Below are 120,333 nucleotides of genomic sequence, written 5' to 3'. Positions count from 1 at the left end.
TCTGAAAACCCCAAACAGCACCAGTGCATTTAATCAGCTACAAGCCACACACATACACACACACACACACCCACGCGCGCGCACACACACACACACACACACACACACACACACACACACACACACACACACACACACACACACACACACACACACACACACACACACACACACACAGACACACACACTCAGATCTTTGTATTGCTCTTGTGAGGATCTTCACCTTTAATCTGTATCTTAATTCTACCCACATAAGCTCTTTAAAAAGTTTCACAATTTCAACATCTTGAAAGACCTTGACATTGTTTTTGAAATGTTGGTCCTCACAAGCACACACAGAACGCACACACTAACAGAAAAAAAATCAAACACAAACATACCTCACACAAATCTATAAGACATTGACATTCAAGTATTTATGTCACACAGCTGCAAACACGGCCAACAGGAAACAAAATGGTTTTATGCAAATGGGGCTGAAAAAATGTTTGAGAGAGAAGAGAGGAAGGTGTGCGAGAGGGAGGGAGGGATTGACAGAGATTGGGAGGATCAATAGCAGGCTGAGAAACAGAAACAGGAAGGTGTGTGGGTGTGTGTGTGTGTGTGTGTGTGTGTGTGTGACAGCAGTCAAACGGCACACTGCAGAGACACACTGAGCGTGTCTTCTCAGCAGCTCACTTCTCCTGAGAGTACATCAGTTTTGTTGCCTATAGATGGAAATGCCACAGAGTGTGTGAAAGTTTGTGTGTGTGTGTGTGTGTGTGTGTATGAGAGAGAGAGAGAGAGATGCCTGAAGAGGAATATTAGCAACATAAGTATCAAAATGGATTTCCAACACCGGGCAGCCCTGGATATCTCCACCAGGAACCCACAGGATGATTTTGAGATCCTGCTGAAAGTCGGAGGAGGAACTTACGGAGAAGTTTACAAGGTCAGAGCCTCCAGCTGCTGTTTCCTACTCTTGTACTGCCGCTGACTGACATTCACTTTATACCAGAGAGCGATTTGAACTTATGACGAGAATCTTTGAAAGAGAATGGCTTTTTGAAAGTGCTTGAGAGAAGAGACAGTGTTTTATTTTAAGAGCACTAAGAAATGAAAGGCTGAGTATATGTGTTAGTATGAAGGGGATGTTTGCCCTGCTGACTGCTGGCACCACAGGTCAAGCATGTCTGACTTCTGCTTCGTTATCTGTGTCCCTTCACAGTGTAACCTACAACACACTCTGTAGCACTTTAGAAATACTTTGTTACAGGTAAAAGTCCTGCATTCTAAATAGTATGTTAAAATACTAACAACATACATTTTGACAAATTGCCCATTTTATCTGATTTACTTATATTATATATACTTATATTTTTTGATGCATTAATGTGCTTATCCCTTGAATATCACTTGAGTATTTTCTTCTTCTTTACTTTTTCCACCACTTAAGTACAATCATTTAATCTTACTGCTCATTTCTGTCATATAGATTATGATTATACGTTATACATTTTCTCTACTTTTAACTAATCGGATTTTATTTTCCCTTAATTTTATTTGACCTGTATTCTTACATCTACCTCATATTTATATATATAACTAAGAGTTTATTGTTTACTGTTTATTGTTTTTTTTTATACTTTCTGTATTTATTTAGCTAAGAATTTATTGGTTATCATATACTGTATTTACTTTATTCCTCCCTTGTGTCTTTTGTAAGCTGCTGGAAATTCAGTTTCAGTTTTTCTTCCTTGGAGTTCATCCCAAAGGATCAATAAAGAGAAGTCTAAATCTAAGTCTAAGTCTAAGTCTAATACTACAGCTGGTAAAGATGGAGCTCATTCATTTAGCTTAGTTTGGCTTTAGAGCTTATTTGTATTTTGTAGTAATAATCTGAATCTGGAAAGTAACTAAAGTTAGCAAATTAATGTAGCGTAAAAAGTACATTTGCCTCTGAGATGAAGTAAGGTAGAAGTATAAAGGAGCATAACATGGTAATTACAAGTCCCTCAGAATCTTACTTGGACACAGTACTTGAGTAAATGTACTTAGTTACTGTTGGATTGGATGTTCAGGTCCTCATAGTTGGACTTGCTGTGTTGTGCTCACTGGGAATTTCTTGATGAGTTTGAAAGGAAACATAGGTGAGATTGATTTTAGTTTCATTGGTCGATTGCAATCACAACTTGAGTGCAGGCTCCATCCCTGCTGAAGGAAGTGGTTTTACAAGAAGTGAAAGTATTCTCGTTAGTAGCTGATGGTTTTTTTCTGTTTTTTTATTTTTTTAAAAAGAAAAGAATTTTACTCCAACTGAAACAGAAGTCGGTCTGAACCGTGGATTGGAGTCAAACGTCTTCAGTGTCTTGTTGATTTTCTCAGATCTCTTGCTGAGGGCCTGATTCCATATTTCCATTTGTTGAAAAAAAACTATTTCAGGAGCTTAAGTTCTAGACAAAGGTATACACACTATTTGAGGGGCAGAGACTCTCTGTGAGATGGTGAAGGAGTCAGATGCATTCAGCTGTGTTCAGATGAGATCTAACTGGACCCTGATTTAGTGACTTCCCTTTCATAAGTATTATAGGATTTTATGCATTTGTATTGTTGGGTTGTTTGTCAAGGTCTCTCTTGAAACATAGACTTTTAATTGTAACAAGCTAAATATGATGTAGATGATTCAAAATTTAAAAGATGTTAAGTCACTGATCCAATGGAAAGTTGGACTTTGAGCTGCTGTTTCTGTATGTTGGATTAAAACCGGCTTTAACGTTGTATGGTATTCGGGTCAAACATTTCAAGTTTTTGAAAGAAAAATGGTACCAGTATAATTTTTTCTACCTGAAACTCATTGGCCTAAGCTTTTCTATGGGGTAAACATGTACAAACAAACAAAATAATAGAGCACACATGCTACTATTCCCCATATATTTACATCCTTCATAGGGTCTTTGGGTCAGTTTGACCTGGATACAAAAACACACACACACACACACACACACACACACACACACACACACACACACACACACACACACACACACACACACACACACACACACACACACACACACACACACACACACACACACACATGCACGCACAAAGATAATGTTACATTAGTATAATCTAAGCACAGATAAGTTGTTTGTTCTCACTGTCCCGCACCCTTTACCCTCGGTCATGTGTCCACCTCCACCACAAAAGCGAAATCACACTTCCTTTGTTAAGTGTGTTCTAGTAGAGACTGCCTTCATTTATTAAACATATATGTCATCTCTGTTGTGTGAAAGTGAGACAAAGACAATGTACATGTTAATGGTTATGAAGATAAATTAAAGACCCCCCCCCCCCCCCCACACACACACACACACACACACACACACACACAAACACACACACACACACATACACACACGGACACACACACGGACACACGGACACAACAGCCTGTTACACAGTGGCCTCATGTTTAACTAGGAAAGTGTGCTCAGTAGAGTACAGATATCCACCAGGTGTGTCTACGTCTCCCCTCCCTAACAAAGAAGACATTCATTCTGACCATGCATACACGAGGCAGGTTTGAGTGGGCCACAGGGGTCTTTAGGGGGAGATAGCAGGTCAACAGTATGTCCAAGGGCTCTAGTTTCATGAGGCTGTGGTTATCCTAGAGGTCGTGACAGCTCATTTTATACAGTGAGCTCCAGTTTCAAAATGTGGCCTCACTAAACTGGAATGGCTACAAAGATCATCACACATGAATCCAACTGGGCTCAGTAAAGCCATAAGAGTCTCAGCTTTACAATCCGACCCAATTTATGCAATTCCAGACTGTTTATGGACCCCAGTATGCAGAAATATTCAAATTCTGTCTTTTAGAATGGACCAAATAACACATTTGTACTGCATTAGAGAAGTTTTGGTCTCAAACTGCATGTGATTATCATAAAGTAGCATGCCTTTAAAGGGAAGACTCACTGGTTCACACTGAACCCATTTTCATTCAGGTATCCTGAGGTCAGAGGTCAAGGGACCCCTTTGAAAATGGCCATTCCAGTTTTCCCTCACCAAAATGTATCCTAACTTTGGAGCGTTATTCAGGCCCATTATAGATAAGTTAGCATTACATGATTGATACCGATGGATTCAGTCAGAGGTTATTTAGTTTCAGATGATACAAGTCTCCTCTCTAGCTATAAAACCCAGCCCCAAGAGAGTGGTCAGCAATCTAAGACTGTACAAAACAGTCCATAAAATAGGTTTGTGTACAGTCATCATTGTGCACAAGAATATGTAGGCTGATGGGTCCAGTAGTATGTGAGATGAGCTGCAGACAGATACATACACACTCACACACACACACACACGCACACACACACGCACACACACCCGTGCAACTGTATGCATCTCCTTCGAGACCTAGGCCTGGACATGAAACTCTGTTGTGTTTAAGTCACTTACATCTGAACCAACTCGATGGTGAAACGTAAAAGTTGTAAACGTGTGTCGTGTTCACTTTCCAAGCTATCTTGAGATTTGGTGAGGATGGCTGAGCGTGAGCAACCACATGTACAGTCCGACAAGCTTCAAAGCATCTTGGCGTCTACAGCAAATATACTGTTGTGGTCACGCTGTGAGAAAAAATGGGTCAGTTCACCCAAAGGAGCATATAACTGCTGGTGGCATCTAACCGTGCAGGTAATTCTGGTTTGAGCTGTGGGGGATCTGAGGTAAAGCACCAGCTCAACTTGTATTTCACAAACATGTCACAGCACTGAAAAACATGAAACAAGCTTGTGTCATAATGTCAGCCTGGTTATAAGTTCTGCCCCGTTTCTGACTCATCAATGTCGCGGCCTCAGCAGGAATGCAGTTGTGCAGTTGCCCTCCACATCGTTGTGTTTGATGAATTTGATTTGATGTTTATATTCAATAGCCTGTGTGGACACACTGCAGGTAAAAACATCTTTTTTCATGCACTGGGGATTTTTCAGACTGGGGAAAAGAAAAGATCAAAAATACACATTTAAGGGTTTATTTTAATATTAATGTTAATAACAATGCATTTTATTTGCTGACGCCTCTCTGGACACCCAGGGACACCTCACAGGACATAATAGTACAATTCATTCATCTTTTTTAAAAATCAAGTTGATTAAAAACAAACAGACAACAAACATTTGAAGACCTTAAAATCAGGGTGAACCTGATGGAAGTTAGGCCGGCATGCTTTAAACAGGTGTGTACAAAATCTTATTGTCTTAAAATAAGTAATAAACTGGGACGTTTCCTGGTTATATCGATTAGTTAAGTCTTTTTTTACCCTATTCACTTTTTACCCTATATGGAATTTTACTTTACGTATCAAACTGTTTTCTCAAAATACGTTTTTTCTCACTCTGAGCCAGAAATCAACACTTCAGCAGCACTTACACACACACCAAACTTTAGCCTTTCATTCACATCTATATCTGAAGGTTTTAGAGGACTATGTTGATATGTCATTCATAGCCTCATTATTACAAGATTTTACTCTAACAAGTCAACACAATTCTGAAATGTATCTAATGTTCACATTTCTGCTCTGGAAATGTATGAAAATATTTCTAATAAGCTAATGCCTAATTGGCATATTTCAACTTAAAATATCAGAAAACCTATACAAAAACATACAAAAAAAGTGTCTTAATGTAAGTAGTAAGTATATTTAGTTTAGCATAAGAGCATTTGGAAGTTTGGATGTAGAAAACAAATGGACTTGAGTTTGTGTAGGTCTGTATGTTAATCAGAGACAGTGAGGTGAGCAGAGTGCCCCACTATTCTCTGGATTCTCTGGTACTTTCCACTTTCACACCTGAAACAATCATGGATGGAAAAGTTGAACTAAGCTGTTGAAATCATCAGCATGGACTGTTCCCCTCCTTTCTACTGGCTGTGTTTTGAATGTGGATGGTTCTCGACTATGACTCTAGTCCTCCAGTCACTGACACAGTCACAGACATTCATTCACACAACAAAGACACATGAAAACAAAGCAAAGTTAAGACTTATTTATGGGAAATTCAACCAGAGCATTAACGCTGCAAAACCAACAGTGGTGAGTGCACAAGTTTGAGGTACTTGTACTTTACTTGAGTATTTTTTATTTTATGCAGCTTCTACTACTTCTACTTCTACTCATCCACATCTTGAAGATGAATATTGTACCTCCACTCCATTTGTGCGAAAGCTTTAGTTGCTTTACAGATTAATACATTGAATGATACATTTATCATCCTCTTCAGCGCGGTAGCGTCACAACCGTGAAAAATGCAGTCCTGAAACTTCACGGTGTGACATTGTTAAGATCAAAATGAAGGCCAAGTTCAAAGATGGGTGTCATCCGAGGAAGGGCACCAGACGTAAGGCCCACCACTTACTGCTCATGGCCTGATTGATTGCATTGTGCCTTGAGTCTTCCCACTACAAGATGCTCTCAATATTTTAAGAAGAAAAAATAATGTATAGCAGCTTTGGGCTTCAGTTTGGGCTGTACCTGTGAATGGCTGTGTGCAGCACAGCTGTGGCTATGTTGACAGGCTTTACAGAGTCATGAAACATGCTAACCTCTCCTGTGTTAAAACTGCTCAACAAAGAAATACAGAAAATGTTAATGATGCGAAGCAGGTTAGCTCCACAGGGTGAACACACTTCCTCTAAACAGGTCGCTTTTCTGTTTTACAGAGAGGGAGATTTGCATAGTCGTTCTTCCCTAACATATAGACACACACACACACACACACACACACATACACACACATACACACACTCACACACGCACACACACACACACACACACACACACACACACACACACACACACACACACACACACACACACACATACACCCACATACAGCAGATATGATCACACATGTTTTTGCCTCCGTGTTGTGACACTCACAGTGTAGCAGAGGTCAGTATGCAAATGCAGCACTTTTGCACCATCAGCAGTGGTAAGTGTTTGTGTGATGCCAATGATAGAGATCAGCAGTGGAATGTAACTAAACCCATTAACTAAAGTACTATAAGTGTAGGCCTAACTCCACCCACTGCATCATTTTGAAAAGTGCAACAAAGTGAGCAAGTAGCCTAGCATATAATTGATTTGGTAAGAAATGTCCATATCAACACCAGCATGTGTTTCATCACAGTACAGTCATATCATTCAGCTTACAGCTCATGTTTAAAATCATGTTTAAGCGTGCAGTACCTCCCTAAGTACAAATTTGAGCTATCACTTGAGTATTTTCATTTTATGTAACTTCATACCTCTACTCCATTGCATCTCAAAGTAAAATATTGTGCCTTTTATTCTCCTCCTTCTTCAGCTAAATCTTTAAAAAGCCTCTTGGATCAGCTGGAAAATGCATGGTCACAAAGCTGAAACCATGAAAAGTGGACTTTTTAGAGATACGTGGTTCTCACAGGACAGCAACACTACAAACACATGAGGATCTGATAGAATCTGATGCATTAATTGAAACATCTACATCATACACATTAAAGTGAAATTCCGGCGTAAAATCATCCCATGATCTTTTTTGGCAAATACATTCATCAAATAAGCCATCAAGACAAATTTTCTTTCATGTAACAACTATAAACGGAGAAATCCCAGAGAGTCGTGAACAGCCGCTAACAGACAAATGCGGCTAACACTGATTAGCTCGGGGCAGTGCAGTGAAGGCATTAAAACGTCTTTTTTTAACCACTAATATGCTCAAAATAACACCAAACCTCTGCAGTAGCATGAGAAGAGTCCCTACACATAAAACAAAGCAGCAACAACGTAGTTAATGAACCCAGAGTTTATTAAAAGAGTGTTTGTGAGACTTATCTACTGGCTCCTGTACCAGCTCCTCTCATAGTAAAGTCCATTCAAGTGGATTACCAAACGCAATCCCAAAGGAGCCCATTGGTGCTTTGTTTCTGTGTAAGGTCTCTTCTCATGCTGCTGCAGAGGTTTGGTGTTATTTTCAGCAGTATTAGTGGTTAAAAAAGACGTTTGAATGCCTTCACCGTACTGCCCCGAGCTAATCAGTGTTAGCCATGTCTGGCTGTTAGCAACTCTCTGGGATTTCTCTGTTAATAGTTGTTAAATGCAACAAAAAAGTCTTGATGGCTTATTTGATGAATGTATTTGCAGAAAAAGAGCCTAGTAGGTTTTTCGCCGGAATTTCACTTTGATGCAGCAGAAATATGAATTCACAAACATCAGATATAATAGAAAAAAACCTGACAGGCACATATAGAATCGGGTTTATTAGAAACCAAAAAGCAGAAATATTAATCCACAAACATCAGATATAATAGAAGAAACACTGACAGGCACACATAGAGTCGGGTTTATTAGAAACCAAACGCGTGAACACTAAGACAGAGGGTTTTTGTAGCGTTCGTTGCTTGGTGTAATAGCTGCTCCTACCTAACATTGTATTGTCACGCTGATCTGTCATCTGTTGATTGTTTATGTGTCAGTGCTTTTATTCTAAAAGTGTGTGCTTTTAACCGTTGCCTGTGCAGGCAGGTGAAAATGACCCTTTCGGGCATATTTTCCGAAAGGGCTTTAATAAGCACTGTCCTCGTCAAATAAAGCAATAAACGAAACTAAACAGGGGGCATTTTACTGGACAATGAGTACTTTTACTTTTCATACATTAAGTATATCTCACTGATTTTCTTATATCTACTTAAGTAAGGTTTTCAATGCAGGATTATTACTTGTAGTGCAGTATTTTTACAGTGTGGTATGATTTCTTTTACTGAAGTAAATGATCTGAATACTTCTTCAAGTACTGATAGAGGTGACATAATTTCAACCACAACGGTGCAGCAGCAGGAGGCCGTTTTCAACCTTATGATGAAGAAGGAGGAGTGTCACAAACACCCCCTTTAGAGGGATCAGTCATAGGACAGGACGCCGACATGAACACAGAGCCAGAGAGAAGGATGTGGTGATTGCACTGGATGAGTCAGATCTGCGTAGTACAACTGGCTGCATTTTTGTTGTTTTCTGAGGGGTTTACTCACGTGTTTGAGTCATCTGAACCCAAGAGATATGAGCTACGGGAGATTTCACTGCTCATGCTCAGGTTTAATTGTGCAAAAATGTGATTTATATTACAATAACAATAATAATAATATTAATAATAATAACTTTGTTTCTATAGCAGCTTTTAAAAAAGTTTACAAAGTGCTTTGACAGCAAGAGCAAAGGCAAAAACACATAAAATCCATATGTGCATACACATACACACATATATACCGGCAACAAGGCTAGATAAACGACAGGACACTTTTAACAAACAGTAATAACAAATAATTATTAAAATAAATTAACAGATGATAAGGTAAAATGACACTAAAAGCTGTTTTTCAACCAGCAACACAGAGTCGTGTATACAGTACAGAGGGATCTAGACAGCCAACTCTTATGCACATGTTTAAAACAACACAACATGGTTCAAAAAGTTACAGAGTTAAAATAAAGCAGTCAGGAAATTTAGTATTATACAGGAAAGAGAAATAGTATCAATTGCACATATCAAGTAGCTCAGGGTTACATTTTTTTTAATTTTTACAGCGTGGAACAAGTATCACCCCAGCAGACACATTGGCATGCAGCTTAACAACATTCCTGCCGGCTGAGGCATCACACTTCCTTTTAGTAACCGTTCACCATTGTGCTGGAAATAGTAACTTGTTTTACCTGTTGGACAAACACTCAAAGCAGAGGGTGCATGCGCAGTAACCAACAGCTACACATCACTGTATTGTTTGTTGAGTCTAGTTCATTTTATCAGAACAGGTTTGTCATATCCAACCAGGCGTTTGACAATATTAATACACTTAAAAAGAGAAATACTTTTTGACTCAAGGAAGTATCAAATTATCTGGAACACAACTTGAAAGCAAGCTAGGAAACTTTGAGGAATTATGGCATATAAACGTCCACAACTACAGAGATCGAATGAAATACACATCACCAGTACGATGTGTAGCACGTGTTTGATCTACACACTATGATGTTCCTGAGTCTACAGCCATGCTAGCAGCCGCTGCTCAAACCCTATTTTTGAGGGAGGGAAGGGTACTGTACACATGCATGTGCATACTTACATAAAGAAACTTTAATAAAAAATGATTCACTGTCGCACTGATATTATTTAATCTCTGAGCCAAAATGCAGTATACAAACAATGGTCTGTGTCACTTTTAAACAGACCAGACCTACGGTTGCATGAAATTGTGTGGCAGTCATTACAGAATCCACTAGTTAGGCAGAAGACTTTCACCAGAAAGACAACGTGCAGTGTGTAACAGCATTGTATTTATAAGACACAATTTTGCAGAAATTGTCATGCGCGAATAATTACTGGCACTGACAAGTGCTTTAGTATTAGCTAATTATTGAAAAAAAAACGTGGCACCCAAAATTACAATTATTTAGATCTCCCTTGAATGAGTCTTTCTTTTCTGCTGAGCTCCATGTAGTTGTAGGAGCATACCTATGTTCCTATGGCCCTTTTTTTAAAAAAAAGGTCAGATGTTCCCCGCTTTTCCCAAAAAAGGTTCTATGTTCCCCGCTTTGTTTGTGACCAGGGAACATAGGACCCTTTTTAAGAAAAGGTCTGATGTTCCCCGCTTGTCACCGAAAGGGTCTGTTATTTTTTTCCACAAATAGTGCTAAATTCCACGGCAAATAGGCTTATATAGACCCCTTACACCACCCTCTAACCCTGACCCTAATCCTGACCCTAACCATAATCCCTAACCCTAACAAAATGCTGAATTAAATCAGTGAAGGCAGAGGCTTATGCGACCAGGGAACATAGGACACTTTTCGGGAAAAAGGGTCCATAGGACCCGGGGAACATAAGGATAACCCCAGCTCTGCAAGGCTGTAACTAGGCACAGTGGTGCTTTGAGCTAATGCTAAAGCTAGCATAGCATGCTCACATCACAATGCTAATGTTTAGTCAGTATAATGTTCACAATCTTCACTGTCTATGTATGCTAATTAACACGACAGCTGAATCACATTGGAATGACATTAGATTTGCAGTAGTTAGGTCATAAAGCAAACTATCACACATTATTTGAAAACATTGACGTGATGACGGTGTTAGATTAAATTATTACAATTCAGTTGAAAAATGGTTATTGCACTTTATTTTGAGGGGAACAGGAATGTCTGTACCAAATTTCATGGCAATCCATCCAATAGTTGTTAAGATATTTCACAATAAAACAACAAAGGTCAACGTCATGGTAGCACTAGATATAAATTCAGGGGATCACCAGAGTCAGAGGGATTCATCCTCTGGACCAAAGTGGTGGACTGAATGAAAGACCAACATTACTATCCCATGAGCCCTGCCACTAGCATGATTCAAAGATCAGAGAGTTTTTAATCAGGCTAGTGTCCCACATCAGGGACCCACATTGCTAAAATGGCTCACCAGGAACTATGTAATTGTCTGAATACTACCGTAAAAGATAAACTTCTTATCCTCTCGGATGCGACTCCATGACACGCATCACTGTGGTCAGTAGTTAGTTTCTGAAACGCAAGGCCGTCCAACACAGAATACTTTTTTATCTTTTAAAAAACTGACACTTTCTGATAGCTAAGTGGGCTTACCTTTATGTCATGTATTCATGTTTTATAATTTCCCCCCTTCTATCATTTTACGGGTGTTTCTTTATTGAAACAGGAGCCTTACGGAAGCCATTTAATGGCTTCTTTTGTGTTTAAATATCTCAGCTGTCACTGCATTAGGTTCATTTTCTTTGTTGGACCCCCCCCCCCCCCCCCCCCCCACACATATGAATCAAGGTCATGACCCACAGAAGCACGTGTCCTTGAGCAAATTACTCACTCTCAAGTTCTACTCTGAGAGGGTTAATACAAATGTTCAGAGTAGTGTGCGTATATGATCTGGTGTTCTGGTTTTTACATTTAGAGGCTACTCAGTCCGCCATTTCTTTCTGTGTTCAACAGAGTCAAAAGGCTGACTGCAACTCTGCATCCGATCATGTTAGGATCTCCCTCCTCTTACAGTAAAAACCTCACTCTCCTTATCAGATGTGGCTTGTGCTACTAAGCTGCAGTTGGAGTTGCTGTTCAACACGGTGCAACAGTAGTTTCAGGCCTGACAGAAGCTGTGGGCTGCACCTGTGTTGTGTGTGCCTCAGACGCAGAAAATGAAGAAGTGAGAGAAAGGAGCACATATAGAACCTGCTGCAGAGTGGAGTTAACTGTGTCAGGTTTCTGCTGTCACAATGTGGTTTGTCTGTTTGTGTGTGTGTGTGTGTGTGTGTGTGTGTGTGTGTGTGTGTGTGTGTGTGTGTGTGTGTGTGTGTGTGTGTGTGTGTGTGTGTGTGTGTGTGTGTGTGTGTTACAATGAAATGCACTCGAATTTTGGTTGGCGTTGATTTATCTTTAACCCAAAAAAGAGGAAGAGTGATCATTTATGATGCCGAGAATATCAAACAAATTGCAGCCAAACCAGCCCATGACTGCCATTTGTATTTGTGTGCGTGCGTGTGTGTGTGTGTGTGTGTGTGTGTGTGTGTGTGTGTGTGTTTGTGTGTGTGTGTGTGTGTGTGAGAGAGAGAGAGAGAGAGAGAGCTTTAGTAATTTGTGAGATCAGATCACTTAAAGGTTATATATATATATATGACATTTTGAACATTAATATAGCAGCAAATATAATGTGTAAAGATATAGTGGTGTACGGCCACTTTATTAGTACACATGGGAGTCACCTGGTTGAATGCTGTTGTCTGGCACTCCAGGATCCAGGGACACCACAGCCCCCTGATGGTTTGCTAGGGATGGAGGCCACCGTCCGACGTCTGCACAATGGCCAGCAGGATACCCGGCAGAGAAGATCCATGAATCGCAGCCGGTGTTTAAATCCTTAGAGCGGACAGACACAGAGATGATCTTGCTTGTCTATACAGTCAGGATCGTAGTCAGTGCTCATCTTCTCTAATGTTTACATTTGAAAACCTTGACCAGGCTAGCAGATACAGCAGAACACTGGTGAGTTGTTTTCCCTATCCTGGTGAGCAACTCGAAGCCACGTGCCATCACCATCCAACGTCAACCACAAAAAAAACAACGAATATTTGTCAAATCGACATAAGAGCAGAAATCGAGCAGACCTTACATAGAGGCGACTGGAGAGGTCTGTGCCTTCAATCAATGTATTACAGTATGGTTGCAGTGCATAATCCTTTTAATATAAGGATGAAAACCATAAAACAATGAGCACCGGTCTACATACAGAAAAAGAGATATTGTCAGATGAGTCATCTTTTGTTCTATCCTGATGGGAGTGGTCTCTTCCAGGGTGGCAATGCCCCATCCAAAGGGCATGAGGAGGCACTAAATGGTTTTTCACGTATAAAAATAATGTGAATAATATGCTATGACCTACACAGTCACCAGATCTCAACCCAATCGAACTGGACACCTAGGGCCACTGTGTAAAGGCCCAGACACACCATACCTCGACATCAAAGAACTAGTGGCGACGAAACTGTTAAGTGGCCTCACATCACCTGTGTCTCACCCAAAAAGCTGCGCTGATCACACCACAAAGACTACAGCCAATAGCATGCTATCTGCGCCTGCGTGAGAGGAAATAACTCTCCATACCAGCAAGCCACAGACCAGCAGAACGGATTAGAGATGCTAGTTAGCCAGTTAGCATATTAAAGATTGAATATGGAGAATGATCAGAACTCCGCCATCAAATGTCTCAAGATTGTAATCTCAACAACAAAAAATAATTCCAGCAGTCGGGTTGCCAGGTTGGTCAGACCTGGCCCAGTATCCTACAGGAGAGCAGAGTCTGTTTGAGCCTGTTTGAACCCGTCCCCTTCAGCAAATCACACCATAAAAACAAGGATTAGAGGAGTTTGACTGACACTTAGCGTTAGCCGTTACAGCTAAGTAAACATGAAAGTTAGCTAACCGATCAAGGAGAAGCGTAGCCATGTGGGCGTGCCTTTTAATGCCGTTTCTCTCCTTTCTCTCAGTCCATGGAGTGAATGTTCGGCCTATACTGACTCTGGTTTTTGCCCGTCTCCGCTCACTCAGCTGCTGGGACAAATAAGCAGCTGCAGGATTGGCAAACTCCATTTCACCCAGTGCCAGCCTACAGTAGCTGCACCCAACAACAGACAACCCTTGCAACCAGCAACATCCAGCGCTATTGGCTGCTACCATGGAAACAGAACGGGACAGAAAGTCGTTGTCAAAGCCCCAAAAAGCCCCCAAAAAATTCAAATATTAATTCAGACTAAATATATTTTTATTTATAGAAAAGCAATACTCTTCATTCTGTACCCCTCAAAACATAGTAGTATAAAGTTCATTGTGCACTCAGTGAATAAGAAAATAATCTTACGTCATATAACAAGTTTCTTTTTTTTCTGTTTTTTTTTTTTTATCTCACAGGGTTCTGACTTTAGCCAGTTGTTTACTTCCCTGACTTCAGATTCTCTGTTTGTGCACTGATTAATGAACCAGACCAGTCAGACCACCAAGAACTAGGGCAACAGACTCACTGTCGACCATTGACTGTGTCAGAGCCACTCTCCACTACCATTATCAAAACAGCAAATGAATACTGTAAATATCTTTTGGAAGAATGTGTTCATCCCTCAGGTCCAGAGACGTGTAAAATCAATGTCATGGCACACTGAAGCTCTTCTGGCGGCAAATGGTGACCCAACACCTTACTGAGACACTTTAAGAACCAATCAACACAGTGGCGACTCTCTTGGATTTCTGCGTATAGTTGCTACACAAAATTAAATGTCTTGATGACTTATTTGATGTATGGAAGTGCCGAAAAAGACCATGGGATTATTTTGCACCGGAATTACACCTTGCAATGTTTGTCTGAAAATGCTCTTGTAGGTTATTTTAAAAAAGATGTATCTTATTATTTTAGTTTTATCTATTTCTGATTATTTATTACTTCTCGTTGGGATCAGTACAAGTGTAAAAAGTGTTATCTCCGTGGACGTAAGCATGGTGAAACGTGCTGGTTTTATTGGCTTCAGCAACAAAACGTAGAAAGGTATCATGATATTACTTATATATCTTGTTTGTGTATGTGTGTTATCACAGAGGTCAGTGAAAAAAAAGACCCCTGAAACTAGCAGCTAGAGCTGTAGATGGAAATGTCGCTGCGGCTTCCACTGTGACGTCCAGCTCGTATGTGCGGGTGTTTACTGTCGTTTACTTGTAGGTCGTCTTTCCTCTCAGTGACCTCTCTGGTGTCACACTCACTGACACACACTCCTTCGATTGAGTGGAGTTTCCATTGTCATCGTTGCTTCATGATCTTACTTACCTTTCAGCAAGGAAAGGCTTCTGTTTGTCTCCACTGTACTGCACATGCATGACTACTGTTCCTTCCCCGAAGACACGTTTTACCTGCGATGACTTGCTCAGTTTGAACTGGAAATGTTGTGTAATAATGTACAAGGTACTTTACTGGTTCATGCAATCTGCTCTCTAATAATAAAGATGACATGACTTTCTCAGAAACATCAGTCTGTTACAGTGAAGTGAGCATAACATTAATCGAAAATTAACACACCAGCCTTTAGGCTCCTTTTATTTGCATTCAATTAATTTCTTATACAGAACTGTAGGTAGACTGTGACTCTCACTGACAGTTATTTCAAGCTCAGATGAGCAGAGCGTATTCAAAGAACCATAAAGTATCCTCAAGTATACAATGGACCGGGTAGGAAAATGGAGCATCCTGCAGCTAAAAAGACAGATCCTTTCTCAGGTGCTATGGCAGAATTATTCCAATAAAAACTGGACTGGCTGTTATTTTATCAGTTTGTTTTTATTCAAATCCAGCTCCTATGATACTGGGCTGTATGAATATAATTGACTTGACTTGTTGCTCTGTATGAGCTGGGTGTGTTAGTAAGTAACTGAAAAGGTTTGTCATTTCTGGTCAAAAACTGCTTAATGCAGCTTCAAATTCAGCAGGCTGTCCATAATGTAATTCGTATGTAATCTACGTATTTATGACTGTAGTCCTGAGCAAAGAAGGAAACCAGGTGGTGCTGTATAAGAGCACTACATTATGTGTAAGGAGGAGGGTCAGGCAGGTGAATGGGTCCCAAAACACAGGACTTTCAGCCAAGGGACAGGTGTTTGTGTCCCTGAGGTATAAGATAAAAACACAACCTTTTTCTAATCTTAACCAAGTTGTTTTGGTGCCTGAACTTAACTGTCACCTTTTGTTGTTTGTCACAGTCACCTACTAGTCACTGTTTTATAACGTTAAATGTAATGTTATATTTTTGTAAGATATACAAATCCATTTACAGTACATCATATTTCGAGAGCTATCATGCAAACCTGAACCTTGATGAGAATACATTGAATTTGAGCAGGTTTAAGCACTTTTGGTCAGGTTCAGGGTTAAGTGGTCGCCTAAATCCCAAAATGACATCAGCAACACTGAGAGTATTCCCAGTGTGTCTGGCCAGTTTTAAAAATACAAAACGAAATTTGTAAATCACAGTAAAAACAATCCAGACTGAACGGTAGGGTGTCAGCTCCTCGACTGCTTTAAAACTGATGATATGACCAATGATCTGTGTGTCATCGGTTGCAATTTTTCCCCACACTAAACATCAACACAACCTTTAGCTTGGAGAAAAAATAGTTGCATCTTGAAAGAAGAATAAACTGGATGAAAGTGACGCTGAAATACTGCAGAATTACATATTTATTTATCAGCAGGGGACATAGTTAGTCATGAGGAATGTCTTTGGTTGGTTGTTTTGCCTGGGTTAGGGTTACTCTTCAGAATCAGAATCAGAATCAGAATACTTTATTGATCCCCGGGGGGAAATTCTTTCGTTCCAATGCTCCGTGCACAGTAGAAACAAGCCATAAAGATGAATAAAGTAGAAATAAAATAAAGTAAAGATTCAAATAAAATACAATTAAAATAAATCTAAAGTAGCTAATAAATAGCCAATAAAATACAGTACAAATAAATAATAAACAATCAAGTAAACAATCTGAAGTGAGTGTGAAAATACAATCTGAGATATATACACTGTACAATTAGGTTGTTATGGCAAATTAAATGAAATGAGAACAGATATTTATATTTTGTTTTGTTTTGTTTTTAAGTAGTCAAGAGTCCGAGAATTAAAGAGATGAGTTGTACAGTTTAATGGCCACAGGTAAGAATGACCTCCTGTGGCGCTCAGTGGTGCATTTAGGAGCAATCAGTCTCTGGCTGAAGGTGCTCCTCTGTTCAGCCAGAGTGTTGTGGAGAGGGTGAGAGCCATGCTGCAGTATCGCCCGCACCTTCGACAGCATCCTCCTGTCTGACACTGCAGCCAAGGTGTCCAGCTTGGCTCTCTGCTCACTTCCACCAGGCCACACACTCTCCTCCCACTCCCCAGACCTGCAGTCCTTGAACCGTCCACTAGATGCCCTCTTTCTTGCCAGTTCTGGTTACCTGATATCCCTCCCACCTACACCTGTTTCCACTTTCCATCTTAGCCCTGCACTTAGCTGATCTTCCCTGCCTACTCTTCCCGCCTGCACCAGCGGGCCTAAAAAATCAGGCCTGACCGGACATGAACCCAAATAGTTTCTGTCCGTGCCGGACAGGAGCTATAAACCTGGATTTCCACTGGTTTCCACAATTAAAATTCAGCCTGACTCGAGTTATTCCTCGGGTTGAGCCATAGGCTGTATGAAAAATGGACATAGCTTCTCCGTCAGAGTCCGTTCTCTCAACTTGATCCAATCGTACTCGCTTACGGGAGTCATCTTGTCAGACTTTGACTCCGCCTCATTTCCTCTTACCAAAAAAGGGCATGTATGTGACATGCGGGGAGGGAGATACGTCCATCTGGCTGGCGTTTACCTCTGAGGAGAAGTGAGGGCCAGAGGCTAGCTGTCACACAAGAGGCTGCGCTACTAATTATTTATAAACTTTAACCTCCAATAAAATAAAAACTAGCCTGGTACAAAAAAATCCACCCCCCTCAGTGTTGTCATCGAGATATGACCTAAACATACGGATGAGAATTTTTTTGTACCGAGCCTTAAATAGGTTTAATGATGCTGAGAAAACGGCCTGTTTAACATAGAGGTAAATGAGTAATGACTCTGTTGTGCAGACAACTCCTAGTGGACACTCGGAGAACTGCAGTTTTTGGCACTTCCCCATTGGATCAACCAGGAAGTGTCTGTGGTGGGGGTTTCTGGTTGGGCCCAGTCAGAGTATCAAAACTCTAACCTGCGCCTCATTCATTCACATTTTAAAAAGATATGAACACCACAAACCAAATGGTATTCCGCTCCATTATATTGGGGCAGCGAAGGAAATCTCAGAGACCTTTTTTCAAAACCAAACCATCTCTATATGTCTTGAAGGGAACGTCATGTGTGAAACTGACCCTTTAAGGTCAGTTAATGGAAGGGTAGCGTTAGGTGTTAGTGATAAGGAAAGTGCCTGCTGAAAATAAAGATGTCTCTCATAAATGTAAGCCAATTGTTTGCGACCGTCCTCCGTTGCAACCACAACACCCTGACTTTCCACTGTGCTATTTCAACGTCAAACTGAAAGGCCACCGACATCAACATACCTCCAACTGTGAAGTGTCAGCTTCCACTGCAGTTATCTGACAAAAGGAAAGCAGTGACTTGACAGCGGAGGTGGTCACCGCCTGCCTTCTATTCCTATCTCTAAAAGTTGTTTTCTCTTCGTTTGGGAAAAGCGCGTTTCTCATATAATTAGCATCTTAACACAAACGCTGACGACATCCTGCTCATTTCAGGAAATATGTGACGATTAACTTGTTGTATGACTTTGGTGATGACACATGTAACTATAAATATGGTATACTACCAAACAGTAATCAAGTATTTGCACTTCTGATGACATTTGGTGCAGAAGTATTCCTGCGTCATGTTTTTAAAACCTCGCTCTGAGGCAGTGGAGTTTCTGTTGTCCTGCGTATACTACACGTGTGTCCTGACCTCGCTGACCGAGTTCACTTCTTACGGTTTTGTTTTTCATGAGATGATGAACGTGGAGGGGTATTTCCTCCCAGTGAAGTAGGTAACAGGCAAGTCTGAACTACAGTGTGGTATATGCAGGTGTGGAAGATTAAAAAGTAAAAGTATTGATACTACACTGAAGAAATACTAATACTCAACTACGAAATACTAAATATAGATGCATTACTGCAATTTGTTCATCACTCTGATGTTGAAGCTGTTAAAGAGTTACTTTAAACTACTTACTTTATCTATTGGGTAGCATAATCTACAATAATATATCATAGTTTATTGTTGGAATGATGTATTAATAATCTAATGTCATTAATAAACACAGCAGAATCTTTTGGCAGATGTTTGACATGAAGTGTCTCAGCTCTGACCTGTGACAGCCTCAAAAGTGGGTTTTAATCACAGTGGCACCTGGAGTTGGGAACAGCGGTCAACTTGCTGCAACATATAATGACCCATGTGGACAGTGTTTATGTGTGGAGGAAGCTGTCTATTTATAAATAGTGTGAATAAGCAAAGAGAAGTTGGACGACTTTTTGTTATCGCACTCTTAAAGGTCATTGTGTGTGTGTGTGTGTGTGTGTGTGTGCGCGTGTGTGTGTGTGTGTGTGGGGGGGGGGGTTGTGTAGTGGCTTTGTTGCACTCCGCTGATCTGGACAGAAAACAGGCAAATGAAGCTCTGCTGGCACTCAACAGAACATCCCATTTACAATGACCAGGGGTGGAATGTAACTAAGTACAGTTTTAAGACACTTGTCCTTGAGTGTTTCCGTTTTATTCTACCTTATACTTCTATTACACCACACTTCTGTGACAAATATTGTATGTTTAATCCACGTTATGTATTATTATTTATTTGACAGATTAGGTTACATTGCAGATCCTGATTATCAAATAGGAAAATTAAAATCAATTAATAAATTATGATAGATAAATATAGGTCAAGCTACCCATCAGTGTATGAAATAATTCAAATGAGCTGCATCTTTACCAGCTGTAACATTAAAGTGATGAACAAACTGATTGATTCATTGATTGAAATGTTTATTTCTAATATGTAAAATACAAAACAAAATAATTCTTCAATTTAGACGGACAAAAAAAATACAAAAATAATTTAAGCAACAAAAGAAACAGCTCACATGAACATTAATGAATTAAATTTTTTATTTTCAAAAAGGAGTGGGAAAAAGTACTCTCTAATTAATAATAGTTAATTATTTATCATATTTATAATAATTATAATTGATAATATATTAATCACCACTCATCTACTTTATAACAAGATATAAATCATCATAATAATATAGAATAATAACATGCAATCCGATATTATTCTGTTTACTGAGTGCCAGCGACTGACTGCTACAGTGTAAAAACAACAACCAGTTTATGTGTCTTTGTGTGTTCAGGCACGTAACAAGCAGAATGGAGAGCTGACGGCCATCAAGGTCATCAAGATGGAACCAGGTGAGAACTTTATCTGGATCTTTATCATTTTAAGGGAATTAATATTGGTTTGGCACTAAAAAACAAGCCTTTGTTCTACCTGCACCTAGACAAAGGTCACTAACTTGTCCTAGTATATATATATATATATATATATATATATATATATATATATATATATATATATATATATATATATATATATAGTTATACTCAAGTACTGTGCTTATATTAAGGACAATCCCAAATAAGAACAGGGGCTGTGTAAGTGCACTAATTAACTAAACCGTTGTCATAATCAAATATGCACACATCATTTTCTTTTATAGCATGGGCTCCTTGTTTCAGGGATGTTTATATGGACCTACAGGGAAGTAGAAATGTAACGGCTGAGCAGGAGTTGCATCTGTCAGGAGTAAAGTACTAATACCACACTGTAAATACTCCACTAAGTAAAAGTCCTGCAAATTCCAGCTGATCCATCGGCTTTTTACTTACAATAAACTGAAAAAGAACAGGAGCTAGATGTCATCGAGACTTGGTTAGCGTGTTGCGTGTATACCCACTGACTGTGGCCATATGCAATGTGATGGAAATAATAAATCTGTATGTTTTCCCCCTTTTGTCTAATTCCACAGAGGATGATTTTTCTATCATCCAGCAGGAAATCCTCATAGTGAAGAGCTGCAAACATCCCAACATAGTGGCTTATTATGGCAGCTACATACGGTGAGCTGTGTGTGTCTGTTTCCACTTTCTCTCTCTCTCTCATTCATCCCAGATACAGACGTTAACTCCTCTTCTGTCCGCAGAGCTAACAAACTGTGGATCTGCATGGAGTTCTGTGGAGGAGGCTCCCTGCAGGATATCTACCATGGTGAGGGAGTGAGTGTGTGAGGGAGTGAGTGAGTGAGACAGTGAGAGAGTGTGGGCCCTGATGTTTAGGTCATTTGCTTACTGGACCTCAGGTTGTAATTTACTGTGGAGTCACTTGTAAAGCCAAGTAGTTTCTCTGTGTCTCTCTGCTGCTCCGTATAATGTTTTATATCCAAACTTGCAAAAGTAACAACCAGTAGTCTCAGTCTTCACTTCTGAAATGTTAAACAACAAATCCCAGTGTAAAACACTTAATATTACACAGCCGTGTTTATTTTCTAATGAGCCTTGATCCCTTCACTACCGTACCGCACTTTGGAGGTTGTCAGTTATTAATTTATTGAATGATGAAGTACATTTGTGTTCCACAGTGACTGGTCCTATGTCTGAGCCACAGATCGCCTACATCTGCAGGGAGATGCTGCAGGTAAAGTCCCACTGATTATTGATGATGTAACTGTAACTTTCTCACTATTAATAATAATGCTTATAATAATGTTCAGGGCACTACTACTTAGTCGATTTCATTCTTTGTTTTATCTTCATGGCCAAAGTGGGTTTGACAGGTGAAATGAATAAGTAAAGACCTTTATTTTGGTGACCATCTGTCAGTTTTATGATTTTCACTTATGTGTTCACTACTGTATGTTTGCGTGTGCGTGTGTGTGTGCGTGTGCGTGTGTGTGTGTGTGTGTGTGTGTGTGTGTGTGTGTGTGTGCGCGTGCGTGCGTGTGTATGTGTGTGTGTGTGTAACCAGGGCCTGGACTACCTGCATGCACAGAAAAAAATCCACAGGGACATCAAGGTGAACATGTCTGCCTTTTAGTCTGCATTTGTGTTTACTCATGTCTTGTATTTCATTGCAGTAAAAGCATGTTGTTACATGAAACTTTCCAGACAATATAACAACAGAAAGCCAAACAGTACGATTCAAACAGAGCAAGACAAAAACCGTTAGAAAACAAAAAACTGACAGTTACAAGCTAACAGGCCAACAAACAACAGAAACTAATATAAGATGCTGACTACACTTAGGATTCTGATACGTCTGCTAGTCGCCAATTTAGGGCCCGTCCACACAGAGATGCGTTTTTCTGTAACCGCAAAACTTTAGTATCGTTTTGGCCGACCATCCACATGCAGCCACTTAGATCAAAATGCATCGTCACAAAGCTTAAAACATGAAAAATTGACTTTCACAGAACAGCCATGCTAATACAGCAGTGTTATCATTCCACAAACAAATATAACACTAAAACACCGGCAGTTAACATTTAACTGCATAATGAATACTTTTTATTTTGCTAATAATACTTTGATATTTTGACTTATGTAAGGTTTTGCAGGACTTTTAGTTGTAGTGGAGTATTTTCAGGGTGCAGTTTTTATTCTTTTATTCAGTAAAGTGTCTGAATACTTCTTCCACCACTGAGTAACTGAGGAAAGAAAAGGAGCAGATAATGAAGAGAAGATACTAAGCACACTACATCAATCGGTCTATCAAATTATCTTTTTTTAACATCAATATTTGTACTAATCATTTTCAAACTGCATCATTTCCAACAACAAAGAAAGTACAAAAAGTCACAATAAACATTACAAGTTGCAAATAAACAAGGAGAAAAGAAAAAAGAGGGGGAAAAGAGAATAAACTGTCACTGTTACGGTTTAGTCATGTCATACTTGTTTTTTACATTGTCTCATGCTGAAAGACAGAAAACTAGCTCACTTTGAACAGAAAACGTATTAAAAGGAGTTCAAACAGGCAACTGCGGACAGCACCACATCCCCTATATTCATCACATTAATCATATGATCTTATAATTTAACCTTTAGAGTTAACAGTTTTTTAATCACCTCCATCGTGTGGGTTGAGTTAAAAAAAACGGTCTTTGAGAAACATAGATATTTCTCCGGTTGTGTCTGTGTTGTGTTTCTCACCCTCTCTTTTTTTTGCTCCAGGGCGCCAACATCCTCGTCAACGACCAGGGCGAGGTCAGACTGGGTAGGTGGATGTTTGCACTGTCTGCTCTGCACCGTGGTTAGGATGAGTCACTCTCTTCATGACTAATTGCATGAGTGACGGCTCCATTAACGCACCTCTGCTGTCGTGTCTCTCGTTAGTTAAAGGCTAAAACGGTTCTCTGCAGAGTTTCTCACTTGTTGAGAATTTTCTCTGTGCTGATCTGAATCCAACACTTACATTCGGCTGTAAAACGTTGTTTCATTCACAAGCAAAATTTTTAGAACTGTAGTCATTTCCTCCATGAATTCTGCTGACATTTTAATCTGGAAAGGAAGAAAGAATCGAGTTGGATAATCCCTTGTTGTGGGAATTTGGGATATTTGTAATTCATAATCATAGTCAGGTCAGACGCAGTACAGTGTCTCCTCTGTTTAACCTTATCATGTGACTAGTGCATACCTTGTTTGTGCTTAATGGATAATGTAAGTATATGACATATCTGTGCTTCTGTACATCCTGTTTCTTGCAGATAACTCATGACTGTTTTTATGGCCTATGTGGACCCTGTTTTAGAGACCTTGTGATGAGGGACGTTCAGAGGGGGATTGTAATGTCTAAGGCATGTTTTGTTTGGTCTAAAGACGTCACCCAACCAAGGCTTAGCTCGTTCTATCTATAACCTTGTGACCCTGTCTGTCTGGATGGGGTGTCTCCTCCTCTAAAGGGCTGAGCACCAGTGGGCTCGGGGTCATTCTTGCTAAACTCTTAGCCTTTTGAGGAAGCAGGGGTGAACGTATTTTTGTCTGCAGAAGAAAATACTTTGTCAAAATAAACCACAGAGAAAAATCTGATCCTGTTTGTTGATCTTTGTTGAAGAAATGCATTTCCACAACACCCTCAAGCATCGAAAACATAACAGCTATTTTTAAAAAATAATAATAATTTAAAACAAAATTTGGTGATGAATTGGAGACACGTGTCAGCCCTTGTTGGTTTTCTCGCAGTTACTAGTTACTAGTAAAAATACAAAGTGCAGATTTAATATGTAGTCACATATTCATTTAAAATGATTACAAAGAGTCACTTAAGACTCACAGAAACCTTTTTTGTTAGGTGTATTTGTTTGGTAAAAATTGAATGAGTGTGTGGTTATCATTTATATGTTTTCTTTCCTCTGTCCTGTAGCTGACTTTGGGATCTCGGCTCAGATCACCGCCACTCTGGCCCGGAGGATGTCCTTCATTGGGACGCCATATTGGTGAGGTCAAAACCTGGAGACATTTCTCTCTGCAGCTTTGAATTTCAGCTCCTGTAAACACCTGAATCTGAACCTTTCAGGTCAAAGTAACCCCAGGGGCTGCTGGGGATAGCAAAATTGCTTCACTTCATGATTAACTTCCTCTTCTTTCGCCTCTTGCTGTTTTCACTGGGTGGATGGTTTATGTCACAGGAGCTCTGCCTGTGACCGAAGGTTGTAGATTCCCTCTGCACAGTATCTGTGTTGAATAAATCGCTTGTCACTGTTGCCCCCCTCTCCTCAGGATGGCGCCAGAGGTGGCAGCAGTTGAGATTAAAGGTGGCTACAATGAACTCTGTGACATCTGGTCTGTGGGCATCACAGCCATCGAGCTGGCAGAACTACAGCCTCCAATGTTTGATGTCCACCCGCTGCGGTAAATACACACTCAAAGATACAAACTCACATGCAGAAGAGGTATGCACAGAGCATGTACACACACATACACACACACACACACACACACACACACACACACACACACACACACACACACACACACACACACACACACACACACACACACACACACACACACACACACACACACACACACACACACACACACCAGATATGTGGACTTGGTGCCTTGGACTCAAGTCGCTGTATTGATGACAACTTCATTCATGCATGATTTGACTTGAGACATGATGACTCGAATGTGTGTCTGTATTAATTTCATGTTTTCAGTGTAATGTTAAAAATGTTCAATGTTGTCAGTGTTGAATGTTAAAAGTGTGCGTGTAACATTAACCAGTATCTGTGAGGGCTGTTTGAGCAAATGTTAGCCGGATAAAATCTGTTCCCTCACAACTCTGTAACTAGCTAACACTAGCCAGATACAATTTGTTTTCTCACAACTCTGTAGCTAGCCAATGTTAGCCAGATACAATTTGTTCTCTCACAACTCTGTAGCTAGCCAAGGTTAGCCAGATAAAATTTGTTCTCTCACACCTCTGTAGCTAGCCAATGTTAGCCAGATACAATTTGTTCTCTCACAACTCTGTAGCTAGCCAGGGTTAGCCAGATACAATTTGTTTCCTCACAACTCTCTAGCTAGCCTAGGTTAGCCAGATACAATTTGTTCTCTCACAATTCTGTAGCTTGCTAAAACTAGCCAGAAACAATTTGTTCCCTCACAACTCTGTAGCTAGCCAAGGTTAGCCAGATACAATTTGTTCCCTCACAACTCTGTAGATAGCCAAAGTTAGCCAGATACAATTTGTTCTCTCACAATTATGTAGCTAGCCAAGGTTAGCCAGATACAATTTGTTCTCTCACAACTCTGTAGCTAGCTAAGGTTAACCAAATACTAGTTGTTCCTTCACAATGCTATAACAAGTTGCTGTTTTCAGGCCTGTGCATACCTACGACATTAATGCACATTGAAATACAAACACACAGATTTTCATTGACTGTGTTTTTCCTGCAGAGTCCTGTTTCTCATGTCCAAGAGTGGCTACCAGCCTCCTAAACTGAAGGACAAATCTAAATGGTAAATGAAAACACTATTATACCTTCACTTTAATCATTGAATCATGGGAGTTAATACTTTCTACAGAATCAGTCAAGCTGTTGCTATTGGTCTTATTTTGCACTTGTATATTGACAGCCATGAACAGATGTTTTCTTAGTTTATGTTATACATATAAATATTTAAATCTGAAAGAAGAAGAAGGTCAGTCTGTACAGGCCAACAACAAATGTAAATGTAAACAAGTTGTACTGATGTTGTAGAAGTTCCTCCGGTGTTTTAATCATAGACTGTATAAAAAATGGACGTAGCATCTCTGTCGAGGTCTGTTCTCTAAACTTGATCCAGTTGAGCTGTCACTCAAGAGGCCACACCCCTAATTATTCATAAACTTTAACCTCCAATAAAATGAAAACTAGCCTGGTCCAAAAAGTCACCCCCCTCCGTGTTGTCATGGAGATATGACCTAAACATACAGACTAGAATGTTTTTTTGTACAAGGCCTTAAACAGGTTTAATTATGCTTTGAAAACGGCCTATTTAACATGGGGGTCAATCATTTTTGGCACTTCTGTATTGGATCAACAAGGAAATCGCTGGGGTTGGGGCTTGGTGTATACTGTATGTATTTATAGATTAGATGTGCCCTTTTCTTAAGTTCCACGAGAATGCTACTTATATACTGACATTATCTCCTGTCTGCAGGTCCTCCATGTTTTATAACTTTGTAAAGGCCATGTTGGTGAGGAACCCAAAGAAGAGACCCAGCGCCTCCAAGATGCTCTCAGTCAGTACTGCTCACATATGCTCCAGTTCAGGTTTATACTGTCTCAGTTCTGCATGGAATCTATTATGAGTGCATATAAGAGAAGACAAGCTGTTAGTTGAGGGGCTAAATATGAATTATAGCTAATATGTTCTTATACGATTTTGAAAATGTAGCACCCTGTACTGTACTGTACACAAAATGTCATAAGGTCCAGTGTCAGTTTATATTACACAACTTAGAAAAGCTATATTTGATATCTTTTAAAGAGCAATTTATCAAATGACAATGTGAAAGTTGAGTAGATGAATCTACAGAGAATGATCTCCTGAATCTGCAGCTCCAGTCTGCTATACAGAAAACTTAAACAGCTGATTGTAGGACATCATCTGTGCATTTTAGAGAGGGGAAACATTTAATGGCAGACTTCAAACTGCAGAAAATATAGTCTGAAATACTTTTATATCTCCCTTTAACATTGCTAGGGAGGAAGAAACTTCTCTATATTTACTAGTGTTACTAGTAATGTTCTCAAATGTGTGCAAAATTAAATAGTTGATCCGTGATTTTAGGGAGGGAAACATTTATCACATTACATTAAATACATTAGATTACATTAAACATAAACATCAAATATTAATCACAGAAAATACAGCCTGAAAGAATGTATCTCCTATCACTTTTATTACCACACTCTTATTTACCAACGTTACTAGTTATGATCTGAATGATGTGCAAATGTAACACTTGATGTAAGTGCATCATCTGTGCATCATTACATTTTGTGTGAAACTCACAGAAAATAGGTCTGAAAAATGTTTGTGTCCCTTTAACTTTTGCTAGGAAAGAAGAAACTTTTACATATTCATCAACTTTATTATTTATCATCTGAAGAAACCCCAAAATGAAACATTTAATGGTTGGACATAATCTGTGCTTTTTAGAGTGAGGATACATTTTATTAGCCTTGTGAGACCATCCTGATCTCTGAGCTCCATTGTATTTTACTGCAGATCAGTCTGGTAAAGTGCAACAGAGAAAATTTGGAGCTGTTTGCCGAGCAACAACCAATCTGCGTTGGTTTTGAGGCGGATTTAAGTGTGACGCAACACACGCAAATCCAACATTTTCAGACAGACAGACCCTAATAAGACCCTAGTTAGCCGCTCACTAACACTTTTTTCTCTGGGATCCTTCTGTTGGAATATGGACCGGATTCCTGAAATTGTGCCTTTTATCCGTAAATTCACGTTACATAAACGGCAAATATCCTTTACCAACATGTTGTTTACTTCCTGAGCTTTGCCAAGACGCTGTTAGTACGTCATACGCTTTGTTGATCGGATTAGTTGATTTGACCCATATGTTGGTGAGACAGATGGTTTATCCAATCAGCAACCAGTATTTTCGCCCCTTTCCAAAAGATCTCCAAACCAGAGTTCCCAGATGGATATGCTGAGAAAATGAGAATCATGCGAGAATCATGGGGGAGTCAGGTTAACATTTTATAGCAGACCAAAAATGGTCTGAAATAATTTGTGTCCCCCTATAAATTTTGCTAGGAAAGAAGAAACGTATTCATATTTACATTAGTAGTTATGAGCTGAAATGCAAAATGAAACACTTGATGGTAGGACGTGGTTTGTTCATTTTAGAGAGAGCATACATTTTGTGTCAGACTGAAAATCACAAAATTTAGAATGAAATCATTTGTATCCCCCTATAACATTTGCTAGGAAAGAAGAAACGTTTCCATATTCACCAACATTGCTAGTTATGAGCATGTTGCTCCGTAACTGTAATGCACTATTTAATTCCGATGTAATCTCTATAACCAGACTCTGCAGTCAGACAGCTGGCTGATGGGTTCAGAGATTGATTCCTATGTAGTCCACGTAAGCGTGAGCCAGCATGCTTCTGCTTCACCGTCTTAACCCTGCTTACTCACTGTTTCTGTTGTCTCTTTCGCCATCCTTTGCTTCCTGCGTCTCCTCTTCACTCTTCCCCCTCTCTGCAGCACATGTTTTTGACCCAGCAGTGCCTGAACCAGGAGCTGACCCTTGACCTGCTGGAGAAGTATCGACACCCTGAGAAACTGAAGACCTGCATGGGGACGGAGGACGACGAGATGGAGGTCTTAACCAGATTCTAATTAACACTTTATGTGACTTATTAGACTGATTCCACTTTAGCTTATTCATTATAGATGTATTGTTTCAGTCCATTACTTGTTTTTCGCTTAAAGCTTTTGTTTGGTTTAACTCGACCTTTAAATATTTGTTTTGCCGTCCTGTGGTGAGGATGTCGGTCCCAAGTCCCCCCTCTCTTCTACCTGAGATTCCTAGACTCAGAGAGAATGAACCATGTGTTTTCTTGTTGATTTAAGGTGGCGCTGCCAGGATCTTTGAAGAGGATCCAGTCTATCAACAAGCACAACCGGGCAGAGAGGACAAGCTCTGACATTAGTTGTAAGACTACACTGCTTCACATGCTTGCACTTTACCTCTGCAGATTGCATACATTTTTGGCACGATAGTGAGTTTTAAGACATTTGCCTGAATACATTTACATGTGTTAATTTACTAATTGCATTGTTTTATTAATTAGTTAATTAAAGCTGCGGTCTGCCACATTTGTTTGATAATATTCACTGAAGCCGACACTATGCTCTAATAGAACCCCAAAAATCATCCGGTTTTAGAAAATAAAACGCGCCTCTACATGCACCTAGAGCCTGTTGTTTGATTTGCAAAATACACCGCGCCTGTATCATCCTGTCCACTCAGCGCAGTTCACAGTTCGTGCACACGTCACAGACCCCCCCCTCTACTCGTTCGCGCATGGTACAATATCACTGGCACACGCCTCAAGCTAGACATACGCTTAATGACGTTAGCAGTTGCTATCTATGAGTAAGTTAGCCAGCCTACCTCTGTGTAGCATGTACTCCATGCTGTTTATTGATGAGAGAAGACACGGGCATGTTCACAGGAATGTGGTGCCCACGCACTGACTTGCACTCGATGGGAGGAAGCGGAGGAGCTCAGTGGTAGAGGGGGAGGGGCGTGAGAGTTGTAAACATTCAAAATTTCAGTCAACTTGATCTGCCAGACTTTCCAGCTGCAGCTTTAAATAAGTATTATTTGATATACTTTAATCAACATGATCAATTTATTTTCCAGGTCAGGATTTTAGTGATACATGGCAGCAAAACAAGAAATTTGACGATTTATCGGCTGATAAACATTCAAGTCCTGCATTCTAATGTTCAGTTAGTATCAAAGTATAAGCACCATGATATACTTAGTGTCAGATCACATCACATCAAATAAATGTAGTGGAGTACAAGTATAAAGTTGCATAAAATGGTCATTTTCAAGTAAATTACAAGTACCTTTAAAATTACTGGATTAAACTGGACTGAGTTACTTTTCATCACTGCCATAAACAGCACATGCATACAATATACATGGTACACATAGTCAATCCGTTTACCTCAAAAATATAAAACAATATTATATAGTATATTTAATATCTTAATATCCAATTATGATATTCATATTGACCTTAATTACTATTTTTCTTTGCGTTAGCGATGTTCTCATCTTGATCGATGCTGTCAGTATTAATAAATGCATCATTTCACTCAATGTTGCTCTTTCTTTATTGGGTGATGATAATGCTAGTTAAAAAATATTATATATGTATTCTGCTCTTATTGAAGTTTATTAAGTGTTTTCTTGATTTTGTTAAATTGTTTTGCTTGTGGTCGCTCAGTGGAACAGATTTATACTCGGAGGCCTGTGAAGAAAGAATCACCAAACACAACAGTAAGTTTACGACACATTAAATACAAACATATGTACCTTACCCACACACATACACACACACATGCACACGCACACACACACGCACACGCACACAAACACACACACACATACACACAAACACACACACACACACACACACACACACACACAAACCAATACACACATACACACACACAGCAGACACACACACAAACAAATACACACAAACACACACACACACAAAAACAAATACACACGTACGCACACACACAGACACACACAGAAACAAAAACCAACCCACACAGAAACAAATACACTCACACACACACACACACACACACACACACACACACACACATACATACACACACACACACACACACAGACACACACACAAACAAATACACACACACACAGAAACAAATACGCACACACACACACACACATACACACCAGCACATGCACGCACACACACAAACAAATACATGTACTTATTTGAACTGTATGTATATGCATGCATATACATAGATACGTCCATACAATACACACATGCATCATATACTTTACATTTACAGCTTACATACATACATACAAATACATTCAAATGCCCACAAAATAGATATATATTACATTATACAAGCATGAACAATTATATATTGTACTGTATATACTTTCATAAATACATAATCCATATAATACATACGTAGAGCACATGCATGTTCACACTTATACTGTATACAAACAATACACACATGCAACATATTTACATACCTACCGCCCTATTATATATTTGGATGTATCTATGTACATACAAATGCTCACAAAGTCATATATACGTACAAAATATATATACTGAAATCCAACATGTATACATGCATATATCTGTACTGTATACTTCCATAAAAACATACTGTATGTACATGCAATCTGTAGAAAGTCAACCTGACTGATTTTGAGATGTTTACTATATAATTTAACACAACAAATAGTTGAGTGTGGCTTATTTATACATCTGTACGTTGATCCTTATTGTCTGTAACTTATTTTACAAATAACTCCATGTGTTTTTCACAGTTAAGACCTTCACTGGGATCCAGCAGCAGTAGCAAGAGTTCAGTGAGGTAACTGCATCACAGATACGGGGTCACATCAAATATCTGATTACAATATTTAACCTCTCGTTTCTGTCTCAGGGATCAGGACACAGACTCAGACGACGACTATGACGATGTGGACATGTAAGAAAATATCAAAACCATGTTCAACAAAATACCACAGCATACGAATGATAGTACGGTAGCCTGGATTTCAGCTGTTAGGTCATGTTTGGTGTTAAATATGACAAATGTCCAGTGGTAGAAGAAGTACTCAAGTCTTAAAGTGTAATTCCGGCGTAAAATCATCCCATGGTCTTTTTCGACACTTGCACACATCAAATAAGTCATCAAGACAGTTTTATTCCATGTATAAACTATTGATGGAGATACCATAGTGTTAGAGTAGCTAAAAGTCGCTAACAGCTGGACGCGGCTAACACTGATTAGCTCGGGGCAGTATGTAGAAAGCATTCAAACGTCTTTTTTAACCACTAATACTGCTGAAAATAACACCAAACCTCTGCAGCAGCATGAGAAGAGTCCCTACACATAAAACAAAGCACCAACAACGTAGTTAGTGAACCCAGAGTTTATTAAAAGAGTGTTTTAAAGACTTACCTATCGGCCCCTGTACCAGCTCCTCTCATAGTAAAGTCCATTCAAGTCAATTACCAAGGTCAATCCTAAAGGAAGGATCCCACTGGTGATTAAAAGTAGAAATACCACATGGCAGAAATACTCATACAAGTAAAAGTCCTGCATTGACAATATTAGTCAATTAAAAGTATAAAAAGAGCATCAAAATATAGTACTTAAAGTACCAAAATTAAAAATACTTATGCAGAATGACACATTTCAGATTCATGTATTACTGGATTATAATTATTGCTGCATTAATGTTCAGCACTTTAATGTTGCAGCTGGTAAACATAGAAATCATTTTTATTTATTTATTTTACTATATCTATGGTAGCTTAATTTGTAATAATATAACATCATTTATTTGTATTAATAATCTGAATATGCAAAATAAATGTAGTGGAGTAAAAAGTACTATATTGGTTCCAAAATGTAGTTGAGTAGAATAAAAGTGTAAAGTTACATTAAATAGAGTGTTTCTATTTTATGTAACTTTACACTTTTAAGGTAGAAACACCTCAACATTGTACTAAAGTAAACTACTTGAGTAAATGCACTTAGTTACACTTCACCACTGAAGCTGTTCTTATTATGTGTTCAAGCTCAGGATAGGAGCCCCCGCAGAAATATGTAATAGTGTGTTTGACTTTCTCATGTTTTTCTCTTAATGTACAGTCAATCGTTTCCTTGAATTGACACTTTGTCTCTTTGTCTCTTTGTCTCGTCCTCCTCAGTCCTACGATACAAGGCACCAGGTTAGTCTGAACAAACACAAACTCACATTTGTGCGTTTGCATCATTAACTATGGAAGTAAATATGTTCCATCAGATTTTGAAATTAAAAAGGCATTTAATGCCTAGTATTGAATATTTATGCATTGAAATTATGTATCTGAATTTTTTGCCTCCGAATTTAACTCTTCAACAACTCATTTTCACCTTTATTTTCCCGTGTTCACAAATTCAATATTAAAAATTGCAATATACTAAATTCAGATGCAAAGTACAGTGTATGAAATTAAATAAATATTTTCAACTTGCACAAATTGAACAGGCCAAATTCAGCTGCAAAATCCAATGACAGAGATTTACATTCATAATTAACACTCTCTCTGTCAACAGTCTCATGATGTCGGCTGATGTAACTCCACCGCCACTTCCTCCGAAGGTGAAAAATAACTTCATCCGTACATGAAACATGCATATGTGAAATTTGAAATGCGTTTACTCGTCCAACACCGAAGATTTCTTTTCTTTTTAGATGATTGTGATTTTTTGTATTTGTGGGTTTAGTAGTAGACAGTGGTGGAGGAATTGTAGGGATCATTTACCTAAGTAAAAATCCTAAATTGCACTCCTGAAACATCAGTGCATCAGATTCTATCAGATCCTCATGTGTTTGTAGTGTTGCTGTCCTGTGAGAACCACCTATCTCTAAAAAGTCCACTCTTCATGGTTTCAGCTTTGTGACCATGCATTTTCCAGCTGATCCAAGAGGCTTTTTAAAGATTTAGCTGAAGAAGGAGGAGAGGTTTCTCAACACATACAGGAACACTTCATCCTTCACTTTATCACAAACATTCAACATCAACACATCTGGAGACACAGGGTTTTCACTGAACAGGAAGGGGATGAAAAACTGATATGTGGAAAGAAACTAAAGCTGTCAGACAAATGTAGTGGAGTAGAAAGTACATTATTTACCTCTGGAAATACTCAAGTAAAGTACAAGTGCCTTGAATTTGTACAGTACTACTATAGTAAAGTTTAATTACATCACTGATGATAGATATTTGACACACACTTAGTCATTATTGTGTTAATTGGAAAGTATTACTCAGTTAATAGTTGTGCATTTTATGACGTTACTCGCAAATGTCATGATTATATCACTGTTTGATGAAAACTGTCACTGTTTGATGAAAAATGTCCAAGATCAAGATAGAGTGAGACTAGAAGAACACATGCATTACGAACTGCATCATGCAAGAGTAGTATAAGTAAAAAAAAAAACAGTTGCGGGTTCCCTGGAACACATCGAACCTCTCCCTGCCCTGTCTTATGAACTAGTTTTGGATAAAAGGCAGTTTATCATATTTCTAATGTAAATGCAGAAAACACTCAACATGTCTGTGTGTTTCCGCGTATGCAGCCCAAAGCCCTGACCAGCTCAGAGGAGAGCGTGGCGGGGGAAGACGACCGGGGGAGGAAACCCAGCTCTCTGTACGCCCCCGTCCCTCTCATCAGGACCTCCAGTGGGACACAGGTGCGACCGACGCCCCGCCCTCGATCCTCACGACACTCAGGTGAGGATGTACACAATATAGTGGTAAACTTTGTATTTGCATTTTACTTGATATTTCCGTTTTATCCATCTTTATACTGATATACATAATATTTACACATATATTATGTCATGATATTTTAAAAGTATTTTTTATTTTTTTCTCACTATATTTACAACTGTACTCACATAGTTTAACTTAAAGGCTCCGTTTGAACCCTGTGTAATTTCACCTCACAGAACACAGGGCTTGCTGGTTCACCTCTCCCGTGACTGGTTCGTTTGTTTATGTTATTGTGTGACTTTGGTGCTTTAAGGGGTTAGAGACTAACCAAACTAACAAACAAGATAATGCATGACTACGGATAAAACCCATGGATAATACCTCATACAACCCGCTTCAAAACTATTTCCATTAAAGGGCGACACGGCAGGTGAATAGGTATCACTACAAAACTGCAATGAGTCGTTCTCTTATTAAATATGTGCTTATTTCTGGAAATGTAAGAAAATAAATGTAAACATCGGATAAAGTCAGTTCAAAGTTCTTGTTTCATTTTGGTGACATGTTAGAGTCAAAGGTTTTTACCGATCTCTTTAGATATCAGAAAATACTGGAAACAACCTTTTAAAAAAATCTATTTTCTCCATGTTTTTAGGAATAAAATGTATAAATCAGGCTCTGGGCAAATATGAGCAAAGTTCTCTGTAAAAACCTACAGAATATAGATATGAATTAAAGTGGAAAGTTCGGAGCACTTTGTATGTTAGTGCTGCTGAAGTGGAGAGTTCTGGCTCAGAGTGAAAAAAAAACAGTCTTTAAAGATATTTTATGTATTCATGTTTTGTCAAATTTATACATCTACTTGTTTTGTAAGACACTACAGGAGAATAGGGTAATAAACTGTTAATAAACTCATAGATATCACCATGAAACGTCAGTAAGACAATTACTTTTTGTATTTTTATTATTAAGTATTTGCATTAAGTTTTCTTAAATGTTATGTTTAAATAACAGGGGCGGCTGTGGCTTGGTGGCAGAGTGGGTCGTCCTCTGTTCAAGAGATTGGTGGTTCGATGCCCATCTCCCCCCGGTCCACATGTCGAAGTGTCCTTGGGCAAGACACTGAACCCTGAATTGCTCCCCGTGCTGCGCATGGGTGTGTGAATGTGGTGTGAATGGTTAGATCAGATTAGATGGTATGTAGATGTCCACTGCCATCAGTGTGAATGTCTGTGTGAATGGGTGAATGTGACAGACACTGTGAAGCGCCTTGAGTAGTCAGATGACTAGAAAGGCGCTATATAAGTACAAGTCCATTTACCAAGTCCAAATATGCAAATGAGGCAATATCTTATGCTAACTTTTGGTAAATTTACAGGAGAAATCTACAGAGACAAACGGACCAAATGTAGTAAAATAAACACCTAAATGTGTATTGGATGTTTTATTTCCACCAGTCTGAAAAAAGACAAGTTAAGGAAACAAACAAACATAAAATCTCAAAACTGACCAAATGGTGATGTTGCCTGGGGTGTCTCCCCTCAAATAAGGTTTTTATGCAGGACTTTTACTTTTAATGGATTATTTTCACAGTGTGCTACTTTTTCAAAGTGAAATTCTGGTGTAAAGTAACGGTACTTCTTTTTTGGCAAATACACTCATCAAATAAGCCATGGAGACAATTTTCTCTGTGTAACAACTATTAACAGAGAAATCCGGGGAGTCGCCAACAGCTGTATTAGTGGTTAAAAAAAGTTTTAATACGTTCACATGGCTGCCTGGAAAGTTCGGAGCACTTTGTATGTGAGTGCTGCTGAAGTGGAGATTTCTGGCTCAGAGTGAAAAAAAACTTGAGAAAACGGTCTTTGAAGATATTTGATTTGCAAACTTAGTTATTTTCAAAATATGAATATGAATACCATATTATATATTTATATATATATATATATATACCATAGAATATAAGACAACCCTCCTTTTTTAAGAATCATTTTTGGAAAAAGACTTTGAAGACCAACTTTTGTTTTAATAAAGAAATCCTTTTATTTCCAAATGAGGATTTAAAAACACTTTGACAGGCTTCATCTGAATAACGGCTCTTGTACTCGTCCCCTCACTCCACTTTTCATTAACACACTCACACTCTCCTGTCCATCTCCTGGAAGTGCGGACCACACTAAGTTTTTCTCTGACTGTGCATTTTTAAGACAGTCTCAGTTGTCGGCTAACTTGGCTGACTTTTGAGCCACTGTTTTCTGGCCGATCAGTGTCTCTCAAAGTTTCGGGGCCCTGCCGCTCCATCAGGGGCTTAGCATCACCCAAAATGATTGTGATTAGTTTAAGAAATACAAACAAACCAGAGTTTTTTCCCCCTATCCCAGAATGATAAGCGATGTTGCCAGACTATACTCCAGCTCTGACTCAGCGCTATGTGAGACCTACATGAACACAGTAAAAATGATGTCACACAGTTATTATTGTGTGTTTATGTGTGTGTGATGCAGACCCCGTGTCCTGCCCCGTCCAGTTCAACGACAACCCGGCGGATCTCCTTCCTCCTGAGCTCCCCCCTAAAAACATACGCAGACGCCAACCCCCGTCAAAGGTAACAATGGTTATACCTAAGAGGGAGGGGATGAGTACTTTATACTATTTATTTAGTCAGTTACTTCACAGATTTGGAATTCTGCATAGAGAATACACAAAGAGCTTATGAAATATGATGTTTTCTTATAAATAAAATATCAGCTGAGATGATTAGTCGTTTGACAAAAAATGAATTGCAACTATTTTGATAATTGTTCTAGTGATTTTTCGTGGTTGCAGATAATTTGCTGCATAATTATCTAATGTTATAATATATAACAGTCACTGGGGTCATTTTTATACTTCTCATGCTACACCACTGCTGTACACAGGCTACTATTACCAGTGTTGTGTAGAAGATGCAGAAATGATGATAAAATAAGAGACAGTAGAGATTAAATGAATGCAGGTGTGGTTAAGTTTTACAATAATTAAAGGTTGAGTATGGAGAATGAGCAGAACACCGCCATCTAGTGTCTCAAGATCGTAGTCACAACAACAAAAAATAATTCCAGCAGTCGGGTTGCCAGGTTTGTTGCTGATTGTGTCAAGTGATTAATCATACAGGGTAACGACTAATTTGGACTAATCAATTAAATTACAACAGTATTTGACTTTTTTTCCCGAGTGGTGTGATCCATAAGCTAGCTCTCAACTCAAAATTATTCCTTGTTTCTGCAGCAACAACAGACAACCCTGGCAATCAGCAATGCCCAACGCTATTGGCTGCTACCATGGAAACAGAACATGACAGAAAGTCATTGTCAAACCTGTCAAAAATGGTTTAAAAATATTAATTCAGACTAAATATATTTTTTATGGAAAAGCAATACTTTCATTCTGTACCCCTCCAAACGCCCCGTGGGTGTATTCTTATCCAAATATACAGCTTTTAATAAAGATTCTACATATTCAAACTTTAATGATCAGCTTCAGTCGTTCCATCTCTGTTTCCCTTCTCTTCTCTCCTTCACGCTCCTCCTGAGTTTCTCCTCTCTGTTCTCAGGACCCTGCTGAGTGTGTCAGCCCCGTCATGAAGAAACCTCCTGTGAGTCTCTGTTGTTTATTTTCCAGAAGTTCTCCTCCCTTCTTTCATCTCCACTGCTCCTCAGTGTCTGAGAGGTGTTTGATGTTTCACATGTGCTGAGAACCTATCCACCATTTAGATTCTGCAGGCTCCATCGTTATTATAACTCATAGAGTGTGGCCTATACCTAGTCCGTAAAGTGCCCTGAGATAACTTTTGTTATGATTTGGCACTGGAAATAAAATTGAATTGAATTAATATTTTGAGGTTAGAAAAACTCCAAAAAGCAGACAAGACTGTCATTTCTATCTTTTTTAAACATTAACCCCCTAATGTTTCTTTTTATAATGATATGTTTTGTACTTTTTAAAACTACATATGGTTAATACTAGATGCAATGAGATTGCATAGAATTAACAAAATTCCAGATGTACGCATATGAAAACATCAACAAGTAAAAATTGCATATTGCACAGTAGATAGAGTTAGCCTATGTTTGAGAAATACATATAAACATGTCGTTCAAAAGCGTCCCTGTAAGGAAATAATAACATAATTACATTAGTCAAAATCAATTCAATATGTTAAACATGCATTGATAAAGAATGAAAGCTATTAATTTGAAAACAAATAGGTTAAAAATACATATAATAAAATCATGGTCAGGCTGGCATCAGATAGGCTCGCCTCTCTACTGCCCCTCTTTGTAAAATCAACTAACTAACTGGCTATTCAAAACCCGTCATTAATAATATCCTGACACCATATCACCACTCTAGCACTCTGTACGACAGACAAGCATCGTTCCTGTGATAGTTTCTGTCTGTCAGTGCAGGATAGACATCCACGGCCAGAACAAGCTTATCCTCCACCTTCTTGGTTACCACGGTGACATCTCATATATGATTGGTCGCCTGAGATGGAGCGACAGTGACAACACCAGCACCTTTCTGAAAGGTTCAGAAAAATCAAAGGCCATTGGAGCCATAGATTAGATATTATTGTGTGATTGTTTTAATACCTATGCTCCAGCGCTCCATGGAAACCAAGCACAGTGGAGGTAGAGATTGTGGTTGGCATGCATCATTTTGTTTATTGGTTATGTGAAACATCGGCGTACGTGTGCGTGTGCTATAATGGGGAGGGCGTGGCTGAGAACTCGATCCTTATGGGTCCAAGAGTGGCCAAAAAAACATCCCATCTATGACCATTTAAAAAGGAGTGCCCCCGCATGAAAACCCCTCTGATAATTCTCTGAAGCCAGCAATACATAATCATGAGGTACGTTTTCAGTGTTTTTTTCATGCTGTCCAAAACTTAAAGATAACCTCAGTGACCTTCACCATCAAACTGTTGATTTTAAAGCCTAAAGTTGTATCAATGGGGACAAAATGAATCATGTAATGCCCCCCTCTGTCTCCCTCCAGGTCTACTTTAAAAAGATCTTCCACGGCTGCCCTCTTAAAATAAACTGCTCCACGACCTGGGAGAACCCAGCTACCAAAGGTTGGATCATTCACCGACTAAAGCGCACAGTAAATTCTCTGTTCTCTCTCTGTCATCTGGTCAAATTTCTGATTTATCTGTCTAACCGGCTTGTGTTTCCTCTTTCTCTACCTCAGACCAGCACCTGATCCTGGGGGCAGAGGAAGGGATCTACACCCTGAACCTCAGCAGCTCAGAGGCCACGATGGAGCTGGTAGGACATTAATGCCAAGTCAAAAGCATGTATTGTAATAGGAAAACAATGACCAGGAACATTTTGCTGATAATACTTTTACTTAAGAATCTGAGTACTTCTTCCACCATAGATCTGGCACATTAACACAAGTCACAGTTGATCGGAGAATGGTTGCAACAAAAAGCTTGAAAAGCAGTTAAAGTGCCCTTGAAAGAGACACTGGAGCAGTAAGGAAGCCACGACTGAAGATATGTCTTCTTTTTCTCTTTCAGTTGTATCCAGGGAAGTGTACCTGGGTCTACACCATCAATAATGTCCTCATGTCTGTATCAGGTAAATGAAATAAGAATTGGATCCTCAGTTAGTTCTCTGGGAGAGTCGACTTTATTTGAAGAGCCCCTAACAAAGCTGTGAACATGTTTTAATTAACAGCTCAAAGGATTTCTTTCTGCTGTATCATCTTGCACGCTGTGATTTGGGAACAAAAGAGACACAAAGACATTTGGAGATTTCTGTAAGAGTATGGTAGGCACTCAGAAACCCCCTTATTACCAGTTACCTAGGAAAGCCATCCATCCTCTTTATGCCATATGCCTCTCAAAACCAAAGCTGCAGTTTGTTTTTAGAGGTCACACTAGGAGGTGGTAGCCCCAAACTGCATGGCATTATTATAAAGTGGGCCTGTCTGTAAAGAAGAGAATCGTGGGTATCCGTAGAACCCACTTTCATTCAGATTTTTTGAGGTCACAGGTCAAGGGACGCCTTTGGAAATGGACATGCTAGATTTTCCCTGGACAAAATGTAGTTCATTATGGAACCTGCTGACAGACCTTTCGATTGTCATGAGGTGCTAACTGATTTAGCCACAGTAGCCAAAAAACAAATGAAGTCATTTAATTAATCCTATAAATCTCTCTCTCTCTCTCTCTCTCTCTCTCTCTCTCTCTCTCTCTCTCTCTCTCTCTCTCTCTCTCTCTCTCTCTCTCTCTCTCTCTCTCTCTCTCTCTCTCTCTCTCTCTCTCTCTCTCTCTCCCTTTAAGGCTTTTATATGTTCATAGCCTTTGAAAAGATCAGAGTTTTTTCTATGTAAACAATTCTTAGTGGCAGAAATTATTTTATTTGTTGAGTATTTTTGTGTTTTTCAAAGCACAAATTAGCAAAGAGGTAGTCTTGCAGCGACTTCTTTTATTGGTTTGATTATTGATATTTAACTACTGCATTGTAAAAGTGTTTTAAAGTCTCTAAACTGTTGTGAGTTATGGATGTGAGTGTTTGTCTCTGAACATCTGATTCTGTGTTTACAGGTAAATCATCACAGCTTCACTCCCATTCGCTGAAGGAGTTGTACGATCAGGCTCGGAAAGATCAGAGGATGGTTTCCTTGCCAACTCACAGACTGTTACCAAGGTAACTTGGGACTCTCTCTCTCTCTCGTTTGATTAGTCTAGTTTTTATTTAATGCAGTGACTTATGCCAATTATGTGTATTTTGTCGTCAGGAAATGTGCAGTGACGTGTAAAATACCTGATACCAAAGGCTGCAAGACCTGCGCAGTGGGTGAGACAAAATACTGAATTATGGCAACAACAAAAAAGTTTCATAGTTTATAAACTCTATATGTCTGTGCAGAGACTATTTGTAGGGCTTTAGGAAATCCCAGCTAATTTCAGAGAGAAAGTGTTCCTATTGGCAGACCCCCCACCTGACACCTCCCACTACCGTTGCAAGGTTGTTGGTGTGTTTTTACTTCCGTTGCAAGTGACTTGCATGATTCAGTTTAAACAAACCTATAATGGTGATGAACTCTGGAATTTTTGCTTAGGGCCCCAACAGAGTCTAGATTCTACTCTGCCTATTGGCTGCAGATGCACATGCTCTTCCCTTCAGATGGTAAAAAATTCTAAATGGTGAAAAACCCACAGTTGCTACTTCAACAATGGCAACAACCGTCTACTCTGCAAAGCAACCCAAAAAAACAAACTTAAGCGGTGGTTATACCTGCAAAGGTGATCATTGGATTTTAATACATACGTATTCCACATACGCAGACTTGTACCGGTCACACAGACTCTCAAACAGAGGTGTCATCATACTTTGGCATTCAACATGTGCATTTCCTGATCATTTCCAGAGAATAGAGTATTAGAATATTAACACTGAGCTGACTGAACACAGCTAGTGCTGCTGCTGCTGCTGCTGGAGGACCATCACCACCAGTTTTAGCAGAAAATTAACAAAGCAAAAGTGCCGATTGGAAGTATTTAGCATACGAGGCTAACGACCAGGGAAAGGCTAAGGATGTAAAGCTGAACAATTCAATTCAATTCAATTTTATTCATAGTGCCAAATCATAACAAAAGTTATCTCAGGACACTTTACAGAGTAGGTAAAGACCACACTCAATGACTTATTTATGATTTACATAGACCCAACAATTCCTCTGTAGAGTACGGTGGCAACGAAAACCTTCACTATAACAGACAGGAATGTCAGACAGACCCAGCTCTGTGGAGGACAGACATCTGTCTGCACCGGTTAGGGAGGAAGAAAAGGAGAGAGAAAGAGAGAAAAGACGGACAGATGGACAGAGAGAGACAAAGACAGACACAAAAAGGGACAGACACACTTCCAGTAACTATAATAATATCTATAGTAATGTGAATATGACTTATATGTTATGGCAGTTATCTTCTGTGACCGTGCGGTCTGTGCACTGTGGAGAAACCTGACTAACAACAACTTATTCACCAACTGAATCCAAAGTTAAACCTCTTTCATGGAATCATTTAATGTCCACAGAAACCCCTGAGCTACACAACACAGGAAAACAAACAAGAGAGTTGGAACATATTTGTCATATTTATATACTACCAACAGTTTCCTGGGTATTGGTATCAGCTTTGAAATTCTAGTATTGTGACAAGCCTACTTTTGAACTTTATAAAGTTCTGCCTTACTTACTCCTCATCCCACTTGTTCTCTCCTTCTTTTTCTAACTTGCAAACCAACTATACATGCATATTGGTGCACTCCGGACCGTGGAACAATTGGAGCACGCGCAGAAGGTGCACTTGCCTCTGGCACAGTCCGTGCGGTCACTTCTTATGGGCTGCGCGTGGACGATATGCCCGGACCCTTGCGTTCATGGGTGGATGACGACAGGTTGATGAAATTTAGTGAGGCCGATGTGGAAAGTAATTAAATGCAATAAAACACGTGCAAAGTATTTCAGAGATAGAGAGACATAATATTTCTAATTGTTAGCTCAGGGCTGCGGCTAATGCATCTGGCTTTAGTTGCATTAAGCCCTGAGCCTTTGGCTGCAGCTGTGTCTTGCAAGAGCCTCGAACTACAGTCATCATCTGAAAGGGCCTTACAGACCCACGGAAAAAAGTAATTCTCATAGAACTGCTGAAATATAATGGCATCGGGATGAGGATGACCCTCGCAATGGGGATGATTGAACTGCATGTACTCAAACAGGTTACTGTAAGCAGAGATGGGCTGAGGACAGAGAGCGGAGAGCTGTATTTTCAACGTTTACCTTTTCCAGAAAACAGCATACCCCAGAATGAAATGGTCATTAGTAATTCTTTAAACTTAATTAGCTGCACTCTAGTTTGACAATTTAAACTACTGCATTTTCTCAAATAACGGCTGGGAGTTTCATAAAAGCCGACAGCAATTACAGAAAGAAACCAGGGTGGATACACTCCTGGTGCCTGTCATGTGTAGTTGTTGTTTTTGTCTCTTTTGTGTGAGACAATGTGCATGCCAACTAAGCATAATGTACATTAACATTGCTTTAATTGAATAAGATCAACAATATAACTATGTTATTATCCTATATTTCAGACACTGTGGGGGTGTGAATTTTTTTTTTTAGAGTTTTAGAGAATTTAAACTATATTACCAAAACTAAACAAAGTAGATTTCTGCACAGTAGACTGCTGGTTGGTTTCAGACAGCTAACCAACTGAAACTTGTCTCCTGCAGCAGGTAGCACGCAGCGAGACTGTGTGTTCCTGTGCTGTGGCCTGGAGTCCAGCGTAGTGCTGCTGCAGTGGTATGAGCCCATGCACAAGTTCATGCTCATTAAGGTATGTGTATGAAACCTGGCATTGTTTTAAAAATTTATTCTGTACTATAATAATTAAACCGGAGCCATTTCAGTTAAAACAGGGTGTATGTCACTCAGTGGGGGAAAGTAACTATGTCCATTTATTCACGTACAAGAACAAAGTACATGTACTTGAGTTTTTCCAGTTTTTTGAATGAACACTTTGTACTTCACTGCATCTCAGAGGAAATGTGGCACTTCACTACATTTATTTAAGAGCTTTATTTACTTTCCAGATAGTATCACCAGCAACATTAAAGTACCGCTTACATATTAATATCCAATCATATAATGCTAACACAAAGAGAAGTGACTCACTATTATGAATACATGTACTTTTGATACTTTAAGTACATTTTTGTTGCTAATACTTTGCACTTTTGAAACAAACGTGTAAAATTGTGAATACAGGACCATTACTTGTAACAAAGTATTTTTATACTGTGGTATTTCTACTTTCTCTCTACTTAACTAATATGAATACAGAAAGGTGCAGCACCAAGCGCCACATGTAATGCACAACCTAACCTAGCATTAGTTTATTATTAGCCAATTCAAAAAACTGCAGAAATACGTAACAGTGAAACAGGCTAACATTGTGTGAGCTGGTTCTAGCTTCTTTCAGAACACGTAATTGGGGACGAGCAAGTTCAACTGCGTATGACTGATAAAAATGATCAGTTTGTTTCATTTGTTTATCTGTTAACAGTTAAGAAACTGCTGCCTTTTTATAAAACAAAGAAAGGGTCAGTATACTATGACATGCTGTGAAAGGGAGCGTATATGTTCCCCACTTTGTACGTTTTAAACCTTTTTAAAAAAGGTCCGATGTTCCCTGCTTTGTTTGTGACTTGCTGTTCACAGAAAGGGCCCTATGTTCCCCGGTCACATATAAATCTGTGTCTGTGTTTAAAGAAAAGGCAGCAGTTACTTAGGGCGCACTCACACTGTCCATCCATACCATGCCCCGTGCTTTAGGATACCTCCCTCTCCCCCGCGGCCCAGGCCCGTTTGTACTCACACTACCTGGGCCTCGGTGAATGCTTCTTGCTGCCGATACGTCATCACGCCGTAACATGTCACACACATTGATTGACGTCATCGCGATGCGTCACTTTTTTTTCAAATCTTTCCATAGACCTCAGAGTTTTTGTGCGTCTTGTCGACTGTTTTTGAATATTTTCATCGACCAAATCTGCAGTAAACACTCCACCTCCGCATCACATCAACGTGGTCCGTCCTTCTTTTTTCTATGTCCAAACAGGCGCACATAAAATGACGACAGAACCGCCGTAGGCCTCGTGTTCGTGCTTGTACACGTGTGCACGCTTGTGCTCGAACATGTGCAAACGTGCTTTACAAAAGCCCACTTCTCCCAAACGGGCTGTGGACGGCAAACGTACCGCTCCTAGACGCGGTACGGTTGCACTCACACTGGTCAAAGGAACTAGACTTTATCCGTGAAGCGTGCTGGGGCCCGGTACGGATGGACAGTGTGAGTGCGCCTTTAATATGTTTCCCTGTTTGGCTAAAAAGGACCCAGGGAACATAGGGATGACCCCCTGTGAAAATGCTACTTATTTTATTTTAAACCATCATTTAAATCATTTGCATTTTGTTTTTGTCCTTAAATGTTATTCGGCGACAGTCCTTAAAGTAGCTACAGCCAGCTAGCATAACGTTAGCACAGTTGTAGCACATTCTGTGCATTTCCTCTGATTATGCGAGTTGCCAGGCTTTAATAAGTCAACGGCTAACGCTATTAATTTCAGCCGTGTGCATCACTTCTTAGTGTCCCCTGGAAACAGTTCCTGTGTGTGGTTCTGCTCTCAGGGCACCGTACAATGTGTCAGAAATGCATTTTTATGTCTAATTGTACCACAATCTCAGCCTTTTCCCAAACTGTAACGTTGTATATTAAAGAAAGAAAACAGTAATAGTAGAACATACAGTGATGAAGTTGTCTTGTGTGATGAGTTTATCTGGGACTGTCAGGTTTCACTATTTGATCGGACTGTTAACACTGTCGGTAGCTAAAAAAACAACTGCTAGCAGGTAAATAAAGCATTTTACAGCCACTATTAAATTTAAGAGTTAGCTTTAGACCTTTGACCATAATAAGATGGTTATAGTTTTGAGAACAGAGCCTCAGTTAAACACTTAACTCATCTGCTTCACTTGCTGTTCTATGTGAGTTGAAAAACCAAACAAAGGTATTTAAAAGCAGATAAGTTGGTTTAGGTTTTTTTATCGTATACCCCGATACTGTATACATCATTATACAGGGATAATGTAATGTATTTTTCAATAAATCACATTATTACTATGAAACAAAACACACATAGCAGAAATAATATCTATATACGCAGGACACACAAATAAGAAAAGCAAACCTAGTTAAGCATATATGTACAACCAACAGAAGCATCTAGGACATACCTATGATGTCTGAAATAAAATAATGAAAATTATTAAATGTATCTGAGAGATCTTGCCTGCAGCTCGTGTTTTTCAAGATGTGATGAATCTCTTGACTTTCCTCTTCCATGCTTGCAGAACTTTGACTTCCCCCTGCCCAGCCCTCTGCGGGTGTTTGAGATGGTGGCGGTGCCGCAGCAGGAGTACCCGCTGGTGTGTATCGGCGTCTCTCGGGGGTCCAGCCCCAACCAGCCTGTCAATGTAGAATACATCAACCTCAACTCCAACACTTCCTGGTTCACCAACTCTGGGTTGGGTATGTTGATTCTGCAGTGTTAGGTCCATTATAAAGACGTTAGGTGTTAGGTCCATTATAAATAGTACCTGACACCACACCGTGCTCTGAATCCCAGCACACTTTCTGAATGTTTTTAAATGTCTCTCTCTCCTTAATGTGTGGGTCGACTTTTATTCTTTCATGATCTACCAACAGATTGTAGTTTTAGCTACGTAAACATTTCAGAAATGTTTGTTCTGAACATTTCAGAAATCATTTCATTCGTTGAGTTCAACATCAGTGTTCGGAGGCGGATCAGAGGAAAGTGGTCAAACCACCAGATATAACTGTTTCTTAACTTATCATATAAGTATTCTCTGTCCATCATGTTATTTAAGGTGTCTGACAGTCAGACCAGGATCTGATTTCCCAGTGAACTTTATGCATTTTACATTTGATCCTGTTGCTTATGTTGTTGTTGTTGTTGACACCGTCGCTGTGTCCGTTTATTCTTTATACTGGATGCCCATTATTTTCAACAAAATCGTCGCCCTGGGGTCTATAAATAAACAATTAGCAATGAAAACAAACGTTTTAAAATCACACAGTATCACTTAAACATGAAAAGACAAAACAGGCCAAATGTAAGGATTAGTAAATAAGAGAAATGGCTCCACAATAGAGAAAAAAACAACAACTACACAAAACATATAGAGCAAAAAATAAATTGTTTCATAAATAATGTGTGTGCATGTGTGTGTGCTGTTACAGAGAGACCTTGCCCAAATGTCGTTCAGGTTAACCAGCTGGACAGCAGCTCACTGCTCGTCCTCATAGAAAGTAAGTCATTTGTTTAATGTCTGTCATTAACATTAAAGACTCATAATACAGAATATTGCACGTATCTGTTTTTTGCCATGGTATTATGATATCTATCGTGGTATTACATGGGTGGCAGTTTCGAATCTCTGCAGCAGCTTCTTGTGCTTTCCCTTTACCTAATGCTTTTTTACTGCCTGTTTGCATTACTTCGTATTGCACATATACTGTACGTTTACAATTACTGTTTATTCCCTTTGCAATTGCTATACACCTGTCTACCAAAAATATACATTATTTTACTTAATTACCCATTCTGTGTCTTGGATCCTCATTTTTTACTCCATGCTTTTCTTTTTATACGTAGGCCATTTAGTGAACATTGTTGGAGGGAGCCTGAGATCCAAACATTTCTTTGCCACTGACTGCTTCACTGTAATTGTTGTGCACATGACAACTAACAACTTGAAACTTGTACAAATAATCACAAAACTTTGCAAGACATTAATGATATCTTGATAATAGAATATGTCATTTTCTTGGTTTTAATCCTAAATAGATTAATGCTGCGATATTGATTAATATGTAACAGGGTGAAATGGTCATCTTTCTGGCTCAAAGATAAGTGCTACGACAACAGCCTTCAGCTCAGCCCATTATTGTGACCATAGGATCTAAAATAAGTGTGTAAACTCTACATTAGGTTGTGTCTGTGGACAGTAGACCTGCTGCTCCTGCATGTGCCAACACTAAGCCTCTCTCCTCCACAGAGTCGGTACATATCGTCGGTCTGGAGGGGGGGTTGAAGAGCAACAGGCCTCCAACACATGAGCCCACCTTCTCTCATGATGTTGAGTCTATAGGTGAGAGCTTCCAGTGACAAACCAACAGTAACTAAGTACATTTACTCAAGTACTGTACTTAACTATTTGTACTCCACTACATCTCAGAGGTAAATGTTGTAGACGGGGCGTTGGGGCGGCTGTGGCTCAGTGGTAGAGTGGGTTGTCCTCCATTCAAAAGATTGGCGGTTCGATTCCCAGCTCCACCAGACACTGAACCCCAAATTGCTCCCCGTGCTGTGCATGGGTGTGTGAATGATTAGATTACATCATGTTATCATGATTAGTCTGTAGATGTCAGTGAGAATGGGTGAACGTGACAAGTACACTGAGAGCTTCTTGAGTAGTCAGAAGACTAGAAAGGCGCAATGTAAATACAAGTCCATTTACCCAGACTCTGTCCGTCTGTGCAGTGTATTTGGAGGACACGCTGCTGGCAGTGTGGCGTCACGGCTGGCAGAGGAGAGGACAAGGTTTCACCGAGGTTCTGGAAGAAACCTGCGACCCCAGGAAGACCTTCAGACTGGTGCAGTCAGACAGGTACAGCATGCTGTGGTGTTCACGTCTGGTTGCTTGGATTTTTTCGCTCTTTTATTCGACTGTTGAGCTTCTGTTTATTACAAAATGGAAATGTAAAACACTTCACTCCGTCGAGAAAGACTCTCCAGTTTGTGGACCTAACAAGAATAAGAGTCTGCGGCCATGCTTCTCTGTGATTCTTTATAACAGAAGGCACTGCAAGCTCAATGCTAACATGCTAATGCACGTTGTTTAAAATGTTCACAATCATAGTTTGACGTGTTAGAATCCTAACATTTGCTAATTAGAGTGGTGGTGCAAGTAACTAAACATATTTACTCAAGAATCGTGCTTAACTACAATTGTATGCTACTTGTACTTTACTTATGCTACTTTATAATTATACTCCACTACTGAGTCAATTATTGTACTTTTTACTGCATTACATTTATCTAAGAGCTTTAGTTACTTTGCAAATTCATATTATCAATATGAATTATAATCAGGTAATAACTGATGACCTCCTATTGTAGATTAAACTACCCAGCAGAATATCAAGTTAAAATGAGTTACACTTTATCAGCTGCATCATTAACATGATGAACACAATAATGCATCAATAATTATAATACAATAATATGATATATATGAAACTGAAATGGACCATTTTGCATAACGAGTACATTTACTAGTGGTACTTTAAGTGTATTTTGATGCTGCTACTTTACATTTAAATTGTTTTACATTGTAGTAAAATATCTGAATACTTCTTCCACCACTATTTAATTAGCAGTACAGGTTCTGCAGGTATTTGGTCACCTACCAAAGTACTGGACAAATGAAAGTTTTGACATGATGGTGGCGCTAGATAAAGTATGTAGGATCCATCCTCTGAGAACCATGAATATTTGGACCTCCATAAAACAGTTGTTGAGATATATATGTGGTGAACAGACTGATGTCTCACAATTTATTGTCATACAATATATTTTTGATTTGCATCGTGAACAGAATCATTTATGTGACTCTATTCATAACCTAGTTTATGCAGGTTTAAACTCGACATCCTCTGACCTCCATGACCTTCTCACTGCAGGATGGTTGTCTTGGAGACGCGTCAGACCGAGGACCAGCAGGGGTTATCCAACCTGTACGTCCTGGAAGTTGCGGAGAACTACTTCATGCTGCCCTGACTCTCATCATTCAGGACTTTTACCTTTCATCAGTAACTCTGACAGCCATGGATGAAACAGTGCTTTATTTTCTAATAGTCTGGGAGAGTCTGCTCTTATTTATGCTGATTTCAGCTTGTGAGATCCAGGAGAATCTCCTGAATCCAGACAGCTGAGAAAACCCTAAATGGACATAAGGAAGATCCTTTTTTCTGCATGCAGCAGCCGCCTGCAGGGACTGAAATGAGCTTTGTCTTCAAGAAGAAGCCACAGACAAACATGAAGGAGTGGATGGACTCATGCTGCGTTTTTTTATGTCAGTGTTCAAGAGACGCACTTCTCACTGCCGTTACACTGTAATAAAGTGAATTAACTGTGAGGTTGCCCCGTTTGTCTGTTTGAAGTGCACTGGTTAGCTGTTAGAGGCTGGTGACATTAGGGTGAAGTGAATTGTAAAATAGCTTACTTTTATGATGAAGACGTAGTGGAGGTACAAGTGGTACTACTGCACCACAATCCAGGTAAACATTGTACTTTATACTCTACTTACTACATCTTATACATATATACCACATACTATAAATATTTTGTTCAGTATATATTTCTGTTGATAATCCAATAGTGCTAACCCTAGACTAACCTTCGATTTCTATTGTGAAGTCTGAAGAAGAGCTTTCTACAGCAACACAATGCCTGTTAATTCCATGTTTTTTACAGGACAGGAAGGGGATGAAAAACTGTAATCTGAAAAGATGTTACTATATCTGTCAGACAAATGCAGTGGAGTAAAAAGCCATATAAAAGTTATAAAAAAATACAACTGAGTTGCAGAGTAGTAAAAGTATAAAGTTGCATAAAAAGCAAATATCCAAGTGCCTCAGACCTGTAGGTAGAGTACATGAGTAAATGTGCCACTGACAGCATCATGTTGTTCTTGAACATACACCCTGTAAAAGGTGGTCCTGTTGGGTCACTGGGAGGTTGAATGAGTATTCAAGGAAACACGCTCTCCAGGGTCAGATGCCCCCTCTTTAACCCCGACACCGTCAGTGGGAGTGCGCAGTGCCAGGCCGGGCCGGCAGCAGCAGACGCATCATCGCACGTACTTTACGCACACTGGATAAACAGAGGCAGATACCCGGTCGAGGATGATGCTTACACCGGCTCAGAAGGGCTTTCTCTCGGGGTTCCTTTACCAGGCAGCAGCGGTTTGGTCGCCTGCTCTGGTGTAAAATGCACAGGAGCAGACCGGGTGTGCTGGCCGGCCTAGCTGATCTCGGCCACTCGGCTTCGCCTCTCCCATTTTTATTCTAGTATTCTTTTATTGCAGCGTTATTATTTCCAGGTCAAAATCTCAGTTTCCTGTGCGGCTTGTTTGTACTAAAAATGGCCGGAGATGGCGGCGCTCTGAAGGATATCAATGAGATTAAATCCCAGTTCCGGACCAGAGAGGGCTTCTACAAGCTGCTCACCCTCTCGGACTCGCAGCAGCGGGGCGGGCTGCCCCGGGGTCCGTCCGCCGGAGCCACGCTGGGCCCCGGGGGTGGACCCGGTCCGATACCCGGCGGAGGGGTCGGGCTGCTGCAGGGGCCCGGGGCTGCCGCCGCCGCCGCCTCCTCCACTTCCAATGCCGCAGCCAACTCCTCTCCAGCGGGCTTCCTGCCGCCGGTTCGGGTCTCTATGGTCAAGCTGCAGCCCGAAGACCCGAGCGAGGAGTCGGAGCGGGTGTGCTTCAACATCGGCCGGGAGCTGTATTTTTACACGTACACCAACATCAAGAAGGTGAGCCCGGTCTCCTCCTCTGTTAGACAGTGACACATTAGATGGTAGGGGTTAGCTTAGCATGCTAGCCCTCTCTGCTAATGTGATGCTTGTATTTTCATCGTGTTTTTAGCGCAAGGCTCTGCGGCTGCTCGCGTGCACATATTCCACCCGTGTGTGTTATGGTGCGACATGGTCCTGAGAGAACAGACCGTGATGGAGCATCCTGCAGACGGATGCTCCGTGCCGGTGGAGCTGCAGCAGGGCAACATTTCCTCCAGCAGCAGGAAACACACAGGGACACACTGGCGTCACCCACTTGCAAACATGTCCATTTTCAGGCTGTTTATTGCATCAATCTTTACCTGTACTTTAAAGTATTTCCATTTAATGCAACTTTATACTTGTTCACTACATCTCAGCAGTAAATACTGTACTTTTTACTCCACTACATTTGTCTGACAGCTTTAGTTTCTTTCCAGATGTCAGGTTTTTTACCCTCTTCCTGCCTGGAACCAAACATGTTACTCTAAATTTGGTGATTTTTGCATTTAAAACCTTATTCTAATGAAAGCGTGTGCGTAATATCAGCAGCATGTGCTTACAATGCAGTGAAAGCATTAATAGTGCAGTCATGTTCCCTGTCAGTGTTTTCCTGTCATATCTGATGTTTGTGGATTCATATTTCTGCTGCATTAATGTTGTATTTTCCTGCTGTAGATGTTTCAAGTTGAGCTCATTTGAACTCCTTTATAAACTGTTGGGTAGTTTCATCTGCATCAATGCATCAGATTCTATCAGATCCTCATACGTTTGTAAGGCGAGTTTATTTGTAAAGCACAATTCAACAACAAGGTATTTCAAAGTGCTTTACATAAAACATTTAAAGCATTGGGGAAAACAAATGCATAAACCATATAAAAGATTTAAAACACATAAAAAGTCGTTTGAAACATAAAAGATTGTTATAGTTACAGAAGTAGTGTAGTAGTGTTGCTGTCCCGTGACGGTTCTCAACGATCTCCTTTGCAAAGGTGACCTGGTCAAGACGGCAGCATAAAAGGCTACAGACGACAATAATAAGCACAAGAAAACATAGAAGTGTCACATGCACAGTGACCACTACCAACCGATTCATTCACCACTGGACTAATAAGAGCTTTAAAACCCAGCAGAGGGACCAGCTCACTGAGTCTGAAGTCCTTTTTGAAGGTTATTCCTAGTGACGGGGCAGAGCACATGAAAGCTTTCTGTCCCAGTTCAGTCTTGAAACAGACAACGATCTTGTGATCTTACATCTTAGACTATAATTACCATCGGATAACATGATTGTGTGTTAAAATGAAGGTGAAAGTCTTCCTTTCATGTTTAGAGAACATTTTCCCACTTCTTAATTAAGGTTTTGAATGCAGGACTTTCACTTGTAGTGGAGTATTTTCCTTTGGTCGAGGGGCACTAACACTTTTATGGACCGGAAAAAAACAATCAAAACCCAAGTTCCAACAGTATTGTTCCGTCATGCAACACTGTGGGGACATGGACTAAATAGAAGTCTGAATAATTGACTTCTTCTGCTGTCGGGGCTAAAACTATTTCAGATGTAAATAATACATTAGTGTCTGAATTATACTGTGTGTATCTCTGTTAAAATAGACATTATTGAAGGAAAGAAGACACCATCAATATAACAGCTGATTGCAAATGTACCACAGTGTTGTCAACAGTGTTGTTAGAGTGAAAATCAGTATGTGTATTCAGTTGCAAAAATAATTTCCCATACATACAGTAATCTGACACGTCTCTGAGGGAGGGACTGTTATCTGCAGTCGTCCTCTAGTTTCTCCTCACACAGCTTGTTTTGAGCCTTACTACCATTCACCAAGGATTCTTTTTAGAGGGCTGAAATTGCTTGCAGCAAGCTGCACCACTTGCTTCTTTATGGGGAATGCTAATAACCCATTTAGGAGGAACTGGAGGACAAACGTAGAAAGCTTCCCCTCCTCTAACGTGACTTGGATCAATGAGGGGAAAAAACTGACTACCTTTTTTTTTTAAATGTCAAGGCTTCTCTCTCTCTCTCTCTCTCTCTCTCTCTTCACCACAAAAACCTTTAAACATGTATAAATGGTTAATTTTGCTCACATGGTTTCTGCAGGAAATCACATGCAAACACAATCACATATAAGTCACTGAACGTACACATCACCATCCTGTAACATGTCATTTATACTCTGCGTCCTCAAGATTCAGGGGTTCACAATCTTATTGATGTCAGAGAGTCTTGCGAAGAAGTGTTGTTTTTAACTTTTGTACTGGTGTTCCTGCTGCGGACACTGAATGATTTAACTCAGGGGTGTCCTGCCCTGCTCCTGCAGAGCTGCTGCCCTGCATGTTTCAGGTTTCTCCCAGCTCCAACACACCCGATTCTAATGATATTCAAACCTGGGACAAGCTTCAGCTGCTTGATAACGAGCACATCATTAGAATCAAGTGTGTTGGAGCAGAGAGAAACCTAAAACATACAGGGTTGGACACCCCTGATCTAACTGAAATTCATCCTCTGGCACATTCACATACAATCAGCAGGGATGCAATCACATGTTTTTCATCTCCTGATACTGACTCACCAAGTACATATCTGATACCTGCCATATATATATATATATATATATATATATATATATATATATATATATATATATATATATATATATATATATATATATATATATAAGCAGTGATGGATTTACTGTGTGAATGTACTTGGTTACATCCTACCACTGCCTTTGCTTTTAAGCCTGAGGTCTGGACTTCTTTTGACCTGATAATCTTCTAGGTCGCTTCATCTACTTCCACTTATCTCATAGTGCCAGCCCTTATAATCAAGGATGCGTCCACAACTGAAAGCATTGCACAATGAACATCCCTGATGTCGTCACAGTTCAACCAGTCCGCACTGCAGCTATTTCCGGTTCCAGTTTGAAAAAAAATGTCGACAAAGGTATAAACGAGCATTAAAAACGTGACCAAGCAGATGTATGTGAGGAGTTGAATGTGTCAACAATGTAAACTGAAACCGTTTTAGCTTGCTTTAGGGCTGGGTGATAATTTAATGGAAGCTTATCATGATGAGATCACATATTGAAATGTAATTTTATTAAATTGCATTTTCTAAGGTGACAATAACACATACTAACTTCAGATTTTTCAGAAAATCTGGTGTGAACAACTTGAGGGAATATAATTTGAAGATTGCTGTTTCTTTTTATATCACACAGTTCACCCACTTGAAACGGTTGCAAAAATGCTAATTTTGCTCTAAACGTATTAATAAATAGTAATAAAAGTATTTGTCAATTATTTAATTCACACAGGAGTATAAAAAATAGGCTTTCCCGTGAGGTTATTTCATATATAAAAAGGGCTATATTGTGATATATATCGTTATGGAGATATGAAGATTTGTCTGTATCGCCCAGCCCTACCTTATCGCAATCATTCCTCCTGTTCATAGAAATCCCTTTCCTAAAATGGTTCTAATGGAAGAGATGTGGAAGGAAATACACAGTCCTTGTTCTGTTGCTATGTTGCTTTCTAGTCTTTTCTGGTGGACAGAATCATCAGCGTCTCTGAATCTTATTTGATGGATTTCTTCCTGTATGGTAGTTGAATGTAGATGCAGACAGCAGCTCTAGAGAGAAGCCTCCTTCATTCTGACCCCAAAACCAGATGTTTTTCTATCAACTCTGCTTTAGCTGCTGTGGAAATGTTTCATCCTCTATGCGTGATGATCATTTGTTAAAATCGAAATCACCAAATACTAAATGGGCCCAGAAATGTAAGACACATTTTCAGCAGATGTTCGCCACCCCCCCCATGTTGTTTTTAACTTTTGTACTGGTGTTCCGTCTGCGGACACGGGCCTAGTCCACGCAAACACGGGTATTTTTTAAACCAAACTTTTATGGGCCCCGGGTAATAAAAAATTCCCGTCCACACCACCAGTGTGATAAAATAATATCTCCGTCCACATGAAACCGCAAAATCCGCCACCGTCAGCTGGTCATGTCTCGAGTGCTCCACAAGTCTCATGGATACAACTTACTATTACCATTGCGTAGTGCGATGTCAAACAATGTCACAAGCTATTGCGCTTTTCCTCGGTTTTCCTGTCCACAAATGACTGCTGAAACCGGAATTTTTGAAAAAGTTCACCCTGGACTCAGGGTTTCAGGAGCCAACAACTGCGTGTACGTGTGGATTAAAAGGACAAACAGTGCAGATTCAAAAATACCTGCGTTCGCGTGGACAGGCCCAGGGGTGTCCAACGTTGCTCCTGCAGAGCTGCTGTCCTGCATGTTTTAGGTTTCTCCCTGCTCTAACACACCTGATTCTATTGACATTCAAACCTGTGAGGAGCTTCAGCTGCTTGATAACGAGCACATCATTAGATTCAGGTGTGTTGGAGCAGAGTGAAACCTAAAACATGCAGGACAGTAGCTCTCCAGGAGCGGGGCTGGACACCCCTGAGTTAACTGAAATTCATTCACATTCACATATAATCAGCAGGGATGCAATCACATGTATTTCCTCTCCTGAAACGGACTCTGATACCTGCCATGTAGTAATTCAATTAAATTCAGTTTTATTTATAGTGTCAAATCATAACAAAAGTTATCTCAGGACACTTTACAGAGTAGGTATAGACCACACTCTATGACGTATTTATGATTTACATAGACCCAACAATTCCCCGTAGAGTACGGTGGCAACGAAAACCTTCCTTATAACAGGCAGGAACGTCAGACAGACCCAGCTCTGTGGAGGACGGACATCTGTCTGCACCGGTTGGGGAGGAAGAAAAGGAGAGAGAAAGAGAGAAAAGACGGACAGATGGACAGAGAGAGACAAAGACAGACACACTTCCAGTAACTATGATAATATCTATAGTAATGTGAATATGGCTTAAATGTTATGGCAGTTAATACAGCAGAATAGTAGGAACAAGCACAGCTAAGGTGATAGAATATGAAAATGATAATAATAATGGTGGCAAACATGGTCGATGATGAGCAGCGGCAACAGCAGTGGTAATATATAAGCAGTGGTGGATTTACTTCGTATATGTACTTAGTTACATTCTACCACTGGCAGGTCCTAACTACACAACGTTCACTTCACCAATGCCTTTGCTTTTAATCCCGAGGTGGGATAAATAAATGGGCCCAGAAATGTTAGACACATTGTCTTGTTGATGTTTGCCACTGTGATAAAGGGTTTTGGTGTGTATTCTTGCCTTCAAATGAATCCTGTGGAACAAATGAAACCCTCTAAGGACCTCTGAACGTCCCTGAAACTCAGTTTGTGAACCTTCACTCCTTTCGGCTGATGTTATTCTTGTGCGTCACCGTTCTCTTTCTTTTTCAATCTGTCTCGTGTGCAGGCTGTAGATCTCAGTAAGCCGATCGACAAGAGGATCTACAAGGGGACTCAGCCAACATGCCACGACTTCAACCAGTACTCGGCCACAGCTGAGAGTGTAGCTCTTATCGTGGGTTTCTCAGCCGGACAGGTCCAGTACCTCGACCCCATCAAGAAGGAGACCAGTAAACTCTTCAATGAGGAGGTGTTGTATCGGCCCGTGTGTTTTTGTTTTCCTCTGATTTTAAAGTGACAGCGGTCGCAGCTCTCTGTGTCTCTTGTATCCATCTCTTTCCTGTTGTTTGGGTGCTGTGATGTATCCTAGATTCCCTGAACTGCCTCTTTATGCTTAATGAGATTCTCTTTAATAGGATTCCCAATTAAATTCAGGAGAGTGGGGTGTATGTGTGCACGACTGCATGCAGACTTGGGGTTTCGGTTGCTTCTCTAAATGTTTTTTTCTGATTTTCTCTCTCCGTTGGTCTCAGTCTGTCTCTGCTCAGCCTCTTGATCTCTACAGACCATCTCTCTCTTCCCATGCCTTCTTTCTGCGTGTGTTTCTCTTAGTAGTTTCAATTAGTTTTTTTTGAGAGCAATAAAGTGTCTTAACATACGTTCTTCAAAAAAGCCCAATAAAATTGTCTTAATTTGTACTCTTCTTCTTCCCATTCCTCCATTCTTTCATCTCCTCTCCAATCGCTCCCTCTTTCCTATTTTTCTCTAACTCTCTCCTCCCTCTCCACTCCCTTACCTTTCCTCCGTCCGTCTCCTTCCCGTTTTCCAGAGGTTGATAGACAAATCCAAGGTGACGTGTCTAAAATGGCTTCCCAAGTCAGAGAACCTGTTCCTGGCCTCCCACGCCAGCGGCCACCTCTACCTCTACAATGTGGACCACCCATGTGGAACCACGGCCCCGCAGTACTCTCTGCTGCGGCAGGGAGAAGGCTTCACCGTCTACGCCTGCAAAACCAAGACGCCGCGCAACCCCTTGTTACGATGGGCCGTGGGAGATGGAGGCCTCAACGAGTTTGCTTTCTCCCCGGATGGTGTGCATGTGGCGTGCGTGGGCCAGGACGGCTGCCTGCGCGTCTTCCACTTTGACTCGATGGAGCTGCAGGGGGTGATGAAGAGCTACTTCGGTGGGCTGCTGTGCGTGTCGTGGAGCCCCGATGGGAAATATCTTGCCACAGGTGGAGAGGATGACCTGGTTACAGTCTGGTCATTCGCAGAAAGCCGCGTGGTTGCAAGAGGTCATGGCCACAAGTCCTGGGTCAACGTGGTGGCATTTGACCCTTTCACGACTTCCCTGGAAGATGAGGAGCCTATGGAGCTTAGCGGCAGTGAGGAGGACCTCCACCAGGGGGCACCAAATAACTCCATGCACTTTGGCCGGGTCCGAACGAGCAGCACGTTGTCGCGTCTTTCTCGACACAGCTCTAAAGGTGGGGGTTCTGCGTCGGTGACATACCGGTTTGGCTCGGTGGGACAAGACACCCAGTTTTGTCTGTGGGACTTGACGGATGACGTGTTATACCCACGGCTGCCGCTGTCCCGCGCCTTTACTAACACTTTTGGACCCTCGCTGCCAAACTCTGGCAGCGGTGGGGTCAACAGCACCTCCGGTGGGGGAGGAAATGGAGCGGTTGAAGGGCACCATCATCCGCCTAACACTAACACCGGCACCGCCAACCCACCAACGCTGCCCTTACCGCTTCCTCGCTCCCTTTCTCGTTCCAACTCTCTGCCCCACCCTGCCGTGGCAAATGTCTCCAAGGGCCAAGGCGCCTCGGAGGGTGGAGGGGGAGGCGGAGGAGGTGGAGTGAGCAGCGGCGGAGGAAACACCACCCCATTCAGCATCGGGCGCTTTGCCACGCTGTCACTCCAGGAGCGCAAGTCGGACAAGTCCGGTTCCAGCAGCGGGGTGGAGAAGGAGCACAAGAGATACCACAGCCTGGGCAACATCAGCAAAAGCAACGATAAAATTAACGTGGCGCCGAGGAGCAACCGGCTGGACGCTGCCAAGGTCCTGGGCACCACGCTGTGCCCACGCATGCACGAGGTGCCCCTGCTGGAGCCGCTGGTGTGCAAGAAAATTGCACATGAGAGGCTGACCGTGCTGGTGTTCATGGACGACTGCATCATCACAGCTTGCCAGGAGGGTCTCATCTGCACCTGGGCACGGCCGGGGAAGGCGGTAAGTCTTCAGTGAACTCTTTGAGTAGGAAAACTTTGGATACTTTGGCTACAACTTACACTTATGTAATATGAATATTAATAATATTGTTTTTCAGTTTGTCTGTTTATCGTTCAGTCAATCAAATGTAAAAAAATAGTGATTGAGGAGTTGAAACAAGATGATGTAGTCTAGAGCTGCTTTATGTCCATTATGGTTTGATGAACAGGTTTTATTTTCCTTGAAATGATTTCCCATTTCAGAACTCTCCTTTTAAGTATTACATTTAATTCCTTTTCAAATCCCCAGTGTTGTTTTAGGATGTTCTTTATGAAATGGTATGGTTATCCATTAGTGTCCTTGCTGTTAGTTCTTGGTTTGTTACAGGGCTGACACCGTTGCAATTTAGTTTGGTGTCAGCAACTGAATTACTTCTGATTTTACATTCACAGTTCAAAGTCAGGGTCATCCTGAACAGGATTACATTGGAAATGTAAGCAAACCTGCATTCTAGCATGGTCAAAATGACAATGCTAACATTGTCTTGAGACCTTACAAAAAGGAAAAGATCGTATGAGAACTTTAACATTTTTAAATGAGGACTTTTTTTATGTGTCACAGTGTTTTGAAGGGATTTCCCCTTTTTATTACTTGTTATTTATAACTTCAAATTTGACATGGTTATATTCAGGGTCATCGTGAAACTCATTCAGGGTTCAGTTTAAATATGTGTAGCTAACAAATGTTACCATGTAAATTGAGCTAACTTTCCCTTTCTTGCAATTCTCGCAAAAACAGGTTCGTCCTGAAGATTACAATTAAAATGTCCGCAAATCTCTAAAGGCGAAAAATTCTTTATTTAATTGATGAGTTTGAAAACGTTCCCTGTACAGTAACGTGTCGTCAAACTACTTCTGGTCAGTTAGAAGGTTAGAAAATGGACATGGGGAATGAGAGTTGGCAGCCCTGTATATAATATTGTTTAAAGTTCATAAGATCGCATAAGATCATGATATTCTGAAAACATTTTTTTTCCTTTGCTGGATTTGTTTTGAGTGGATTTTTCACCTGGTGGATGAATCAGACAGACAGAAATGACTCAACAGTCTGAGATGATTTCACCTCTCTTCTCCCGAGCAGCCATGACTTTTTTATCTTCCTGCACCTGTAAGTGGAGTGAAGGATAGATGTTTTCGGTCCGACTGTCTCCAGCGTCTAACTCTCCCTTATGTTTTGTCTCTCTGATCAGAACTTGACAGCACAGAACGGGAACTCTCCAAGCGGCACAGTGGTATAGCTGGAGGCGAAGCTTTGCACTCATCCCTCCCTCCCTCCATCCACCTCCTCCACTTATCCTCAGATATGTCAAATTCGGGGCCAACAACCACAGACTGTACCCTACCTACCACTGCAGTATTATACCATCAGTATAACCCCCTGTACCTCCCACGACCCAAACCCTGGTCCTTACTGATTTCACTCTCGCAGCTGACAGTTTGGTGGGAAACACTGCCTGGATCATCAAACTAAAAGATTTATGAAGTCTTCAAAAGTTAGCTGTCTTGAGAAAAAACTACAAATGCTTGAATTTGGCAAAGATGCCGGCTAGCATATGAGCTATTAACCCTTTAGCTCTGCTTAGACTGGGCTCCTGGTAACTAACAGGACATGGTCAAAAGTATGTGGTCGGTTGTCCTTTGGTCTGGATTTCTCATTATTTGGGTGAGGTCACTTAGTTCCAGTGAAGAGAGGTCTTAATACTGCTGCACACAATTATATTTTAGACAACAGGGCTCGAACATCACCCCCATCCAACACCTTTGGGATGAACGGGACCACCAACTGGGAGCCAGGCCTCATCACTTTTTCACCTTACTATCACTTGTGTGTCTGAATGGGAGCAACCCTGCAGCCATGTTATAAAATCTGGAGGAAATACTGAAACCAGAAGAGGGGAGGCTGATTATAGCAGCAGATTAATGATTATGATAGGGCTGTTGGCAAGACCAACTTAATCGAGTCTTAGTCAAGCCAAGACCAGGTCCAGTCAATCAGAATCAGAATCAGAAATACTTTAATAATCTAAAGGGAAATTATCTTTTTGCTACAAAAATCCAGATATACAAACAACTAATATTATACAGCTGAAAACATATATCATAAAAAACGTTTAAGTCAAGTCCAGGTCTAGAGGGAGTCCAGAGCAAATTGAGTCCGGTTCAAGACCATAATAGGCAACAGTGATTTTCTAATGCTAATATAGTGATTGAGGATCTAGGATGGATCTATAAACTAGATTGATATATCTTCTAACATCAAACTAATCCATGCAGAGAGGTCAGGCAACGTTCTGTACGATTGATCCTGAATCAGTAGCCAGGGACAACTTGACCAGTTCTCAAGACCAAGACAAGTGGAAGAAAAAAGTGGTCTTGAGACCTGACTCAAGTGCAGCCCACATACCTTTGACCATATAATAATTTAAAACTTTATTATCTACCCCACAAAGGCAACAGTAGTAACTATTTTAAGGGTTTTTGTTCAAAATTCAATTGCTAATATTTGTACATCAAGTGCAAAGATGAAGTTTTTTTCTAAGCAACTAAAAATAATTAGCTGTCCTGATTAAACAGGCAGAGCAATCCTTCAGCTCTGTCCTGTCCAGTATAAAACTCGAGAAAAAATGCAGGTTGTTGTCTGTTAGCAGTCGGCCGCTTTTAAAGGCAGTTGAACTCCCAATTAAGTAAGTGTCAGGGAGAGTTTCCCACCTCGTGCCACTGTGGAAGGTGGATTTTATCCCCAGTGCTCCGGCCCTCTGCCATCACCTCGCCCCTCCGTGATTCTCTGCAGAAAGACTGCATCACACAAACGGAGATGGTTTATCCTTCCTGTCTGCAGCCCAGACGCAACGCGGAGAGAGCAAGAGGGCTCAGTCTTCACTCGTCCTCCAGCCGATCCCTCCCGTTTCCCCTTCACACAAAAGACACTGCAAAAGCCACGGCCATTGTATTTAAGTTATTTATTTTATCACAAGACTGTGTAGTAATTTATAATGTAAATACTGAAAATACTCTATAAATACAAAAAGGACAAACGTGTATGGAAACAATGACTTGACGACAAGGAAGAAAAAAACAGCTAAGATGAAGAATATTAATATATGAAGATCCTTTTATTGTACATAGCAACCACAGTTAAAAAATGAATGTCTGCTGTTAGGGAACTTGAAGATGTCAATGTGTTTTTATTTCGTGTGATAGTTTCTCCGGTGTGTCCTTGGAAGTGAATCGGCGGAAGCATTTGGGTCCAGGGTGAAGGTTTTCGAGAGACTGGCCCGAGTCGAGCACAGGCTGTACATCTCAGCTGACCATCCCAGTTAATAGGTCTGCATAATACCCATTCTCCACAACATTATGTGTGGACAAACAGCATCTTAATGAATAATGAACAAACACAACCTCTTGCACATTCCGAATATAAAACGGCTCACGCACACACACACACACACAATCCCCTTCTGGTGTAGCATCATATATACTGTATCTTCATTCCTGTTGCACCTCAATTGCCTCTTGCAAGATTTTGCACATAGAATAAATCCACAGTCCATCCCGAGCTGCCTGATGAGTGACACAAAGGGGTGTTATTGTTGTGTCTGATGGGACCTCTGTGCAGAAACAGCTCTGTCGTGTGGAGGATTTAAAAGGTGCACATCTTCTATGTCAAGATTTGGATTTTTTTCCTCATTGCAATTTTGATTCTGCTTATCGAATTCTGGTGCTTATTGAATCGTTCTTCAAATTCCTGACATATTATTTCAGTGAGCAAAATATGTTGGATGTTAAAACCGGTTCTATTTTACAGACGATTTTGGGCTGCCTGCCATAAACCTGCCAAAAGGTATTTTGTGATTATTTTTATTAAAAGGTAAAATAATAAAAAAACAAAGTATTCTTTAATAAGTTTATTGTTTGCACTTTTATATTTGTTTTTACTGGAGTCAGACGTGCAAAGGTTAGATGATTTTGAGGCATTATAAGCATGACATTACTATTAGACAGAATTTAACCGCTGGGGATCCGTAAACGTGTATCTGTCTGATCTCAGCTGATAATCAAACTGAATGTCCATTTTGCTTTTTGCTTCTTCTTTTTTTAAGACTATTTTTTAAAGATTATTTTTGGCAGTTTTTCAAGCCTTTTTTATATAGGACAGACATGAAATGGGGTGAGAGAGGGGGGGGGGGGGGGGGGCATGCAGCAAAGGGTCGGAGTCTAATCCGCGGCCGCTGCCTCAAGGACCTTCAGCCTCTTTACATGGGGCGATTGCTCTAACCACTGTGCCATCGGCCGCCCCACCATTTTGCTTTTTAACATCATTATTCTGACTTTTTGTTTTCCCGACAGCTGGTTTGTGTTTGTCATTTTGTTTTCTCTCAACACTGAAGCTGCAGTCATAGCATCCCTCCCATTGTAAGCATTTTAAGCCATGCTCCAGCCTCTGGATGTGTGTGTGTGGGTCCTTTTGAACAAACTTCCATGGTTCTCAGAGGATGAATCCTACTGACTTTTCCTCTAGTGCCACCATCAGGTCAAAATTATAATTAATTCAACAGGTTTACGACCGAATACCTGCATAATTAATGAAACCACTATCAGTCTCAGCTGAAGCAGTGCTAACATGCTGAACTAAGATAATTAATATGGTTAATATGAAACATCAGCGTGTTTGCATTGTCATTTTGATCATGTTAGAATGCAGATGTTAGCATAAATACAGTTGCAAAGTGCCTCCAGCATGGCTGCAGACTCTTGCTGTTGTTCCAAACAGCCATCAGTGAGCACAATATCAGACCTGTGAATTGCTGAGAACAAGAAACAGTGAATAAATGTTGTGGAAACAGGCTACAGACTTCCTCCTAGAGGAAATCATTTTTATTTCACAAATGTTAGTTGGGCTGGAACCTCATTTATTTTTCAATTTCCAAGGGGCGCCACAGACCAAAATGCCTCTGGATGCAATTAGACACTCCAACAACCAATCAGAGCAATGATTGGTGTGACGTAGCGTGAGCGACGGACAAATATGACGTGCAGAGATGAGCTGTGAATTTGAAAATCGTACTTCAATAGAAAGTTCCACATCAGCTGCAGCCATCTTGGCTGAAAATGCATCGACGGCGCTCCTCTTCAATAAGCTCGGTTTATGCTCGCCGTAGTGTCCCCAGCGTGAGGGTGCACAAGTATAAATGACATCATCACTTATTTTGCGTAAACCACAAAGTCTCCGCAAGTTGTCAGCCATTTGAAATAAACGGTTTTAATTGGCCTGACCAGTTCCTGTTCCAGAAAGTGAGGCTAGGTTAAGCCAGACTTAATTTGGTTAGTCTGACTCATTTCCAGCCCGTAAACAAATGTAACTAGTTCCCCAGTCACAGAGCTTGAAATATGTTAAATTTGCTTTATGGAACCAAATCAGGTGAAAATGTGTCTAGTCTAGAGCAACTAAAATCACTGTTTCTTTTTCAGTAAACAGGCTTTACACAACAGGCTCCTGGTCAGCTGGAAATGTGTGTGAACGGGAGGGGACCAAACACATCTGCCACAGCAAATAACACATGAGCTTGCACATTTATATATTTTTTAATGTGTTTGTTATGTCTGTGAATATGATGCATATGTGGTTCACATGTCGTTCTTCAGGAATCGATAAGCGGAATTGAAAAAGCACGTTAAATAACAAAAAAATAATTACTTGTCATTAATGATTTGAATTCAGAACCAGTTCTCGAAGCTCTGCTGATGATCAATACATGCGCATATGAGAAGCTGCCTCAGCCAAAACTGAATGCTTCACTTTAACAGACATACTGTATATACCTGTATAAGCACTCACACATACATGCATATACATAGAAATGTAGTTATGCTTGTGATTGTGTAAGGATACTATGTGCGTGGATGAGTGGATGATGGTGGGTTGAGTACTTTCATCCAGCGCACTTGGGCTGAACCCTGTGAGAAATTAAAACTGATCTTATTAACTTAGTGACTTATTTACACTTTGACCTATAAGATGAATTAACTTATTTTAACCTAAACCTAACTAAGTAGTTTTGTTTGAACTCACAACATTAGTCACGTGTAACCTAAAGTTGCTACCACAATGGAGATGCACGGATCAGCTCGGACTCTCTAATCCACCCGCCCCCCACCCAAATTTGCACACACATACAAACTCTACCATGCACGCAGTATAAACATACACAAGTATAACTACATTCTGTGTAAATACACGAGGTATGCATGTATGTGAAAGTGCTTATACCACTATATGTGTGTGCAAAGGAAGAATTCATCTTGACATCAACCAGAGAGAAAGGGCTGCCGAGGTGGTTCTGAGGATCTGTCCGGTCTTGTTTTTGTCTTATTTTGGACCCCAACGAACCAATGGTGTATGACCATTCAATGCTAATTGGAATCTCACAGTGCAGCAAGCTAGCAGTATTTTTATCAGCCTTTTGTGAGTTCTTGAGTTGCCTGTATAAAAACACACCCTATAAATAGCAGAGCAACTTCCAGCTCTTCAGGAGCCGAGGTTGTGCCCTTGTAGCAGCGGGAAAACCACCGGGTTTCTTTGCACTGTGTTGGAGCTGGTGTGTAGCTATTGCTGCAGCCCATGTATTCTCTCTGTTGTCATAGCAACAGCATGTCCGCTGCTGAGTGGGTCTTGAAGGAGCTCATGGGATCGCAACTTTAAGGCTAAATGAATGCTTCATCGTGATGGAGAAACTAGATGCGTACATGGAATAATAACCAAGGAATGTCGCTCTTCTCCTGAAATATTGAAGTCAGACGAGTTTGTGCAGCTTAATTCCAGTATTTGCTGCCTGGTGTTTAGGCCCCACTCACACTTTAAGATTCTGATCACAAGTGGACAAATAGTGCAAACACAAGGATTGAATGTCTCAGGCCACATCCGCAGGTGGTCGGGGATGCTTTTGTCCACATGTGTTGTGTGTGAATGCAAATGTCTGCCATTAAAGTCACTATATTACTATTCACACAGCATGCAAAACCTTCCAAACTCTGGGTGAATTATCTTCTCTTTGTCCGTCTTTACCTTTTTCTCATCATCATCTCTTCTGTTTTCTTTGTCCGATCTTAGTCCTCTTCTTTAAGCGCATATTTGTATTGACACATTTTAACGCAGGTGTCTGGACATAAGCAGGATGTATTGTATTTGAATAAAAAGGTTACATGAACCTGATCCTGGATTTTCCTGACACTGTCCTCAGTAGTCCTCAAGGCTTGCACCGGAGCACGTTCTGTGAGGAAAGGCTCTGTGGTGAATACCATAATAATGGTTTTGGTTGAATAGCGCACAAAACACTTGAATTATGCTGCACAAGCTGTTTGGAAGAGTCTGGGGGGGACATTTTAGGCTTAGATGTGTGGACTTAAGTAGTTTCAGAGAGGACCAAAGAAATACAGGAGCCGACTTACTGAGAAGACTTGACTGTAATAAAACAGATTCTTTGATTTCTTACATTTGTCGGGCACTAGAAAAACAAAGGGGTGTAGGAAAAATGATGCTCCTAAGCTACGTGAACTGAAGGGCCAGTATCAACTTGTGTGTCTGTATGTCGCACTTAGAAATGATTCATCAGAAAGAAAAAGGAATCTCGGTTTTCCCATAAACAGTATTTTTAGTTTCTGGAGTACCTCAGACTCCCTTTGACTAATTTAAGTCTGTCAGACTGATGTTACTGTGGGTAATCATGTAGAGAAGACACCAGGTGTACAGCTCTGCTCTCGCTTTATAAATCAGATTGCAGGACAATGAGGCCAGCGGAGTCCGCCGTAAGCTGATGAGCGAGTTGGTTTACAGTGGAGCAGATGTGAGGTTTTAGAAAATATCAGAAATAAACATGAAGGTGGTCAGAGGCAGGATCACTGGATGTTACATGATGTTGTTCTTACTTAACGGATTCATTAAATACCATCCTGCAGTACAAGACTTCATTTCCAAAACAAGTATTTGTCATTTGATCGCTTATTTTAAACAAATTTAAGATTAAGCATATTAAAAGTGTGTTCAGTTTGTCATCCAAGGATTTACGTTGCTTTCTGCACTTGAAAAAACAACAAGTATATTTCGAGGATTGTTGTGTGAGAGAGTAGAATAACTCACCTCCTCACATCACTGCGTCCAGGCTGTCTATGAGCAGAACAACAACAAAGAGCGTGGAGTGAAATGAGTCGACAAAGTTTGGGGTTTAGGGAACAAATGCTATTCCACATGTGTTCTCCATGTTTATGGGACATTTCAGACACATTATTTAAGGTTGTTTCTTATTTCTCTCTGTGTGTTTGTGTGTGTGTATGTGTAAAATATGCATTCTCTACTATCATGCACACACACACTCTTTACACCTGTTCTGGTGGAAGTTATAACGGCAGAAGGACGTCACTGTATCCAGTTTGTATATGGAGATCTGTTATTAAAACATTAAACCTGAAACAGTTGTGTGTGTCCTCTAATATATATCATCATATCAGGTATTATTCTGCGTCAGTATGATACATTAACTCCAAGTACTGTTCTTATGTACACATTTGATACTTGTACCTTGCCTGAGTATTTCCATTTTATGCAACTTTATACTTGTAACCCACTACATCTCAGAGGTAAATATTGCACTTTTTTTAGCACTACATTTGTCTGACAGCTTTACTTTTCAGATGACAGTTTTTCATCCCCTTCAGTGAAAACCATGTATCTCCAAATTTGGGGATTTTTAGCATTCATACCAAAAAAGTCTGTATAGTGCAGTAAAACGTTCCCTGTCATTGTGTTTCTGTTATATCTGATGTTTGTGGATTCATATTGCTGCTGCATTAATGTTGTATTTTCCTGCTGTAGATGTTTCAGGTTGAGCTCATTTGAACTCCTTTATAAACTGTTGGGTAGTTTCATCTGCATCAATGCATCAGATTCTATCAGATCCTCATATGTTTGTAGTGTTGCTGTCCTGTGAGAACCACATATTTCTAAAAAGTCAACTCTTCATGGTTTCAGCTTTGTGACCATGCATTGGCATTGCAGGGGTGGGGGGTTTCAAATAGTCAAGGATGAATTGTGTTTGAGCAAAATGGTACACACTGTGCTGCCAACAACATTTCAAATGACAGGATTCTCTTCAGCCATCTTCTGAATTGCTAAAAATTTAGAATATAGTTTTGGTGGGTTTAGTATAATGCCACAAATTCTATAGAGGATTCATTACATATGTATTACCTTATTCAAATTGAAATGAGTGACCGTTTTAGAGGGTTCACACACAGGCCTCTTTCTCGGATAATCCAGAGTTCTTTATGAGCAAAAGTTGGACAACTTTGTCACTCTCCGGCCTCGAGTGAGGGTAGTCTGCCGAAAGGCTGACTGGAAAAGGGGTGGTTTAGCCTTAAAATGTTGACAAAAAAAAGAAGTCACAAGACAGAGTCCACTTGAAGAAAAAAATGAAATGTTTTATTGTCCTTTTACAATGTCTCTTGACAGCAGCGCTTCAACCAGAAAGCCAAAAAAAAAAAAGATATTCAAGTACTTGGGTTCACACAGCTACACAGCCCTTCACCAACTCCCTAAGCAGTGTCAAACGCCTCAATTTAAAGGCCTAGCCCCTCCCATGGACCATACCATCTTTAATTGAAATCAATTAAGTCATCAATTAGTTATCAGTTATTTTCCAGACCCCAAATCACTGTCATAAACATGCATTACATCTAACCACGCTTAAAGGCAGTCATCACCACATTACAAAAAGCCTCATTCCAGAGATGCCTGTACAAACCAATTTTTACCCCACAGTTGGTATGGTTCGGGCACTATAAAAGCCAGCCTGACACAAGGCTCGGGTCCTTTGTCCCTGCCCAGCACCAGGAAATACTATGGTGAGAAAACAATTAGTTAAACTCAGGATTACTTATTCTTAAATAATAATAAAATACTCAAAACAATACTTGTGTGTGTGTGTCTATGGAAAACAATGAAAATACATAACACAGGAAACTTACTAGGATGTTAACTGTAGTTCAGTGTGTGCACCCACCAAACTAGCAATAGTATGCCACCTGGCTAACATGTGGTATGTGAACTGAATGATGGTGTGGTGTGCCGGTGTGGTGTTTTACCAGTGGCAGGGGAAACTGCCACTTTTGGGTGATATCACTTTTACACTGAATATCAAGTCTGGGTTTTAGCAAAAAAAAAAAGGGTCTGTGCTCAAAAATACGTACAAAGTCGAAGTTCCATGACATATAGGCTTAATCGTTTACATCTCTGGTTCACCCCAAACAAAGATAAAACCTTACAGCTATCTCAAAAATGTATGTATTCCATAAGTATTTAGTCATGTTTGCGCAATTTAGACAGTCCAGTGGCTTCATAGACCCAGAACACATGGGGTTAGACTCCAGGATTACTTGGCTAGGTCAACTAATGAAGGAGCTAGGAGCTATTTTAAGGGTTTCTTGCCCATCTTGGACGCCATCTTGAAAATGACACCTTTCCATTAGTGATGCGAAGTTCAGCTCTTTTCAACTCCTAAACAGCTTGTAACTTAGTATTTTTTGTAGGCCTTTATTTGACCATGACTTTACAAAAATGAATGGTCTGTGTTGAAAACCCTTTCATGTTCAGTGTTTTTATGAGAAGCCTAATAATTGCCTAATTTTGTGCATTTATTCTGTTACAAAACCATTCTTTTGTTGAACATTTTATTGCACATATACACAAATACACTTAGTATAGTTAGCTAATGCAGCTACCAGGAGAGGTCGATGTGTTATATTACACATATAACACATTATCGTTTCAGTACGGAACTACATGAGGCACTCACAAACTCTCTTCGCCATTTTATTAAACAGACGGATAGAGAGAATGCCTCCCTCTCTGTCTTCACATAATGGTATGATCCTATAACCTCACATCTGATTGATGCTGAGCAGTCAAAACAAAGTTCTGCCTTGAGCAGATCTCAGGTTGAGCCCTGAGGTTAGTTATGTTTGGAGTTATCTGTAAGTCAAAGAACACAAATGTTCAGAAAGAGCCAAGTCCCTGATATCAGAAGTCATGTCAACCCCTCTAGAGATAACCAGATCCAGAGTGTGGCCTTGAGTGTGTGTGGGCCCTTTCACATGTTGGAAGAGGCCAAAAGTGTCAAGAAGAGAACAAAGTTCTTTGGAATTTGTGTCCATGTTATTGTCTATGTGAATGTTAAACCCCCTGTTATGATAAAGAAAAGTTGTACTATGTGCAGGTAACTGACAGCAGTTCAGCAAACTCATCAAAGACTTTTACTGGGTATGTTGGTGGTCTATAAATAATCCCTCTTTACTAAAAAACAGAGATATTCAAAAGAGCTAAAATCACCAAATATAGTTTCCTTGCACTGAAATACAGCTTTCCGCCTTTTTACCACTTCGACACTTGTTCATAAAACTGAAATGTGTTGGTGCTGCCTCACTGAGAATGGTACCACAGCTACATTCGGTCAGCCATGTTTCACTAAGAAATTAAAAGTCCAGATTATAGGTCATAGTGATGTCATTTACTAACAAGGATTTGTTGGCTAGTGATCTGATGTTGAGCAAAGCTAACCTTTTGGAGATAACAGGAGACACTGGTGAGTTTCAAGATTGACAAGCTATACTCAACAGATTGGTAGATTTTATTGCACCCTTTTTATTTCTCTCTTTTATTTTTATTTGAACACTTTTCTGTCCCCCGTCTCCATAGGGATTGAGAAAGCTACATGAAATGATAATGATGCAGCTGGTAATGGTGGAGCTCATTTAAAGTACTCTGTACACTGCTGGGTAGCTTAATCTATAGTAATAATAGCCTAGGCTATATTACTATTTATTTGCTACTATATTCTGTATAAATAATCTGAATCTGCAAAGTACTGTAAGCATCAGCATTAAAGTACTTTATACTTAAAGGTTGAATATGGAGAATGAGCAGAACACCGCCATCTAGTGTCTCATGATCGTAGTCGCAACAACAGAAAATAATTCCAGCAGTCGGGTTGCCAGGTTGGTCAGACCCGGCCCAGTATCCTACAGTAGACCTGATTCAGTTTGAGCCTGTTTGAACCCGTCCCCACAGAACGTGACAGAAAGTCATTGTCAACCCCTCAAAAAATATATATATATATGTATATATATTAATTCAAGCTAAATACATATTTTTTACAGAAAAGCAATACTTTCATTCTGTTCCCCTCAAAACGCCCCGTTGTATTTTTTTTTTAAAATATAGCTTTTAATAAAGATTCTAACCTTTAAAGTACCAAAATAAATGTAGTCATTGTGCAGAACGTCCTGTTTCATATTATTATTATTATTATTAAACAGCCGGCCCTAGTCTATTAACACAATTATAGACAATTATCTTCAAAATGATCCTAACCGGAAGCCCGTGACGTGAGCTCAGTAAAACTTTTATTTTTTAAAACGTAACCGGAAACAGCGTATGTTTTACAGACAGCTTGACGCAGCTGAGGGTTGTTGGTCATTGTTGTCCTGCAGAGCCAACAGAAACAATAACAATAACAGAGAGTGGAGGGTCCTAGTCCTCGGCTCTCAGTTCGGACATGGAGCAGAAGGAGAGAGGCGACACCGCCGCGGTCAAACGGTAAGACTTGTGTTTATTTTAATACACATTTAAAAGGTTTTTCCCGCGTCTCTTGTGTCGTGTTGCGTTCACTGCAACTTTCCGGGTCCCAGACAGTGAACCATTGAAAACCACATCAGTGACTGTGCTCACAATGGAGGCTGTGCGACATTATGACAGTGTTTTATTTACATTTTTCATTTCAATACTTCATTCATGTCCCTTTCACACCACAGCAGCCTCCTGTGGTCTGTGTCTGAGCTCTGCAGTAACAGTGTTGTACCTTACCTATCATGCTACTTTCTACTTCTACTCCACTATATTTCACAGGCTTTTACTGCACCATATTTAGTGATAATTTAAAGTTGCCATATTCAAATTAAGAATATAACATCATTCAAAAATTAATAATAATGTAATGAAATGGCACATATTTATGGGACTTTAGGTCGATACTAATACTTTTGTGCTTTTACTTAAATTAGACTTGTAACAGAGTACTTCTGTGCTGTAGTATTGCTACTTTGACAAGGAGGAGTGCTCATTCTCCTTCTTCTGTTAAAATCTTATTTCAGGCATATGTTATGATAACATCTTTTAACTGTGGTATCTGCTGGTGTCCTGTGTTAAGTCCACAGCAGCCTTCGCTCACACATCGTTCGCTTCATGGATTCACACACATTTCAGGTTATACATTTTTTATTTTGATCAGCAGACACGCGATGGGTGGAGTGAGTTCACGCTCATGTGTTGACTTGTGGCTTTGAATACTTCATAAAATGTCTTATAATTGAAAAAATCCTGGCGCACTTTGAAAATACAATACCACCTCTAGGCATCAAAGTTCCTCTTCGCTCTCTGATGACTTCTCCATAGGAAAAAGTACAAGCTAAAGAATGCAGCCATGTAGTTTCCAGAAGGATTAAAGGGAGAGTTCAGATATTTGGGGTTGTATGAGGTGCTTATCCACAGTCAGTGTATTTGTCTACAGCAGATGATGGTCAACACACCTCCAGTTTTCTATACTGCTTTGGACGGAAGCAGCCACTAAACATATTTTAGCCACATTAAATAAACAATCTATCAGATTGTACGCTTTATTTAGAATAAATTATCAGACAACCCTTTTAAGTTTACGCGAGGGAACTAATTTAGATGTTTCAGACACTCCTCACCCAAAAGCATCTTGTAACGGTCCGTTAAATTTGCTGTTAGACAGCGATCTCTTTACCTGACTCCTCCAGATGGATGATTCTCATTGTCTCTGCATATCCATCTGGGAACACTGGTTTGGAGATCTTTTCGGAAGAGGCGAAAATACTGGTTGCTGATTGGATAAACCATCTGTCTATCCCCAACATACGGGCCAAACACCCTATCTGATCAACGAAGCGTATGACGTACTAACAGCGTGGAGGCAAAGCTCAGAAAGTAAACAACATGTGGGTAAAGGATATTTTGTTTGTTAGTTTGTGTACAGAAGGATCCAAGAAAAAAAATGGAATCTGCCATGTTGTTTACACTGAACAGTCGCTTCTCATTGTGTCACTTAAATCTACCTCAAAACCAATGCTGATTGGTTCGGTCACTGGGGCAGACTTCTCCAAAAACATTTCCCAGCGCGTTACCAGACTGATCTGAGAGTAAGATACTATGGACCTCGCGAGATCAGAGTGGTCTCACAAGGCTAGCGATCTCTACCCACCATAGTAATTATTGCACATGCAAACAAAGAAGTAAGGTGATGTAGTTATGAGAGCTCCGAAGTCTGTGTAAGGAGGACGGTTTGGGCGATAGATGGGTCATATAAACAGGACTTTCACCTGGGAGACCACTGTCTGTGTCCCCTGGGAAACCAAAAACCAATGGTGACATTTTAAAAGTTAAATATGAATTTGTTGTCACTAAAATATTCGACTAGCAGACGTATCAGAATGGTAAGTGTAGTTAGCATCTTTTATTAGTTTTTGTTGTCTGTGAGCTCGTTAGCTTGTAACTGTCAGTGTCTGACAGTTGGCAGTGTGTTTTCTCTCTGTACTGACACTCAGCTCTGAGCTGGAGGTTTCAGGTTTCTTTGCCGGTGTTGTGGTGAAGTTTGTCCCCCGTAGTTTTTCACATATCAGACAGTGATTGGTTCATGTTCTAGTAATGTACCAACTAAAGCTGCACAGGATGCGTTTGAATCTCAGAGCTCAGAGAGGTACACAGACATCTGCTCCTTCAGGACAGGAATTTGAACACACTTCTCAAGTGACAAACTTTGACCAGATACAAGTCACGGTAGTCAATTTCAGACATTTTAGAGGACAAAAACTGGATAAAAACTCTCTTTGAGTGGAGGGCATGTGATCACAGCAATCACGTGTTTCAAACTGCCACAGTGAGGCCGTTTTTCAACGTTAAATACAGCAGTCTTACAGTATATGCTGTGTTTGGAGTCAGTGGCAATCACCCTGTTCTGTTGTTAAGGTGTGAGGATGTGTTGGATGTTTGTATTTGGCATGGAGTCATTTTAAAATATAAGCATCAGTGTTTAATGGAAACCCTGGAGATTGAAATAGCTGTGGGAGTTGACTCACTTCTCCCTGTCTCACATGTGGAGGATGCCCTCACATACATGACCTGAGAGGACCCCACTCAGCAGGATGACAACACCAGCTCAGCACAGAACACAAAGTACACGGACATACAGTGCAGTTAGTTACGTCAGTTTTTAGTCTTAGTTGTCAGTTTGGTCAAGCTTTACAAAAGAAAAATTCTATTTCTTTGTATTTGTTTTGGTAAATGTAGCTCATGGGTCATAATTCTTACTGTGATGACAGATGATTTTTCTTTTAGGGCTGAAACGATGAGTCGTTTAATCAGTTAGTTGATGGACATAAAATGAATCACCATCTATTCTGATAATTAATAAATCACTGAGATACATTTTCATATATATCTTGTCTTATATTGTTTAGGTGTCACTGCCGTCCAAAAGCCAGCGTCAGTGGAAGACAAACTGTTGAGGTTGTGTGTGTTCTTGTGTGTACATATGGACTGCACGCGGGCACACACTCTGAATTTACATCATGAAGCCGTCCCAGTGTTTCAGGACACTTTGTTTTGCTGAACAGTATGTTCCAGCTCAGGTCACTTAATGTCTCATTCAGAGTTTAATACGCATGTCTGTCAACAAGGATATGAGATGTCGAGTGTGCGCATGTGCGTTTGCCTCTTGACACACTTAATATTTTCTGTTCCTCCCTCCACCTGTGGTTAGGGGCAATAGGACAATGTGTTCAAATGAGGCCAGGCTGCTGGTTATCCTTTACACACGCCTACTGTACAGAAACTCTGTGTGTGTGTTGTTTTGCCTGAATGTCTTGTATTCAGCGTGGGTGTATTTTCCCTTATCGCACACTTTAATCTAATTATAAACCGCTCACACTCAGTAACCATGGTTTGTTCTGCAGAACAAACACAAGCTTTGGTGTGTGACGCATGCACGATCAATCCGTATGTCTCACAAACACACACACAAACACACACACACTAACATTGAGCAATAAGAAGTAGTCGCCAAAGTGCAGTTCAGTACATTCTGTTCTCTGAAGCTCCTCCCAGCTGGCAGACGTGTTGTTGTAGCCTGTGTTCTGTTAGCAGCAGTGTTACAGTGTTACAGTATATCAACAGGAGTAGTAGCAGCTAGGGTTGCAAAATCAATCCAGGAATATTCTAAGTTGGAAACTGAAATACACACACACACACACACACACACACACACACACACACAACAAAGAGAGTCCCATTCAGATTGTAAAATGAAATGAAGGCCTCTAGTCAATCCTTTCAGGTCCCGATGCTTTCTTCCAGGTCCTCATCAACATTCTCCTCCATGTCCACTTCCTGGAGAGGCAGTTCCATTTAGCCCATAATATCATCAAAACTTACCTGGCCGTATGTAGTCCTTGGGGGCAAATACAGTAATGTGTCCTCAAAAGCCCCGCTGTAGTGTGCAGGATGGAAACTATCTGTAAATGTGGTGGAAGAATGCACAGCACACAGTTAAATCCAGATATTAGTATAGTAGTATTGTAAAAATGACCCCACAATGTCTATTGGATTTATATTTATTCCCATTATTCCCATGGAATTCTCATCTTTTGCAAATAAAAATACAGAAATTCCAAAGTGAAACCCTGCATGGATTTTTTTCCCCCCTGCGTGGCACTCACATCCCGCTTTGCACCGTTTCTTCCTCTCCGCCACGCCCCCTTCTTGTTGCAAGTTTCCCGCAGCATATGAGTTTGACCGCATTGTTTAGCAAAGAAAAAGATGCCGGCATCAGTAAAAGGTATCAATAAGCTCAGAGGCATGCGAGCATGATTCCAGTTTGTTAGCTGCTCTCAACACGAAACGATTCTCCATTCCCATCCTTACATAGATGTCTGAGAAAACCTTTGACAAGCTGGAGGCACTGGAGTTTTTGGCATTTTTGTGGTTTTAATGGGAACCACTGCCTTACAAAGTCAACCCCAAATAAACATTCCCAGGACAGCCTTTATGATTTGGATCATCTGTCAGTGAGGCCACAGTGGGAATTAAGGTCATGTGAAAACCTCTTCATGTGTCCCATGATAGAGCTACAATTTTACAGAAGTTATAATATTATATAATAATGAGAATTTGTCGGCTTTCTGTGAACCTTTCAAATGTTTAACTTGTCCAGTGTTTCCCTTAGTTACAGCTTTTGGGGGGGAGGATATAGCGGATATATCTTTATTATAGCTCTTCAGGTGCTTCAGGACACACTCTCTCTGTCCGCTGATGGGGCCGTGTGCGCGTGCATGTGTGTGGAAAAAAATGCGTGATTTACACATTTTGCCTTACAGCATTCAAGGGATTTTTTTTTTTCTTGATTTCTGAAGATGACTAAAACATGAAAAACTACAATAGCACTAAACAGAACTAAGCCCCCTCCTAATATAATGGTAGGGGAAACACTGCTTGTCTGTGTAGCCTAATACAGACAAGGTTCTGGCTCCAAAGTCACAGCCGAGAAGTTATTTCTGAACTGGCGCTCAGCTGGTGTCTTGTGTTGTGCTGGGTGTTCAGTATGCAGACAATTTGGTGTCAGAAATGTGCTGAGTCAGCCTCTGCCATGATAGTGGTGATACAGTGAATATTTTATCGTTGGTGATTATTCGTTTCTTTGATTTTAGCACTTGATAACTGTTGCTTCCATGCAGTGAAATGGTGTGTTTAGTTGGAAGGCCCAGACTTTATTAGTGATTTCATAGTTACTGTACTTAGCCTTTGTAAAGCAGTATTATACTTCCACTCTTCATCTGCATTGCTGTCCTGATGCAATAATCCCATTTCTCTGGGGATAAACCAAAGCTTATCTTAGAGTATCTTAGTTGTGTGTGAGGTCGTTTCAAGAGGATCGAAATATCCATGCTGTTTAGTTTCTGTGTCTAATTTGATGTTTCGGTTGTCGTGCTGTTCAGAACACTGTGTTTGTGAGAGGGAATGAAACCCCGCTTTTGTCTTGTCAGCACATGTTTTTTGATACAGGCTAGAGCAGTGCAGGGCAATTCATGGGATGGAAGAAGAGAGAGGGAAGAAAAAAGGGGGAGGGGGGGATCTGGACAGTCTCCCAGAAGCTGAAATAAATAACAATTTGTTCTCTTTGGGGGCTTTTTGCTATCAGCTCTGTTCCCAGGGCACAGGAATGTACAGAGAGAGAACATCTCTGGTAGCAGTCACTCATATAATGAGGCAGAGGTCTTTAAGTCTCATTCCCTTTTAACACCAGAGATCAGTTTGCTGAGGGGTGACGAAAAGGGCTCAGCTGCTGTTCCTAAAGTGGAGTTGAGGAAATCCCAGAGGGACATTAGAGGGTTCACACGTACACACACAAACACAAGATGATCATATTGATTGAAATCCGAACTGAACTACACAAAAGGTGGAGCAGTTTGGACTTCTTCTTTTTTAACACAACTTTTCATTTAAAAAAAGAAACAAATGTTATTAGGTTGTATGCAGGGTTCTCCCTTTCCTTCCCACAAACATTTTTTAAATGTATTGGTGAAATTACCGTAGCTGCTGGATCTGTAGATTTAGAAACCTATTGGAATTCTTATTAAAATGAGTATTTTGTTGATCTTTTGTAAGTAAGTAATGCAAAACCGTGTCTCTACAGTATTTTGATCAGGGTTTTCTTCCATTTCTTTACCTTATTACTGAGCTGGAAAAACTGAAAGACAAGTCAAATGATGAATCTCAGTCAAAAGCTGTTTTTTCAGGAAATGTGATTAACTTTGTTCTTGTCAAACTTGCCAGTCAACTGAGTGCTGTGTTGGAGAAGCACAACATTTCTGAAAAGTTTCAGTCAGGGTGATAGTCCTGAGTAGGTGCTTCTTCCCCTCAGTTCACTGTCCTTTCTCCTCCTCTTCCTCCTCCTGTAGGCCCAATTCGGAGCAGAGGAAGCTGCATTCTCGTGACGCGGCCCGATGTAGGCGGAGTCAGGAGACAGACTTGTTTTATGAGCTCGCCTGCACTCTGCCGCTCCCCCGTCGAGTCTGCACCCGCCTGGACAAATCCACCATCATGAGAGTCACCCTCAGCTTCCTGCAGATGCACCATCTCCTCCACCATGGTAAGAGGCACATCTTCAGATGGTCTGACCGGACAGAACTTTCTCAATTATTAAGAAATGAATAAAACAATGGTACCTATAATATATCATCTATGTCTGTGTATGTAGCACACAATGCTGTTTTTGGCCACAGGACAGCCTTATATCTTAGGTGTTCGCTCGCTGAGTGAGTGAGTGAGTTACACCATTGGTCAGAGTGAGTGATGACGGCGCTCTCCCATTGGCCATTGCTGTTTCAAAATGAATCGGCATGCACAGTCAGGTGATATCACTATCAGTCAGCTGAACTGAACTGTATTTCTGTAGGTTAAATTAGTCTGTTAGCGCTTTCAGGGTAATTCCAATTATAACAGACATTTGAGACAACACCTGATACCAAAAGTGAGTAGAGTCGAGTCGAGCCCATGCAGTGGAAGTGAGGCTAAGGTCTGGAAATATGGCAGCAATTTGTCCAGTCACTGCAGTTAACAGTCGTCCACACAGTCACAATGAACAGTTAGTAAATAATTTGGCCTTTTTGACCAAGGCAGTTCTGTCATGTGATAATAACCTGGTCATTGTAACTGCAGGTGAGAGAGGAAAGGAGTCTGAAGAGGAGGAGGAGGAGGAAGATCCAATGGATGTTTTCTACCCTCAGGCGCTGGCTGGCTTCATCATGGTGATGACAGAGGAGGGTCACATGATCTACCTGACGGAAGACGTCAGCAAACATATCGGCATCACACAGGTAAACAACCCGCAGGATAGATGGGTTCAGCTTCAGCAACACTGGAACAAAAAAAGAACAATACAAATAACACTATGTATACACAGATCACTGCAAACTTAAACAGCATGTTCACATATTGATTCTTTTCCCTCCCTTCTAACCTTCACTCACCCCTGGGTCAGCTGATGAGTCAGCATCAACATTTCTCCTTACACCAGTGGTTTCCCCACCGCTCTGCAGCACTCCAACACTTCAACAACAAAGAAATATTTTCATTATTTGATTTGTCTCATCAGACTCATTAGTTTTATAAAAGGTAAAGGTGGAGTCTGTGATGTTTGAGAAAAAAATTGTTGATATTTGAACTCAACAGCCGAATCCCTTCTCTCGCTCTGAGAGAGGTTAATAAGTAAATCACTCTGACTGGCAGTTTCATACGTCAGTGTTTCATTCTGCAGAAGTGCACTGCTGCGAGCTCATGAACGAGACTGTCTGTGGTCAGTTCACATGTCTGTAAAAACAGCAGAAACTAGTAAATATTACATTGGAGCGTGGATGGAGCTAAGGCGATGGAATGAAGCCTAAAGTCTGTGCTCGTCTGATGGCAGCCACCTGTCACTCAATAGAATAGAATAGAAATACTTTATTGATCCCAAGCTGGGAAGTATGCAAATTGACCATTCCCTTAATTATGCAGAACTTTAAGGCTTAATATAATTTAAACCGGTGAGTTTAATTAAAATTGACCCCTGTACTGTTTATCATGAACAGGGAAATTAGCACTAGAGACCAAAACTGATTTTTGTACCAGTCTGTAAACATGTTTATTTCTGCGGTAAAGTCGGTCATTTTAACATGGGGCTCTATGGGGATTGACTCACTTATGGAGCCAGTCTCAAGTGGCCATTCATGGAAGTGCAGTTTATTGGCACTTCAGTGTTTGCTTAATTTTTCGGCCCTGGACGATGCCGTTTGGTGTGAGTACTGTTCAGACAGCTAGAAGGCTGTGAAGAGAAGCAGGCTGAATTTGATACAAAGTGAATCGGAGTAGAATCACAGACTCCACCTTTAAGAAGTTGAAACTGTTTTACATGAAAACCCCCATTCATCAAAATAACTGCATTTCTGCATTGAAGATATATTGTTATATAGATGCTTCCCATTCCACAGAAGTTCTTTATGCCTGTTTCTTTGATTGGAGTTGGTGATGTACTGTATGCCTCTGGGACATTATGTGGTTTACTCTGAGTAACTCGAGCAGAGAGAGAAGCCCTCCATTAAATCTATTCTTAGCTCTGTTTGAGATCAGGTTTATCATTGAAGCACGAACAGGTTATGATAAGTGCATACAGAAATACTGAGTAAAATGTACTGCAGTGCTCTAATGATTAAATCCAACAGTGATCATATTCTGTGTGTGGCAGGCAGCAGCCACACCAATGGTTGTTGGTTGTACATGAAAAACATGCACAAAGTACAAAGATTGCAGCCTGCTCTCAGACCTCAAAGCGATGCATCACTGTTTGATTGTTACTAACAGTTGTTGTTGTTGTTCACAGCTGGAGCTGCTGGGACAGAGTATCTATGACTTTGTTCATCCCTGTGATCAGGAGGAGCTCCGAGACCTGCTGACTCCACGTCCAGGTCAGATGCACTATTTATTCTGACAGTAAAAATCCTTAAAAAAAGATCTCAGAACCAAACAACCACTTTTTGGGTTATTTGATCCAGGGCAATTAAACAGTTCTTAGTCAACTAACATAGAACTAACACACAAGTAACACGGGTTAAATGATTTTGTTGACTAATCGCTTGGTTGATTTAATGGACGGATCTGTCTTCGTTTAAATCTTAGTCGACCGAAGAAAAAAAACAGATGAGTTGACTGACTCAGAGGGCTAGCTCTGATTTGATTATATGAAGTTTGGTTGTGTGAGAAGAAGATTGGATTTTTTATTTTATTATTATTTATTTTTATTTATTCATTTATTTCAGACTTGTAATCCAAAGATGAAAAAAAAACACACATAAATTTCCAACCCCTCACCCAGCACCACCCAACCCAAAATAACATATTTGTTTTACAATGTCCCTGTCTTTCCTCTACCTCCAGTATTTAATAATGTGTGTGCAGTTTTTGTACTTTTATTTGAGACCGCTGAACTAGTTAGTGTGCTAAACAATAAGCATGCACTGTTACTGATGTCGAACCAGTAAGCTAGTTCTAATATAACTTCCACTGTTTCTGACAGTAAGAGACACTATAGGCTGTGATTTAAAGTCATAATCCGTAAGAATTGTGATACCTTGTTTATAGCGGCCTCTGTGGCGGTAAGATGTAACTGCAGGTGCCAATGCATGGTCGCTATGTGTGTTGACTTTTTTTTTTTCTCTCTTTTGTAAACTTTATTGAAACACATTAACCTCTCTACTTCCAGTCCGTCCCCTATATTTTACCCTCTTAAATCCATACACACACATTATCCTATTACACTTCTGCCCTTACTACAAAGCTGACTCAGCAGTTGGAAGTTCACGATTTCAGTTCACGAGTGAACACAGCATAACGTTGAACCGTGACGATCTCAGCTGTAAGACCAACCGCTGTCAGCAGCGTCACTAACATGGCGGCTTATTTACATCTAGAGAGAGAATGACACTCAGATTGTAATACTCGGAAAAGAGGCAACAAGTGCTTTCAGTAGTGGGTCATATGATCAGTCACCACTGTTTTAACTCATTATTTGATAGATACTAACTTAAAAGACAATTAAATAGATGGAAATCTTATGGAGTACAACTTTAAATACAGAGAAGAGGAGGGTTGTTTTAACCATAAGACCTCTGCAACTAGTTTTTCGATTGTTTTATGAAAAATAGTTCTGACTTTTTTATAAATGATAAATGCCTTTAGTCGATAAACTTGTCATGTTGCTTTCAGGTTTAAGTAAGAAACCACTGGCAGAACAGCGGAGTGAGAGGAACTTTTTCCTGCGAATGAAGAGCACTCTGACCAGCAGGGGGCGCACCGTCAACCTCAAGTCTGCTACTTGGAAGGTTCAGTGTTACCAAATACTATAGAGAAAAAGCTGTAAAGATCAATGGAATAATTGATTGTCAACTTTTAAATTAAGCGCCACCTATATTAAAAGTCAAAATTCTGTGATTCCAGCTTCTCAAATATGAGTAATGTCCGGTTTCTTTCCTCCTCCGTGACAGTAAACTGAACATCTTTGAGTTGAGACAAAACAAGACATCAGGGGACGTCATCTTGGGCTTTGGGAAACACTGATTGATATTTAGATTTTCTCACATTTGTAGACCAAATAACTAATTCATTAACTGTGAAAACGATTGACGGATAAATCAACAATGAAAATAATCATTAGTTGCAGCCATACTATAAAGACACAAAGTTATCTCTGTGCTAAAGTCCAGCCCAGAGCGGCTGCTCACACACATACAGTACACTTACTACACGGAAACAGATCAGTCAGTGTTTATTCATTCCAGATAGATTAAAGAGGAATATTGTCTTTGATTGTAATAAAAAAGATCTGGAAGCATCCTTCCAATGCAGAGCTGAAGACTGGAGCCTTGGATTTAATCATCACTAAAGTGATGAAACTGAAGAGCTGAGACTTTACCTACATGTCTCAACTTATCCATATTTTAGTCTGGTGAAATTTAAACAATAGAAAATAATTAAAAGTGTATGCATAGTTTTCAGAGCAGTGACATCATCAGTGACATTTTCCCCCTAAAATCAGTATCAGTATATCAAGAATCCCATATCGGTCGGACCCTACTATATAGTATACTGAATTACTTAGATGATTGTTGCTGACATTTAAAATTGCTACATTTAATTGCCTTTTTGTTCTCAGTTAATTAAGGTATTAATAATAGCATTATGTTGGGATTGATACTATAATGGGATCTAAACTTGAAACAATTCTCTCCCCAACCCCTCCGTCCTACCCCCCCAGGTTCTCCACTGTACAGGTCACATCCGTCAGCTCGGCAGCGGCTCCTCGTCTCCCCCTGCAGGCAGAGTGATGACCCTGCTGTGCGAACCTATCCCTCACCCTTCAAGCGTGGAGTTCCCTCTGGACACATGCACCTTCCTCACCCGCCACAGCATGGATCTGCGCTTCACACACTGCGAGGGCAGGTAGGACGACAACTAATTCCTGTAACTGACCCTGACCTTTGACCCACTGCGGATGGGAGGCAAGAGAAAAGAAGAAAAAAAATATACATCACATCACAGAGAGAGAAAGGAGAGGGAGGAATAAAAATGTCTTTTTTGATTTGTAATTTTAATTCCTCTGTTCTCTTCTTCCCCCTTCCTGTTTCCAGGGTGACAGAGTTGTTGGGATACAAACCTGAGGATCTGATTGGACGCTCAGCCTACGAGTTTCATCATGCTCTTGACTCTGATCACATCAACAGGAGCCTGCACACATGTGAGTGACTGTGTTTGTGTGTGTGGGCACGAAGCAATATTGTTTCACTCTTTCACTTCACTTGAATAAACTTTGACTTAACTTGAAGAAACTACACGTGTTAAAACAGTATTAGTGATCTATATCAACATTTAGACCTTTTGAAACTTGATGTCAATTCGTCTGTTAAGTCGTGACGTAACAACCTTTCAAAATATGATTTCTGGGTCTAAGCCGGTCCATATCTTCAGTCATATTTCTACGCCACAGTGCTGTGTTCCCCGTTTTTTGAACAGATCTGAGTTTTTTTTAAAAACAACGTAATTGTCATTTTACCTCTTTCTTATGGATGAAAAGTATTTCTAACTGACGAAAGAGGTGATCGTAATTGTTCACATGTTCGGACGTTGTGTCTGTTTTGTTACAACGGAGCGTTTGGAGACGGAAAACATATTTTGAAAGGGTCTTACGTCAGACTTAACAGCTGGATAGGGCTGTACGTTTTTATTGAGGGAGTGAAGCTTTGAATATCAGTCCTTCATAGTTGAGGTCTCCATCAACCAAAAAAGTCTGTCACTATCAACATTGGCCACCTCATATTGTTGTAGTATTTTTCTACTATTAAAATGAGTAGAGCTGCTCACAGCAGCGCATTGATCGACATAGCCCCTCCTTGCTCTTGCTCTCTTCAGCTGATTTCACATATGAACCTCAGACAATGTCAGGAGAACCAGATCCGGCGATTGTCTGAAGTTTCTCTTTCACACATGCAGCACACAACAGGAGGTTCTCCGTCTCATACGTTATCTTACTATACTTTATCTTCAGCTGTGCAGAAATATCCCGTTGAAACAGAATGAACCTTCATGCAAAAAAGCGGTGAAGTATTCAAATGTTGATTTTAGCCGTTTTCATTCTTTAGTTTCAATGATAATAGATAATTACACCCCACATAGTAATGTATAACATCTTTATTTGAAGTTAAAACATGAGAGCGCCACAATATGTTATAACTTCTATAACAAACCAGACAGATTCTTTCAGTGCTACACTCCTCTGGTCCTTCATGTCTGTACCTCGTGTCCATCCCATCTCTTTTCTGTTTGTATCCCTGTGTGAAACAGTGCTGTCCAAAGGTCAGGTGAGCACCAGACACTACCGTTTTCTAGCTAACAGGGGCGGCTTCGTCTGGGCGGAGACTCAGGCGACCATCCTCTACAACAGTAAGATGTCTCAGCCTGAAGCTGTCGTCTGCCTCAACTTCATACTCAGGTAATTTAAAAAGCTGCAAGCCCGTGTCAAATAGCTCTGTGCTGTAACAGAGGTGGGATCGCGGATGCAAACTGCAAACTCCTACATCGCCTCCTACATCTCCTTCTTCTTCTGCAGTGCCGTGGAGCAGCCAGACGTCTTTTTCTCTGTGGAGCAGATCCGTGGTGGCCGGCTGCCTGAAACTGAACCCGACTCACCGGCACTTGCACCAGAGGATTGTGGGACTTCTGACATCAGTGACTCTGACCCTGACAGTGAGCGTCTCACCAGCTCCATTCAGACTGAGGACGCAGGTTTGAATCCCAGCAGCACTGCAGAGCTCTTCTACAGACCGGAGGAGACCCAAGTCCCACTGACAGGAGGTGAGGCCCAAGACATTTCTGTTGACTTGAGTAGTAAGGCAGGATGAAGGTTTCTTTTATTAGTGTATCTCATCACTCACTCTTATGTTGTACTAATTTTCAATAAGTAGCATGGGTTAGGGTTAGGGTTGTATATGGAGAATGAGCAGAACACAGCTATCTAGCTGTCTCAAGATTGTAGTCGCAACAACAAAAAAAAATTCCAGCAGTCGGGTTACAGTGATGTTATTATTATAGAAGTCCAGATATGTACACAGTCTGAATTGTATCTTTAAATGTGTGTTTTATTTCTGGGTCTACTCTTATTCTCTGTCTCTGTGACATTTAGTTGAGCTGTCGTTCGCCAGACCTTCCAGTCCAAAGTCAGTGCCGGCTCACCCTCAGGACCTGTGCACGCCACAGCTGCGGCAGCTCCTCTCCCCCATTTTCAGCCCCATCACTCCACCGCCTTCATCATCACCAGCCTTCTCAGCTGATCCTGAGCTGGTACATATAAGCCTGACATCATTTCACAACTTCAAGGGTATTTGTTTAGCTGTCTGATTTAACATTTTTCTCACTGGATTTTTCTCTGTGTCTCGACCTGTCTGTCCACCTCCCTCAGAGCCCCTGTGAGGAGGAGACGGTGGACGTCAGCGCCGTGGAGAGGTTCTTTGCCTTTTGGCCAGAAGATGGTCAACAGAAAGGAGAAATGCTGGAGGTGAGGGCAGAAAGGACTAACATTACAGGATTATTTTTAAAAATACAAACGGGCAAGTTCACCATCTTTTTCATAATGCAGTGAATGTTGATGAACATCAGCCCCAGTCCCCTTCTGGATGGAATCTCTGATATAGCAGGTCAGGGAGATTATTCAGGCAGACAGCAGATGCTCTAGGAGCATTGTGAGAATGTCAGAGGGCACAATGGGGTTTTTCTGGATTTTAATATTTTTCTGTGATTTCCTGATGCTCATCCTGGCAGGGATGTTAACAGTGTCATTAAAAGATCAGAGCCTGGTAGAAAGTGTACCTGTGTGTATGGTGGAACCATTGTTTTAGGGACAAACATCAATCATTGAGGGACCGGGCAGCACTAGTCCGATGATGCAGGCATGTTGTGATCAGGTGATGGGCAGATGGGTAGACAGGAGCATGGGGATGGTACACGTTGAATGCCAGGTTGGCAGAAAGCGTGTTTGCACCGGCTTTAATCAAAAGGAGTCCATCTGCTCCGAAGAGCTGATGCTTGGGCCTTGAAATTTATTTGAAAAAGGAGAACTCAAAAATGTCTCTGTTGTTAAATTTTCAGTTTTTGTTCATGGTAAATGGTTTCTGTTCTACCCTCTATTCAGGACATGGAGGTGGTGGATCTGGACATGTTGGCTCCTTACATCTCTATGGACGATGACTTCCAGCTGACCGTCTGCAGCAGTCTCCCAGAGGAAGCCGACAAACCTCCGTCCTCTTCCTCTGAACCCTCGACTGTGACGCCTGGAGCCACAGTGAGCAGGAAACGGTATGAAGGGCTAGCCCAGTCTGCACACTTCTAGCCCCCTGATGACCATCACATGAAAATAAAAGAGGGGAAAGTGTAGAAAACAAAATGTATTCTGAATAGAGAAAGAGAGAACGCAGATTTTTAATGCAAAGTATGGAGAAAAAAATATTAGAATTAATGCAACGTCTGTCCTGATTCATCTTATTTGTCTGTGTGCAATAATAATAATAGTCAGTTTTTAGGACTTGAGGGAAAAAAACTCCTTTTATTAAATAAAAAAGAATGTTTACAAAGCAGGACTGACGGATGACAAGTGAAGCTGCAGAAATCCAAACACGCGCAATGTATTTCCTAGCAGCCTGCATGACATTTCTGACATCTGCTTGTAAAGTATTTCACTCCAAAATGAGATGCGTGTAGTATGAAGCATACCTTTTTGCTACAAAATGATTAGCTTTTAATACATTATGTAAGTGTTTTACTAATGCTGTAATCATTTCTATCCCACAAGATCACCAACATGTTTCATAAGTCGTTTCTCTTAGGTAATAAATGCTCATTACACAGCAGAAAACAAAATTGTTGGAAGGCTGAATGAAAAATAAAGAACGTTACGGAATTTTTTACAGCTAGTGGGACACACAGCGTAATGTTTGTCCTGAGGGTGGCGCCACAGGAAAGACCATGTTGTTGGATAAATAAAAAAGAGTTTCCTCTGTACGGTGGCCACTTTAGGACAAAATAGGACTTTCAGACTCGCTTCTACGTCGAAGGCATATGCATGTCAGCTGTACTTATGCTGAATGCTAACATACTTGTGATCCTAGCCCCTCAGACGCAGTTGTGCAAAGTTAATAATGCATTTTTTCAAACATATGTTTCACGTGGTTTGACCATCTCCCGTCTCTCTTTTAGGACTCATAAAGCAGATGAGGAGATTCCGTCCCAGCTGATGATTCAGGACAAGAGACGGAAACAAGATCCTTCCTCAATAGAAGAGGAACTTCTTCTGAACCACAGGCTGCTGGTGAGGGGAAGAAAGTGTTCATCCAGCACCTTTATTAAGAAGTGCTTCAGAGAATGACAGGAAACGTGAGACCTTTCCACTGTCTTTAATCATAATTACCTGGAACAAGTACAGCTTTGAGAAAAAGGATCCTCAGGTGGATCATACGACACGACAGAAGACATTTATACATCTGACCTTTTTACAAAGTAAACAGGAAAACAGAGTTGTGACTGTGGAATGACACATGAGACCCTTTTAGTTTGCTTTGAGCTTAGACTCAGTTGTCGCTGAAATCCTGTAAATGATCATTACACACATGATTCAATCTCAAAAAATCCACTGTGACGACAGGAAGCACAGAACATTAGCAGTTATTGAGGAAATAATGAGCGCAGGGCGTGGTGATGTAAATATATATATATTGTGAAAACTATATAAAAATATCGTATCACAATGTTGAAAAACCAGCAGTTGAACTGCGGTATGGCAATATATAAGTCTTTAAGACAACGCTTTACCTTCTAATCCTTGCAATTTCTATCATTTTGCCCTAAAGTTCTTAGTAAAATGATAAAAAATTCAGTGCATCAGTATATTTATTGAATATATTGTGATACATATCGTTATCGAGATATGAAATGATTTTGGAGATATCACCCAGCACTAAATAAGTGTATTTGTCTGCACAGTGAAGAACTGATCCCTGTGACTCAGTTTTTCAGATCCATTAATTAGATTTCTCTAATAATTCAATTTACCCGATAAATGATATATAATAATAATGATTTAACCCCAGTTAGTGAAAACGGTTCAAGAAGTTTGGCAGTTTTATTCAACTTAAAGCTCTGACTTGTTGTTCTGCTTCTGTGACTCCTCTGATCTTTTCTGCTCGTCTTCAGATCAGTCTGGAGGAAACCCACATGTCCGATTCCTTCATGGAGCCGGGTCTTGGAGGACGAAGTCAGCTTCTCACAGACAGAGACCCAGTTTTAGGAGGCACACAGGGACTCTGTGATGCTGCAGGTAAGATTAACACACACACACACACACACACACACACACACACAGTTACAGGAGCTCTGTGATGAAACAGTTTCCAGCCCCAGTTAGAGTTCCAGTATGAAAAGAAATCCTGCTGATCAGCTCTTGATGCTGAACTCTGGACATGCGTTTCATATCACGTGGCACAAAATGTGTCTGATGGACGACTTTTTGACTTCAAAATAAAAAAAATGTTATGACATACTAATTACTTTTTATTGCATAATATGTCATGACTATTTTATGATTCTTATGACATACTACACTATGACTTTTTTCTTTATTGTATAATATATTATGACTTTTATAGAATACTATACAATAACCTTTTTAATGATATTTTTATGACATACTATATGACTTTTTATTGCATATTATATATTTATTTTTCTTCTTCTTTATATATCTTTTTAGATATATTATAAAATATACTTGTAAAATATATTTCATATATATTTTATAATAGAGTATGCTTTACTGTTGAATGTGTCCGATTATTTTTTGCCAGAACACATCTGGAGGTGGTCCAATCATGAATTTTCCTCTTATCGTTTATGCATATTTCCTGATCCAGATGGCATTTTATACTGCCTGAACACCCTGTGAAGGTTAGCAAACAGGCCGTCATCACACTTCTAAACTCTGTGTGTCTGTGTCTGTGTGTGTGTGTGTGTGTGTCTCTTCCAGCTCTGATGAGGGACATATTCACACCACGTCCACCTGACCTGTCTCCGTCTCTCTCACCTATGACCTGACGACGCTCCATTTCAATCAACAGTGGGCTCAACTTCTGTGCGAGAGCACCAGTAGAATATAGACTCACTCTGCGTGACTCTGCTGTGAGGTCCAACGTGACCTCGTTGCTTGTAGCTAAATCAAGTAGGTCAAACCAAGAACTGATGAGAAGGTGGGAGGTGCTGAAGTTTGTTTTCTTTAACCCACTGCTGCCCAGTCCCTTGTTTCCCTTTGATATTTACACTTTATTGTTGATTACATGTGAGAAACCAGCATGTGGTGCTAAAAGCTATATTTTTTAAACCCGACAGTGAGACAAATCTGGAAATGTGTTCCTCTGTGCAGCTAAATCAAATGTATCACTACTTTCATCATCTGGGGTCATCTGTTTCCGCGCGTCTATTATAAAAACATGACGCACAGGAACTCCCATAATGCTCTGCTTTAACTTTGAGCCAACATCCATCAAATATGAACAGTTTCATTCTTTCTTTTTCAATCTCAGTGTCATATTGTGTTTTGTTCCACATTACACAGATCATGGCTGTATTAAAAGAACTGCATACTGTACCCAAAATAGAGCCTATTGAGTTCAATGAGAACTGGTCTGGTGCAGACGGCAAAAGAGTTTCTGGGCCCACTGAAAAGTGTTTCTCCTGCTGGCCCCGCCCACTTGTTTCAGCTCAGCCCTTAGACTTCATATTGTGATGACGTTACTTTGACGCGTTTCTCATCTTGATGAAAATTATATTAAGTATTGAAACAAAATGTATTAAAAATTCACAACAGAAAGAGTCAAAGTCGACCGTGTTTGCAGTTCGAGGCGTCAACAGTTTGACAGAAGTAGCAAATATCAGCGGCAGCGTTTATTATAGTGGCATATTTTTTATGTCTTTTTATATTCTCTGAAATGTTATTACTGTGGTATCCAAAATGACGGTCGTCTTCACGGCTTTTGTTTTGATCTTCCTGTAGTGCCAGGTGGGTTGGATTTACCTTTTTTAACACTCCCTTATTATCATGAGGCGATCAGTGACTGAAAAGTTCAGTAGATTGACACATTTCAGACACATCACTATGAATGTGAAGTGTCAATTCAGTTAGATTTCTCTTTTTTTATCACATTTTTAAATATGTAATCGGATCAACCTGCAGTAGAGACAGTAGCGTTAGTGTGTTTATATACTCATTAGGAGTGTAATTAGACCACTAGTATTCCTGTTTGACTTGTAACCAATTGTGATTCAACAATATTTTTATCGGCTGTGTTTGATGAAATATTGTGATGTTACTACACTTTTTATTTCCGTTATTATTTCTGTTGTGTTATTTTGAACATTCAAACTGCTCACTGTTTGAAAACTCCCAACTGTATTCACTGATTCACTCTCCTTTGTTGTCTCTGGTGAGACCAATTAAATAAGCTTTCTGTTATTTTTACTCTGCTATCCTGTTTGCATTCTTAAGGTGTGTGCGTGTGTGTGTTCTTATCATTCAATATTTACGGTTAAATATAGAGAATGAGCAGAACATCGCCATCTTGTGTCTCAAGATCGGAGTCACAACAGCAAAAAATAATTCCAGCAGTCGGGTTGCCAGGTTTGTTGCCAAGTGTGTCAACCCATCCCCTCCGGCAAATCGCATCATAAAAACAAGTATTAGAAGAGTTTGACAGTTAGCGTTAGCGTTTTTTTTTTTAATTATAGATTTTAATAAAGATTCTACATATTCAACCTTTAACATGTCTATGATAACACAGGTGTGCAGCTCATTGTTTGAAACACCTTGTGAAAAAGTACCTTTACTTTTAAGTATCATTCTTAAGTACAGTTTTGAGGCACGTGAAGTTGAGTATTTCCATTCTCTGCTACTTTATACTTGTACTCCACTACATGTCGGAGGATATATTGTGCTTTCCACTTCACTACATTTGTCTGACAGCTTTAGTCGCTTTGCAGATTCAGTTGACTGATAAATGATGATAAATTACCTTAACCATTAAACCTTAACCATTAAAGCGACAATCTGCAACATTAAAGCGATGAACACATGAATACATCAATAAATAATTCAGTTATATATATAACTAGGGGGTGTTCTGCATTATTTGTACTTTTAATAATACTTTTGTACTTTTACGTGAGTAAGATTTTGAATACAGGACTTTTGCTTCACTTGAGTATTTTTACATAGTAATAGAAGTACTTTTACTCAAGTAAAGGATCTGAATACTTCTTCCACTGCTTTGAGCGCTGCAATCTTCTCAAAAGGTGGGTTTGATATAATAGCAACAGAATAAAGCAGTGACTCTTGAACCGCTCTCTCTTCTACTTCCACCTGATTGGCTGAACCAGCTGTGTTCCTTGTGTAATCTGGGTGAAGTCAGTCCTGACTGACTAACTGTGAATTCACACTGTTGCACAATTTCATTCGGGTGTCACACAGGGGCCACTTCAAAGACAAGTCAAAGTCAGCCTAATTGTCAATTCTTCACATGAACAAGACATAGAAGGAAGTGTCACAACATAAATAATCGAACTGCTATGGTAACAACAAAACAATACAATAATAATAACAGTAAAAAATAATAAAGTGCAGATAGTGGCATAATAGTGCAACAGGAGGATGAGAGGTCGCTGCGTCTACACGCGCCGCCATCTTGAAATATTTAGGTAGACTTGCTACCAAAACAGAGCTTGACCCCAAAACAGAGCTTGAACTTGAAGGCAGCATGGGAACACGGACTCAGATCTCTTATATAAGTAGTAATACTACAGTGTAGAAATACTCTGTTACAAGTAAATGTCCTGCATGCTACTCTTTCAAAAGGTATTGGCATCAAAATATATCTAAGTATCACCAAAAAAAATACTAGAATGTATTTCTTGATTAGATTTTGTATTAATAATCTAAAGCTGTCAGACAAATGCAGTGCAGTAAAAAGAGTTGAGGAGCAGGGCCTGTATTCCCAAAACATGTTATCTTCCCATGAGGACGACTCCCTAAGTAGCGCTCAACTAAGAGTTTCCTGTGAAACTGTTCATGAAACTGCTGAGACCAACTTTTACAAAGGAACTGGGAGAAGTCTCAGTTTTAAGCAGCGTGATTGGCTGTTTGGAGTCTGTCAGTGTATTCTCGATAGAACTACTGTAGGAGGTATGTTTCCATATCCAAATAAAGAGTTTCAAATCAAATGAGTGAACATGAAGCAAAGAGTTATTTAGGCTTCTGACAAGTCCAGTGTATGTGCAGATAATGATCAGCCTCTCACACGTCTGAGCGCTCGTTAACAATGAGCAGGTATCCATGGAAGAAGCCTCTTCAGACTCCAATAACCATGGTGATAGTGACACACACACTAAGGAAATTATATATATATATATAAATATATAAATGCAGCTCCCCCACTATAGGTTTCCTAAATGTTGACAGGATTACGAGGCTGTGGCTAAAACACTTTGTGTCTTGGTTAAAAATGTTGGAGTCCTAGTTCAGACACGCCTATTTTTAGATGTTTCGGGAATACAGGCCTGAACTGAGGGGGGAAATCCTCCGACCCCTCCCTTCTGACAGAGAGGACATTTTGAAATATTTTTACGGGACATTTCATTGTTTCTGCTCAGAGTTTGGTGTTCCACTTCTTGCACTGGGTGTTCAAAGGTGACTTCCTGTCCAGGCAGTGGCCCCTGATTACATAACGCTGGTTGATAAATGACTCTGTTCAGAGTTCATCGATTTCTCAACTGGAAATAACAGAGAAAGAAAAAGTACATTTTGTAGGTCAGAGACGAAACTGAAGTGACTGGAAACAACACGGTGATAAAACTAGAGAATAAACCAACAAAGTTAATTCTGCATTTTGACATCAACACACACACACACACACACACACACACACACACACACACACACACACACACACATAAAAAAATAAAAATGCTTTTCAAGATAATGATCTACAAAAGTAAAAAAGTGAAAGTGCTCATTATACAGAATGGCTCATTTCAGAATCATATGTATTATAGTATTCAATTATAATTATTAATACATTAATGTGTTCACCACTTTAATGGTGCAGCTGGTAAAGGTGGAGTTCATTTTAATTCTGTTATATACTACAATAACTTACAATATTATTATGTATTAATGGATTTATATTCGGTATTTATTATCTGAATCTACAAAGTAACTACAGTAGTCAAATAAATGAAGTATGGATATGTTATTGTATGTGTAAGCACTTCCAATTTTGACAGTAAAGAAAATTGTGTTTGTCTTCATCACTGAATCCTCATGCGTCCACTGATCTGACTGTAACCACAGGTGCTGACAGTGAACAGCACCGACTCTTCTCCTTTCTTCATTTCCTGACAGCACACACATCCACGGGACTTCTCCCCGGGCACACCCAGGATCCACACTAGAGCAGGAGGCTAATTAGCAGCATCACGTCACCACCGCACTGCCACAGCTCAGTCAGTCTAATGATTCTTACAGGAATGATTCAGAACGTTTTTTCAGTGAATTAGTACTTGAATCATCCCGTCCCGTCTCCACGGAAACCCCAATTACAGGAAGAGTTTTATGTTTGACTGAAACATCGATCATGTTTGCCACCATGATTATTATCATTGTCATATTGTTGTCACCTTAGCTGGGCTTGTTTCTACTATTTTGCTGTATTAACTGCCATAACATACAAGTTATATTCACAGCACTATAGATATTATTATAGTTACTGTTACGCTTTGGTTGCTTGCATCTCTAGAAGTGTGTCTGTCTCTGTCTTTGTGTCTGTCTTTGTCTCTCTCTGTCCATCTGTCCATCTTTTCTCTCTTTCTCTCTCCTTTTCTTCCTCCCCAACCGGTGCAGACAGATGTCCGTCCTCCACAGAGCTGGGTCTGTCTGACGTTCCTGTCTGTTATAGGGAAGGTTTTCGTTGCCACCGTACTCTACGGGGGAATTGTTGGGTCTATGTAAATCATAAATAAGTCATAGAGTGTGGTCTTTACCTACTCTGTAAAGTGTCCTGAGATAACTTTTGTTATGATTTGGCACTAAAAATAAAATTGAATTGAATAGGATTGAATTGTTTATGGACTCAACAGCAGCAGTTTGTTTCAAATAAATAAAGGCAGAAAAGGAAGCGGTTATGCTTATTGTAATTACCCGTGCTGTACCTAAGAACTAATTCAAGGTACTTGTAAGTCAAGTCTCACACGAGGCCCAGACGTCAAACATCTCAACATTTATTCATCATATAATTATGTGCAATAATACAATGTACAAATAATCTTTCTGTAAATATTACTTTCCATATAATAGTTAAGATTTTGTCGCCACAATATGAAACATAAAATACATTCAAAGTCCATGAAGGCGTCAGTCGCTCTGCAGAGGTTATAGAGGTACAGAGAGGGAAGCAGCCGGTGAAGTGAGGACACAGTCAATGTTTGATGACTCTCAGGTCATGTGGTCCAACTTCGGTTTTTTTCTTTTCTTTTTCTTTGCAGGTTGTGGAAAGAAAACTGTTGAAAGCACCTATGTGTCTGCACCAATGCCACCAAGGGCAAAAACATGTACAATTATTTCAGATTCTTTTTCACTGTACATTTAAAAGAATCAAAATATATTAAAAAATGTCTTCACTAACTGCTGAATAAACACAGGGGAAACACTTCTCTAAAGATCTGCTGTACACATCACACTGTTGCCCCACAGTCTGCACACCAGTGGTGGAATGTAACCAAGTACAAATTAAGGGTACTTGTACTTAACCTGAGTATTTCCAACTTTACTCTTCTACGCCTCTACATCTCAGAGGTAAATATTGTACTTTCTACTCCACTACATTTGTCTGACAGCTTGAGTTTCTTTCCACATGTCCGATGTGTTGATGTTGAATGTTTGTGATGAAGTGAAGGATGAAGTGTTCCTGTATGTGTTGAGAAACTTCTCCTCCTTCTTCAGCTAAATCTTTAAAAAGCCTCTTGGACCAGCTGGAAAATGCATGGTCACAAAGCTGAAACCATGAAAAGTGGACTTTTTAGAGATACGTGGTTCTCACAGGACAGCAACACTACAAACATATGAGGATCTGATAGAATCTGATGCATTGATGCAGATGAAACTACCCAACAGTTTATAAAGGAGTTCAGATGAGCTCAACCTGAAACATCTACAGCAGGAAAACACAACATTAATGCAGCAGCAATATGAATCCACAAACATCAGATATAACAGAAACACACTGACAGGGAACATGTGACTGCACTATACAGACTTTCACTTTGAGTACTTTCAGTTAATTTTGCTGACAATACTTTTTTTGTTTTACTTAAGTAAGGTTTGATTTCAAGGCTTTTACTTAGATTGGGTATTAGTATGTTAGTAAAGGATCTGAATACTTCTTCCACCACTGCTGTGCACCATGCTGGCTTCAAATCCACAACGCTGCAGTGAGAAACGCTGCACAGAAGAAGAAGAAGCAGAAATGGAATAGAATCGGTTGCCGGGGAAACATACAAGGTTTCTGCAACAACACGATCGGCCCTGTCACTGACGGGAAAAGGTTGGACGACGTCTTCAGAGCAATACTGAAAACTGAAGCATTCTCATTTAAAATATTGTTGAAAAAATTATTTAGAATTTAGAAGAATATATTTTCATCTCACTGAAAACAAGGCATCAGGATATAAAGGCTTTCACAGGACAGCACATAAACACAATATACAGTCAATATTTCATGTATACATGAACTTTAGTCCTCTTCAGTGGAAAAAATGGCCAATCAGAGCTTATGTGCTTCGTCTAAACTAGCGTGTGATTGGACCGAGTGTCCTGATGCTGGTGAGCTGCAGCCACTCAGGAAAAGTGCAGGTCTGCGTCAGTCTGTGTTTTAGTCTTTCCATGTGCAGGGTAACCACTGCAGCTGTCAATCAAAATCTGTCACGCTAAACAACATGTAGTCACATATGAACCCCACAGTGGGTCAATCAAGTGTCCTTGTCCCCGTCGCTCCTCCTGTCCCTGGGATGTGATGACTGGACCTCCTCGTAAGGGGGCGGGGCGTTGTCAGGGCTGGACAGGAGGGGGCGGTGACTGCCGTCTGACTGGTTGTTGAGAGACGACGGGTGACAGCCAGAAGCCTCCTGAGCCAGTAGGAGCTGGGTGGGTCCCGGCGCAGAGCAGGTAGGGAGGCGCTGCCCCCAGCTGCCGTACACTGCCTCCTCGTAGGAGGGAAGGGAGACAGGAAGTCCGTCCACCATCAGGTCCAGCTGGTCTGAGGAGCGGCGGCTGCTGGGACACACAGAGAATTACACACACTGAATCTCCTGACTGCATTTACATGAAATTCCTATTAAGGTGTTTCCTATTAAGGTGTTCCTGAAGGTATCCAGTAGATAGGAGGTCTAAAGAGCTGAGTATTGTTTAAAAAAAGAACACCAGTACCCTTAAAGTAATACCAATACCAAGAGTACTGGGACCAGTCATATTACATCGAACAGTGCTTGACAAATCATACAAATAGTAATTTTTTTTCTAGATCTAAGAACAAGAATGATCAAATGCAGGAATAGTTTGAGAAGTTTAAAAACTTTCTGGGTAATCTAAAAACCTTAAAAGGAGGTTTACATCTTTTTTGATCATCAAGCAGGTTGAGCTGTTACATACTGTATTAAAACGCTGAACCCACAGAGAAATGCACTCAGCCTGTATTCAGAAACAGTGCCTTTAAACGAGCCGTTAGGACTTCTGTACAGCTGTGATGTCACAGCTATACCATATATACATATATGTATATATATATATATATATATATATATATATATATATATATATATATACACAGTGGCGATCAAATTAGAGAACAAACTATTAAAACTTGATTTATTTATTTATTCTGTTATTTTTTATTGTTTAAAATTTGATAGAATATCTATTGTGGATAAACCCCTGCTGTCCTAGAATGTTTTTTTAAATAACCCAGGCACTTCAACAAAAACCTTTATTTTGTGGGAAAGAAGCAGTGATGAAAATTAGAGAACACTTTCAGATCCCTCCCAGTTATTAGTGTTAATCTGCACCTGGTGATAACTGACTTCATTGTTGGACACACCCTATTTATCTGCAGCTCTCCTGGTTACTTTGTAAGATGGAAGCTGCTCTAAGGAGACTGAAACCCTGAGACAGCAGTTTGTCCAGATGAAGGCCAAAGGGATGACCCTCTCAGCCATCAGAGCGAGGTTGGGCGTTCACAGTCTGTGATTTCAAGATTTCAGGACAGGATTATGAGAAGACTCTCAATGGGGAATCAATTTAACACTGCAGCTGGAGTTGGTCGCCAGTTCAGTGGTGACCAGGACAAGGATCTGTCTCTGCACACGGTGAGTGGAAGGAGCAAGTTTCATGGATTGGGGGATGTTTTCTGCAGCAGGAGTTGGGCCTCTTATACAGCTACATGGCAGGGTGAATGCAAATGTTTATGTGAACCTCCTTCAGCAACATGCAATACTTTCACTGTAACTGTCTCCCAATCAGCTGTGCTGAAGCCATTCAAAGCTGTGGCCTCTACACTTCCTGTTTATTATTTAATCCTATAGCCTGAAGAAAACATTGTTGAAATCTTCTCTCCTGACACAATGGTTACTTTTGTCTAATTATGATCAGTGTATATACTGTATATATGCTGTATATGACGGTGCAGAGACGCTGCTGTTCTACAATATTCCCACTAGCAACAGCAGAAGTGTTTCCCCCTCTGATGTGAATCATTGCAGCAAATCATTTTACTCCTTCTATAATCTTATCCTCACCTGTGTGACTGACAGGGGTAGAGGCGGGACTTGACGACCAGGCAGGCAGTGGTGGTGAGCAGGAAAATGGACACGCCCACTGCTGTTGTGGCCATGCTGGGCATAGAGTCGCTCGCCCTGTCATCAGAGTTCATGTTCGGCCCTTCTGAGGAGGAGGACAAATGTTGAAGCAGAACAAAAACCACAGACACTGACAGAGTACCTTTTATCTATAGCTGCTGTATCTGTCGATGACCGAACGTTTGCTCGTTCCAGCTTCACAGATCTGAAACTGCTTTTTTACTTCTTACAGTACGCGAGTGTACAGTTAATATTTGATGGTTTCAGACAAACAATTGGTCAAACAAGCAATTTATTTAAAAGATGTTTTTTTGGGCTCACTATGTTTCCACATTTAATCAATTCAATTCTTAAATCTTTCGAGACTTTTGTGTTATTTAGTTATGTTTGCTATTGTGCTGATACCCTCATTCTCACCATAACCAAAGTTCTCTATCTCTACTATTTATACACATCTTTTTGCTAATTAAGCATGTATTAAAACATATTTGCAGAGACTCGAATGTAATCTATGAATTACTTAATAATGAAAATGCTACTGGTTGTAAGTATTTGTGTTAGCATACGTAACGTAAGGAATATATAATCCTTCCTTTAGGGCTACTTTTATATCGTTTGTTCTATTTTATTTATTTCGATCTAGGAGAGGAGGTTTTGATCTACTTCTGTGGTTTCTCTGAGCCGCGATAATACAACATGAAGCTTTCCATGAGGCTCTGACAGCGTCAACGCAGAGGAAATGTTTAATGGTTATCACGGTGGCTTCGCCCGCTTCCTCTTTCTGCACCCTGACTTCCCGTCGCAGCGCGTTTGAGTGAATGGCGACAGAGGAAGTCGGAGCTGTTCTGAGGAAAGTAAATCTTCTGCACAGAGTCTGACTTCTTCTTGATAAGTAGGTCAACAAATACTGCTGTGTTTGCATTAGAGGTATCAGCCCCAAGGGGCTCCGAGGTTTAATGAGGTTTTAGCTTTAGTGCTGATCGTTCAGAATCAGATCGGATTCATTGAGACAGAAGTCACTTATGGACTGCAGAGGGTAAAGTCTGAACGTGAAGCCAAGTAAAAATACAATTTAAATATACCAAAGGGTAAATAAAGGGTTTATCTCAGTGATGGACTGTACACTGTAAACAAACACTGTAAAAGTCCTGATTACTTTCATTATGGATTCATCTGCTGATTATTTTCCCCATTAATCCATTGATTGTGAGCCCACAGTGACACCTTCACAGTGTTTTTCCAAGCAGCAGTCCAAATCTCAACATTATTACTAAGACATTACAATTATCAGCACTTTTAATTGCTAATCTGCCACAACTCGTATTTTTGTATGCAAATCTTCTGAGTAACTAAAGTACCGCATGAACCTGTGATGTAGTGGCGTACAAGTATAACGTAGCATGGAGAGTATCTCAATAACTGTACTTAAGAAGGATACATAGAACAGAACTAGAGTAAATGCGGTTACATTCCCCCGCTGGCTGCTCTTTTAAAGGCCCTCTGAGAGGTCCTTTTGTTGGAGACATCTCATGGCTGCAGTCCACAAATATTTGAAGTGTCGGTAAGTCCACTGGGAATCAAAGCTCATAGACCAACGTCAACAATGACAGACTGTCTGCTTCCTGAACGCTCCGAAGCAGAAGTCGTAAAATGACTAATCCATGTTAAAAGCATCAGGGTCAACGTTGCGCTGAGTCATGAGCAGATTCTAAACTGGGCTAATCGCTGAGGAACGCTGCGATGCCCCGGGCTGCTGGAAAATGTCAAGAGATGTTTCGAGTCGTGAGAGAACATTTGATTACTAATAAACTCCAAATAGAGTCCGAACTCAGAACCCAGAGGGAGCGGACCGTACAAACACTGAAGGCCACAGTCAAATATCCTCTCTGCTACAAGCAAGAGCTCGCTCTCTCTTTCTCTCTCTGTCTCTAGCTGTCTCTCTCTCTCTTTCTCTCTGTCTTTCACTGTCTCACTCTTTCTTTCTCTCTGTCTCTCACTGTCTCTCTCTCTTTCTTTCTGTCTTTCACTGTCTCTCTCTCTCTCTCTCTCTCTTTCTCTCTGTCTCTCACTGTCGCTCTCTTTCTCTCACTGTCGCTCTCTTTCTCTTACTGTCTCTCTCTCTCTGTCTCTCACTGTCTCTCTCTCTTTCTTTCTGTCTTTCACTGTCTCTCTCTCTCTCTTTCTCTCTGTCTCTCACTGTCGCTCTCTTTCTCTCACTGTCGCTCTCTTTCTCTTACTGTCTCTCTCTCTCTTTCTCTCACTGTCTCTCTCTCTCTTTCTTTCTCTTTCTCTCTGTCTCTCACAGTCTCTCTTTCTCACTGTCTAAACTAAAGTAAAACAACAAAGAAGCACATTCTCATATTTCAGAGGCTGAAACCAGAAAATCTTTGGTATTTTCCTTAAAAAATGACCTAAAGGACTAATCGATAAATCGACCAATCGTTGTTTATCTGATTAAAATGGGTCTCACGCTGAATATGATCCAAGATGGTGCTGCTGCAGTCTATACCTTGTTTCCTTTGAACTATTCATTGATTTTTCTTTGTTGTAAATTTTATTTTTGTTATTTATTTTGTCAAACATATTACTAGAAGGGGCAACAAAGGATTTCACTGCACAACATAGAAATATGTTGAATATGTGAGAAATAAAAATGTTTAATTTATCCTTTACCTTTGCTTCTTCTTTCATTCATTTACCAGCAAAGAAAAATCAATTCATACAAAACAACCTCAACAGATCCTCAGAAAGCAAACATCTTCCTTGTTAGGACCCAGAGTCTTCAGTCCTCTGAACTCTTACCTCTGATGGGGACACAGGCAGGGATCGGAGGCTGCCATCTCCCGTGGCGGCACCTGGAGACACGGACCTTGTTGTTGACGTGGTGTCCCGGCTCACAGAAGAAGTGGATGGAGCTCTTGTGGGGGAAACCTCGACACGGTGACGGATCACAGCGGAAACCTCCATGTTCTGGCACCAGAGGGTGAGTGCAGTTACTCAGTCGGCCTGCAGAAACACAGAACACAGCGGTTGTGTTATTGTAAACATAGTGAGTTAAAGGCTTTATAGAGGATCAGGATTTGGTTGAGGTATTTATATTTAAACGTGTGTGAACATGAATGGATGCTGCATACTGGGAGCTTTTTTTCCAGCATCAAAATGTTGCCCACAACCACCTCCACGATACCCAATGGGCAGAGCAGCCAACGCTGTCACCCACTTCCTCTGTTTCTCCACCTTCCATCTCAAAAGTCTGCGTCTGCAACATTATGGTTTCCACTGCACGCGTTAGCTCCTTCACCCAAAACATCAACATGCGAAGAGTAGGTCAAGTGTGAGGCTGCGAGTGGAAAATCACTAGAAATGAAGCTATGATGAAAAACGTCAAAATGGTGTCACGACATCAGAGGAAAAGCAATTATGACTGTGGCTCTCGAAGGTTGATCACAATATAAACTGTAGGGTTCTGATAAGAAGAGGAAGAACCACACACTGAACAGAAAGTGTGTACATCCTGAAACTTGCTGTCTGGCACATTTCAATGACATAATTAGACAGTCACATATTTCACACATTAGTACTAATATGCAGCAGTTATCGTCTAGTCATCATTAAATCCAAGGTTCTATCAAATATTTCAGAACATGAGTAGAAGAACATTTTTGAATCTTTTTGAGAATCAATCAATATAACAAAGCTTTCATTAGAAAATACAATGATACAATGCATCATCAGATGACAGTAAAGCAGACCTTTCTACAGCCCTGAGAGCTCAGCACACTGCAGATCACTGAGAGAAAACATCTTGACCAATGCGAATGTCCAATAAAACCACCAATTATTGGATAATCTTTTTGGAAATAACATGGAGAATCAAGATTAAGTGAATGGCTCAATCTTTGTGTCATTTTCTGTGGCGCCCTTTTTTTCGCCCATCGTGGAGGGCCATTTAACACTCTTTTTTTCTGCACTTCCACTTGATTTATAACAACACATACTTTTTATGTAAAGCACATTGTGTTGCATTCTATTATGTATGACATGTGCTATATAAATAAAGTTGACTTGACTTAATTTGTGTTTGCAACACGACACGAGTGTCTGTGGAGACATTCCCTCCATAGATGTAAAGGCGGGATTTAAGAGGGTAACATATGGGGGACGGACTGGAAGTAGAGACGTGAATGTGTTTCAATTTAGTTTACAAAAGAGCAAAAAATAAAAAAGTCAACACCCGTAGCGACCCTGAAGGATGGAGGCTCTGAAATAACAGGCTCGCCTGCAGTTACATCTTACCGCCACAGAGGATGCTAGAAACAATGTATCTCAAATCTTACGGATTATGACTTTAAGGAAAGGGAAAAAGTAATTTGTGTATCTGCCGGGTGATTCCAATCTGGTTGGAAACGTAGGTTCTTCTTTGGCTGGTACTACTAACGTTCACCAAGTTTCATGAAAATCAGGCAGGTAGTTTTTCCGTAATCCTGCTGACAACCAGACAAACTATACACAACTTTCTCAGCGGAGGTAATAAACCAAAACACTGAACTCTGTGTTAGTTTATTTTCCAACACCACTGATGGAAAGCCAGCTTAAATAACATCACAAGACAAAAACCATGGCAACAACAAGTGTGTCCTAGCCATGTGCATCTTTTCGCAGTGTTGCTGAATCTGGTTGTGTTTTCTCTATTTTTAGCTTGGTGAGCTCTCAGGGCCACCATAGCTTCCACTCGAACTCTGTGTATAACGTTCGCCTGTCTGCTACAATGGATGAAGGAGAAACCAAAGTAGAGCCTTAAGGAATGAATGCATGAATGAATATTGGGGTTTGGGGGAACCGGGGGGGTCAGAGATCGTACCTGCTGTGAGGAGAGGTGAGGAGACCAGGAGGAGGAGTCCACAGACCAGACTGACGCGTCCACACTGCGATGGATACAGGACTGACGCAGACATCAAACCAGACTTCCTTAACACACAACCAAGATGAAGAGTCAGGAGCAGAACACACAAACACACACTGTGATGTCCAGACAAAGTGTCCGTGAACAGGAAGCAGTAGTCACACCATGAGCAGCTCTAGTAAAAGGGGAGAAAAATGTTTTTTTTTTTCAATCTAAGTATGTTTTCAGCTGTGAAAGCACCGGCTTCTGTGTTCCTTCACACCTGCCACCACATCTCTGCTGGCTTCACCTGTTGGTCCCTGAGCAGCTGCATCCATCATAGTTTCCATTTGTTTTTTAAACTCAAAAAGATTTGAACCCCCGGCTGCATGTCTGCGCCCTGCGAAACCTTCAAACACTGACAGCAGCATTCAACATTACAAGAGAAAGTTTTCAGGTTTTTTTCAGTCAATCAATTAATCCACTGATAAACCAGTCGCTGCAGCTCTATACTGGAACTTATTCCAAAGCATTTTTACTGGAAGAGACAGTTTGTGCCATAAAGCAACTTCGGTAACACAACCATAATTATTACTATATAATAAATCCTCTCATTTGATGATAACCAGAGAACACACCGTGCCTTCACTGGAAAACGACAAGAGGTTGGTGATTAATTATTCTGTTGATTGACTAATTGATTAACCAACTATTTAATTATAGTGGAAATAAACTCTTAAAACAGCCCCCTGAAACTCTACAAACCTCTGAACCATGCAAAAAGAGACACAGTGAAGGAGAGTGAAGAAACCTGAAGTTCCCTCAATGACCTTAAATAAACCCTTGAACACCTGGAGTACACTGGAGGACTCCTGAAATAAACACCTCAGGGACCTGCCAAACCTCTGCTCGCCTGAAAACCTCCTGAGACCGTGTCAGTCTAAGAGCTGTTTATAGTAACACAGGTAATTAAACACAAACACACACACACACACACACACACACACACACACACACACACACACACACACACACACACACACACACACACACACACACACACACACACACACACACACACACACACACACACACACACACACACACACACACACACACACACACACACACACACACACACACACACACACACACACACACACACACACACACACACACACACACACACACACACACACACACACACACACACACACACACACACACACACACACACACACACACACACACACACACACACTTTTACTGCACTCAATTAATTTGACAGCTTTAGTTACTTTGCAGATGCAGATAAAATCAACTATTAAATGATGTAATATCATAGATTAATCTAGCCAGCATCTATAAAGCAGGTAATGCAACATTAAAGTGATGAATACATTAATGCATCGATCATTATAATCCACTAACTTTTTATTTTGATGCAAATACTTTTACTTCAATGTAAAAATGCAGCATTAACATGTATTTAAGTATTGCTACTTTTACTCAGATCTGAGTACGTACAAAAGAAAATACAGCTGAGGACCTGATGGTGGTTTACCAATTCATCCTGAGGGGATCATGAACGTTTGTACCATGTTTGAACGATACCGGGCACAAATGTTCACTAAGCTCATCAGGACTCTGGGATCATGAACGTTAGTACCATGTATGAATGACACCGTGCACGAATGTTCACTAAGATCATCAGGACTCTGGGAACATGAACATTAGTACCATGTTTGAATGACACTCTGCACAAATGTTCACTAAGATCATCAGGACTCTGGGATCATGAACGTTAGTACCATGTTTGAATGACACCGTGCACGAATGTTCACTAAGATCATCAGAACTCTGGGAACATGAACGTTTGTACCATGTTTGAATGACACCGCGCACAAATGTTCACTAAGATCATCAGGACTCTGGGATCATGAACATTTGTACAGAACCCGTCACACTGAAGGACTGGAACAGAATCAGTGAAAACTTTGATCTGCTGGCATCCATCCTCTGTGGACGTGTCATGTCAGGATGATAGCTGTTGAAACATTCTGATGAGTTTGCAAGAAAAGTAAAGAAATATGAAAGTAATTAGAATCCACATCTCATCCAAAGGTATTATTTAGTTTCATTTCTAATCTAAATCCAAAGTTTGTCCTTGTAACATCTTCTACTCACGTTTTATGGTAAATGGACTTGTATAGTTTTACACTATTTGTCACATTCACACAGACATTCATATTGGTGGCAATGGACACCGACCTATCATCTGACAGTGCAGCAGCTGAGCAGCAAACAAAACAGAAACCTGTCACCCCCACCGCAGCAACCCAAACTCTTTCTCCAGATGACTTGCAGTGCTCTTCACAGACACGCAGCAGTGTCAGCCTAAATGCCACCGTGAGTTTTTTTCATATGTGCCAATGTGTGTGTAGGTGTCTGCCGTCTTTAATGTGTGTGTTTTGTGCTTTCATGACAGGAGGGATGCCAGTCATCTCTGGAGCGGTGAGGGAGAGAGGGAGCCCCCCACTCCACCGCCTCAGCATGCCAGCCACACACACACACACACAAAAACACTGAAACACACACATTCACAGCTCCATCTTATGTGACCACAGCCTGCGTGGGAAGTCTGCATCTTAGTCATCACAGCCCTCTGTGATATTAGAACTTCTGCTGTAATGTTTATCAAGTTGGAAAGACAATTATCGTGACTTTAGATAATTAAAATGGCTTTTTAAAAATAAAAGTCCGTTTCACACGCTAACTGCTGCTAAATCAAGACCGTTTCTCTTTTTTTTCAAACAGACATTCACAGTGGAAGAAGTAATCAGATCTTATAATATGATAATATTAGGATATAATATTGATGCATTAATGTGTTCATCGCTTTAATGTTGCAGCTGGCAAATGCGGAGCTCATTTACATACTGATTATATTTGTATCAATCTAAATCTGTAAAGTAACTAAGGATTTAAAACTAATGTAGTGAGTGGATGTATAAAGGAGTATAAAATGGAAATAATCAAGAAAAGTACAAGTACTGTAATCAAGTACAGCACATTCCACTGCTGACATTACACAGTAACATGGCTCAGGCCACATTGTCTATGCTATGCCTCAACACTGTTAGTACGTCATTCGCCGTATGTTAGTGACAGACAGATGGTTTATCCAATCAACAACCAGTATTACTGCCCCTTCCCAAAAGATCTCCAAAGGAGAGTTCCCAGATGGATATGCAGAGCAAATGAGAATCCATCCATCTGGCCGAGTCAGGTCAACATTTTCACAAGCTTTTGACTCAAAGTTGAACGATGTGACGCATCAACACAATCAGAATCAGTACAAACACTCTGGTGAGCCTTGAAATATCACAATCTGGCTCTACTTTGACTCGGGTCGGTGAGGACTGAAGGGAAACATGAATGACAGCTTGTTTGAGCTGTACTGCAGGTGACTTCACCCCTCAGGGGCCTCGATGTGGATTTTGTATTGCAGATGACAAAGCAAACACACAGACTGTGTCAGAGCTTTTGTTATTTTGTCTCCTCTCCATCATTGACTCATGACCGAGCTTTAGGTTACAACAACAGAGGCCACTGTGTTAACTTAGGGCGCACTCACACTGTCCATCCGTACCGTGCCCAAACACGCTTCACGGCTAAAGTCCAGTGTGAGTGCTCCTAGATGTGGTACGGTTGCCAACCACGGCCCGTTTGAGAGAGGTGGGATTTTGTAAAGCACTTTGCACGTGTACGAGCACGAGGCCTACGGCGGTTCTGTCGTCATTTCCTGTGCGCCTGTTGGGACATAGAAAAAAAAAAGACGGACCATGCGTGGACATTTAAAACAATGGCGGTGAAAGGTTCACGTTGGTGTGATGCGGAGGTGGAGTGTTTACTGCAGATTTGGTCGATGAAAATATTCAAAAACAGTCGACAAGACGCACAAAAACTCTGAGGTCTATGGAAAGATTTGTAAACAAAGTGACGCATCGCGATGACGTCATCAATGCGTGAGACGTGTTAAGGCGTGATGACGTATAGGCAGCAAGAAGCATTTCCCGAGGCCCAGGTAGTGTGAGTACCAACGGGCCTGGAGCGCAGGGGGAGAGGGAGGGGGTGACAAGTACCCTAAAGCAGTGCGTGAGTGAGTGCACCCTAACAGTTTGTTTTCAATGCACAAGTGATTAGATCTAGTCTATTGTTGCTTTTTTAGACAGTATACTATAAGGAGCCTGCTTCACATAACCTCACTTAAGTAAAAAAAAAAAAAAATCAGCTAAATGTACTTCAAGTATTGATAGTGCAGTAAAATGGTTAGGGCTGGGTACTCACTCTTGGCTGTTGTTCAGATAAAAGGTGTCAAACACGATGTAGTGTTATATGACGTAAAGTAACATTTTGCAGATGTAAACACCCGGGTAGCTCTTTCTTGGAAATATTTTCCGGAACACAGGATGTGATGCATTTAATGTTTCCAGCCACAACAGTGAATTGTTTGGAGAAAACAGAGGAGGAGCTGGGTAGTTAGGAGGAGCGCTGATAAAGACCTCCACCGCTAAAACGGTCCACTGGGACAAACATGCTGCAGGAACAGTGAGACTGCAGTGAACACCAAAGTTCATAGAAACTAATGTCAAGTGTGTTCACCCACTGAACCACATCTGACAGTGTGGTTGATCAGTAGCTGCGTTGGCGACTCTGTCGTGTTGAACTTTGCTCTTTCTGCTCTGTTTCATAGTGTTTCTAAAACCAACAGGCAAGAGTTTAAAGTGTAACATTGAGGTTTGATTGTCTCTTGAATTTAGAACTGATCCTTTCAAACCAAACTAACGTCTGCAGTGATGAACAAGGGTTCAGATCTTTTAGATCTAGTAGAAATACTCTGTTAACTCAATTGACTGCATTCAAAATCGTACTTAAACTAATAGTTTTCATTTAAATAAATATCTGTAAGTCACTTCTGTCACCAAGTGGTGATTGAGCCTGTGGCCCAATGATGAAAGCCCTTTGCATTATAATGAACTGGGTGTCAGTGGCGACATGCCGGGGAAAATCAGAAGCAGTGCACAGTTAGTGCTAACACACCAGAGTCGCTCTTCAGCTCACTTTTGGGTGAAGCAGCATACTGTTTTTATGGCCTCTGCTATCATTGTGGGTAAACAGTTACTATGGCCCAACAAACAAACAAAAGAGCAATGACTACAGACGGTTCAGCTTCCAAAAAACAAGTGAAAGTGAGATCTGAAACCAAACGCAATTACAGCGCATGAGATCTTAACTTTAAGTTAAAGTACAAAAATATCAGCATCAAAATAAACGTAAAGTGCCAAAAGTAAAGGCACTCGTTATAAAGAATGGTCTATTATTATTATTTTATATTTGGATTATAATTATGAATGCAATAATGTGTTCACTTGATTATATTTTGTATTAATAATAAATGCAGTGCAGTAAAAAGCACAATGTTTACCTGTGAGATGTAGTGGAATAGAAGGATAAGCTAATCAATAACTTGATTTTTACAAGTACCTCAACATGCTTAAGTACAGTGAGTAAATCCACTTGGTAAGACTCCAACACTGGATGTCTCCTGTGTTATTATGACACAGTGCACTACAGTATTAACCCTTATGGGCTGTGTGGGGTCCTGCAGACCCTCTTTACGCTATTTTATCAGCTTGATACTAAATGAAAATTGTTCCTAAATATTGTTTTGAACTGTTGAAGGACACATTAGCTTGTTTCTTGAGATCTAGAGACTTTATTGGTGTTGACACAACTTTTAAAAAAATACAACAATATCCAAATATGCCTATTTAGATTTCTGAGTTCCATGTTTTCTGGGGTTTGAAACGTCAATAACTTTTTTTTACATATTATGAGCGTATTACCTCCACCTGCTTTGTGCGATTGATGGGACGGCGGGGCTTTGTTAATGCTTTGAACCGCCTGTGTACACAGTGTACACAGTGGAAGTGCTGATGCTGCTGAACGGCTCACACACAGGGATGCAGCCTCTGTTATAATGTGCTGTGACAGATTTGCTTTTATGACTTTAATCAATGCAACACTTCATGTTCAAAGGCAGTGCTGCTTCAACTAGAAGCTAATTAAGTCGTAAAGCCGATGAATGAAAGAAGCATAAACATGTTCATTTTCGATGTGCTTGTGGTTCTCCTCGTGATGATGAGCAACTGAAAGTCAGTAAAGTGCAGATAATGTTCACTGTAAAACACAGCCAGCTTTGGTCTCAGAGTGTTAGCTCATGTTAAATGTTCCTGCAGACACTAGACTTCATATTAACGTATTCACTCAGAGGTTTATTAATATCTTTACGACCAGTTACACATATTAAAAACTACTAAAACATTAAAAGATAAGTCTGTTTTGATGTTATAATGTTATAATAAATGTTATGTTGTGATGTTGTATTTTTTCTGAATTGTATAGTAAGTGTTTGCATACGTATTTTGTATTATATTGTACATGTATTGTGTGCTTCTTTCTTTTTTTCTTCTCTCTTTTTTAAATTGTAAGTTCACATCATGTCCAGGGGACTACAGATGAAAACTAGCCTTCGGGCTAATTCTGGCTTTTTTAACCATGTGTAATCATGTGTTTTATGAAATTGCACTGTCCCCTTTCAAATAAACTAATAAAAAAATATATATACATATATATATTGGGTTAGTGTTAAGTGAGCCTAGATAGACCTTTAAATGTTTGGGGTTGTGGTTCAAGTGTGTCATAGAGGAACATTAATTTTTTAAACATCTAAAGCCAAGAAATGTAATTATTTTCATTGTCAAATCATCTGACAAGTACTTTTTCAATCATCCCATTAATCGTTTCATATATGAAGTGTCAAAAAGTGAAAAAATATGCCTGTGTGAGAGCTAAGAAACCTGGAATTCCCCCTGTGCACCTTCAAGAACCCTTGGACACCTGCATGCTGTAGAACAGCCCAGGGACCCTGTCAGTCAGAGCCTGTAACACGGGTTATTATCGACCGAGGTCTGTGTTCATGCGGTCAGGGGGGTGTCCCTGTTGTTATTAACAGAGACAATCCGCTGAAGGCAGTACATGAAGGAGTTTCATAGTTAAAGTACACACTTATTAACATGTATTCCAGCAGCCTCTGCGCTCTGCACCACTGTCTTCTCTCTGCTCATATTTGACTCTTTGTGTTTACCTGTGTTCTGCTTTGCTGTGTCTATTCCTGTCCTAGATTACACACAGCAGATACCGCACCGCCTGTGTTCACATGCCCGGCCAATAAAGCGGATTCCATCATCTGTGATCATTGCAACAGCAATAATGATCAGGCACAGAACAGCTCATCAGTAGGAACTCAAATCTACAAGACCAAATCAACAAAACACGGATCTCTTTTTTTTTTTTTTTTTACCTCAGATGACAGAATCGATATGTAATCCCCGCCAGGTAAAGTGAAACCCCCGACGCTTCCCCTCTCTGAATGGAGCAAACCTTAAACAGAATATGTGTCGCCTCACCTGAGAGCCGCGGAGAGGCAGAGGCAGCGGAGTGATCGAGCACCGAGGCGGCTGTGAGGCTGCAGGGGAGCTCCTGGTCGTGTTCACCGGCTGGATCGAGGTGCAGAAGGATCAGTGGAGATCTCCGTCCGTCAGCTGCCGGTCCTGCTCAGCAACAAGTGGGACCTTTTCGGCTGCTCTCGCCCCTGACTCATCATCAGCTGTGTTTGACTCCGAACACCCAGGCCTCTGATTGGCTGCGAGCCGCCAAACCCCGCCCACCTGCCGTCATGTTCTGGAAACGCTCTCTTTATGACACACACACACACACACACACACACACACACACACACACACACACACACACACACACACACACACACACACACACACACACACACACACACACACACACACACACACACACACACACACACACACACACACACACACACACACACACACACACACACACACACACATTTTTACTGCACTCAATTAATTTGACAGCTTTAGTTACTTTGATAAATATAAAATCACCTCATTAATGATGTAATATCATGATTAATCTACACAGCCTCTATAAATCAGGTAAGTACCTTTATCATCTGCAACATTAAAGTGATGAATACATTAATGCATCCATAATTATAATCCACTAACTTTTTGTTTATTTTGATGCAAATACTTTTACTTCAATGTAAAAATGCAGCATTAACATGTATTTAAGTATTGCTTCTTTTACTCAGATCTGAGTACTTACAAAAGAAAATACAGCTGAGGACCTGATGGTGGCGCTAGATGAGAAGTTCATGCTTTACCAATTCATCCTGAGGGGATCATGAACGTTTCTACCATGTTTGAATGACACCGTGCACAAATGTTCACTAAGATCATCAGGACTCTGGGATCATGAACGTTTGTACCATGTTTGAATGACACCGTGCACAAATGTTCACTAAGATCATCAGGACTCTGGGATCATGAACGTTAGTACCATGTTTGAATGACACCGTGCACGAATGTTCACTAAGATCATCAGGACTCTGGGAACATGAACATTTGTACCATGTTTGAATGACACCGTGCACAAATGTTCACTTAGATCATCAGGACTCTGGGATCATGAACGTTTGTACCATGTTTGAATGACACCATGCATGAATGTTCACTAAGATCATCAGGACTCTGGGATCATGAACATTTGTACCATGTTTGAATGACACCGTGCACAAATGTTCACTAAGATCATCAGGACTCTGGGAACATGAACGTTAGTGCCATGTTTGAATGACACCGTGCACAAATGTTCACTAAGATCATCAGAACTCTGGGATCATGAACGTTTGTACAGAACCCGTCACACTGAAGGACTGGAACAGAATGAGTAAAACAAACTTTGATCTGCTGGCATCCATCCTCTGTGGACGTGTCATGTCAGGATGATAGCTGTTGAAACATTCTGATAAGCTTGCAAGAAAAGTAAAGAAATATGAAAGTAATTAGAATCCACATCTCATCCAAAGGTATTCTTTAGTTTCATTTCCATTTCTATTCTAAATCCAAAGTAGTTTGTCCTTGAAACATTTTCTACTCACGTTTTATGGTAAATGGACTATTTGTCACATTCACCCATTCACACAGACATTCATATTGGTAGCAGTGAACACCTACATACCAACTAATCTAATCTAACCATTCACACCACATTCACACACCCACGCGCACCACAGGGAGCAATTAGGGGCTCAGTGTCTTGCCCAAGATAGAGGACGATCTGCTCTACCTCTGACCCACAGCCGCCCCTATTTTTTGTGTAATGTGCATGTGTAAAATAATTGTCTCTATGACAACAATAAACTATAAACAATCTTTATACAGTATTATTAAATTTACCAACCGTGCCATGCGTAAATGCACACTAATGCTAAATTAAATGGTTAACTCTAAACAAGCCACTGAAGAAATGCAGAACTAGACTTTCTTAATTATTTTCTATCCTTCTGAGTTCCCACGCACACACACACACACGGACCACAAACACAGCTGTCCTGTGGTCTGCACTAGCTGTCATTGTTTAGAGAGGCCCACCCTTCAGGCTGACTGTTTACAGTAAAAGCTGCAGAGCTGCAGCCTGCACAGCTACAGCTTGCTGCTCAGTGACTTCCACTGACTTGACGGAAGTGCTAAAAATACAAGCGTTCTGCCTGCTGCCGTGATACAGCAGAGAAGAGTTTCCACTGATGGTTCATCTACAGCATCGCATTAGGCAGCATGTGGGAGCTTCATCAGATCTGTAATCAGTTGGTTGATTGTGACAGTGCATCAGCTTGTTTTATGAAAGGATGCACCCCATTCAGGTATCTGCATTTCAGCACCGGGTGAGATATTCCACAGGTACCACAGTTGACTGAGATGAACATTTCAATATCATAGTGCATGCAAAACAAATCATTCTTTATTAGTCATGCATATCTTTAAAGACATAAATGCAAGTTGCTTATAAAATTTAAATAGACAGTAAATCTCCACAAAGAGCAAGTGATTTAAACTTTATTTAAAATGTTTTTACTTGCTCCTTTGCAGCCATATAATTACTGAAAATCTATATTCATAAAGGGAGCTGCCTTGTGTTGAAATAATATAAGGCAGGGAAAATAGTCTTGTCTAACAGAATAATAAGTAATTCATTTGACTTGTCAATATGATGTTTTTGATCTGAAACAGCAGGTTTGGTGGTTAATCCTTCACAAAGAGCAACAGCTGCGGTGTATTTTGCACCAACATTATTTAATTGGAGAGAAATACATAATAGAGTACATACAACATGCTAAATGTCATACTAAATGTATTCAGGTTAATATGCTGTTAACATATCGACATCCAACAGATGGCAGCTGTCTGCAGATGAGCATTAGCATTAAAATGTGCAATGTGTAAGATAGGGTCAGATTTTGAGTTTAAAAAATGTAAAGAATGATTATCATCAGAGTGTGAAGAAGTAACAGTTATGATGTTTTGTTAAAGTCTTAATCTGTAACAATTGAGCTATCATGTTTCTAGCTGCCTCCGTGACGGTAAGATGTAACTGCCGGCAAGACTGTTCTTTTCAGAGCCTCCATCTTGTCACGTCCATGGTAGAGATAACAGGGAGATGGAATCACCTGTTAGGCATTGCTGCCGGTCGTACCTCCTCCGGTGGCCACGGTCAGCTGCAGGGTCATCAGTCAGGAACCACCAATCACCAACGTTTCGCTCCTTTAATCCTGAAATGTCTCCTGGTGGCGGAGCAGTGACAGGGACGTCTCCCTGCCCCCCCCCTGCAGCTGATAGGTGTTCCCCCCTGTGGCTGTTTGTTGGGGTTAGTTGTTGGTTCCCCAGCGCTCTCAGCCTCCTCTGTCAGGCATGTGGTTGACTGCCCCACATAGCCTCGGCATCCAACTTCCACTGGATAGATGGTGGTCTTCCAGCCATCAGGCTGCCCTGATCCCCTCCTCTGCTGGTACTGTGAGCTCAATGAGGAGCAGGGATTTTGCCTTAGAGGACCACGCTAATATGTCTGGGCGGAGCGATGTAGTAGTGATCTCAACCGGGAAAAAGCTGCCTGTCAAGGTTGACTCTCATGTTCCTCTCCTGGTTAGGGGAGAACGGCCTAGGTGTTTCTTTTGGCCTGGTGTCTCTTCTCCCCCCACCTTCTGTGACGAAGCCGATGAAGCTGTGGTTCTCTGCAGGTGGTGCCCCTCTGCTGCCCTGTCAACAACCCTCCAACACCTCTGCTAGCTTCCTCAGGACCATGGCGCCACCTGTAGCGTCCCTGGGAGAGTGTGATCTTACAGCCTGACAGGATGTGCTGGAGATTTGCATTAGGGTTGTTGCAGAGTGTGCAGCATTCCTCGCTCTCAAACCACTGGTAAAGCTTTCGAGGACAGGGAAGCATGTCATATGTCGCACCAACTGTTGCCATCCAGTGGTGAAATCTTGGAAAGCAAAACATATCTGCAGTAGGATGCAACCATGCTTTTGATGCAGGAGGGCATATGAAAGAACTCTATGGCATAATTGATCAACTGGTGTGGGACTGATCCATATGCGTTTGCTAGATCGAGCCAGACGACTGTCTTCTCCTATTTTGCCTTCTGGATCTGGTCACAGATCATTGTGGAGTGCTCGACACACCCTGGGAAGCCTTGGACTCCTGCTTTATGGCAGTTGGTCTCTATGTAGCCGTTTTCAAGCAGGTAGTCATCCTTTTGGCCAGCACGGAGAAAAAGATTTTTCCTTCCAAATTCAGCAGGGCGATGTTCCTGAGTTGGCTGATGTCTTTGGAGTTTGCTTCCTTGGGAATGAAGACCGCTACAGCTCTTTGCCGTTCGGATGGAGTGCGTTGCTCTTCCAGGCAGTTCTCATGAGGTACCTAAGCAACTCTAGCACCTTAGGGCAGTTCTTATTTAGCTTGTAGGGGCCTGGTGCTGATGACGACCTTGCCTTCCTCACGATCTGCCTAACTTCCCTGAGCTTCGGGGGCATGATGTTGAACTCAGTAAGTGGAGGTGCAGGCCGGGGCACATACCCAGATGTTCCTGAGTTGGCTGATGTCTTTGGAGTTTGCTTCCTTGGGAATGAAGACCGCTACAGCTCTTTGTCGTTCGGATGGAGTGCGTTGCTCTTCCAGGCAGTTCTCATGAGGTACCTAAGCAACTCTAGCACCTTAGGGCAGTTCTTATTTAGCTTGGAGGGGCCTGGTGCTGATGACGACCTTGCCTTCCTCACGATCTGCCTAACTTCCCTGAGCTTCGGGGGCATGATGTTGAACTCAGTAAGTGGAGGTGCAGCCCGGGGCACATACCCAGATGTTCCTAGTGGGACGTTCTTTGCTGGATCACTGTACTGCTCTCTGACGTGCTGTTCCAGATGCTCCCTGGTGGTTTCGAGCTCCCCACTGTTCTTCTCCTCCAGCAGCTCTCTGGAATGCTTAAAGCGGTCTTTGAAGAAGCTTTATGTCTGCTACGCTTGCGGATACGTTCAACTCTGCAGAGCCTGGACAGTCTTTGTCTGACCTCCTCCCACAGGGTTTTCAGGCCCTCTTTATCTTCCTGTGCTGCCTTCCTCCAGTTCTTACAGAGTTGCCGGTGCCTTCGCACTAGATGGTCACTCTCTTTTTCCCTCCTTCCTTTCTCTCTTGTGTGGTCTTCTGGTTGGAGGTCTCCTCGCAAAACCTGTCCTTGCAGACCTGGTACAGGATGCCCCTAACCTGATTGAGTTTGGTTTCCAAACATCCTCGCTATGTTTCCCCCAGTTTCTTGACCAGATCTGTGTCGAGCATACGCCATGCCTCTGCCTCACTTGACTTTGGCCATTTGTTTGCTCTTTCTAGTTGGATCCTTGGTCTCTGCTTTTGGCTCTGTTCTGTGTGAGTTAGTGGCGACTGGGGCTAGGAGCTTGCATGGGGGGTCGTACTTGACCTCTGTGCCGTCTTTGCCTTCTGCAACATTGGGTTCATCAGCTCTGTGGTTTTCGACCATGGTCCCGTTATGTGTTGACTTTATTTTGCAAACTTTGACACACATTCACCTCTCTACTTCCAGTCTGTCCCCTTTATTACCCTCTTAAATCCATACACAAACTCACGTTCCTATTACACTTCTGCCCTAACTACAAGCCTGACTCAGAAGTTGGAAGCTCCTGTGACAAGCTCCACCAGCGGACCAAACGCTGTCACCAGTGTCACTAAATATGGCTGTGCATTTGCATTTATACATCCATGTGAATGTCTCCACAGACACACAGACTGGAATATTCAGCAAAAAGACAAATAAAAGTGCTTTCATTAGTGGGTCATATTATCAGTCATCATTGTTTTAAATCACTCTTTGATAGATTAGGGATTATAACTTTAAAGACATCTGTGTACTATGCTGAAGAAATATCTAGCTAACTGAAAATAGCATGCTAACCAGTTAGCAGCCTGTCCTGTCTTGTAATACCACTAGTGCCTTGAGAGGCAACAATGAGTCACTGCAGCTTCCAGTCTGCCAACTATACTGTTGGCAGCTTTACACGAAAAACCTAATGATCTACATCTGAACTGGGACTCTTACATTTTTGAGGACATTGCAGGTTTATTGCATGTCTAGCTCTCCAGTCTTGAGCAGTGTCATCTTGAACTTGTTGCACATAATGAAATGCTGCCTCCTATTTTGTTGGACCTTTCAATTCTGAGTACAGCTCGGCCCGAACTCAGACTAATTAAAGAGCAGAAATGGAGCATAGAGACTGAATAAGGGGCAGCAGCAGCTCAGTCTGTGGGGACTTGGGAAAGGTTCACTTCCCTGAATGGGCCAAGTACGGAGTGTGGACTGAAAAGGTGCCAGTTCACCTCCTGGGCCCTGCCGAGGTTCCCCTTAGGTAAGACACCGAGACCTCAACAGCTCAATTCAAAACACACAAGTAGAAGAGAAAACAGACAACATGAATGACTTTTACAAAATCTGTATTTGCAAAAAAAAAAAAAAAAGTAAAATTTGCAAAGTGAAGTCTACAGTATGTTGTTGGTTTGTTTTTTTTACAATACCAGTGAAATGTACAAAAAAGATGGTGCAGGAATGGTTTTTGGGATCCAACATTTCAATACGGCAACAAAATCAGTTTTTGAATGAAAACAGGAGAGTCAGTGAAAATCATAACAGTTTTTTGTCACATATTTTATAGCACAGGTTGGTTGGCCAGTAGTGGTTGATAAGCCTCAGAAACCACATGATCACTGTGGAAACCAAATGCAAGTCCTGCAGGGGATTTTTTTCCCCCAAGAATGACTCACTTAACCATACAAACCCCAAAACTGTCTGTCCCGAAGCCACAAAGCAAGGCACTAAACTCCGAACAGCTGCTCATTGGCGAATAATAAAGAAACCAACACAACACTTTTGGAAGCTCTTGAAACTGAGATGACAAGAGCAAACTAAGTCTGAAGTGGTTTCAGGAATAATGTTAATGAAAGCCACATACTTTAAAGCCAGAAGGATCCAAACATCACCCGAGATACAAATTGGGTGAAGATTTTTCAGATATGCGAGACAAGAAGTGTCATTTCTCCATCTCTAACAGTCGTAGTGTCGAGTCAGATCCATAATAATCCGTTAATGCAGTGATTGTAAATGCTAAGGCAAGACTCATGAATGTGCACGCAAACATCAGCAGTAGAATCTGGTCCATAAAAATGTAGTTGCAGTCTACTGGATAATCACTCAGTCCACCAGTAAACAGAATTGTGGTTTTCACATTGATAATCAAAGCAGAACTGATCTAATGTGGGATGAGGAATAACTGGAGCAACAGCAAAGTCTGCAGTAACACAATGTTGGCTTACACCTGGACTCACAGGCAGGCAGGACAAAACACACTAACAGGAACTCATATACAACAAAGTATTAGAGCCACGGTAAGGAAAATAAATTATCTGAGATAAAGTTATACATGTAAAACCATTGGAGAAAAATGTTGATGTATGATAAAAGTGATCGATTGTGGAAAATACAGAGTAGTCCGTGTCTTTAATGTGTCAAAAGTAATTTTGTCATTTTTTTCACCAATAAACACCATAATATAAGTTTTAGGGCAAATACAGGTAGAAATCATCTATTGAGGGAAAAAAATATTTTACTTTTGAAGCAACCTCCTTTGTGATATGATTTTCCTGAAAATAGTGCGCAAAATAAAACGCTTTTCAAATTCAAGAATTGCGACCATTTGCTCTCGTTATATTATGACTTAATTCTCAAAATCTCAGATTATTATTTTTTTTTCCTCATCGGGGGTCTTAATGCTCTTTTAAATGTGTAAGTCCCGGTATGATTCGTCCATTTCACTGGCCGCCTTAGGGCCTCTCGGAAAGTACAGCAGGAAACACACCAGATGTGATTTACCAGCATTTAGCAGGAGGTGGGATCTTCCCGTCTTTATAAAGTTTGTAGTTAATCCCCAACATCTGTTCATAATTATTCAAAACATAGTAAAATGATTAATCATTATGTGCAGAATCAATACTCTAATTTGAGATTCAGACTGTGAAAAAAAAGAGAGAAAAAGTCAAAGTGTCTTATCTTAAAATATCACAGCCCAAACTGAATTACTTCGACGACAGCTGATTCAGTCAATCATTTCACTCAGCTCAGCCATCACGGCTCTGATCATAAACACGCAACATCACAACACCTTTCCTAATCTTTGAGTCATTATCAGCTTGTCCCACACACACAGAGAGATCCAGAAACATCAGCTGAAAATGTACTGCTGGGCGAGCAGCCGTGGAGACAAAGTACAAAAACGCCAACCAGAAATTTCTACCAGAGTGTTTTAGTAGAAAAAAACAAGTGGCAAGTTTATGATGACCCAACGTTCAGCCTGCAGTGCCTCAAACCTGCTCCAGAACGGGCACGTAAACATGAAAATTCACGTTTTAGGAAGTGTACATTTTCTCTGTTCCCACTGGTGCTGAACTAGCAGGAGGGCATTAAGGAGACAGCTTAAAGTGACCAACAAAGATGGAAGGAAGCATTTTCACTGAAGGGAACTGCTGCTATACATTTTTGTCTAGTGTAGCTACATGACATGAATAAACATTAATAGTGGCATTAGTTCAATGTTTCACAACATTCTCTTTAAACCGTAGCTCTCTATGCTTTGCAGGAATCCTCGACCATGTTAGAAAACAAACCATCAGCTTAGAGTGGCTTTAAAAAGCTTTCATTCTACTCTTCCTACATGGCCTCACAGTCGTGAGTTGAACCCACAAAAGGTTCACTATATCAGCAGGAGTACAGTGCACCTACAGCTGTATGTGTATATTTGTATGTAGAAAAGTTCATGACAAACAGCAAATGTGCTACGCCATCTGAAAAATGGCCACCTCCCTTTGTTTAGGGGAGAAAAAGTGACAGAAGACGGCATCTTAAAGTTTGCGTGTTCATTTTCAGGGAGCACCAGGTCAGCGGAAGTATTCTGGGTTCAGAAATGAGAAAACTCATCAGAAAAAAAACTGGAGTGATCAGCGGAAGCTGAACTGGAAGACAGCAGGAATGGAAACGAGAGG

At 40.6% G+C, this 120,333-nt stretch overlaps 4 protein-coding genes across 6 annotated transcripts; 3 read left to right on the top strand and 1 right to left on the bottom strand.

Annotated features, from left to right (window-relative positions):
* The first annotated feature begins 662 nt into the window (after positions 1-662).
* map4k1 (mitogen-activated protein kinase kinase kinase kinase 1) lies at positions 663-50,581 on the top strand. Of its 2 annotated transcripts, XM_083913546.1 has the most exons (33): positions 663-931; positions 20,530-20,587; positions 21,205-21,295; positions 21,379-21,443; positions 21,814-21,869; positions 22,200-22,247; positions 23,405-23,447; positions 24,594-24,666; positions 24,950-25,081; positions 26,138-26,200; positions 26,885-26,966; positions 28,963-29,079; positions 29,332-29,413; positions 30,723-30,775; positions 31,829-31,875; positions 31,948-31,992; positions 33,225-33,245; positions 33,613-33,658; positions 34,643-34,796; positions 35,015-35,050; positions 37,283-37,383; positions 38,371-38,412; positions 39,819-39,897; positions 40,014-40,090; positions 40,345-40,405; positions 41,377-41,479; positions 41,571-41,629; positions 44,069-44,172; positions 46,749-46,926; positions 47,659-47,727; positions 48,477-48,569; positions 48,962-49,088; positions 50,164-50,581. In XM_083913546.1, exons 1-33 carry the CDS (start codon positions 824-826, stop codon positions 50,258-50,260), a joined length of 2,610 nt encoding a protein of 869 aa, XP_083769672.1. In that variant the 5' UTR covers positions 663-823; the 3' UTR covers positions 50,261-50,581. The 2 variants fall into 2 exon arrangements, with proteins under 2 accessions (XP_083769672.1, XP_083769673.1); XM_083913547.1 differs by lacking the exon at positions 35,015-35,050.
* Positions 50,582-51,363: 782 nt separating this feature from the next.
* On the top strand, positions 51,364-62,756 carry LOC310947056 (WD repeat-containing protein 20). Its single transcript, XM_083913693.1, has 4 exons — positions 51,364-52,021; positions 57,444-57,626; positions 58,206-59,615; positions 60,844-62,756. Exons 1-4 carry the CDS (start codon positions 51,626-51,628, stop codon positions 60,889-60,891), a joined length of 2,037 nt encoding a protein of 678 aa, XP_083769819.1. The 5' UTR covers positions 51,364-51,625; the 3' UTR covers positions 60,892-62,756.
* A 9,401-nt stretch (positions 62,757-72,157) lies between these two features.
* hif1al (hypoxia inducible factor 1 subunit alpha, like) lies at positions 72,158-91,396 on the top strand. The gene is made up of 15 exons (XM_083914612.1): positions 72,158-72,296; positions 78,731-78,921; positions 79,491-79,648; positions 81,190-81,274; positions 82,572-82,687; positions 83,620-83,804; positions 83,993-84,099; positions 85,203-85,350; positions 85,468-85,712; positions 86,041-86,198; positions 86,317-86,412; positions 87,046-87,209; positions 88,107-88,218; positions 89,100-89,223; positions 89,929-91,396. The coding sequence occupies exons 1-15, from the start codon at positions 72,256-72,258 to the stop codon at positions 89,994-89,996; spliced, it is 1,998 nt and encodes a 665-aa protein (XP_083770738.1). The 5' UTR covers positions 72,158-72,255; the 3' UTR covers positions 89,997-91,396.
* Positions 91,397-95,317: 3,921 nt separating this feature from the next.
* On the bottom strand, positions 95,318-111,407 carry LOC310947195 (sushi domain-containing protein 6). Of its 2 annotated transcripts, none has more exons than XM_083913927.1 (5): positions 111,267-111,407; positions 103,714-103,820; positions 101,655-101,858; positions 98,793-98,937; positions 95,318-97,275 (listed from the first exon to the last, which is right to left on the bottom strand). In XM_083913927.1, exons 2-5 carry the CDS (start codon positions 103,805-103,807, stop codon positions 96,972-96,974), a joined length of 747 nt encoding a protein of 248 aa, XP_083770053.1. In that variant the 5' UTR covers positions 103,808-103,820; positions 111,267-111,407; the 3' UTR covers positions 95,318-96,971. The 2 variants fall into 2 exon arrangements, with proteins under 2 accessions (XP_083770053.1, XP_083770054.1); XM_083913928.1 differs by having other exon boundaries at positions 95,318-97,272.
* Positions 111,408-120,333: the final 8,926 nt, after the last annotated feature.

This window comes from Echiichthys vipera (genome assembly GCF_963691815.1).
Source record: "Echiichthys vipera genome assembly, chromosome: 5".
In the NCBI taxonomy this organism is placed as follows: Eukaryota; Metazoa; Chordata; class Actinopteri; order Perciformes; family Trachinidae; genus Echiichthys; species Echiichthys vipera.
Note: the sequence above shows the minus strand (reverse complement) of the source record. Positions and strands in the feature narration are given on the sequence as shown.

Bases quoted from the DNA above. Each gene is read 5' to 3' on its own strand.
- hif1al (XM_083914612.1), top strand. From the start codon at position 72,256: ATGGAGCAGAAGGAGAGAGGCGACACCGCCGCGGTCAAACG. The intron at 81,275-82,571 runs GTCAGATGCACT...TGTTGCTTTCAG, and splicing joins CCTGCTGACTCCACGTCCAG to GTTTAAGTAAGAAACCACTG. The intron at 84,100-85,202 runs GTGAGTGACTGT...TGTGTGAAACAG, and splicing joins CAACAGGAGCCTGCACACAT to TGCTGTCCAAAGGTCAGGTG.
- LOC310947195 (XM_083913927.1), bottom strand. From the start codon at position 103,807: ATGTCTGCGTCAGTCCTGTATCCATCGCAGTGTGGACGCGTCAGTCTG. The intron at 101,859-103,713 runs GTACGATCTCTG...GTGTTTCTGCAG, and splicing joins CTCACCTCTCCTCACAGCAG to GCCGACTGAGTAACTGCACT. The intron at 97,276-98,792 runs GTGAGGATAAGA...TGTGTGTCCCAG, and splicing joins TACCCCTGTCAGTCACACAG to CAGCCGCCGCTCCTCAGACC.
- map4k1 (XM_083913546.1), top strand. From the start codon at position 824: ATGGATTTCCAACACCGGGCAGCCCTGGATATCTCCACCAGGAACCCA. The intron at 21,870-22,199 runs GTAAAGTCCCAC...GTGTGTAACCAG, and splicing joins TCTGCAGGGAGATGCTGCAG to GGCCTGGACTACCTGCATGC. The intron at 26,967-28,962 runs GTCAGTACTGCT...CCCTCTCTGCAG, and splicing joins GCGCCTCCAAGATGCTCTCA to CACATGTTTTTGACCCAGCA.
- LOC310947056 (XM_083913693.1), top strand. From the start codon at position 51,626: ATGGCCGGAGATGGCGGCGCTCTGAAGGATATCAATGAGATTAAATCC. The intron at 52,022-57,443 runs GTGAGCCCGGTC...TCTCGTGTGCAG, and splicing joins CGTACACCAACATCAAGAAG to GCTGTAGATCTCAGTAAGCC. The intron at 59,616-60,843 runs GTAAGTCTTCAG...CTCTCTGATCAG, and splicing joins GGGCACGGCCGGGGAAGGCG to AACTTGACAGCACAGAACGG.